The sequence below is a fragment of the Scyliorhinus torazame genome, chromosome 7 (assembly GCF_047496885.1).
Source record: "Scyliorhinus torazame isolate Kashiwa2021f chromosome 7, sScyTor2.1, whole genome shotgun sequence".
Classification (NCBI taxonomy): domain Eukaryota; kingdom Metazoa; phylum Chordata; class Chondrichthyes; order Carcharhiniformes; family Scyliorhinidae; genus Scyliorhinus; species Scyliorhinus torazame.
In genome coordinates, this window is record NC_092713.1 from 251,565,277 (window position 1) to 251,709,455 (window position 144,179).

General features: G+C 47.0%; 1 protein-coding gene across 1 annotated transcript; it reads left to right on the forward strand.

Moving 5' to 3' along the window:
* Positions 1-15,833: 15,833 nt before the first annotated feature.
* Positions 15,834-120,039, forward strand: LOC140426948 (RUN and FYVE domain-containing protein 1-like). Its single transcript, XM_072512253.1, has 18 exons — positions 15,834-16,105; positions 20,560-20,733; positions 20,817-20,934; positions 21,012-21,113; positions 33,802-33,925; positions 53,348-53,412; positions 56,958-57,023; positions 57,546-57,615; positions 57,711-57,812; positions 68,251-68,367; positions 68,730-68,897; positions 70,307-70,404; positions 77,043-77,162; positions 92,768-92,897; positions 106,210-106,304; positions 113,042-113,090; positions 113,616-113,693; positions 118,996-120,039. Exons 1-18 carry the CDS (start codon positions 15,865-15,867, stop codon positions 119,137-119,139), a joined length of 2,061 nt encoding a protein of 686 aa, XP_072368354.1. The 5' UTR covers positions 15,834-15,864; the 3' UTR covers positions 119,140-120,039.
* Positions 120,040-144,179: the final 24,140 nt, after the last annotated feature.

Below are 144,179 nucleotides of genomic sequence, written 5' to 3' on the forward strand. Positions count from 1 at the left end.
AAATTGTCACTTTGTTTCCAAAGGTTAGGTGGGGTTACTGGGTTACAGGGATTGGGTGGGGGCATGGGCCTAGGTAAAGTGCAGACGCGTTGGGCCAAATGGCCTCCTTCTGCCCTGTCGGGATTCTATGAGTCAATTGATGTTGAGCATCAGATGATAAATATTCTGAATGATTAATTTTGAAAGATAAAAACAATATTGGGGGGGGGGGGGAGGGGGGGTTTAGTTTAGGTCAAAGATAAAGGGGTTTTGTTACTTGTGTATTGTTTAAAATTTCTGTATTGTTATTGTTGCGTTTGCTTTGTAAGAGGGGAAAAATTGTTGTTTGGGAAAAAAATTTCAATAAAACATTTATAAAAAAAAAAAAAAAAAGACAATATTTCTTCAACAAAACAAGCGCCAAGGCATAATTCAACTTAAATATATATGCGTTGGAAGTCCTAGAAAGGCTTAAAATATTTCAAACAAATAATTCCCCAATGTTAGATGGCACATTAAGAAAGATAAACAAGGACATTTGTGATGTACCGACAACCATGTACACTGGGAAGGCAATCAGGAAATTGGAAATAAGCTCATCAGCTATATTCAAAGAAGGTGATGAAACAGACACAGCTAATTATAGATGCATCAATCTTACTCCAATTTCATGTAAAAATAATGGATTGAGTATCAGGAGTATATATATATTTTTTTAATTTTAGAGTACCCAATTCATTTTTTTCCCCAATTGAGGTGCAATTTAGCGTGGCCAATTCACCTTCACTGCACATCTTTTTTGGAGTGAGACCCATGCAGACACGGGGAGAATGTGCAAACTCCTCACAGTGACCCAGGGCCGAGATCGAACCCGGGTCCATGGCGTCGTGAGGCAGCAGTGCTGACCATTGTGCTGGATCAAGAGTATATTTATGATTCTCTTTTTGACTATTTTCAGGAAGTAGTCAGTATTTACTATCCCTGGCTTTCTTCTTGAAATGTTACAGTTAGTGTGGTGATGGTAGATGAAGAAGGCCTTCAGCATGCTAGGTTTTATTGGTCAGAATATTGAATACAGGTGTTGGGACATCTTGTTGAAGTTGTACAAGACATTGGTAAGACCACACATAGAATACTGTGTCCAGTTCTGGTCACCCCATTATAGGAAGGATATTGTTAAACTGGAAAGTGTGCAGAAGAGATTTACGAGGATGCTGTCAGGACTTGATGGTCTGAGTTATAAGGAGAGGCTGGATCGGCTGGGACTTTTTTCCCTTGACCGCAGGAGGCTTAGGGGTGATCTTTTAGAGGTCTGTAAAATATCGAGGAGCATAGATAAGGTAGATAGTCGACATCTATTCCCAAAGGTAGAGGAGTCTATAACTGGAGGGCATAGATTTAAGGTGAGAAGGGAGAGATACAAGAGAGACCAGAGGGGAAATGTCTTCACACAGAGGGTGGTGAACATCTGGCACGAGCTGCCAGAGGCAGTGGTAGAGGTGGGTACAATTGTTTCCTTTAAAAAAGTTACATGGGCAGGGTGGGTATAGAAGGATATGGGCCAAATGCGGGCAAGTGGGACTAGCTTAGTGATAGAAACTGGGCGGCATGGACAAGCTGGGCCGAAGGGCCTGTTTCCATGCTGTAAACATCTATGACTCTTAGGTGCTCTCATAATGCTGTTAGGTAAAATGTATGACGTTTTTGACACAATTACAATAAAGGAGTGTCTTTAAATGCTCATGTTAGGATGGTGTGTGACTTGGAGGAAAACCTGGAGGTAATCATGTTCCCATGTGTTTGCTGCCCTTGTCCTTCTAGATGGAAGAAGCTGGGAGTTTGGAAGATGGTATCAAACAATAGTGAATTGCTGTGAATTCTGTAGTAGATGATACACACTGCAGACTCATTGGAGGGAGTAGACAAAAACCTTGTTGTCAGTTAGATGCTATCTTGCCAACCTCCTGATTTCTTTGCGGAAGTGATAATCCATGATTCATAAGGTTGTGGATTCATGCCTCACTTAAGACTTAAACATATGCCAAAACATCTTGGCATATATTCCAGTGTCTTAGTGAAGAAGTTCCATTTTTCAGATGAGATGTTAAATCATCTGCTTATGTGGGTGTAAAGGAATGTCATACCGCTACTTGGAAAAGAGCATGGGATTTCCCCTGGTGATAGCAATCCTGCATTTAGTCCTCAATTCATATTACTAAGTCAGGCTATCTGATAATTTATCTCACTGCTGTTTGTGTGGCTTTGCTGTGTACAAATGGGTTACTGTGTTTATTTATACTACATCAGTAACTAAGGATGGGGTTTCCCCCATGCTTTGCAGTGGCCAAAGCTGACGGTGGGACCTTCCAGTCTCATCACTGTCGACGGGCTTTCCCTTTGTTTCCACATTCCACTGTTGGGGAACCCGCGGGGGTGGGGGTGGGGGGTGCAGTCACGTGCACCAAGGTACAGCGAAAAGTATTTTTCTGCGAGCATCTCAACAGATCATTAAGTACATGAAAAGAAAAGAAAAGAAAAAGAAAATACATAATAGGGCAACACAAGGTACACAATGTAAATACATAGACACCCGCATCGGGTGAAACATCCAGGGGTGTAGTATTAATCAGGTCAGGCCATAAGAAGGTCGTTTAGGAGTCTGGTAACAGCGGGGAAGAAGCTGTTGTTGAATCTGTTCGTGCGTGTTCTCAGTCTTTTTGTATCTCCTGCCCAAAGGAAGAAGTTGGAAGGGTGAGTAAGCCGGGTGGGAGGGGTCTATGATTATGATGCCCGCTTTCCCCAGGCAGCGGGAGGTGCAGGTGGAGTCGATGGATGGGAGGCAGGTGATGGACTGGGCTGTGTTCATGACTCTCTGAAATTTCTTGCGGTCTTGGACCGAGCAGTTGCCATACCAGGCTGCGATGCAGCCTGATAGGATGCTTTCTATGGTGCATCTGTAAATGTTGGAGTCAAAGCAGAAGCCCAAGATCTGCAGAATTAGTTAAATGAGTGAACTGAACCATGTCAGATAAAACTGAATGTCAACCATGAACTATAACTTGTCTTTATATAGTGTGGTGAACACCACTAGTGGTATATTATATGTAATACGGCACTGCCCGTATATTAGAGGTACGATGGTAAATCCCTGCCTGCTGGCTCCGCCCGGCAGGCAGCGTATAAAAGTGTGTGCTCTCCTGCACTGCAGCCATTCTGGATCCAGCTACAGGAGGCACAACATCTTGTTCAATAAAGCCTCGATTGTTCCACCATTCTCGTCTCGTGGTAATTGACGGTACATCAATTTATTGAACAAGATTTTTAAACGATGGACCTCCTCATCAAGCCATGATCGCCTGCAGCTGAGCCCTCAAGCAGCCACGTTCACCTTCGACCACTGGCTAGCCTGCATCGAAGGCTACCTCAGAGCAGCCGCTGAAGAACCCTCGGACTCGCAGAAGCTCCTAGTCCTCTATTCACGGGTGAGCCCTGACATTTTTCCCCTCATCCGGGATGCGCCCACCTACTCCGAAGCGATGACGCTCCTGAAGGGACATTACGTTCGACCGGTGAATCAAGTGTACGCCAGGCACCTCCTGGCCACGAGACAGCAACTCCCCAGGGAGACTCTGGACGATTTATTGCGTGCCCTGCAGATCCTAGGTAGGAACTGTGACTGCCAGGCAGTTTAGGCAGTCCAGCACACCAAACTTTCAATTAGAGACGCTTACGTCACTGGCATGAAGTCTGTGTACGTCCACCAGTGGCTATTGAAAGGGGGTGCGCTCGATCTAGGCAGCTCGCTAATTCGTTAGAAGTGGCCTCCCATAACGTTCAGTCCTACGCCCCCGACTGCGCGGCACCCTCGTGGGCATCGTGGGCCCCACAAGCTGCCAACTCCAGCACACTGCAAGCCTGCACCGCGCGGCAGCCAGCCAACGTGGAGGGCCCAAGTTTTATTTTTGCGGACAAAACAAACATCCCAGGCAGCGCTGCCCGGCGCGGAACGCGACCTGCAACGGGTGTGGGAAGAAAGGACACTTTGCTTCTGTTTACCAGGCCCGGTCGGTCGCCGCATTTGCCAGGCCTGGCATTTCTACACCCCCCACGTGTGACCCAGGGGTGCCATCTTCCCCTCCGCAAGCCACGCGTGGCCCGTGGGCGCCACCATCTTCCCGATTCAAGCCACGTGCGGCCCTTGGCGCCACCATCTTTGATGCCGCCCACCATGTGCGCCCCATGGGCGTCGCCATCTTCGGCGCCATTTTGGACCGCACCACAGGACCTCTGCTCATCTGACTGTTCGTCGCCTACCGCTACCTCCGCCACCGCTGATCAGCCCGGGACCTCCCTGCATCTTCCGCAGCTCGCCTCTATCACCCTGGATGAGTCACGGCCCCGCAACCGCGCGACCGCTACGACGACGGTGAAGATCAATGGGCACGAGACGACCTGCCTCTTGGACTCCAGGTGCACAGAGAGCTTCATCCACCCCTACGGTAAGGCGCTGCTCCCTCCCGGTACACCCCATCACCCAGAAAATCTCCCTGGCATCCGGATCCCATTCCGTTGAAATCCGGGGGTACTGTATCGCGACCCTCACCATCCAGGGTGTAGAGTTCAGCAACCTCCGACTCTACGTCCTCCCCCACCTCTGCGCTGCCCTGTTACTCGGCCTGGATTTTCTGTGCCATCTCCAAAGCCTGACTTTAAAATTCGGTGGACCCCTCCGCCCCCTCACCGTCTGCGGCTTCACGACTCTTAAGGTCGATCCACCTTCCCTGTTTGCGAACCTCACCCTGGACTGCAAACCCATTGCCACTAGGAGCAGACTTTACAGTGCCCAGGACAGGACCTTCATCAGGTCGGAGGTCCAACGGCTTCTGCGGGAGGGGGTCATTGAGGCCAGCAACTGCTCCTGGAGAGGTCAAGTAGTGGTAGTGAAGACTGGGGAGAAGCACAGGATGGTCATTGACTACAGTCAGACTATCAATCGGTACACGCAGCTCGAAGCGTAATCCCTCCCAACCATATCTGGCATGGTCAATCAGATTGCACAGTATCGCGTCTTTTCCACAGTAGACTTGAAGTCCACCTACCACCAGCTCCCCATCCGCCCGGAGGACTGCCAATACACTGCGTTCGTAGCAGATGGCCGCCGCTATCACTTCCTTAGGGTTCCCTTCGGCATCACTAATGGGGTCTCGGTCTTCCAGCGAGAGATGGACCGAATGGTTGACTGGTATGGACTGCGGGCCACCTTCCCGCACCTAGATAACGTCACCATCTGCTGCCACGATCAGCAGGACCATGACGCAAACCTCTAAAAATTCCTCCATACCGCCAAACTCCTTAACCTCACATACAATAAGGAGAAATTTGTGTTCCGCACCAACCGCTTAGCCATCCTTGGCTACGTAGTGGAAAATGGAGTCCTGGGGCCCGACCCCGACCGCATGCGCCCCCTCCAGGAACTCCCTCTCCCCCACTGCCCCAAGGCCCTGAAACGATGCCTGGGGTTTTTCTCCTATTACGCCCAGTGGGTCCCTAATTATGCAGACAAGACCCATCCACTCATTCAGTCCACAGTTTTTCCCCTGACATCTGAGGCCCGCCAGGCCTTCAACCGCATCAAGGCGGACATCGCCAAGGCCACGATGTACGCGGTCGACGAGTCCCTCCCCTTTCGGGTGGAGAGTGATGCATCTGATGTAGCTCTGGCTGCCACCCTCAACCAGGCGGGCAGACCTGTGGCCTTCTTCTCCCGCGCCCTCCATGCCTCCGAAATTCGGCACTCCTCTCAAAAAGGAGGCCCAAGCCATTGTGGAAGCTGTGCGACATTGGAGGTATTACCTGGCCGGCAGGAGATTCACTCTCCTCACTGACCAACGGTCGGTTGCCTTTATGTGTAATAATACACAGCGGGGCAAAATCAAAAATGACAAGATCTTGAGGTGGAGGATCGAGCTCTCCACCTATAATTATGAGATCTTGTATCGCCCGGGGAAGCTCAACGAACCCCCGATGCCCTATCCCGCGGTACATGTGCCAGCGCTCAAGTGGGCCAACTCCGGGCTCTCCACTATGACCTCTGCCACCCGGGGGTCACCCGGTTCTTCCATTTTGTCAAGCAACCTGTCCAACTCCATTGAGGAGGTCAGGACCGTCACCAGAGACTGCCAAGTCTGCGCAGAGTGCAAGCCGCACTTCTACCGGCCAGATAGAGCGCACCCGGTGAAGGCCTCCCGCCCCTTTGAACGCCTCAGCGTGGACTTCAAAGTGCCCCTCCCCTCCACCGACCGCAACGCGTACTTCCTGAACGTGATTGACGAGTACTCCCGGTTCCCTTTCGCCATCCCATGCCCCAACATGACTTCTGCCACAGTAATCAAAGCCCTGCACAGTATCTTCACTCTGTTTGGTTTCCCCATCTATATCCACAGCGATCGGGAATCCTCTGTCATGAGCGATGAGCTGCGACAGTTCCTGCTCAGTAAGGGCATCGCCTCGAGCAGGACGACCAGCTACAACTCCTGGGGAAACGGGCAGGTGGAGAGGGAGAACGGGACAGTTTGGAAGGCCGTCCTGCTGACCCTGCGGTCTAAATATCTCCCGGTCTCCCGTTGGCAGGAGGTCCACCCCGACACGCTCCACTCCATCCGATCGCTCCTCTGCACCGTGACTAATGAGACCCCTCACGATCGCGTGTTTGCCTTCCCCAGGAAGTCCACCTCTGGGGTCTCGCTCCCAACATGGACCCGTCCTCCTCTGGAAGCATGTGCGGAGCCATAAATCGGACCCCTTGGTCGAAAAGGTCCACCTCCTACATGCAAACCCGCAGTACGCCTACGGCACACCCCGACGGGCGCCAAGACACAGTCTCCCTCTGGGGCCTGGCACCCGCTGGGTCCCCACCTACGACCTGACACCACCCACCCCTCCCCCGGTTACCTCATTCACCCCTGCGCCACTCACCCTCCCTCCAGCGAACCTCACCGCAGCCCCCACCCCAGCAGGATCCGTCCTCCCACTGGATCCACTCAGGGGTGACGAAGACGAGGACAACACACTCTCGGAGTCGCAGGTGACCAGGTTGGTGCCCACATCACCACCAGGACTGAGGCGATCACGGAGGAGGGTCAAGGCCCCCGACAGACTTAATTTGTAATGTTTCCACCACCCCGCCGGACTCTTTTTTAACAGGGGGTGAATGTGGTGAACACCACTAGTGGTATATTATATGCATTACGGCACTGCCCGTATATTAGAGGTACGATGGTAAATCCCTGCCTGCTGGCTCCGCCCGGCAGGCGGCGTATAAAAGTGTGTGCTCTCCTGCGCTGCAGCCATTCTGGTTCCAGCTACAGGAGGCACAACATCTTGTTCAATAAAGCCTCGATTGTTCCACCATTCTCGTCTCGTGGTAATTGACGGTACATCATATAGTGCATTTAATGTAGCAGAATGTCCCAAGGTCCAATATGGGAATGTTGGTCAAACAAAATTTGACACGAGCAGCATAAGGAGGTATTAGGACAAAAGGTAAGTTTTAGGAGTGTTTAAAAGCAGGAGAGATAGAGACACTATATACCAAAACAGTGGAATGTAAGTCATAGGAAGTCTTGACCAAACCGTAAAGTGCTCTGATGAAGGGTCATTGACCTGAGACATGGCTCAATTACTCTCTACACAGGTGCTGCTTCAGGTTTCCAGCACGTGCAGTATTTTGCTTTTGTTGGAATAAAGTGCTCTGATAAGGTCACACCCTGAAGATTATGTCCCATTCAGGTTACTGTGTGTGGGAGACATTCAAGCACTGGAGAAAGAAAAAGGACTCGAAGGTTCATTCTTTGGCACTGTAACTTTGCACAGTGAGTCACAGTAGATTTGGGCCCGAGTTAAGAGTTGGACTAGCCTGTGCTGGTGGAGCTCTCCAGCATCACAGATGCTAGTCTGCAGCCAATTTTATTCACTCCATATGATATCAAGAAACGACTCAAAGCACCTTATACTGCAAAGGCTCTGACTATATTCCGGCAAGAGTACTGAAAACTTGTGCTCCAGAACTTGCCACACCCCAATGTTGAAAATTACCCAGGTATGTCCTCTACACAAAAAGGAGAACAAATCCAACCTGGGCAATTACAGCCCTATATAAAGTAATGGTAGGGGTCATCAACAGTGCTATCAAGCAATACTTGCATAGTAATAACCGCTCACTGATGCTCAGTTTGGGTTCCACCAGGGAGTGACTACCTTTAACATCAAGGCAGCATTTGACCGAGTGTGACCTCAAGGAGCCCGAGCAAAACTGGAACTAATGGGAATCGGGGGAAAACTCTCTCCTGGTTGGAGCCATACCTAGCACAAAGGAAGATAGTTACCGCTGTCGGTGATCAATCATCTCAGTTCCAAGACATCACTGCATGAGTTCCTCAGACTATATTTATACCTGTATATCCCATCCAATGGTCATTACTGTTTGGAGGCCCATAAACTGCAATTACAATTGAATTTTTACCTTAGTTATTTCTTATCTCGACCCAACTGATTCTGCATCATAAACTTTCAAACTAAGGTCAACTCTCTTGTTGTACTAATGTCGCCCTTAATTAACAGAGCTACCCCACCATCCTTTTCTAGCTTCTTGTCCTTCTGAAATGTCAAGTCCCCTTGAATATTCAGGTCCCAGCATTCACAAAATCCCTACAGTGCAGAAGAGGCCATTTCGTCCATCAAGTCCACACCGACCCTCTGAAAGAACATCCTACTTGGCCAATGCCCCAAACCGATCCCAGTAATCCCAGCTAACCTTTTGGACATTAAGGAGCAATTTAGCATGGCCAATCCACCTAACCGGCACATCTTTGACCTATGGGAGGAAACCGGAGCACCTGGAGGAAATCCATGCGGACACATGGAGAACGTACACACTCCACACAGTCATATCAAGTCATACATATATATTTCTATTCAAGCTGACAATTCACCTGTTTTGTTATGAATGCTACAGACATTTATTTATAGAGCCTTTAGTTTTTTTTAACTAATCTTGCAAATTCTGGCCTAATCTGCTCGAAGTTTGCATGCTGTGTCCCTTCCTGCCATGCTCTAATTATCATTACCCTGATTGCTTCCTTGCTCTCTTGTCTTGTCCTTTTCCTTTAATTTACCACATCTTCCCTCACATGAATAGTGTGTTTGAAAATTGGAGACACCGAGCAATTATCACCTTTATAATCAGAGAGAGCAGGGTAGGCAGACACCTGTGGATAAAGGTCCTCATGCAGTACTGCCAGACTTCCCCAAACCTACTTTGATTAAGTGTACTTGCCTAATATTCATCTTCTTGCAACATCCTCACATGACTTGCCAGTTTACTCTTTGGGGAATCTACTTTCCATTGGCATGAATCTGCCTTAAATACTGCTTTAAAAAAAAAGTTTCCTCAATTTTCATCTGCTCCTGTTCATGTTAATGTGATGGTTTTTTATTCCTAAAATTTCAAAAAGTACATTACATGATCGTTCCAAGCTTACATTATATGAGGTGCAAAGCAAATTAGTTTGTTCCTATACCAGATGTTGATCACTACTATTACAAGTACAGTTAATGTTTACAAGATTCGCCAGGGCGGCACGGTGGTGCAGTGGAGTGGTGAACACTCCTGCCTCAAACAGCGCCAAGGATCCCTATTCGATCCCGGCCCCGGGACACTGTCCATGTGGTTTGCACATTCTCCCCGTGTCTGCATGGGTCTCCGCCCACATCGCAAAAAGATGTGCAAGGTAGGTGGATTGGACATGTTAAACTGCCCCTTAATTGGAATTTAAAAAAAAGAATTTACAAGATTCATTACATGTGAAACATACAGCCAGAGGTTTTACCCAGATTCCAGTCCCAGCATAGTATAGCTGAAAGGCCTTAGGTGGTGACTTTCCCCTTTTCATCTTTGCAGCAACTGCCCCAAGTTTAGGGCGTCCCTCAGCATGTAGCCATTGGCTTAGGAATGTGCCAGTCTGCAACATTTCTTCATGGACAGCACTTTACACTGGAAGATAAGCAAGTTTCAGGCAGACCAAAGAGCATCTTTCACCAAGTTGATGGTCCACCAGCCACAGCTGATGTTCATCTCAATGTGCATCCCTGGGAGGAGACTGTGGAGCTGCTTGGGATCAAATTAGACACTGTCATTGTATCTCGCTCAAGACCTTTGCAAAGGCACTTTCCAGAATGAGGTGGACAACAGCCTCTTGCCCAAGGGCAATGTGCGGAGATGAGATGTTGAGATTCTGGGTGTGCAGGAAACATCTGACAGGATGTTTATAGGACTTTAAACTAAAGATTGGGGGGGGGAAGGGAAAGTCAGGGAACCAAGAGGTGAAGTAATCAGCGGGGAGCGTAGCTGCTTAGGAATACAAAAAAACACGAACAGCCAAAACTCAAGAGTGATTACGATTGTCCCCATCCCACAAAATATGACACAGTGTATGGAAAGGCTCAGTAAACCAAGGTCCACCACACTAAGAAAACAAAAAGGGACGGTCAATAGAGAATTAAAGGTGCTATATTTAAATGCGCGCAGTGTACGGAACAAGGTAGATGAGCTTGTGGCCCAGATTGTGACTGGCAGGTATGATGTGGTAGGCATCACAGAGACATGGTTGCAGGGGGTTCAGGACTGGCATTTAAACATCCAGGGATTCACAACCTATCAAAAAGACAGAGAGGTGGGCAGAGGGGGCGGGGTTGCCTTGTTAATTAGGAATGAAATTAAATCAATAGCACTAAATGACATAGGGTCAGATGATGTGGAGTCTGTGTGGGTAGAGTTGAGGAACCACAAAGGCAAAAAAACCATAATGGGAGTTATGTACAGGCCTCCTAACAGTGGTCAGGACCAGGGGCACAAAATGCACCACAAAATAGAAAGTGCATGTCAGAAAGGCAAGGTCACAGTGATCATGGGGGACTTTAATATGCAGGTGGACTGGGTAAATAATACTGCCAGTGGACCCAAGGAAAGGGAATTCATTGAATGTTTACAGGAGGGCTTTTTGGAACAGCTTGTGATGGAGCCCACGAGGGAACAGGCCATTCTGGACTTAGTGTTATGTAATGAGCCAGACTTGATTAAAGATCTTAAAGTAAGGGAGCACTTAGGAGGCAGGGATCATAATATGGTCGAATTCAATCTCCAATTTGAAAGAAAGAAGGTAGAATCAGATGTAAAGGTGTTACAGTTAAATAAAGGTAACTACAGGGGCATGAGGGAGGAACTGACGAAAATCGACTGGGAGCAGAGCCTAGTGGGAAAGACAGTAGAACAGCAATGGCAGGAGTTTCTGGGAGTAATTGAGGACACAGTACAGAGGTTCATCCCAAAGAAAAGAAAGGTTATCAGAGGGGGGATTAGGCTGCCATGGCTGACAAAGGAAATTAGGGAATGCATCAAAGGAAAAGAGAAAGCCTATAATGTGGTAAAGAGTAGTGGGAAGTCAGAAGATTGGGAAGGCTACAAAAACAAACAGAGGATAACAAAGAGAGAGATAAGGAAAGAGAGGATCAAATTTGAAGGTAGGCTAGCCAGTAACATTAGGAATGATAGTAAAAGTTTCTTTAAATACATTAAAAACAAACGGGAGGCAAAAGTTGACATTGGGCCGCTCCAAAATGACGCTGGTAATTTTGTGATGGGAGACAAGGAAATAGCTGAGGAACTGAATAAGTACTTTGCGTCAGTCTTCACAGTAGAAGACATGAGTAATATCCCAACAATTCCGGAGAGTCAGGGGGCAGAGTTGAATATGGTAGCCATCACAAAGGAGAAAGTGCTAGAGAAACTAAGAGGTCTAAAAATTAATAAATCTCCGGGCCCAGATGGGCTACATCCTAGAGTTCCAAAGGAGATAGCTGAAGAAATAGTGGAGGCGTTAGTTATGATCTTTCAAAAGTCACTGGAGTCAGGGAAAGTCCCAGAGGATTGGAAAATCGCTGTTGTAACGCCCCTGTTCAAGAAGGGAACAAGGAAAAAGATGGAAAATTATAGGCCAATTAGCCTAACCTCGGTTGTTGGCAAGATTCTAGAATCCATTGTTAAGGATGAGATTTCTAAATTCTTGGAAGTGCAGGGTCGGATTAGGACAAGTCAGCATGGATTTAGTAAGGGGAGGTCGTGCCTGACAAACCTGTTAGAGTTCTTTGAAGGGATAACAAATAGGTTAGACCAAGGAGAGCCAATGGATGTTATCTATCTTGACTTCCAAAAGGCCTTTGATAAGGTGCCTCACGGGAGACTGCTGAGTAAAATAAGGACCCATCGTATTCGAGGCAAGGTACTAACATGGATTGACGATTGGCTGTCAGGCAGAAGGCAGAGAGTTGGGATAAAAGGTTCTTTTTCGGAATGGCAACCGGTGACGAGTGGTGTCCCGCAGGGTTCAGTGTTGGGGCCACAGCTTTTCTCCTTATATATTGACGATCTAGATGACGGGACTGAGGGCGTTCTGGCTAAGTTTGCCGATGATACAAAGTTAGGTGGAGGGGCAGGTAGTATGGAGGAGGTGGGGAGGCTGCAGAAAGATTTAGACAGTTTAGGAGAGTGGTCCAAGAAATGGCTGATGAAATTCAACGTGGGCAAGTGCAAGGTCTTGCACTTTGGAAAAAAGAATAGAGGCGTGGACTATTTTCTAAACGGTGACAAAATTCATAATGCTGAAGTGCAAAGGGAGTCCTAGTCCAGGATTCTCTAAATGTAAACTTGCAGGTTGAGTCCGTAATTAAGAAAGCAAATGCAATGTTGTCATTCATCTCAAGAGGCTTGGAATATAAAAGCACGGATGTACTTCTGAAGCTTTATAAAGCATTAGTTAGGCCCCATTTAGTATACTGTGAGCAATTTTGGGCCCCACACCTCAGGAAGGACATACTGGCACTGGAGCGGGTCCAGCGGAGATTCACACGGATGATCCCAGGAATGGTAGGCCTAACATACGATGAACGTCTGAGGATCCTGGGATTATATTCATTGGAGTTTAGGAGGTTGAGGGGAGATCTAATAGAAACTTACAAGATAATGAATGGCTTAGATAGGGTGGATGTAGGGAAGTTGTTTCCATTAGCAGGGGAGACTAGGACCTGGGGGCACAGCCTTAGAATAAAAGGGAGTCACTTTAGAACAGAGATGGAGAAATTTCTTCAGCCAGAGAGTGGTGGGTCTGTGGAATTCATTGCCACAGAGGGCGGTGGAGGCCGGGACGTTGAGTGTCTTTAAGACAGAAGTTGATAAATTCTTGATTTCTTGAGGAATTAAGGGCTATGGAGAGAGAGCGGGTAAATGGAGTTGAAATCAGCCATGATTGAATGGTGGAGTGGACTCGATGGGCCGAATGGCCTTACTTCCGCTCCTATGTCTTATGATCTTATGGTCTAAGGATGGGCTCTTATCACTACAGTCAAGCGATATCTTAGTGCTTGTTTGAAAGCTCTGTTGATGAGGTATTCTGCCTAATGACCTTGACTGTCTGCTGAATGAGAGTATACTTTCTCCTCAGAAGTCTGCACTGTGAATAGGCAGGTATCCCTCAATGGTCTCAGACATCCATAAGTAGTCTCAAACAACTTTAATGATGTGTGGCCAAAATGTTGTTCCCGGCAGTGATAACTAATCAAATATTCAGCAGTCTTCAGGCTCAAAATCTCCTCACTTCGGCTGATACTGACAAAAACTACATTACATTTCTCATTCTAATTTATCTGATACTAAATTACATGTATTGAATTTAGCTGGCAGGTTAGGAATCACTGATTAAATCACATTTGCAAACTTTAGGGGAGGGAGGCAGAAGAACATTGGATTTGGCATCCTGAGAAACAAGTTAGGGTTAGGGTTAAGGTCCTAACTTTAAAAATGTATTTGGGGAGTGACAAAATTTGGATTAAAAGGGAAGCCTCCAGAAACTTCAGCTTTCCAGTATGGAAATGAGATAGGTATGAAAGTCTTTCAAGCTCAATTGCAAATAGTGGGACCAGGGATTCCTTCAAAGGAATAATGCAGTATCGGAACTGACTGTAATAACCAGCACGGGACATATGGGGCGCGATTCTCTGAAATGGAGACCGAGTGTTCGTGCCGTCGTGAACGCCGTCGAGGTTAACGACGGTGCAAAACAGCCCTATCCTGACCGATTCAGGGCCCGAAAATGGGGTAGGAGCGGCACCGCGTCATTTACGCGCGCCAGGACCTGGCGCCGCGTAAAGGCGGCGCCGCATACATGACGCGGCCGGCACCGCATAACTGGCGTCACCTGCGCATGCGCGGGTTGGCCGGCGCCAACCCGCGCATGCGTGGTTGCCGTCCTCCCCGAGTCCGCCCCGCAAGAGGATGTCCGAGGCCGTCCCCCCAGCGATCCTGCGGTTCCCGCCGGCAGCGACCAGGTGTGGACGGCACCGGGGGGAACCCGCCGTTTTGGGCAGGCCACTCGGCCCATCTGGCACTGAGAATCGCGGGGGTACCGGTGAATCGCCATTTTGGCTGACTCGGGCGATTCACTGGACCGTGCCGCGCAAAACACGATTGTGCTGATCTAGCTGCTTCCGTGATTCGCGGGAGGGCGTCGGACCGGCGTCGCGGGAAAATTTGGCGACCCAGGCGATTCTCCCAACCGGCGCGGGAGCGGAGAATCGCGCCTATGGTTTGGGGATGATTCTTTTCTCCGTGCTCTTTTAGAAGTATGAGCTCCCCCGCTAGGGGCAGGGTAGCTTCCCCTATTTGTATAAAAGGTTGGGCAGTCTGGAACCAACCAACAGGAGAGAGTACCCGGTGAGGTTCTACCGCTTCTCATGTATCATAGAATTTACTGTGCGAGTTCACACCAGCTCCTGAAAGAGCACAATACTAAAACCCACACCCCCACCCTCTCCCCGCAACCCGACCTAACCTTTGGGCACAATTTAGCATGGCCAATCCACCTAACCTGCACGTCTTTGGACTGTGGGAGGAAACCGGAGCACCCGGAGGAAACCCACGCAGACACGGGGAGATGTGCAGACTCCGCACAGACAGTGACCCAAGCTGGGAGTCGAACCTGGGACCCTGGCGCTGTGCTGCCCTGCTGACCCTATAATTGTTGTAAAATGTTGTTATAATTGTTGACCGCAAGAAACTTCAGAGTCGTGAACACCGCCCAGTCCATCACACGAACCTGCCTTCCATCCATTGACTCCATCCACACCTCTCGCTGCCTGGGGAAAGCGGGCAGCGTAATCAAAGACCCCTCCCACCCGGCTTACTCACTCTTCCAACTTCTTCCATCGGGCAGGAGATACAGAAGTCTGAGAACACGCACGAACAGACTCAAAAACAGCTTCTTCTCCGCTGTTACCAGACTCCTAAATGACCCTCTTATGGACTGACCTCATTAACACTACACCCTGTATGCTTCATCCGAATCCGGTGCTTATGTGGTTACATTGTATACCTCGTTTCTTCCCTTTTCTTCCCATGTACTTAATGATCTGTTGAGCTGCTCTCAGAAAAATCCTTTTCACTGTACACATGACAATAAACAAATCCAATCCAAATAATTGTTGTAAAATACATGCTTATTTTGGATTCCTCGTGCCTGATTAAACTGGCATCAATCAATTCTTCTCCAGGGTGGAGTGATGTTGAAGCTGTGGCACAGATTTCAAATGGGGGGGGGGGGTAAAAGGCCGGACACCAAAAACGCGGGAATTGTTTGAAAAATGGGGATGTGGCTAATGCGCAGGCGCAGTCTCCTCCTCCCGCTGGTTAATTGCTCCAGGCTCCACTGTTCAGACCGCGTGACGCGCGCTCCGTTTTTCGGCGAGTGATTGCGTGTGTCTGTGCCGCCGCGAAGGAAGATGGCGGATGAAGCCGAGGATTTGAGTAATGCCGTGGACGAGGCGGACTGCGAGACTGAGCCGCCCCCGTCACCGGCTGCCAGTGGTCGGGTTGCGGAGGAGAGCGGCTGGTCGACCCCCATTCTGTCGCTGGCCAAGAAAGCATCAGAGACCCTTTCGGCGAACTACGGAAGTGCTTTAAAATCAGCAGCTGTGGGATTCGCAGTCAAAGCCAGCGGCAGCGACAACACTCTCAGTAAAAGTAGGGCTGGAAGGGGCGGGGCCGGGAGAGGCTGGTCTTGGCAGGTGGAGGGGTGGTGTTACTATCCAAAAACATATTTTTTTCCTTGTGTACATATGTCACGCAGCTCTATCTTGCCGTCACTCGGAGGTCGATGCTGTAACCCCTTATTTCTGTGTTTAAGGAGTATTTTTCAGGATGGCAGGCAGTGAGGAACGGCGTGTCTCCGGGGTCGGTGTTGGGACCACAACTTTTCACCAAGTACATTAACAGTCTGGAAGAAGGAACTGAGGGCAATGTTGCTATGTTTGCAGATGATACAAAGATATGCAGAGGGACAAGTAGTATTGGAAAGCAGGGGAGCTGCAGAAGGACTTGGACAAGCTAGGAGAGTGGGCAAAGTAGTGGCAGATGGAATACAATGTGGGAAAGTGTGAGGTTATGCACTTCGGAAGGAAGAAAGGAAGCATAGACTATTTTCTAAATGGGAAAATGCTTAGGAAATTAGAAGCACAAATTAACTTGGGAGCCTTGTTCAAGATTCTCTCAAGGTTAACATGCAGGTTCAGTCAGCAGTTAGGAAGGCAAATGCAATGTTATCATTCATATCAAGCAGGCATGTACTTCTGAGGCTGTAAGGCTCTCATCAGACCCCATTTGGAGTATTATGAGCAATTTTGGGCCGTGTATCTAAGGAAGAATGTGCTGGCCATGGAAAGGGTCCTGAGGAGGTGCACAAGAATGATCAGTGGAATGAAGAGCTTGTCATGTGAGGAGAGGTTGAGGACTCTGGGTCTGTACTCGTTGGAGTTTAGAAGGATAGGGGGGCATCTTATTGAAACTTACAGGATACTGTGAGGCCTGGATAGAGTGGACATGGAGGGGATGTTTCCACTGGTAGGAAAAACTAGAACCAGAGGGCACAGCCTCAAACTGAAGGGACAATCCTTTAAAACGGAGATGAAGAATTTCTTCAACAGGGTGGTGAATCTGTGGAACCCTTGAAGGCTGCGGAGGCCAAATCACTGAGTGTCTTTAAGACAGATAGGTTCTTGATTAATAAGGGGATCAGGGGTTATGGGGAGTAGGCAGGAGAGTAGAGATGAGAAAAATATCAGCAGTGATTGAATAGTGGAGCAGACCTGATGGGCCGAGTGGCCTAATTCTGTTATTGTGTCTTATGGTCTTTTCATCCTAGCCACTGGGAAGTTGTGTAGCTGGGAGACCACCTCAGCCTCCTCTTAGGCAGATTCTTATGAAAATACATTTAATTGGGCTTATGGTCATTTAAAAATTATTCTTGACTGGTCTGCAGCCTTTGGAACAGTTGACCAGTGTTGTTCAGCTGGATAGGATTCCACTCGCCTGGTTCCATTTGTATGTATCTAATTGCAATGGCTTCTCTTTCTGCTGCCAAACCTTTAGCACTGGTACCTTCCGTGGTTCTATCCTTGGCTATCTCCTGTTTCTTATCTGCATGGTGTGGTGGCCCTTTGTGTTTGTATCCAAAAACACATTTTTTCTCTCCTGTACACTGATGGCACACAGCTCTACCTCGCCATCACCTCTTCTCATCCTTCCATTGCTGTTAAAGATGCCAGACTGCTTGTTGGACATTCAGTACTGGATGTGCAGAAGTTGTCTTAAATTATTTGGAATGCAGAAGCTATTGTCTTCAGTTCCCTACTGCAAACTCTGTTCTCTAGCTATAGACTACATCCCACTCCCTGGCTGAACACTGAGGCCAAAACAGGCAACTTCAGTGTCATATTTGACTTGCGATTACTTTGATCCAATACTAAGATTCCCTATTTCCATTTGTCATCCATACCTTTTTGATACCTTGAGTTGGCTACTCTCATGCATTCCAGGCTGGTACCTCACATTCTACCTTCTCTAAATGTGGTATCATGGAAAACTGCTGCTCTTGACAATGTGTTTGATGAGGATGAGAATTTAGGAGGCATGGTTAGTAAGTTTGCAGATGACACCAAGATTGGTGGCACAGTGGATAGTGAAGAAGGTTATCTAGGATTGCAACGGGATCTTGATCAATTAGGCCAGTGGGCCGACGAATGGCAGATGGAGTTTAATTTAGATAAATGTGAGGTGATGCATTTTGGCAGATCGAATCAGGCCAGGACCTACTCAGTTAATGGTATGACGTTGGGGAGAGTTATAGAACAAAGAGATCTAGGAGTACAGGTTCATAGCTCCTTGAAGGTGGAGTCGCAGGTGAACAGGGTGGTGAAGAAGGCATTCGGCATGCTTGGTTTCATTGGTCAGAACATTGAATACAGGAGTTGGGACGTCTTGTTGAAGTTGTACAAGACATTGGTACGGCCACACTTGGAATACTGTGTGCAGTTCTGGTCACCCTATTATAGGAAGGATATTATTAAACTAGAAAGAGTGCAGAAAAGATTTACTAGGATGTTGCCGGGACTTGATGGTTTGAGTTATAAGGAGAGGCTGGATAGACTGGGACTTTTTTCCTTGGAGCGTAGGAGGCTTAGGGGTGATCTTATAGAGGTCTATAAAATAATGAGGGGCATAGATAAGGTAGATAGTCAACATCTTTTCCCAAAGGTAGGGGAGTCTAAAACTAGAGGGCATAGGTTTAAGGGGAGAGATTCAGAAGGGCCCAGAGGGGCAATTTCTTCACTCAGAGGGTAGTGAGTGTCTGGAATGGGCTGCCAGAGGTAGTAGTAGAGGCGGGTAAAATTGTGTCTTTTAAAAAACATTTAGATAGTTACATGGGTAAGATGGGTATAGAGGGTTATGGGCCAAGTGCGGGCAACTGGGACTAGCTTAATGGTAAAAACTGGGCGGCATGGACTGGTTGGGCCGAAGGGCCTGTTTCCATGCTGTAAACTTCTATGATTCTATGAATGTCCCGTTCTCTCCTCTCCCCTGTACTCACTGACTTTCATTTTCTCCAGGTTAAACAATACCTTGATTTTTAAATTTTCATTCTAGTTGTCAAATCCTTCCTCACCTCCATCTCCTTTAGCCCATAACCATCGGATATATCTGACACTAATCTAATTCTGGCCTTTTGAACATTTCGGGTTTTAATTGTTCCACCATTGCTCTGCCTTCAGCTGCCTAGGCCTTAAACCGTTCCATCTTTCTACCTCTTTCCTTCTTTAAGATACTCCTTAATACTTATCTATTTGACCAAACTTCTGTCCATGCTGATATCTTGTGCATTGGTGACAAAGTTTGCTTCATGAAACTCATTTGATAGGCATTGGGACATTTATTATGTTGGAAGTGCTCTATACATTCAAGTTGTTATTTAGCAGCTATTAGAAACCTTTTCAGTCGACTTTGCATGATGCTTTGTTTTCAACTAAAACAATATAATTGAATTAAATTTAAGTACAGATTAATCTAAATATTTGGGTTGCATTGGCATAAATATCCTCTTTTAAAAAAATGCAAGAACACAATTTTGCAATCTTCCAATGGAACCCATGTGAAATGAACAATCATACTTTATCTTTATTTTTAAAAAAATGTTTAATTTTTTTTTCCCCAATTAAGGGGCAATTTAGCATGGCCAATCCAGCTACCCCGCACCTCTTCGGGTTGTGGGGGTGAGACCTACGCATCCACGGGGAATACTTTATCTTTCATTGGATGACAAAAAGGAAATCTGTGAACTGGGCTGACTGTAAAGCAATGGGGAAATCGTTGATTTATATCAGAAAAATATTGATGGATTTCAGTGATTTGCAGCAAATAAAGCATATTGCCATGTAGCTTTTAAATTCACGAGTAACAGAGCTCATGGTACTTGGACAACTATCTACTGAGTTAAATATGATATTTCTTAAGTCTAGTAATGACCATCATTTCTTAGGTGAAATGATCACCTCTTGTGCTTGCACCTGTGTGCGGAACAGACACTGGAGATGTTTGTGTTTTCCACTAGAAACTGCCGTGGAAAGATGTGGCTTAATGGATGAGAACAGCTGGATATATTCAGTGCCTGTCAACTAGTGACAGAGAGCTAAATGGCCTCAGATAGAAGTGACAGTAGAAGCTAGAGAAGAATTAGTCTATTTTTTGTCAAGGATGAGAAATGGCAGATTGCAGTAACAAAAACTAGTTTGAAAGTTGAACTGAACTGTGGAAGTTGCTGCACAAATGTTTTTAGGTGGTGTAAAAGTGTTACTTTTACCATGATCTTTTAATTTTATTTTTAAAATTTTTCCCAATTACCGGGCAATTTAGTGTGGCCATTCCACCTACCCTGCACATCTTGGGGTTGTGGAGATGAGACCCACACACATGGGGAGAATCTGCAAAGTCCACACACACTGACCCAGGGCTGGAATCGAGCCTGGGCCCTCGGTGCTGTGATGCTGCAGTGCTAACCACTGTGCCACCATGCCGCCCTTGCTCTTTGAATTATAGCAAACGATAGTCTGCTGTTTCTAATCTGTTAATTTTTGTTTTTTAATTAGATGTTAATGAGCAGGTGAAAAATGAGCGAGTCAACCTCCTGAATATGATGAAACTTAGTATTAAAGTGCTCATTCAATCTGCATTAAGCCTGGGAAGAACTTTGGATGCCGATTACCCTCCTCTCCAGCAGTTCTTTGTGGTAATGGAGCAGTGTCTCAAACATGGACTGAAAGGTACAGGATGATATTTTAGTAGCTGTGCCTCATTCAGCAAAAAGTTTGGAAGACTGACAAAACATTTTTTTTATAACTCATAGTAAAGAAAACTTTTCTTGGACCAAACAAATCATTTTGGGGTCCTCTGGAGCTGGTGGAAAAACTTTGTCCTGAGGCTGCTGAAATAGCAACTAGTGTTCGAGACCTGCCAGGGCTCAAGTGAGTTTTCGTAAATTATTTTTTGTATGGTGCTTTATTTGGGTCAAGAATATTAAATATAAATGTTTACCTTTCAGAACTCCTGTAGGAAAAGGAAGGGCGTGGCTTAATCTTGCTTTAATGCAGAAGAAAATCGCCGATTATTTGAAGGCCTTGATTGATCGGAAAGACATGCTGAGGTGATTTGGGGTCTTTTCTTTGTATGCAATGTTTGCTTTGCTGGGACAGATGGTAGTTGTCACTGATGGCAAAAACCTATGGAATTATTGCTGGGACTTCTGGTTGCTAAAATGAAGCGAAATCATAGACTATTACTGCTAAGGAAGTGGCCATTCTTGTCAATTCTGCACTGCCGTTTCTCTATAAACCACATTATCTAATCCCATTCCCTTTCTTCGCCATATCTGTTAGTAACCTTTTACCACATAACTAATTTGTTTTTATAGATTTTGCTTCAACAGTATTGGCAGAGAATTCTACATTTTATAAGAACCTTTTCCAATTAATTTTTGTTGTTGCGTTTGCAATGAAGGATACAAATTGATACCAGTAAACAACCCATTTTATTAACCATAACATGCATGTTATACTGCTCACCGTGCCCACATTGACTTACTTGGGTCCCTGGTTTCTCTAGGCCTCAAATTTAAATGTTTTATTGTGTTTAAAGCCTTCATAGCCTTTTTCCTCTGTATCTTTTATGTTCTCAGTTTTTGGCTAAGATCAATCGTGAGATCAGATGTAATGCCTGTTCTTGTCACTTGGATCTAATATGTTTTTTTTGTGGGGACCCTGACTTGGATTTGATTTCAACTGTTTTTTGTAGCAAGCAAGGAAATGAATTAGGGGTTTGCCCAGTCCACTCTGTGCATCGGCTTTGTAATTCTGAGAAAGGAACAACATTTTTAAAATGTTTTCCAGCCCGTCACCATCCAACATTGGTTCTCTGACTTGTTTTGTTGTCCCAACCCATTTTTCACCTTTGGCAGCCATTCCTTCAGCTCCCTATTGCCACAACCTCTGGAATTCACTTAAAAAAAAAAAAAAAAAATGTTCCTTAACATTCACCTCTTTGATCAATATTTTAGTAACTCTCAAAATAATTTTTATTATCACAAGTAGGCATACATTAATACTGCAATGATGTTACTGTGAAAAATCCTTAGTCGCCACACTCCGGCGCCTGTTGGGGTACACAGAGGGAGAATTCAGAATGTCCAAATTACCTAACAGCACGTCTTTCGGGAATTGTGGGAGGAAACCGGAGCACCCGGAGGAAACCCACGCAGACACAGGGAGAACGTGCAGACTCCACACAGACGGTGACCCAAGCCGGGAATCAAACCTGGGATGACGGAGCTGTGAAGCAACAGTGCTACCCACTGTGCTACCGTGCTGATGGGTTCCTCATTGATTTGTCATTCATTTCTTTTTTACACCTCTGAAACTAGGAGCTATAATACAAATTGCTCTTTAGCAATCTCTGCCTCCTAGTGGTTCTGAAATTCAATTTCCTCTGAATACTGAAGCAAAGTGCTTATTTAATCTGACACCATCTTGCATTCTGCTATATGCTTGTCTCTTGAGCAGCATCATTTCGTTAGACACTCTCTTGTTGGAGACGGTCATTACCTGATACTTGAGTGGTGCGAATATTACTTGCCACTTGTCAGCTCAAGCCTCAATGCTGTCCAAATCTTGTTGCATGTGTACGTGGACTGCTTCAGCATCAGGGGTCAAGAATGTTACTGAAAAATAAGTAATCATCAGCAAACATTCCCACTTTTAACTTCACGTTGAATGGAAGGTCATTGCTGAAGCAGCAATATCCAAGGAGATCAAATGTTGTCATGCTGTCAAAAGCAGCCACACGTGGGCAGCACAGTGGCGCTGTGGTTAGCAGTGCTGCCTCACGGCGTCAAGGTCCCAGGTTCGATCCCGGCTCTGGGTCACTGACCTTGTGGAGTTTACATATTTTCCCTGTGTTTGTGTGGGTTTTGCCCCCACAACGCAAAGATGTGCAGGGCAGGTGGATTGACGACTCTAAATTGCCCCTTAATTGGATAAAATGAATTGCGTACACTAAACTTATTGGAGAAAAAAAGCAGCCACTCATCTCGCCTTTTTTGAATTCAGCTCTTTTGTCCATATTTGGAAGAAGTCTAAAATGAGGGCCGGAGCAGCATCAGGCATACCTAAAAATGAGTTGCCAATCTAATGATGTGATCATGCAGACTTATCTGCATGCTAAGGAGCAGAAGCAGCATGTGATGGAAGGAGCTAAGCAATGAGATCAAAGCTCTAAATTCCTCCTGTACCCAGTTGTGAGTGGTGGTGGACAATTAAACAATTAAATAGCTAACCAGAGAAGAAGGTCCCTCGTATATCCTCCCTCTCAATGATTGGGTAGCCCAGCTCACCTGTACAAAATAAGGTTGAAGTATTTGCAGTCATTTTCAGCCAGCGGTGCCTAGTGAATGAGCCATCATGGTCTCTTCCTGAGGTCTCCAGCATCACCGATAAAATTCAATTTGCAGCGCATATTGAGAAATGGCTGAAGCACTGGATACAGAAAAAAAGCCAAGGGCCCTGATATTAGCAGACTTGTGTCTCGCTTAATCAGCAGTGGTGCTACCAGGTAGCTCTTGCTGATGGACATGAGTCCTCCACCCAGAGTATATTCTGTGCCCTTGCAATCTTCAGTTTCTTCCAAGTGATGTTCAGCATGAGTACTGACTCATCAGCTGTGAGAGTGTGGGGAGGAGAGAGGGGGGCGATAAGTGGTAATCAGGAGACTTATCTGTGCCCATGTTTGAACTGATGCTAATTATGGGGTAAGGAATCAATGTTGAGGACTCATAGCTATACCAATGTGCTGCTGACCATCTTTAGTGGATCTGTCCTGCTGGTGGAACAGGACATGAATGGTGATGGAGTCTGGGACATCAATGTGTATAACTATTTCGGGCTTCAGGCTGTCGCTTGACATATCTATGGGGCAGCTCTACCAAATGTAACACCGGGCCCCGTGAAAGAATAAAAAAATGTTGGAAAATTATTTTAAAGTAAATGGATATAATCCACTGGACCTGGGGTTTTATCCTCTTTAATTTTGTTTAGTTTGTTCAATCTTTTAAAAAACTTTTCTCTCTCTTTCTCTCCCCCACACCCACCGTTTTATTTTAACTACACCTGTATTCTTATGAGATCAGAATGTAAGAACTAGGAGCAGGGATAGACCATGTGATCCCTCAAGCCTGCTTCATTCAGTACAATCGTGACTGATCTTCAATTCCTGCTCCCCATATTTCTTGATTCTCTTGAGAGATCAAAAAATCAGTCTATCGCAACCCTAAATATATTCAACAATGGAGTATCCTCAACCCTGTAATGTAAATAATTTCAAAGATCACAACTCTTTGAGTGAAGGAATTTCTCCTCATCTGAATCCAAAATGAGCGGCCCCTTATCTTGAAACGGCGAATGTTTCAATGAGATCGTACCTCAATCTTCTGAACTCTTTAAAAACTATACGAAGAGTATAGGCCCAATTTACTTCATCTCTCATCATAGGCAATCCCCAGGTCCTAGAACCAATCATTCAATGTCATGTCTACCTGTTATATTAATTTTTTGACATTTAATAGTTCTACCAACTTTCTATTGTTACTTCGTGAATTATCCCTTAATGGTCCCATTCCCATCATAGCCTTTTTTGATGTGCCTGTACATATCCAACATTTTGTTTTGTTTCTTGATTTGATTTCATAGTTGCTGTAGTTCTTTACATTCCTGATTCTTTTATAATTTTCTCCTAATTTCTTTTGTATTCTGTCTAATCCTGCACTCTGCTGTTGTATATGTACTTCGATCAGCCTATTTCTTAACTCAATTATTTTGTTGTCTTTATTCACCCATGAAGTCTCACAAGTGTTTAGTTTGTTCTTTTAGCAGATTGTTTTACCTGTATTCTGTATATCATTTAAATGTTTTCCGATGTTCTGCATCGTCGTTTACCAATGTTGTTGCCAATTCTATTTTCCCAAACTCTATTCCCAGCCCCTCAAAATCATACTTGTGGTGTTCTCTGAAGCATAAAGCCACTATTGCTGGATGTTCTCTTCTCTTAGTTACTCTGGTTCATTCCCCATTTTGGAGCCAAATTGTGTATCTTGTGTATCTTTTCACATTTGGATAAGAGAGGGGTCCTGTTGGAACGCCATTCCCTTCTCTTCCAGTTAACATCAGGGTGGTTGAAATCCCCCACATTCCATAAACTTCATTCCATAATTTGTCTGCATATTTCTTCTCCCACCTCCCTTCCACTATAGGTGGTCCGTAGACTTCACCTATTAGCGTGATTGATCCTTTATTAACTTTTCTCTCTATTAATATGAATTCTATTTTACTTTTGCTGAGAGTTGTCTCTTTTACTGTTTTGCTATCACTCCATACTAATCACTATCATTATCATTAATACCTACTTCACTTCCCCTTTTTAATCCATGTATCTTGGAGTCCGCAATGTTTAATTCCCAGTCCTGATTTTTCTGTAGCCATGTCTCTATAACCCCTATTGTCTGTTTCGTCCCTACGCATGATTGTCTTTAGCTCTACTGTTTTATTATGGACACTGCATGCATTACTATACTCATTTTTAATCCTATTTCATCTCTATTTTTAGACACCTGTTCTATAACGTTATTTGTTCACTTGCCATCAATGTCCTCCCTTTATGCCTTCATATACTTTCCTTCCCTGTTTTAAGTTGAGGCAGCTTAATATTTCTTGCAGACCGCCACCCCCACCCTTAATTGCCTTTCCGCTAGTACATGGGACCCATCCTAGTTGAAGTGGGGCCAATTCCATTGGTAAAACTCCTTCCTACCCCAGAACTGGTGCCAGTGTCCCATGAGGAGCAACCTGTCTTCTCCCCGTCACCGCATTTCTCATCCACACTGGTTCTTTTCTACCTCTCTGCATTTTGATGATCCTCTCATAGCTCCTAATACACTGTTAATCAGTTTTCATGCAAAATGTGTCATTTACCTCTTCCAATATCCTCTTAGGATTTACTAGTCTTTATTTCACTGCCCTTTCACATGCAAGCTTCTTGTTTCCAATCAGCCCTAGAACTCAAACATTGCACTTGCCTGTATTTTCTTATTGGAATATACTTGTACCTGTTTCTACCTTCTTGAATCCCATTATGTGGCTTATAGGTCTGGAAAAAAAATGTTTTCCCTTTAACCTAGGCAAGATATCATTTCACTGTCATTTACGTATTAATTATTTTCCCTTTAATTCTTGGCTTTAATTGTGGCTACTGTTTCCTAAACGCTCCACTATCCGGTCACTTAATTTCTTCATTTCATTACCCGGAACCAGCTCGACTAGTGCATCCTTCCCTATTGGAGCAGCAACATATTGACTGAGGGGGAAAAGTTTCCCGTTTTATTGTAATTATTTTCCCCCTCATCCTTTTTGGATAACTGAAGTTTCTTCCATTTCTAGCTATTATCACGCATTGCTTTAACTTTTCTATCATTTTTATCTCTTTCCTTTCTGCTGTTTAGCATTCTGAGCTTCCAGTAATTTGTCAGATCAATGCAAAGAGATTTTGTTTTGCACTTTAAATCCTTAACTCGTTGTTTAATTATTTTTTAAAAATAAGTTTGCAGTACCCAATTCATTTTTTCCAATTAAGGGGCAATTTAGTGTGGCCAATTTACCTGCCCTGCACATCTTTGGGTTGTGGGGGCGAAACCCACGTAAACACGGGGAGATTGTGCAAACTCCACACGGACAGTGACCCAGAGCCGGGATCGAACCTGGGACCTCGTCGCCTTGAGGCAGCAGTACTAACCATTGCACACCGTGCTGCCCTTCGTTGTTTAATAACTACCCACTTTCTAATCTTCCCCTCCTTAAAATAAAATTCTACTAATCCATGATAATTACCAATCTTAACCTGGATGCAGCTGTACTTGGTGTGTGTTGATTTTCTGTTGCAATTATCTTCTTTATTTCCTCTTGTTTGTTCTACTTCATCAGTTGAATAAAGGAAACCTAGTTTCACAGTTGAAATAAAAACATTGAAGAACGCTGATTAATTTCCCATATAATTCCCACATGAACAGAATATTGCATTTAGCCTTTATTCTCCAAGTGAATTTAGAGGGCGAGTGGTTATTTGGCCACCGGGTGAGGGGCATGGAAGTGGTAAATAAGGTGGTCTGATAAAATATTCAAAGATGGAGTGGGTGGAAGTTTTGTCCAGTGCTTATTGTGTGTACTACATGGTTCTCTTCAGCCTGATTTATTAATAACTTTTTGGCATGCCTCTTAATATTTGGAGCTTGGTGAGTTTTAATCTTTTTCACTTTTCCATCAATATTAACTTCCATTTTTATCTGTCTCATCTATGTTTGTGTCCCTGTTTTAATATTTTTCTCCATAAAAGCAGCCTTTAAACACTTATGCATTCTTTTGGAAAAAAAATTAGCTTTAGAATTTTAAGACGTTCATCTATACTGTTCAATCTTTTATGCTTGTTTTGACAGTCCCTCTGCTACTAACGCCACTGAATATCTTGGAAGAGGAATAGATGGGATTTATGTCAGAGGCTGATTAGGTTGTCAGATGTCAGGATTGTTTCCATTGATTATGTAACAATGCTCTGCTTATTTCTGACCCGTTCGGGGGGGGGGGGGGGGGGGATTATGCGGATCTTGGGGGAATTTGGCCAGTTCTCGGGGTACAAATTGAATATGGGCAAACGTGATCCCGGCAAGGGCACAGGAGAGGAGGCTGGGGGAGTTAAAGTGGTGGAAAGGAGTTTTCGCTACTTGGGTATTCAGCTGGCACTGGGTTGGGAGCAGCTACATAAATTAAGACTGGCCTGATTAGTTGAACAAATGAAGGAGGTGGGACATGCTCCCGTTGTCACTGACAGGAAGGGTACAGACTGTAAAGATGACCCTTCTCCTGAGATTTCTGTTTGTTTTCCAGTGCCTCCCTATTTTTATACCAAGGCCTTTTTTAAGTGGGTGACTAGGGTGATACCTGGGTTTGTGTAGACGGGTAAAACCCCACGTGTAAAGAAAGCGCTGTTGGAGCGGAGCCGAGGGGGGTGGGGGCTGACACTGCCGAACTTTAGGAACTACTACTGGGCGGCAAATAGAGCCATGATAAGCAAGTGGGTAGTGGGGGAGGGGTCGGTGTGGGAGCGGGTGGAGGTGGCCTCGTGTCAGAGCACAAGTTTGGGGGCATTGGTGGCGGCTGTTCTGCCGTTCTCGCTGGCCTGGTACTCCACAAGCCTTGAGAATTTGGGGCAGTGACGGAAGCATATGGGAGTGGAGGGAGCGCCAGTGTGGGCTCTAATTTGTGGTAATCACCGGTTTGTACCGGGGAGGATGGATGGGGGATTTCGGAGGTGGCAGAGAACAGATATTGAGGGGAGCTTTTCCTGTTTGGATAATCTGGAACTGCTGAATTGTCGGGTTTCGATCTCTGCAGATACAGGATGTTTTGCGAAGGCAGGTTTCGACCTTTCCGCTTCTACTGCTGCAGGGGATACAGGACAAGGTAGTTTCTAGAACGGGGGTTGGGGAAGGGGGAGATATCGGAAAGTTAGAAAGAACTTATGGAGTGGGAGGAAACCCAGATCGGTGGGAGGAAACGTAAATTGGAAGATGAATTAGTAAAGGAGTTGGAGGTGGGCCAGTGGGAGGATGCTCTGAGCAGAGTCAGCACGTCCTCCTCGTGTGCCAGGCTCAGCATAATACAATTCAAGGTGGTCCACCGGGCACACATGACGGTGGCTATGTGAGCAGATTTTTTTGGGGTAGAGGACAGGTGTGTGAGATGCGCAGGAGGGCCTGCAAACCATGTCCACATATTTTGGGCATGCCCGAAGCTCAGGGGATTCTGGCAGGATTTGCAGATGTCATGTCCACGGTACTAAAAACGAGGATGGCGCCGAGTCCAGTGGTGGTGAATTTTGGAGTCCAGGGGGCGAGAGAGGCAGACGTTTTGGCTTTTGCCTCCTTGATTGCCCGGAGACTGATATTACTAGCGTGAGGGACTCTAAGCTCCCAAAATAAGGGGTATGGGTTAGTGACACGGCAGTGTTTCTCAGTCTTGAGAAAATTAAGTTCGTCCTGAGATGATCAACGTTGGGGTTCGTTTGGAGGTGGCAGCCGTTTATCGACTTCTTCGGGGAAAACTAAACTGTCAGCAGAATCAGTAAGGAGGGGGGTTAGGGAGAGTCGGGCTATTTTTGTCTAGATTAGGCGGGAGCAGTGGGAGATATGCACTGAACTATGTTTACATTTGCATTTGTACCGTTAATTGTTATAAAACCATAAATGCCTTAGTAAAATGTTTGTTAGAAAAAACAATGCTCTGCTGACAGCTCCATGAGGCAGAATCTTTTTTTAAAAATAAATTTATAGAGTATCCAATCATTTTTTTCCAATTAAGGGGCAATTTAGCGTGTCCAATCCACATAACCTGCACATCTTGCGTTGTGGGGGTGAAACCCACGCAGACATTGGCAGCACGGTAGCATTGTGGGTAGCACAATTGCTTCACAGCTCCAGGGTCCCAGGTTCGATTCCGGCTTGGGTCACTGTGCGGAGTCTGCACATCCTCCCCGTGTGTGCATGGGTTTCCTCCGGGTTCTCCGGTTTCCTCCCACAGTCCAAAGATGTGCAGGTTAGGTGGATTGGCCATGATAAATTGCCCTTGGTGTCCAAAATTGCCCTTAGTGTTGGCTGGGTTATGGGGATAGGGTGGAGGTGTTGACCTTGGGTAGAGTGCTCTTTCCAAGAGCCGGTACAGACTCGATGGGCTGAATGGCCTCCTTCTGCACTGTAAATTCTATGATCTATGATTGTGCAAACACCATATGTACAGTGAATGGGGCAGAATCTTGCCAAAAATTGGCAAAGGGAGAAAAATGTGTGAATCCAGCTGACTGTTTCCCGTGGAATTTTAACTCTGTATTTGCAATCACTGGCAAGCTCCATTTAAATGAATCCCTAGCACATTTCTCCCAGCCATTCTCCAACACACTGCCCCCTACTCCTTGTTTTAAGCTGACAGGGCTATTGAGTGGATGGATGACCCCCAAGTCTGCATCCTCGCAGTGCACCTCAAAGCAGATCCTCGTCATGACCTGTAAAGAGGTGAGTGATGATAGACTACACCATGAAGCCTTGCTTTCGGGTTCACATCAGTGCATCTTCTGTGATGTGAACTCTTGTTTGAGCATTGAGGGCAGCACAGTGGGTTAGCCGTGCTGTCTCACGGTGCCGAGGTCCCAGGTTCGATCCCGGCTCTGGGTCACTGTCCGTGTGGAGTTTGCACATTCTCTCCGTATTTGTGTGGGTTTCACCCCCACAACCCAAAGATGTGCAGGCTGGGTGGATTGGCCACGCCAAATTGCCCCTTAATTGGAAAAAGTGAATTGAGTACTCTAAATCTATAAAATAAAAATAAAAAATTGTTTGAACATTGGACTTCAATGCTTGCGACTCCAATCAGTGAACTTTAGCTCTGCATAATTCATTGGCACAGTTCAATGAAGGGTAAAATTGCATATTCAGCTAATGAATGCCCCTCGTAACAGACGAGGCACAGCTTATTAGAGTGAAGCCTGCAATTAGCATGACAAGCCCACATCTACAGGGCACCCTCATTCTCCCATTTCACAGCCCATCACACTTATTCCTGAGAGACAAATTTCCTAGACAAGTGGAATTGATAAACATTTTGAGGTATTTTTTGGTATTATAACAACAACACAATAAACAATGTACATGAAACTATAAACATAGTACAAAAGCCATCTCCCTCCCTTACAGGTCCTACCTTTATTAACCCTCTACTCTAAGCTAAATTAACCCCCCCCCCCCCCCCCCCTTCTGCTGACGATTAATTTTCTGCGAAGAAGTCGACGAACGACTGCCACCTCCGGGTAAACCCTCATGACGTGACCCTCAAGGCGAACTTAATTTTCTCCAGACAGAGAAAACTAGCCATGTCCGATAGCCAGCTCTCTGACTTCGGGGGCTTTGAGTCCCTCCAAGTGAATAGTATCCGTCTCCGGGCTACCAGGGAAGCAAAGGCCAGAACGTCTGTCTCTTTCTCTTCCTGGATTCCTGGGTCTTCCGACACCCTGAAAATTGCCACCTCTGGACTCGGCGCCACCCTTGTCTTTAACACTGTGGACATGACATCTGCAAACCCCTGCCAAAATCCCCTAAGCTTCGGACATGCCCAGAACATGTGGACATGGTTCGCTGGCCCACCCTCACATTTTGCACACCTGTCTTCCACCCCCAAAGAATCTGTCATGTGAGCCCGGCGAAGGACCTTTAAATTGTATCAGACTGAGCCTGGCACATGTTGCGGACGTGTTGACTACTCATCGCGTCCGCCCATAGACCATCCTCTATCTCTCCTCCCAGCTCCTCCTCCCACTTGCGCTTCCGCTCCTCGGTCTGCGTCTCCTCTGACCCCATAGGTTCCTTGTAAATGTCCGAGACGCTCCCTTCTCCTACCCACCGTCTGGAAACTACCCTGTCCTGAACCCCGCTTAGCGGTAGGAGCGGGAAGGTTGACACCTGCAGATACCTGAATTTGTTTCCCCTCACCAACCCAAACTTCTCCTCCAGCACCCTCGTACTCAAAAAGCTCCCCTCTATTAACATTTCCCCCATCCTCTCAATACCTGCTCACCGCCATAACCAGAACCCCCCGTCCATACTCCCCGGGGCAAACCGGTGATTATTACAGACTGGGGACCAGACCGATGCTTCTCCTCCATTGCCCCCAGACTCTCAGGGCCGCCACCACCATGGGGCTGGTGGAGTACCGTGCCAGCAGGAACAGCAAGAGGTGCAGTTACCAACGCCCCAAACTGGTGCCCTTGCATGAAGCCGCCTCCATACGCTCCCATGCTGACCCCACCCCCACCACCCACTTCCTGATCATGGCTATATTCGCCGCCCAGTAATAGTTACTAAAATTTGGCAGCGCCAGCCCGAACACGCGTGCCCTCTTGACCGGCCCATTTAACCCTCAAACATTCCAGGTGATCAGCTCATTGCACCCCCTCTTCGCCGATCAGCCATCCCCTTTTTTGGGCCAGCCTCCAGCCCATGCTCCGTGCCTCCACAGGCCCTCCCCCAGACAGCTTACGCCCCCAACCTCCTCTCTGTCCCTTGGCCCAAGTCCCTCCCTCGTCAGCAGAACATCACCCCCCCCCGCCCAGTATCAACACTCTGTAACCCAACCCCTTTGATAAACTGAAATTTTTTTTATTCTCCTCCTCTTTCACATTTTCTCCCACATTTACACCCATCAACAATAAACAATAATCAGCAAGATATGTCAATCCCCATAATAACAACGATCCCATCCGCCCACCAACCCCCAAACCTCAGCCCACATGTTTACATAAACCAATGACAAAAAGGAATCAGGGATTACCCATAGTCACCCTTAATCTACACAGCCCCCCCCCCCCAACTAATGTTCGATGTTATCCAGTTCTTGAAAGTGCATAATAAATAGTGCCCATGACTCGTAGAACCCCTCCGAGCTTCCCCTCAGTTCGAACTTAACGTTCTCAAGGGTCAAGTATTCCAACAGGTCCCCCCGCCACGCCAGGGCACTGGGTGGAGAGGCTGCTCTCCATCCCAGCAGGATCCGCCTTTGGGCGATCAACGAGGCGAAGGCTATGATATCTGCCTCCGCTCCCGTTTCCAACCCAGGCTGGTCCGACACCCCGAATATGGCCTCCTGGGGTCCCGGGTCCAGTTTCACACGCACCACCTTGGAAATTGGAAATTACCCGAAACACCACCTTCCAGTACTCCACTAGCTTTGGACAGGACCAAAACATATGAACGTGATTCGCGCCGCCCCCCCCCCCCCCGCAACGCTCTCACACATCCTCTACTCCTTCAAAAAATCGGCTCCTCCTCGCCCTCGTGAGGTGCGCTCTATATACCACCTCCAGCTGTATCAGCCCCAACCTCGCACATGAGGTGGAGGCATTCACTCTCCGGAGCACCTCACACCAGACCCCCTCCTCTATAACCTCTCCCAGCTCTTCCTCCCACTTTGCTTTGATCCCTTCCAGTGGTGCCTTAACCTCTTCCAGAATAGCTCCGTACACCGCTGACACTGCCCCCTTCTCCAGTCCTCTTGTCGTCAACACCTCCTCCAGCAATGTGGAGGCCGGTTCCTCTGGGAAGCTCTGTATCTCCTTCCTGGCAAAATCCCGAACCTGCATGTACCTAAACCCTTCTCCCTGCTCTAGCCCATACTTCGCTTCCAGCTCCCTCAATCCTGCAAACCGACCCCGAAGAAACAAATCTTTTAGCGTCTTAATCCCCTTCTCTTCCCATTTCCGAAAACTTCCATCCCACCTCCCTGGCTCAAATCTCTGGTTCCCCCGAATCGGCATTTCCCTTGACCCTAAACCCAACCCGAAGTGTTGGCGAAACTGCCTCCAGATTTTCAATGAAGCTATTATTACCGGACTCCCTGAATATTTCCCCGGAGCTATCGGAAGCGGCGCTGTTGCAAGTGCCTTCAGCCCCAACCCCCTGCACAAACTCTCCTCCATTCTGACCCACTGAGAATCCACCCCTCTGACCCAGCTCCGCACTTTCTCCACATTCCTTTCTTTGTTTTAATAGTGGGGGTATTTTCTTGGCGATGAGTGTTGTAAAAATAAATGAATGTTGCCTTTTTAACTTGTCAATGTTGTTCAGTAAAGAAATCACTGCCAATTGTCAAATATCAGTTGTAAGCTTTGCGTGAATTAATTTAAGTACTCTTTTAATACAGTGAATTCTATGATCCAAATGCACTGATGATGCATGATGAGGGTGCAGTTATTGTTGGTCTTCTTGTGGGTCTTACAGTTATCGATGCTAATCTGTGTTTAAAAGGAGAAGACTTGGATTCTCAGGTAATATTTTATGTAATGTCTTAATTTTTAAAAGAAATTGTAGATATTATACAAACATTGGAGTTTGCATGATGTATTTTTTTTTAAAGAGCAGTTGCTTTATAAAAAGTTTATCTGAATTATTTTGAAGGATTCTGTGTCACAAAGCCTTGCCATCGTTTTCCCTTGTCTGGTACAAGAAAGATCTTTAGTCCCATTTGTGCCTCCTGTCATAAAGCACTTCACTTAGCAGTGTTGACTATTTGATCTTAAGCAGTACTTGGTTTTAATCTAACACGTTTCTTACCCATGTTTCGTATTTGGTGTGTGAACAATTTAAGTATTTTGGTTGAGGATTGTTGTATTTCATAGTTGTGCTATCAGGACCATTTGAAATTGGTGAAAAAATCTGCTAGGTATTAGAATGATAGAATGCTTAAAGCACAGAAGGTCATTCAACCCATTGTGTCAGTGCACAGTTTTCTGAAATAGCCACAATCAGTGATAATGGAGAAAATCAGTCACCAACTGCTGGCATCTGAATATGCATGAAAATCCAGTAACCCTGCTCCTCCACAGGGTGCCTTATATGTCCCCTTTAATAGCCTCTGCACTTTTTAAAATTAATGTGATTGTATGAAGTTGACATTTTCACTCCACTAAAGCTGCCAGAAAAAAACAGGGCTGTTGCATTTAGGAGCAAGTGAATTTTTAACGGTGCGTTAACTACTGTCGAGCAACCTCCTCTGCCTTGAAGATGTAATTTTGTAGTTAGAGCCTCATCGCTTCAGAAATTCATTAATCTATCTGAGATATCGCAAGTGAGCTGTTGCCATGGGGTGTCATGTGAGAGTACCTTTAATGGGTGTTTATAAATGGGTATGTATATAAATATCTGTAGTGAGAGTACCTTTAAGAAATGGGTGTTTACTACTGCAGTGATGTCAGAGTGGGTGGAGCTGGGCTGTCTGTCAGCTTTTTACTTTTGCTTTAGACTGTTTGCTGCAGTGTGGGTTTGGTTTCATTTTAGTTTTGGAGAAGCTGCAATCACAGCAGGATGTGTGTGAATCTCTGCAAGCTTATGAGTGTCCATTTGCTGATTTCAACGTGATAACTGTTCTCAGTAGTGAAGTTAAGCCTGATGTCTTTCTGTTAAAAGGTGTTTTTAAGTCTTATGGGTGTTAAAAGGAAAGTAAGAATTACTTAGTGTTGTATTTTTGATGTATTTGAATTGATGGTTGCTAAGATGTTCACTATGTTTTAAAAAGGTTAACTTGAGTTCATTGAATAAACATTGCTTTGCTTTAAAAAATACTTTTCCATTCCTGCTGTACCACAGCTGTAGAGTGGGCCGTGTGCTCCCCATACCACAAGCTATTAAAAGTTGTGAGTCAGGTGAACTCCATGATACACTTTGGGGTTCTCTAAACCCTGGCCCATAACAGGGGTCAGATCACAGGGAGGCAGTCTTTTGTGTTGGGTTTATGTGTGTTTTCTTACAGAAACAGGTAACCAGTGTGGAAACAAAGAGAACATGCTGGAAAATCTCAGCAGGTTTGGCAGCATCTGGAGGGAGAGAAAAGAGCTAACATTTCGAGTCCAGGGTGACCCTTTGTCAAAGCTTTTAGCCAGTGTGGAAGGCTGTGAGAAAGCAATTGTGTATCTGCTGGGAGGCAGAACAAGCAACATGGAGGCAATTAGTATTCATAAGACAAAACCAGCCAGCCAATTCTGATGAAAGATATTGACCTGAAGTGTTAATTGTTTCTTTTTCCACATGATGCCAGAGCTGCTAAGTATTTTCTGTATTTATTTTGGATTTTCAATATCTGCAGTATTTTGCTTTAGTGAGATGTTCTTAACTCCAGAATTAATTTGAATGTTTCAATTTGTGTGTAAAACAATTAATTTCAGATGAACGTAATGAGTTAAAGACTAACTGAAATGTGTACATTTATTTTGAGTTATCACTGAATATTCAGACGGTAGGCTTTTTTTCACCTCGCCCTCACTTGGGACACTGAACTGGGGCACCATTGTGCATGTACTGGTGACGTGATTTAAATCAACAAATTTGGTATAGGTCGCAAGATCTAAACCGTTTGCATTTGAGGTTCCAGTTCCCTGTAACCCCAAGTGGTTTGTTTGTTGTGTGAAAAAAGTTAGTCATACAATTATGAGCTTATTTTACTTGATGTGAAACTTGCGATTCTGGAGAATTCTATCAAAATATCTTTAACTATGGCATGCATGTGTGCTTGTTCAGTGTTCATCATGGCTCAGTGCTTTGTACTCATTGCCATTGCTCAGAATCCAGCTTTGGAAAGTTGCACTAAATATTAATCAGTGCTACAGAAAAAGCAATGCTGTATTCCGTTTCGTGTGATATCCACACGTGCGCTTTGTGATTTCAGTGACCTTCACTGCAATCAGCAGTGAAAATCCTGGTATCACTGTTGTTCGACTCAAGTTGGCTAATTGAGCACAGCCCAATGGTTTAACTTGAACACTCCTGTTCTAGTATCACATTGATTTAGTGTATTTATTCTGGGATTTATCTGTGGAGGCCTCGTAAGTTTTCTATATGTTTGCATGTATTACAGTAAATGCATTGTCAATATAGGCATTCCGTATAACGGATGTTACTTTGCTTAGACGATTGAGCTGAATGAAGGAGGGGAAACTGTGCGTCCCATCTGAAGAAAATGATTGATTTAAGAACAGGCACATGTTTAAAAGCAAGTTTTGCAAGGGATGCAATGAATCCAGCCGGTGGCTGTTTTTACAGGAAATAGCAACTGTAGATGGGGGAGAGGAAAGGAGGAAGAAGAGACCAGCAAAGTTTTTCACATTGAAACCATCAGCACCACTTTGTTCTTTTAAAAAATCGCTTGTCACAAGTAGGCTTAAATGAAGTTACTGTGAAAAGCCCCTAGTCGCCACATTCCGGCACCTGTTAGGGGAGGCTGATACAGGAATTGAACCGTGCTGCTGGCCTGCCTTAGTCTGCTTTAAAAGCCAGCGATTTAGCCCAGTGTGCTAAACCAGCCCCTGGTTGGAGATAATTTTTATTGTAACAAGTAGGCTTACATTAACACTGCAATGAAGTTACTGTGAAAAGCCCCTAGTCGGCATATTCCGGCGCCTGTTCGGGTACATAATGTCCAAATTACCTGACAGCACATCTTTCAGGACCTGTGGCAGGAAACCGGAGCACCAGGAGGAAACCCACGCAGACACAGGGAGAACGTGCAGACTCCGCACGTGCAGACTTTACATTTGAAAAATGAGGATCTGTATGCTGTTGATATTCCTGGTGGGGCCCATGCGGACCATAGCACCCCAGTGAGAAGTCCTGCCATAAATCAAGAATTAAACCGTAGTTCTTGCAAACTATATACCTTGAAGGCAATAATTTCCAGATTATTCCTAGTACCACACACATGGAGTGTATAGAAATAGGAGTGTAGGACAGATTCAGTGTGGCCAGAGACTTGATGCAGGAGGGAGGATTTTAGATTCCTGAAACATTGGGTGTTGTTCTTAGGGAGATGGGACCTGTAAAGGGTGGAAGGGATGCACGGAACAGAACTGGAATTAATTTCCTTGTGGGGCAATTTGCTAGTGCTATTGGGAAGAGTTTAAACTAATTTGGTAGGGATGTAAGAACCAGGAAATATTAGAGGGAAATTGAGGTGCACAGAGAATTAGAAGAGGTGTTTGGTAGGTCAGGTCAGAGCAAGAGGGAATGAAATAAGTTCCAAGTTTGCCATGCCTTTATGTGAATGTGCCGAAGGTGGTAAATGAAGTTGGTGAGCTGCAGGAGCATGTAGCCATATGGGAATATGACATTGTGGTGATAATTGAGACCTGACTCGAAGAAAAGGCAGGAATGGTTGTTAAATATTCCTGGGAAGGTGGGAAAGCAAAGAAAGGTGGTGTAGAAATACTGATGAAGGGAAACATTACAGTGCTAGAGAGAGGGGGTGTCTGAGAGGGGTCAAGGACAGAAACAATAGACATACCATTATTCTACCAGATGTTTCTATAGGTCACTCTCTCTAGCTGGGAAGATGTGTGGGATCAAATTATGAAGAAATTTAGAGGTGCAATAACGGTAGGATAGTTAATGGGGGACTATAATGACCTTGTTATAGACTGGGATAATAATGTAAATTGCAGAGAGGAAGGAGAGTTTCTAAAGTGTTCAGGAGAATTTTCTAGACCAGTGCATTTTGGCCCAACGAAGAACAAGTTAACGCTGGATCTGGTTCTGGGGGAATAAGATGAGTCAAGTGGATCACATCATCATCATTTTTAGATTAGTAAGAAGTCTTACAGCACCAGGTTAAAGTCCAACAGGTTTGTTTCAAACACTAGCTTTCAGAGCACTGCTCCTTCCTCAGGTGAACCTCTTCATTCACCTGAGGAAGGAGCAGCGCTCCGAAAGCTACTGTTTGAAACAAACCTGTTGGACTTTAACCTGGTGTTGTAAGACTTCTTACTGTGCTCACCCCAGTCCAACGCCGACATCTCCACATCATTTTTAGATTAGCTATGGAAAAGGATAAAGAGCTTTCCAAAGTAAAAATAATTAATTGTGGGCCAGGTAAATTAGAATCCAAGATTGGCTGGCAGAACTTTGGTGGAAAAGCCAGCTGGCCTCAAGGGGATAGTTCAGGTACATTCTCAAGAGGGAAGTGTCAAGACCAACAAATGTAGATGTCCAGGTAACTAATACATTTGAATTCAGGCTTAATATAGAAAGTCCAGAGGGAAAGGGGGAAAAAGAAATGAGAAGTAAAGATGGAGCATAAAGTTGCAGGAGTGTACCGGCAGGCAGGAAGGTGGTTTAAAGTGTGTCTTCTTCAATGCCAGGAGCATCTGGAATAAGGTGGGTGAACTTGCGGCATGGGTTGGTACCTGGGACTTCGATGTTGTGGCCATTTCGGAGACGTGGATAGAGCAGGGACAGGAATGGTTGTTGCAGGTGCCGGGGTTTAGATATTTCAGCAAGCTCAGGGAAGCTGGTAAAAGAGGGAGATGGGTGGCATTGTTAGTCAAGAACAGTATTACGGTGACAGAAAGGACGTTTGATGAGGACTCGTCTACTGAGGTAGTATGGGCTGAGGTTAGAAACAGGAAAGGAGTGGTCACCCTGTTAGGGGTTGTCTATAGGCCTCTGAAAAGTTCCAGAGATGTAGAGGAAGGGATTGCAAAGATGATTCTGGATAGGAGCGAAAGCAACAGGGTAGTTGTTATGGAGGATATTAACTTTCCAAATATTGACTGGAATCGCTATAGTCCGAGTACTTTAGATGGGTCCATTCTTATCCAATGTGTGCAGGAAGGTTTCCTGACAGTATGTAGATAGGCCAACGAGAGGCGAGGCTGTATTGGATTTGGTACTGAGTAATGAACCAGGACAGGTGTTCGATTTGGAGGTAGGTGAGCACTTTGGTGATAGTGACCACAATTCGATTACGTTTACTTTAGTGATGGAAAGGGATAGGTATATACCGCAGGGCAAGCGTTATATCTGGGGGAAAGGCAATTATGATGCGATGAGGCAAGAGTTAGGATGCATCGGATGGAGAGGAAAACTGCAGGGGATGGGCACAATGGAAATGTGGAGCTTGTTCAAGGAACAGCTACTGAGTGTCCTTGATAAGTATGTACCTGCCAGGCAGGGAGGAAGCGGTCGAGCAAGGGAACCATGGTTTACTAAAGCAGTCGAAACGCTTGTCCAGAGGAAGAAGGAGGCTTATGTAAAGATGAGACATGAAGGTTCAGTTAGGGCGCTCGAGAGTTACAAGTTAGCTAGGAAGGACCTAAAGAGAGAGCTAAGAAGAGCCAGGAGGGGACATGAGACGTCTTTGGCAGGTAGGATCAAGGATAACCCTAAAGCTTTCTATCGATATGTCAGGAATAAAAGAATGACTAGGGTAAGAGTAGGGCCAGTCAAGGACAGTAGTGGGAAGTTGTGCTTGGAGTCCGAGGAGATAGGAGCGGTGCTAAATGAATATTTTTCATCAGTATTCACACAGGAAAAAGACAAATGTTGTCGAGGAGAATACTGAGATTCAGGCTAGTAGACGAGAAGGGCTTGAGGTTCATAAGGAGGAGGTGTTAATAATTCTGGAAAGTGTGAAAATAGATAAGTCCCCTGGGCCGGGTGGGATTTATCCTAGGATTCTTTGGGAAGCTAGGGAGGAGATTGCTGAGCCTTTGGCTTTGATCTTTAAGTCATCTTTGTCTACAGGAATAGTGCCACAAGACTGGAGGATAGCAAATGTTGTCCCCTTGTTCAAGAAGGGGAGTAGAGACAACCCCGGTAACTATAGATCAGTGAGCCTTACTTCTGTTGTGGGCAAAATCTTGGAAAGGTTTATAAGAGATAGGGTGTATAATCATCTGGAAAGGAACAATTTGATTAGAGATAGTCAACACGGTTTTGTGAAGGGTAGGTCGCGCCTCACAAACCTCATTGAGTTCTTTGAGAAGATGACCAAACAGGTGGATGAGGGTAAAGCAGTTGATGTGGTGTATATGGATTTCAGTAAACCGTTTGATAAGGTTCCCACGGTAGGCTACTGCAGAAAATACGGAAGCATGGGATTCAGGGAGATTTAGCAGTTTGGATCAGAAATTGGCTAGCTGGAAGAAGACAAAGGACGGTGGTTGATGGGAAGTATTCAGACTGGAGTCCAGTTACGAGTGGTGTACCACAAGGATCTGTTTTGGGGCCACTGCTGTTTGTCATTTTTATAAATGACCTGGAGGAGGGCGTAGAAGGATGGGTGAGTAAATTTGCAGATGACACTAAAGTCGGTGGAGTTGTGGACAGTGCGGAAGGATGTTACAAGTTTCAGAGGGACATAGATAAGCTGCAGCGCTGGGCTGAGAGGTGGCAAATGGAGTTTAATGCAGAAAAGTGTGAGGCGATTCATTTTGGAAGGAATAACAGGAAGACAGAGTACTGGGCTAATGGTAAGATTCTTGGCAGTGTAGATGAGCAGAGAGATCTTGGTGTCCATGTACAAAAATCACTGAAAGTTGCCACTCCGGTTGAGAGGGTTGTTCAGAAGGCGTACAGTGTGTTAGCTTTTATTGGTTGAGGGATTGAGTTTCGGAGCCATGAGGTCATGTTGCAGCTGAACTAAACTCTGGTGCGGCCGCATTTGGAGTATTGCGTGTAATTCTGGTCGCCGCATTATAGGAAGGATGTGGAAGCATTGGAAAGGGTGCAGAGGAGATTTACCAGAATGTTGCCTGGTATGGAGGGACGATCTTCTGAGGAAAGGCTGAGGGACTTGAGGCTGTTTTCGTTAGAGAGAAGAAGGTTAAGAGGTGACTTAATTGAGGGATACCAGATGATCAGAGGATTGGATAGGGTGGACAGTGAGAGCCTTTTTCCTCGGATGGTGATGTCTAGCACAAGGGGACATAGCTTTAAATTGAGGGGAGATAGATATAAGACAGATGTCAGAGGTAGGTTCTTTACTCGGAGAGTAGTAAGGGCGTGGAATGCCCTGCCTGCAACAGTAGTGGACTCGCCAACACTAAGGGCATTCAAATGGTCATTGGATAGACATATGGACGATAAGGAAATAGTGTAGATGGGCTTTAGAGTGGTTTCACAGGTCGGCTCAACATCGAGGGCCGAAGGGCCTGTACTGCGCTGTTATGTTCTATGTTCTATAAGAAGAGACAGGCAGCTAACATAAAAGCGAATCCCCAAATCCTGGGCATATAAATAGTAAAATGAGGAGTGGGCCCAATTAGGGATCGAAAAGGGCTTTTATGCAGGGAGGCGAGAGGCATGACTGAGATACTAAATGGGTGCTTTACATCTGTCTTCATCAAAGAAGATGATGCTGCTCAATTCATAGTAAAAGAGGAGGTAGTTGCGATACTGAATGGTTAAAAATTTAGAAGAGATATTGCATTGGCTGAATGTTTTTCAAAGTTGATAAGTTACCAGGACCAGATGAGATGCATCCAAGTATACCAAGGGGGGGTAAGGCTGGAAACTGCAGAGGCTATGGCCATAATCTTTCAATCCTCGATGCAGGCTGGAGCGATTGGGTAGGTTAGGCCTGGATTCACTGGAGTCCAGAAGAATGAGAAGGGATCTTATTAACACAAAATTCTTTTTTTTTTTTTAAATTTAGTGTACCCAATTCAATTTATCCAATTAAGGGCAATTTAGCATTGCCAATCCACCTAGCCTGCACATCTTTGGGTTGTGGGGGCGAAACCCACGCAAACACGGGGAGAATGTGCAAAGTCCACACGGACAGTGAACCCACACATGTAAAATTCTGACGGGGCTGGACAGACTAGATGCAGGGATGATGGTTGAGGGGTATCTAGAACAACAGGTCATGGTCTCAGGATACAGGGTTGGACTGAGATGATGAGAAATTCCTTCACTCAGAAGGTGGTGAACCTGTGGCATTCTGTACCATACAAGGCTGTGGAGGCAAAGTGACAATGTGTTTGGGAAAGAAATAGATTTATGGACACTAAAGGTGTGACAGAGGATCAGCCATGATCATATTGAATGGCAGAGTTGGCTCGATGAACTGAATGGCCTACTCCTAGAGGACTGGAGAGTTGCAAATGTTACATCATTGTTCAAAAAGGTGGTAAAGAAAAGCCCAGAAACTCTCGGCCAGTCAGTTTAACCTTCGTGGTGAGAAAGCTTTTAGAATCAATAATTCTGGTCAAAATTAACAATCACTTGGACAAATGTGGATTAATTGAGGAAAGTCAGCATGGATTTATTTCTTTTTTTTTAAAAATAATTTTTATTAAGGTTTTCATAAAACATCAATAACAAAATGAAAAAGGAACCCAACAGGGTTAAGTACAAAACATAGTCCAAAAAAGCAACCCTCCATACCCCCCTCCCCCTGTACATAAATAATAAATTAATATTAACACCCCGACTTAGCACAACAAATATATACACCCCTTCAGACCCCCCAGTGTAAATAACAGAAACAAAATAAAGTAAACCCCCCCCCGAGTTGTTGCTGCCATTGACCAATGTCTACCGTTCTGCCAGGAAGTCTAGGAACGGTTGCCACCGCCTAAAGAACCCTTGTACCGACCCTCAAGGCGAATTTCACCCTCTCAAACTTAATAAACCCCGCCACATCGTTGATCCAGGATTCCACACTTGGGGGCCTCGCATCCTTCCACTGAAGAAGAATCCTTCGCTGGGCTACCAGGGACGCAAAGGCCAGAATACCGGCCTCTTTCGCCTCCTGCACGCCCGACTCCCCTGCAACCCCAAATATTGCGAGTCCCCGGCTTGACTGGATCCTACCACCTTCAACACCGTCCTTGCTACGCCCTTCCAAAACTCCTCCAGCGCTGGGCATGCCCAGAACATATGGGTGTGGTTTGCTGCGCTCCCTGAGCACCTAAGACACCTGTCCTCACCCCCAAAGAACCGGCTCATCCTTGTCCCGGTCATGTGTGCCCTGTGCAGCACCTTAAACTGTATGAGGCTGAGCCTCGCGCACGATGAAGAAGAGTTCACCTCCCTAGGGCATCTGCCCACGTCCCTTCCTCGATCTCCTCTCCCAACTCCTCCTCCCACTTACCTTTCACCTCCACCACCGAGGCCTCCTCCTCCTGCATCACCTGCTAAGTTTCCGAGATCTTCCCCACTCTCTTCTCCCCTCCTCTCCCCCCCCCCCCCCCCCCCCCCCCCCCCCCCCCCCCCGAGAGCACCCTATCCTGTACTGTACGTGGCAGCAGCCGCGGGAATTCCACCACCTGCCGCCTGGCAAACGCCCTTACCTGCAAGTACCTGAAGGTGTTCCCCGGGGGGGGAGCCCATACATCTCCTCCAGCTCACTCGGGCTCACGAACTTCCCGCCCACAAACGGATCCCCCAACCTTCGTATCCCTGCCCTGTGCCACCCCAAAAACCCTCCATCTGTTCTCCCTGGGACGAACCGGTGGTTCCCCCATATTGGGGTCCACACCGAGGCCCCAACTTTCTCCTCCTCCCCCCCCCCCATGCCACCTCCACTGCCCCAGATTTTGAGGGTAGCTGCCACCACCGGGCTTCTGGTATACCTCTTGGAGGGAACGGCAGCGGCGCCAGCGCCCCCAGACTCGTACCCACACAAGACACCGTCTCCAGCCTCTTCCATGCAGCCCCCTCCATCACCCACTTGCGCACCATCGTCGCATTGGCGGCCCAGTAGTACCCACAGAGGTTGGGCAGGGCCAGCCCCCCCTATCTCTACTCCGCTCCAGGAACACCCTTCTCACCATCGGAGTCCCTCGCGCCCACACAAACCCCGTTATGCTCCTGTTGACCCACCTAAAGAAGGCCTTCGGGATAAACACGGGGAGGCGCTGGAACAGGAACAAAAACCTTGGGAGCACCGTAATTTTGACTGACTGCACCCTACCCGCCAAAGACAGCGGCAACGCGTCCCATCTCTTGAACTCCTCCTCCATTTGCTCCACCAGCCTCGTGAAATTAAGCCTATGCAGGGCCCCCCAGCTCCTGGCCACCTGGACCCCCAAATACCTGAAGCTCCTCTCCACCCTTTTTAGTGGGAGCTCGCCAATCCCCCTCTCCTGGTCCCCTGGGTGAACCACTAAAAACTCGCTCTTCCCCATGTTGAGCTTGTACCCCGTGAAATCCCCGAATTCCCTGAGGATCCTCATTACCTCCGGCATTCCCCCCACCGGGTCCGACACATATATAGCAGCAAGTCGTCCGCATAGAGCTCCTCCCCACCCCTATGCTCCTCCCCACCCCGCACCAACCCCCTCCAGTTCCTCGACTCCCTCAGTGCCATAGCCAGGGGTTCAATCGCCAGTGCGAAGAGCAGGGGGTACAGGGGACACCCCTGCCTCACCCCTCGGTGCAACCAAAAGTACTCAGACCTCCTCCTGTTCATGGCCACACTTGTCATCGGGACCTTATACAACAGCCTAACCCACCTGACAAACCCCTCCCCAAACCCAAACCTCTTCAGCACCTCCCACATGTACCCCCACTCTACCAGATCGAAGCCTTTCTCAGCGTCCATCGCCACCACTATCTCCACCTCCCCCTCCCTCGCCGGCATCATGATAACGTTCAGAAGCCGCCGCACATTTGCGTTCAACTGCCTCCCCTTCATGAACCCCGTCTGGTCTTTGTGGATGTCCTGCGACACACAATCCTCAATCCTCGTGGCTAAGACCTTCGCCAGTACCTTGGCATCTACGTTTAGAAACAAAATCTGCATGTAAGACCCACACTGCAGGGGATCCTTGTCCCGCTTCCGGATCAAGGAGATCAGTGCCTGGGACATCGTCGGGGGCAAAGCCCCCCCCCCCCCTTGCCTCATTGAAGGTCCTAACTTGCAACCGGCCCAACAGGTCCATATATTTTTTCTAGAATTCGACCGGGAAACCGTCCGGCCCCGGTGCCTTCCCCGCCTGCATGCTCCCTATCCCTTTGGTCAGCTCCTCCAGCTCAATCGGGGCCCCCAATCCCGCCACCAGACCCTCCTCCACCTTCGGAAACCTCAATTGGTCCAGAAAGCGGCCCATCCCTCCCTCCCTCCAGTGGGGGCTCGGATTGATACAATTCCTCAAAAGTCCCTGAAGACCCCATTGATGCTAACCCCACTCTGCACCACACTCCTTGCCCTGTTCTTAACTCCCCCGATCTCCCTAGCTGCGTCCCACTTCCGAAGCTGATGCGCCAGCATCCGGCTTGCCTTTTTCCCCATATTTGTATATCGCCCCCTGGGCCTTTCTCCACTGCACCTCCGCCTTCCTGGTGGTCACCAGGTCGAATTTGGCCTGAAGGCTGCGCCTCTTCCTCAACAGCCCTTCCTCGGGCACCTCCGCATACCTCCTGTCTACCCTCACCATCTCCCCACCAGCCTCTCCCTCTCCCTCTGCTCCCTCCTCTCCTTCTGCTCTCTCCTCTCCTTGTGGGCCCTAATGGAGATCAGCTCTCCCCTAACCACCGCCTTCAGCGCCTCCCATACCATCCCCACTCGGACCTCCTCGTTATCATTGGCCTCCAGGTACCTCTCTATGCTTCCTCGGACCCGCTCACTCACCTCCTCGTCCCCCAACAGCCCCACCTCCAAGCGCCACAACGGGCGCTGGTCCCTCTCCTCCCCCAGCTCTAAGTCTACTCAGTGCCGGGCGTGATCCGAACTGGCTATCGCCGAGTGCTCTGTATCCTCTACTCTCGCTATCAGCGCCCTACTCATATAATAAAGAAGTCAATCCGGGAATGAGCCTTATGAACATGCGAGGAGAATGAAAATTCCCTCGCCCCCGGTCTTGCAAATCTCCAAGGGTCCACCCCTCCCATCTGGTCCATAAACCCCCTCAGCACTTTAGCCGCCGCTGGCTTCCTACCCGTCCTAGACCTGGAGCGACCCAGTGCCGGATCCAACACCGTGTTAAAGTCTCCCCCCATTATCAGGCCCCCCACTTCCAAGTCTGGGATCCGATCCAACATGCGCCGCATAAAACCCGCATCGTCCCAGTTCGGGGCATACACATTGACCAGTACCACCCTCTCTCCCTGCAGCTTACCACTTACCATTACGTACCTACCACCATTGTCTGCCACAATGCTCGACGCCTCGAATGACACCTTCTTTCCCACCAAGATCGCCACCCCTCGATTTTGGCATCCAGCCCCAAATGAAACACCTGACCTACCCACCCTTTCCTCCGTCTGCCACCTTCAGGTGTGTCTCCTGGAGCATAACCACATCTGCCTTCAGACCCTTCAGGTGTGAGAACACGCGTGCCCGCTTGACAGACCCGTTCAGTCCCCTTACATTCCAGGTTATCAGCCGGATCAGGGGGCTACCTGCCCCCTCCCCTGCCGACTACCCATAACCCTTCCTTGGCCAGCCATGCGCCCGCACCCCACGTCCGGCCCGTTCCTCATGGTGGCAGACCCCCGTCTCTACTCCCCCCACTCGCTCCAGCTCCCTCTTGACCATAGCAGCAGCAACCCCCCCCCCGGGCTAGGACCCATCCTATCTGCTTTACCCCCCCCCCCCCATTGTACTTCCGCAAGTCAGCTCACCCCGGCCACTCCCGCCTCTCCTTCGACGACTCCCATTGTGTGACACACTCTCCTCTTCCATTCCCCATCCGCAGGCTCTTCCCCCTCCCCTTCCATCCCAAGCGTGGGAAACAATCCTCTCTGCCCCACCTCCTCCAGTCTTCAGCACGGGAAAAGGCCCGCGCTTTCCACCTACCCGGCCCCACCACCTCTGACGCAGCTCCTTTTACAGGCCCAGTCCCCTCACCCCTGACTCGGGCCTCCCCCTCCCCTGCGGGGCCCATCTCACTGCCGGCTATCCACCCCTGTTCCATTTGCTTACCCCCCTCCAAGAGCCCCCCCCCCCCCCCCCCGACCAACCCAATCAAAACAGTCCCCAACCCACCCTAACCCCGCTCACCGGACCAGAAAGAGAAAAGAAAAAACAAGAGCAAAGGACCCCCCCCCCCCCCCCTCAAAAAGTAACATATCAACCGCAATCCCCAAACGCCCATCCCGACCCTCAATCTGTCTCCAACTTCTCGGCCTGAACAAAGGCCCACGCCTCCTCCGGAGACTCAAAATAATGTGCCGGTCATTGTAGGTGACCCACAGTCACGCCGGCTGCAACATGCCAAACTTCACCCCCTTCCTGTGCAGCAGCACCTTCACTCGATTGTACCCGGCCCCCCTCTTCGCCACCTCCGCACTCCAGTCCTGGTATATTCGAACCACCGCGTTCTCCCACCTGCTGCTCCTCCCATTCTTGGCCTACCTGAGCGCACACTCTCGATCAGCGAACCGATGAAACCGCACCAGCACCGCCCGCAGAGGCTTGTTAGCCTTGGGGGCTCAGCACTCTATGGGCCCTTTCCAGCTCCAGGGGCCCCTGGAAGGACCCCGCCCCCATCAGCGAGTTCAACATGGTGACTACATAGGCGCCCACGTCCAGCCCCTCTGGGAGGCCCAGAATCCGCAAATTCTTCCGCCTCGACCGATTCTCCATCTCCTCGAACCATTCCTGCCATTTCTTGTGGAACACCTCACGGATTGCCACCCCCTGGGCCGTCTGTGTCTCCAGCAGCTTATCGATAGAAGCCTTCATTGGCTCAAGCAGGTCCGCTTTAATCTCCCTGAAGCAGCACTGGATACCCTCCTGTTGCTGCTGCGCCCACTGCATCCACGCTGCCTGGTCCCCGCCCGCCGCCATTTTGTTCTTCTTCCCTCACACCTTCTTCGGGTCCACCACCACATTTCTAGTCGCCCTGCTCCTGGTAAAAGCCATATACTGTTGGGGAACTATTGTACTCTCCTTCCCACTGCGGGAAACGTCGAGAAAATGCCGTTGGAGGCCCTGAAAAGAGCCCAAAGGTCAGTTTTTTGCGGGAGCTGCCGAATGTGCGACCTAGCTCCGCATAGCCGCAACCGGAAGTCGTCAGCATGGATTTATTAAAGACTAATCACGTTTAACTTGCTTGAATTTTTTAATGAGGCAACACTGGAAGTTGATATGATGTACATGGACTTCCAAAAGGCGGTCTGCAAAAGTGTCCGCAAAGTTAGAGCTCAAGGAATGAAACAAAGTTGAATGAGTGACGGGACCAATAATGTAGCATAGTGATTAGCACTGTTGCTTTATAGCGCCAGGGACCTGGGTTCGATTCCCGGCTTGGGTCATTGTCTGAGTGGAGCCTGCCTGTTCTCCCCGTGTCTGTGTGGGTTTCCTCTGGGTGCTCCCGTTTCCTCCCACAAGTCCTGAAAGATGTGCTTGTTCGGCGAATTGGGCATTCTGAATTCTCCCTCTGTGTACCCGAACAGGCGCCAGAATATGGCGACGAGGGGATTTTCATAGTAACTTCTTTGCAGTGTTAATGTAAGCCTACTTGTAACACTAATGAAGATTATTATTAATATTATTATTAATGATGGATGGTTGTTTTTCATATATGAGGAAGGTATATTAGTTCCACAGTGCTCAATGTTAGGACCGCTGCTTTGCTTGATGTATATTAGTAACCTAGACTTTGGTGTACAGGCACAATTTCAAAATTTATGCATTACACTAGACTTTGAAGTCTTGTGAACTATGAGTAGGACAAATATAGACTTCAAGAGGAATGGGTGGACAGATGGCAGATTAAATTTAATAGAGAAATGTGAAGTGGTACATTTTGGAATGAAGAACGAGAGGCAATATGAAATGAAGGATAGAATTCTAATGGGGATGCTAGAACAGAGAACTGGAAGTGCATGTACACAAATCAATGAAGGTGGCAAGGCCGAGCAAGTGGTTAATAAGGCAGACAGGATTCTGGACTATAGGGGAGTGGAGTACAAAAGTAAGGAAGTTATGGTAAGCTTGCATAAAAGTTCTTGTTCGCTCTCAGCTGGAGTATTGTGTCCAATTCTGGGCACCACCCGTTTGGAAAAATGTGAAGCTGTTGGAGAGGGTGCCGGAAAAATGAGAAACTTCAGCTATGTGGAAAGATGGAGACATTAGCCTGTTCTCCTTGGAAAAGAGACCATTGAGATAGAGATTTTCAAAATTGAGGCATCTGGAGTAGAAAGGGAGAAACTGCCATTGGCAGAAAGATCAAGAGCCAGAGAACATATTTGCAAGAGAAGCAATGGTGACACAACTGCCTTATGTAGCAAGTGGCTAGAATCTGGAATGTACTGCTCCAGTGTGTGTGGCAGATGTAGTTCATTGGAGGCTTTCAAAAGAGAATTCTAATTATTTTGAAGTGCTACTGGGAAAAGACGAGCGAGTGGGATTAGGTGAGATATTGTTCGAGAAACCTGGCACCAACACAAAGGGCCAAATCGCCTCCATATATGCTGTAGCTATTCTATGAATTTATACCTCTGCTGCAGCATGTGGTTTTACCAAATAAATCACTGGGAAAACCAATGTCTGCAATATTTGATAAATACTAATAGGGAGTCAGAATTATTTCCCTCAAAGGTTTAAAAACCCTCTGTTTTTGCAAAAGGTTAAAAGAGTGCAGCTGACAAATCCCAAATTTCTTTACCCGTCAGTCTGGCCTCAATAAAAGTCGAGATGGATTTGCAGATACAGCATTAGTTATTTTATTTGGCTTGCAAGCCTGATTCATCTCCGAGGCATAAGACACATTCAGTCTCCTACACCCCGGAAAGCGAATGAACAAAGGGATCTCTGCAAATCAATTCAAATGGTATCAAGTTTCACATACACGATTCACATAGGTCATCCTATACCCCTCCTGACCTGGTCAGACATTCTGATTGGCTCACTTCCAATCCCTTCCTCTGGCCCCTATTACCCAGCATCCTTTTCTCCTCCTTTGGTGGACACACCACCTCTTGCCATGCAGTCTGAAATCCTTTGTCTGTGAACTCACCAGAATGAGACTGGCCTATCTCTACATTACAGTAACTAATATCTCTAAAGTAACTATTTTATATCACATTCGTCACAGCTTAAATTAAAGCTTCTCTTAAACTACTCTTGCAGTTAATAGTTCTGCAGAGAAAATCTTCTAAAAAATAAATAAATAAACCTTGGCCATGTTTTCCCTGTTAGTATAAAATAATCCTGAATGTGGCTGGCAGGTCATTATGATTTACTTCCTGAGGAGCTGTATTAACAGTTGTGTTGTAGTTTCAACTTTGCCACTTTTGATTTTGCACCTGGATAGAATTTGATTCCACTAATATTCTAGTGCATGCCAATTGAAGTGCTTTTAATGTGAGTATGTATGCTATTAACAGGCAATCAGTCCATAGATCACATTGAATTAAAACAACTATTGGTCAGATCTGCATTAACCATAATCTCGCCTTTTTTCAGATTTTTAACCAGTTCAAAGCAGGTTACGGTTTTAGATTTTTCAAAAACTTCCCATAAACATATGAGTTTCTTTCCCACTAATTCTATTACAGAATACTCAATATTCCAGAGAATGTTATGTTCACAGACCTTTGCAAAGCCAGCCCAGTTTCTGCTGTTATTTACAGTATTGCATCATGTTGGAGGCTTTAAGTAAATCAAACAACCGCTTTTCCGTGATTATAAGAAACAAACCAACTTGATGTTGTTATGGGCCAGGATTTAGAGAACTCCAAAGTATATCATGGAGTTCACCTGACCCACTAGATTGTGGTTGGGGAGCACACGGCCCACTCTACAGGTGTGGTACAGCAGAAATGGAGAAGTATTTTTTAAAGCAAAAGAATGTTTATTCTATGAACTCAAGTTAACCTTTTTAAAACATAGTGAGCATCTTAGCAACCATCAATTCAAATACAACCCCCAAAGAATACTACACTAAGTAATGCTTACGCTGTCCTTTTAACATCCAGAAGACTTACATAACCTTTAACAGAAGCCCATCAGGTTAAAGTCACTACTCCGAACGTTTATAATTCTGAATTCACCAAATGATCAAGAGATAGTATTTTCATGGCAGAGTGAACAGCAGTACAGCTGCTTTGTCTGGCTTCAGCTCCAACACTGCAAATGAAACCAAAAAAACACAGACACACCCAAGCTTTTCTCAAAGTGAAACTTAAAAAGCAGAGTCAGCTCCACCCACACTCTGACATCACTGCAGTAACATGAGCATTCAAACATTTCTTAAAGTGACATTCTCATGACAATGTACTGTTATGATCCTAGGCCAGCATCCCAAAGATGTTGGCAAGATCTGGTTCGGGTCAAGTGGACAAAGTTTGAGGTTTTAGACACTTTCTCGGTGAACAAAGCTACACTTTCTCGGTGAACAAAGCTACAAGATTCCATGAGTTTTGAACAAACTATACATTTTCCTGTACAGGGTCAGAAAGATGAAGCAACTTACATCTTGTACTCTTAATATTCAGGGTAAATATCTATCTTCTATTCTAACATTTCAGGGTAAGTATGAGATGCATGTGAATTAACAAGCCAACTGTAGTTGAATACACTACGTGAAATAATGAATGGCAGATATGGCCAAAACCGATCCCATGAGTTTTAACAAACAAAAATACGTTTTTCTGTACAAGGTCAAAAAGATGATGCAACTTACAATATCTATCTTGTACTCTTAACATTCAGGGTAAATATTTATCTTCTATTCTAATATTCAAGGTAAGTATGAGATGCATGTAAATTAACAACTATGGTTGAATACACCACGTGAAATAATGAATGGCAGATATGACCAAAACAGATTACATGTATTTCTCAACAACCCACCCCAGATTTCTCAACAACCCACCCACATGTCAGTAACATTTGAGTCAACCAATCTGACTGAACTCTGTCTCTCTTACAAAGATTTCCCATCTTCACCTTCCAAGATTTTGCCTTGAAAGTCACACAACTTGGACAGCATCAGCAATGGCCCACCTCGCAAAGTTTCAATTTCATCTTCTGAGATTCTGCTCCCCTGGACTCCCAAGTGTGCACTAAACACCAAATTACAGGCACCCCTTCAGATCTTGGGACTGTGCCGAACAGAATACTACTGCTCCAAAAGCATATCTTTGCTCCAACAACCCATAACACAAGAGTTGTCCACTTTTGGTTGCCTTTTTCATGTTTCAGAGTTCCCCTGAGCCCCCTCTGCCATTACTAGGGCTTCCCCTGAGCCCTTTTTTATTTAAAGTCTGCTCCCTGCAGCCCTTTGGCTAACTTGGAGCCTGTTTTTGTCCCTTACCTGGGACTTCCTTTTGGGACCTCTCCAGTTTTTGGGACCTCACCCTCTTCCCTGCTTGGGACATTTGCCAGCTATGGTGTTCAGTTCCCTGTCACCTGACCTGAGATTTCATGCCTTTTTTCCTCGTTATGTGCAGGCGTGCTAGCCCAAAGTACTTATCAATTGCAGAATACGAATGTGCAGCCTGCTTCCTGGCTTGCAAATGCGCATAAAGTCCGAGGTCCATCAGGAGTTTAATCTCTTGTCCTCAAAAAGTTCAAAACGGTAAATATAGTTTTCATAGCAATATGTAAAATGCTCAGCAGATCGGGGAGCAATTTAATGTTATTTGTGGAATGCACCCTAATATCACGAGCAGCTAGCTTCTCAGCTCCCCATTGTGACCACCAAGTGCTAGATTCACTGCTAAAAAACGTGGAAGCTAATGTACTCATCACTGCAAAGAAAGCAGCGTATTCTGGAGCTTTGTGGGTAGGCACCTTGTCAGCTACTTGTGCAAGACAAACATTAACTGTCATTAATTTATCCCAAGTGGGCAGTTCTCTCTTGCTGACTAGAGTATCTTACAGATCACAAGGGCTTCAGTTTTAGAACTACTAGTCTAAATGTTCTGATTAATTGAAAATGTTTTGGTTGCCACAAAGCCCAAATCGATTGTATTGTTGCCACCGATGAAATTTGTTTTAATAAATTTCCTGGCTTGAATTTCAGGTTGGGGTGATTGACTTCTCGTTGTATCTTAAAGATGGAGTTCAGGATAGTTCTGACAGAAAAGAGTGAGTAGTCAAAACCACTTGTATGTAAACATTTAACATTGGTGTTTTTGTTATACTTTTGGCAGCTTAATGGTGATAAAATTGCTGCCCTTTGCAGTTTTGCAGATTAACCATTAAATATAAGTAGGAACTAGTTTACTTTATATTACAATTTAAATGATGCTCTGCCAAACTGTATTGATCATTACTACGTTTGTTTGGTGCTAATCCAAAATCAATTTTTCCATTGTGCCTACGGCATTTAGCATTTAGCAATGTAGAATGAACTAGCTAATTTTTGTTTTTTTCCCTATTGTTTTACTTTCTAAAGTTGGTATGCTTCATCTAGTGCAAGTCCATTCTAGTGTGGCAGTGCTGTGTGACGAAAACCATTTGCTTCTATTTTTCTCCACTTCTCTTATCTCCTCCTGAAGGTTATTGACAGCCTTTACTAGGGTAGGATTCCACAGAAGATTGTGCCAGTATGTTTGGAGAATCACCTGGTTTGATTGGTGGAGGGCATAGTTATGTTTTCTTTTCTCTTCCCCCAACAACAGAAAATCTGAGAATTAATGAGTGGTGTTCCAAATGTCTTTGAGCATCATTCTAAAACTTGGTTTCTTACCCATTTTCTTCTGAGGAAGAAATACTTGCAAATCTTTTTTCTTTAAAGAAAACAACACCGCAGCACGAGGATCTGGAGGAAAGGTGACCAGCGGGCAGTCCAAGAGGCAGGTAGTGCAGGGGTTCCCTGAGGTCCTGCTCCCAAATCGGTTTTCCATTTTGGAAACTGATGAGGGTGCAGGTTCCTCAAGGGAGTGCAGTCAGAGCCAAGCTTCTGGCACCACAAGTGGCCTGACTGTACAAATGGCATGGTTGTGCAGGAGGGGAGGAAGGAGGAGCATTAGGGAATTAATTAGTTGGGGAGCAGACAGCATTTCTGTGGCCGCGATGTGACTCCAGAATGGTGTTGCCTCCCTGCGACCGGGATCAGGGGTTTCACCAAACGGTTGCAGGGCAAGAATGATAAGTCCGAGGTTGTGGAACACTTTGGTATCGAAGGTGCAGAGGCCTTCATTTTGTGTGAGTGGTTGTTTGTTTGTTCTCTGAAACTGTTTTCCCTTTGAAGTGTTTCTTTTGTTTTAATGGCGGGATTTTCAGGGCAGGCCTTTCCTGGGGGAACAGAAAAATTGATGGTGCTGCCAAGGTTTCTGTTTGTGTTTCAGAACCTCTCAATCTTTGTCCCGAAGGCGTTCTTTAAAAGGCCAATATGCGATTTTGGGGTTTGAGTGGGCGGCGAAGACCCCGTGGGTCAGGAGGGCTTTTTTGGAGGGGGGTGCTGACATTGCCGAATATAATGAACTACTACTGGGTGGTGAACATCCCCATGGTTAGGAAAAGGGTGAATTTGTGGGGGGGGGGGGGGGAGAGGCCATGAGGATGTGGCAGCAGTAGAGGCAGCATTTCGGACTGGAGGGTGCCTCCGGTGTGGGCACCGATTTGTGACAACCATAGGTTGCACTGGGGGAGGCTGGATGCGAGGTTCTGGGGGTGGTGGCAGACAAGGATTGAGTGATTTGGCAATCTGTTTATAGGGGGCAGATTTGCAAAGTTGGAGGACATGCTTAGTCCTATACTCGTCATGTAAGTCGACTCCTATTTTCTAGCGAATGATAAATGCATGTTTAGGTCTATACACACATTAGAGAGTGGTCTGAAAATTCTTCAACTCAAAAATGCATGTTTGGAGTTATACCTGCCTTTAAAAGTCAGCGCATGGGATCATTCGGGCAATATGGGTCACCTTGCCAAGTAGATGTGCAGGTAATCATGCTGCACCCATACACTGAGCAGAGTACGCTTGACGACCAACAAACAGAAATGTGTCCTGCTTCAAAAATAAAACAGCGCAAAGCTGGTTTTGAACCGCAAGTTGAAATATTTGCTAATTATTTTTTTTTAATAAACATTTTATTGAGGTATTTATGGTTTTACAACAACAACAAAATAAACAATGTACATGAATTTATAAACTTAGTGCAAAAGCCGTCTTCCTCCCTTACAGGCCCCACCTTTACTAACCCCCTACTCTAAACTAAGCTAACCCCCCCCCCCCCCTTCTGCTAATGGTTAATTTTCCGCAAAGAAGTCTGCGAACAGCTGCCACCTCTGGGTGAACCCTAACGTGACCCTCTCAAGGCGAACTTAATTTTCTCCAGACAGGGAAAGCTAGCCATGCCAGTTAGCCAGGTCACCATCGTCGGGGGCTTTGGGTCCCTCCAAGCTAATAGAATCCGCCCCCAGGCTACCAGGGAAGCAAAGCCAAGAACACCTGCCTCTTTCTCCTCCTGGATTTCCGGGTCTTCCGACACTCCGAAAATCGCCACCTCTGGATTTGGTGCCACCCTTGTTTTTAACACCTTGGACATGACCTCCGCAAACCCTTGCCAGAATCCCCTCAGCTTCGGGCATGCCCAGAACATATGGACAATATTTTCTACCCCAAAGAACCTGCTCATCCGGGCTGCTGTCATGTGGGCCGGTGAACGACCTAAAATTGTATCAGGCTGAGCCTGGCACATGTTGTGGACGCGTTGACTCTACTTAACGCGTCCGCCCAGCGACCATCCTCTATCTCTCCTCCTATCTCCTCTTCCCACTTGCGTTTCAACTCCTCGGTCTCCGTTTCCTCTGACCCCATGAGTTCTTTGTAAATGTCCGAAACCCTCCCTTCTCCCACCCACACTCTAGAAACTACCCTGTCCTGTATCCCCCTTGGTGGTAGGAGCGGGAAGGTTGTGACCTGCCTGTGTAGGAAGTCCCACACCTGCAGGTACCTAAATTATTTTCCCCATGCCAATCCAAATTCCTCCTCCAGCTCCCTCAGGCTAGAAAAGCTCCCCTCTATAAACATATCCCCATCCTCTCAATTCCTGCTCTCTGCCATCTCTGGAACCCTCTATCCATCCTTCCTGGGGCGAACCGGTGATTATTACAGATTGGAGACCACACCAATGCTCCCCCCCGCCCCCACGTAATATTTGCTAATTCATCATATAACTGTGCTGCAATGACCGAATTGGGTATTCGTGAAAAACGGGTGTTTGCCCAACGCTATGTTGTCTGCTTTGTTCATATTTAAGGCCATAGTTTTAGACTTAATTGAATCACTCGAGGTATAACATAAATATAACATGATGACTCTTCTTCCCAAGAGGCTCCTTCACCTAGAATGATATAATGATATATCTGGGAACATAACTGGGGCTGTTTAGCACAGGGCTAAATCACTGGCTTTGAAAGCAGACCAAGGCAGGCCGGCAGCACGGTTCAATTCCCGTAACCGCCTCCCCGAGCAGGCGCCGGAATGTGGCGACTAGGGGCTTTTCACAGTAACTTCATTTGAAGCCTACTTGTGACAATGAGCAATTTTCATTTCATTTCATAACATGAATAGCTCACAAAAAAATTAAGCCTGCACTTGAGATAAGTTGACTGAGTTCAGTTTGATTTGGAGATGTTCAAAAACAATGGTCTATTGTTTATTTCTATTTCTTGACCGGCAGGGATGCTGAACTCACTACAATTCTGGACCAGAAACATTATGTGGAAGAACTCAACAGACACTTAAGGTGAACCACCAAAAATCTTTATTCGTACCTATGCTGTATAGAATAGCACTATTGCTTCACAGCGCCAGGGTTCCAGGTTCGATTCCCGGCTTGGATCACTGACTGTGTGGAGTCTGCATGTTCTCCCCGTGTCTGCGTGGGGTTCCTCCGTGCCTGTTAGGTCATTTGGACATTCTGAATTCTCCCTTGGTGTACTCGAACAGACGTCTTAGTGTGGTGACTAGGGTATTTTCACAGTAACTTCATTGCAGCGTTAATGTAAGCCTACTTGTGACACCAATAAAGATTATTATTATTATTAGAATTAAAATTAAAATATATAATTTTGTTAAATGTCAAGTATTCTCTGGTATTTTCTTCGCTCTACTAAAATGGATGAAAATTTGAATATCTGTGTTGTTAATGCCTTACTGCAGTGTAGTTACATTTCATGTGTCTCTTCACCTCTTGACTTAATCTGAGTATGCTAATGTTTGTATTAACTAAGTGTGACATTTGACTGAATCTCTTTCTGTTCTACAGTGGGACAGTTTCAGATCTGCAGACAAAACTGGATTCATTGGAAAAAACCAACGCAAAAATAATTGAAGAGGTGGATCGTAATTATCAGGTCTTTTCCTGGTGTTTTTCTTGGCATTCCACTTGAGTCTGCAATCTGATTCTATGCTTATTTTGATATGTTTTCAGCTTGCTGCAGCAAATGACAGAATTCAGTCACTTCAAGAGGAACAGAATCAACTAAAGCAAGAAAACTCATCGATCCTTGAAACAAGTGAACGTCGAGTGGAGGTTGGTCAAAAGAGCTAATGTAATATTCTACAATGCACAATGCACTGATCCATTATCTGCTGTAGAAGGGATATTTGCGGTAATTAAAATTACAAATGTTTTTCTTATAAAACCTAATAAATATTAATTTGAGAAGGCATGGATTTGTTAAAGGCAAATCACGTGTGACTAACTTTATTCAATTTTTTAAGTGTCTGTGGGTGCGCACGCTGTTTTTCACTGAATGCTGGAAATCTGAAATTAAAACAAAATCTGGCAGCATCTGTGGAGAGCGAAACATAACTTTTCAAATCCATATGACCCTTCTACATAAGAGAAAAATATTAGTTCTCCGGTCAATCTTTCAAAAGTGGTGGTATGAATACAGAATTGCCTCAATACTGGAAGTGAAGGGTCGTGGTGGATGGATGTTTATCAGATGAGGAAGTGGTTTGCATTGGTAGTCTTCTGGGTACTTTTTTGGAATCTTGGGTTCATTGCTCTGCAATTTTGATGAATGACCTAGACTCTAGTGTAGGGAACTGTTATAAAGTTTGCAGAGGATCCAGAACTTGGTAAAATAGTAGACTATGGATGGTTATTGCCTTAAGTATGGCATAAACAGAATGGTGAAATGGGCAGAATCCTATCAAATGGAGCTCAATATAGAAAAGTGTGAAATAATGTATTTTGAAGGATTGATGTGGTAAAACAGTATACTGTATGGCGCAATATTAAAATGTACAGATGAACAACGAGACCTTTCTAGTTCATATGCAGAATCATTAAAAGTGGCTTACCTTCTGTGCTGTAAACTCCTCCAGCGTGAAGCTTTAATGCATTAAGATTTCTGTTGAATGTATGTGGCAAATACATTTTCATCAACTAACATGTTGGTTTTGTCAGAGAACTGTAATTTACAATGACTTGACAGATTTGAAATGCACTTATTCATAATGACTATGATCAGATGTTAGTTTGGGTGGTGGCTTGATAGCCCTGGGCTAAAAGGAGGAAATCATATGATGACATCTGTGAAGTGTGAGAGGTTAGATTAGATGCTGTTGTGAAGGCAGGGATGGGCTCAGTTATGATGCGCCAGGGCCCCAGGTTTGATTCCTGGCTTGAGCCACTGTCTGTGCAGAGTCTGAACGTTCTCTCAGTGTCTGCGTGGATTTCCTCCTGGTGCTCTGGTTTCCTGCTCTGCTTTTCTCCCACAAGTCCCGGAGGATGTGCTGTCCAGTGATTTCTCCTGAACAGGTGCCGTAGTGTGGCGACGGGATTTTCACAGTAACTTCATTGCGGTGTTAATGTAAGCCTACTTGTGACAATAATAAAAATTATTAATACATTGTTACTTAAGCCGAGCACTGGATGGGTGATTGATTTATGTTGAACTATAATCTAGCATGAATTACCACGCTCAAAAGTACAAGGGAGAATATAGTCTTAAAATTTAGGAAATCCTTTTTCTTGTTTCTTTTAAGAAGGTTACTAAGGGAGCATTTGAAGAAGTGCTAATCTTGCAAAACCATCCTGACCAGAAGATCCAAGATTCATTTCCCATTCTGTGTTTACTTATTCACAAAGTCAGCAATTGGGGAATTTCCTTGCTGTCTGCTGAGTAAATGCATTGCTAAGCCATTCTGACAAAAAGATCCATCTTTACTGTAATAATTCCAGGTGTGGAGTGAAAGGTCAAACTGGTTTATTTTACTGAAAATAAAGCCGCTACCAGGGCACACAAAACAAATGTCCCAGCCCAGGACTATCCTCGTCTGGTAGCGACATTTAAAGGTCCCACTTAATGAGCCCCAGTTGGGCGGGCCTTCGCCCGCTCACAACGGGAACTCTCGTTCTACGAAGCCCACGAGCCGGGAAGATCAATCAGTGATTTTCCCCTCATGGTCCTCGTGAACACCCGCTGTGATAAGGCCTCTTTCGTCACTTGGCACGAGGCCTTGAGTTGCCGGCAGGTGGAGCCTGGTTAGGGAGTGTGAAGCGGACTGGGGATCGCTGCTTCCTTGTTGAGCGCTGAAGGGCCACAGATGGAGGCTCATCTTTGCTGCAGAACTCCGGTGGGGATTAATCTCCTCAGCCTCCACTTCTTCATAGCTGGGGGAACGACTCTTGGGTCCCCCATAGGCTGAGTCCCCTTGCCGGAGGTAGTTACAACGGGCATCAAGCACATCGTCTCTGCTGAAATAATCTCCACTAGAGTGGGTTCCCTGCTTCTCATGTGGTCCAGGTGCTTTTTCATGGCCTTCCCTTGGACTTTGACTTTGTAAGAAACCGGACCAGCCGTTTCCAGCACGACTCCTATGATCCATTGGTAGCCATCTCCAATGCTCCGCACATAGATGGCATCTCCTGTTCCTAAGGTGCTTTTGGGTCTTCTAGTGTCGTTCCTTTTTTGGATCTCTGCTTTGGTTTTCAAATCACCACCCCTCCGATTAGGAACGGCAGACTGAGAATGGTTTGTAGCCGTCGTCACATTTAACAATTCTGCTGTTGTGACTCCCAACGTTGTCGTGTGCGCCATGGTTCTATAATCAAAGAAGAACCGGGACAATTTTGATCCAGGGAACCAACAGGCTGCTTCTTCATTCCGGTTTTCAATGTTTGAACTGCCTGTTCAGCCAGGCCATGAGACGTTGGATGTTCGGATGTGTTTAATGCTGTTCAATTTCATGAATGTCTAAAAGTCTCCACTGGTAAAGGGGGTACCATTATCGGATGCGAAAACCTCCAGTTTGCTGGGGGTACAGTGCCGCTATTTTTTCTATCGTTGTATGAGAAGTCATGAGAGACATATGATGTACTTCTAACCATTTTGAGTGGGCATCGATCCCAAGAATGGGTCAACAAAGTTCACGTGCACCCATACCGTGGTATTCCTGGCCATTCCCTGGGTGCAAAAAGGCCAAAGGTGGAAACTTCTGGTTCTCCTGGCCAAATTAAGCACAGCTTCATCAGACTCTCCATGTCTGTATTGTGCCCGTGCCACCAATTGTAGCTCCTTGCGAGTATTTTCATCTATGAAACCCGGGGTGTCCATTATGTTATTCTGTCAGGATTGGGCACCGACCTGGGCAGGGGTGACTACTTGCCTCTCACAAAGTGGTACCATTATCTACTCTTGGCTCTTGTCATTTAGTGATGAAGAGCTTCATGTCATCTGTAGGGTGTCCTCTGATTCCGCCACTGCGGATCATATGGTGCAATTTTGCCAGAATGTGGCCTTTCTGGACCCATGCTTGAATCTGCTTCGTGGATACTGGCAAGGTATCCTGACAGTTCAAGGTCATGACATGATGACTTCTTCCAATTCCGGCAGAGGGGCCAAGTTTGTGGGCAGTGGGAGGCCATTCCCTAGAAATGGAGGTGGAAATGGGAGCTGCAGTCACCATCGTGACTATCGGAACTGCCAGTCCGGGTCTGGGAGCTGCAGCAACTCCCCAGTGGCGCTGCTAATCTCCAGCTCAAAAGTATCCATCGGCAGGCAATCAGAGGCGAAGGCCACAATATCGCCCCCTTCCCCTCCTGCAGCCCCGCACCTACGACACCCCACAAAAATCGGCACCAAAGGAACCAGTGTAAGCTTGACGCCCACAAGCCCTGACAGATTCAAACAGCATCTCCCCAAAATTTATCCAGCTGTGTCAGGATTGGGCACCAACCAGCCCCCTCCCACACCTCCCGTACATATCTTCTATCCCCGGAAGAAAACCCTCAATGGGTCTGGGTCATATGGGCCCAATGTTACCACCTTAAATTGTATAAGGCTCATCCTCTCACAGGAGGAGGTTGAGTTGACTTGGGTGCATTATTTCACTCTCAACTCTTCCTCCCCAGCCCTTCCTCCCCAGCCCTTCCTCCCCAGCCCTTCCTCCCCAGCCCTTCCTCCCCAGCCCTTCCTCCCCAGCCCTTCCTCCCCAGCCCTTCCTCCCCAGCCCTTCCTCCCCAGCCCTTCCTCCCCAGCCCTTCCTCCCCAGCCCTTCCTCCCCAGCCCTTCCTCCCCAGCCCTTCCTCCCCAGCCCTTCCTCCCCAGCCCTTCCTCCCCAGCCCTTCCTCCCCAGCCCTTCCTCCCCAGCCCTTCCTCCCCAGCCCTTCCTCCCCAGCCCTTCCTCCCCAGCCCTTCCTCCCCAGCCCTTCCTCCCCAGCCCTTCCTCCCCAGCCCTTCCTCCCCAGCCCTTCCTCCCCAGCCCTTCCTCCCCAGCCCTTCCTCCCCAGCCCTTCCTCCCCAGCCCTTCCTCCCCAGCCCTTCCTCCCCAGCCCTTCCTCCCCAGCCCTTCCTCCCCAGCCCTTCCTCCCCAGCCCTTCCTCCCCAGCCCTTCCTCCCCAGCCCTTCCTCCCCAGCCCTTCCTCCCCAGCCCTTCCTCCCCAGCCCTTCCTCCCCAGCCCTTCCTCCCCAGCCCTTCCTCCCCAGCCCTTCCTCCCCAGCCCTTCCTCCCCAGCCCTTCCTCCCCAGCCCTTCCTCCCCAGCCCTTCCTCCCCAGCCCTTCCTCCCCAGCCCTTCCTCCCCAGCCCTTCCTCCCCAGCCCTTCCTCCCCAGCCCTTCCTCCCCAGCCCTTCCTCCCCAGCCCTTCCTCCCCAGCCCTTCCTCCCCAGCCCTTCCTCCCCAGCCCTTCCTCCCCAGCCCTTCCTCCCCAGCCCTTCCTCCCCAGCCCTTCCTCCCCAGCCCTTCCTCCCCAGCCCTTCCTCCCCAGCCCTTCCTCCCCAGCCCTTCCTCCCCAGCCCTTCCTCCCCAGCCCTTCCTCCCCAGCCCTTCCTCCCCAGCCCTTCCTCCCCAGCCCTTCCTCCCCAGCCCTTCCTCCCCAGCCCTTCCTCCCCAGCCCTTCCTCCCCAGCCCTTCCTCCCCAGCCCTTCCTCCCCAGCCCTTCCTCCCCAGCCCTTCCTCCCCAGCCCTTCCTCCCCAGCCCTTCCTCCCCAGCCCTTCCTCCCCAGCCCTTCCTCCCCAGCCCTTCCTCCCCAGCCCTTCCTCCCCAGCCCTTCCTCCCCAGCCCTTCCTCCCCAGCCCTTCCTCCCCAGCCCTTCCTCCCCAGCCCTTCCTCCCCAGCCCTTCCTCCCCAGCCCTTCCTCCCCAGCCCTTCCTCCCCAGCCCTTCCTCCCCAGCCCTTCCTCACACATCCAGGATCAGCAACTTCCCCAACAATGTATACACTGGCAACTGAGGGAATGAGGCAGTTCCTCCCACACACAATCCTGCACCCTTGGCAAGTCAAACCTCTCTGCACTTCCTCCAGTACTGCAAACCTGCCCTCCACAAACCGGTCTCTCACCCTCACTATCCCTTCTTAACGCCATCTCCAGTATATCCCATCCATCCGCCCCCAGTGAAAACCTGTCATTCCCACATAGTGGGGTCAATACCGGTATGTGCACTAATTTAAAATATCCCCTCAACTGATTCCAAATTTTAATTGAAGGTACCACCACTGGACTGCTCGCGTACTCCCCGGGGAAAACATCAACGGGGCTGTCCAGTGGGCCCTCAAGCTTGTCCCCTTGTATGAGTCTTCCTCCAACTGGACCCATAGTAGCCCAGTCATGTGCCATCTGAATTTCCAAATCCCGAAATCTAACCCTAGCCACTCTAAACAGCAGAGCCCCCAGGTTCGCACTACCCCAAAGCAATCACTGGGAAAATCTCACTTTTACGAATGTTCATTTTGTATCAAGAAAAGGCCCCAAACTTTCCCAACAGGTCCATAGTTATCCCCTTTACTGTCCAGGGGATTTTCCACGTACAACAGTACAACGTCGGCGTACAAAGACACCCAATGCCTCCTACCTCCTTCACAATCCCCTGCCACTCTTCCAAAGCGCAAATGCCAAGGACTCAATTTTCAATGCAAACAATGGCGACAGTGGGCATTTCTGCCATGTTCCCCTATGCAGCCCAAAATAACCCGAGTTTATCTCGTTCGTTCTCACACTTGCCCTGGGGGATGCATACAGGAGCCGTACCCAATGCACCAAATTTCGGTCCAAACCCAAACCTTCCGCGGATCTCGAACCAGTATCGCCACTCCACCCGGTCAAAGGCCTTTTCCGCGTCCATCAATATGATTACATCTTGGACTCGCCCCTCCGAAGAGGTCATGACCACATTTATTAATAATAATAATCTTTATTGTCACAAGTAAGTTTACATTTACACTGCAAATGAAGGTACTGTGAAAAGCCCCCAGTTGCCATATTCCAGCGCCTGTTCGGGTACACTGAGGGAGAATTCAGAATGTCCAAATTAACCTAACAGCATGCCTTTCGGGACTTGTGGGAGGAAACCGGAGCACCCGGAGGAAACCCACGCAGACACTGGGAGAGCATAAAAACTCTGCACAGACAGTGAATGCCGGGAATCGAACCTGGGATCATGGAGTTGTGAAGCAACTGTGCTAACCACTGTTACCGTGCTGCCGTTCTCGCCGGTCTGATACTCCTGCGTCTGGTGGTGGTATCAGCGTTGAGGGTCAGGAACCAGTGTAGGTAACACTTCAGACTGGAAGGCATGTCTCTGGGGTGCTGATATGTAGGTTTGCGCCAGGAGTGGCGGCAGGCGGGGATAAAGCACTTCAGACATATATTTACAGACTGTGGATGGATCTTTTTGTTACGTGTACTGAGATGCAGTGAAAGGTTTTTTTCTGCGAGCAGATCATTTAGTACATTAAAAGAAAATACATAATAGGCCAACGCAAAGTACACAATGTAAATACATAGACACCAGCATCAGTCCATAACAGGGTCATTTACGAGTCTGGCAACAGCGGGGAAGAAGTTGTTTTTTAATTTGTTCATGCGCGTTCTCAGACTATTGTATCTCCTGCCCGATGGAAGTAGTTGGAAGAGTGAGTAAGCCGGGTGGGAGAGGTCTTTGATTATGCTGCCTGCTTTCACAAGGCAGCGGGAGGTGTAGATGGAGTCAATGGATGGGAGGCTATTCTCTTCCCTCCTGCTGTGGCCCTTTTAGTCAGTGTACATTATTACAATGACCAGAGCGTGTATTTACAAGTGTCTATTTACAGTTTAGTTTGGGCTTCAGTTTTGGGCATGGCTCCACCCTCACTCCCATAACCTTAGACATCACCTCGCAAAAGGTTGTCCAGTACCCAACAAGACTGGGGCAAGCCCAGAACATGTGGGTGTGGTTGGTTGGGCCTCCCTGGCACTGTTCACATTTGACCTCCATCTCCAGAAAGAACCTATGTATTTGGGTTCTGGTTAGATGCTCCGTGCACCACCTTTAGCTGTGTTAGGCTCAGCCCTGCGCATGTGGAGGTGAAGTTCGCCCAGTGTATTACTTCAATACAGAGTCCTCCCCCCCCATCTCTATACATCAAGTTTGCACCGACCTACTTAAGCTCTCACTTCCACCCTATCCCCTGTACCCAATAATCCCTCCTAACCTTTTTGGACACCAAGGGCAATTTAGCATGGCCAATCCACCTAACCTGCACGTCATTAGACTGCGGGAGGAAACAGGAGCACCTGGAGTAAACCCACGCAGACACTGGGAGAATGTGCAGACTCCACACAGACAAGTGACTCAAGTTTAGAATTTAACCTGCGACCCTGGCGCTGTGAAGCCACAGTGCTAACCACTATGCTACTGTGCTGTCCAGTTCCTCCTCCCATTTTTTCCTTGTCTCTTCCTGGGGGGTAGCATCCTCCTCCAACAGTTGCCTGTACAGGTCTGCACAATTTCCCTTCCCTAGGTCGCCCATGTCCAGAAGTTCTTCCAATAACGAGTGTCCTAGTATCTGGGGGTATGTCGTTGTTTCCTTATGGAGGAGGCTTTTATCACCGGTCGTTTTCTCTTGGTAAATGGAACACCTCCGTGAGTTCCCCGAGGGTCACTACTCTCGTCCTTGTACATGTCCTCAATCGTTGGTGTACCTGCGTCCTGTCTTCACCTTTTGAAGGTGGCTTCCATTATTGCAGGAGTAAACTTGTGGTTGTTGCAAATGGGGGGTCCATGGTGGACATTTTGGATAGGCCGAAGTGCTGCCTCATTTGCTACCGCGTTCGGAGTGTGGCGACTATCACTGGGCTCCTCCAGTATTGGGGAGCGAGAGCGGCGGCGGCTAGAGTTTGGAGGGGCGCCCCAATGCAGGAACTCTCGTCCCATCTTCACCCGCTCTAGTCCCGGTTTCTTCACCCATCCCTTAGCGTTCAGCAAGAAGCTTGTGGATCTAGTAAAGAACCATTACAACCCAAAGCCGTCCATAATCCTCCCAACGCTACAGATTCAACACAACTGGAGAACCCTTGGGGAACCTGTGGACAAAAGCCCTGGCTAGATTAAGGAAGCTGACCAATATCTGACAGTTTGGCCCATCCCTGACCGAGATACTAAGCAACCAGCTAGTGTATGTGATCAATAATGTTGCGATACAAAAAAATACTGTTGGCAGTATCGGCCCTAGATCTTAAAAAGGCTATAGAATTAGCACTATCCTTGAAGGATGCCAGGAAAGGGGCACAAGAACTCCCAAAGAGCCAGCATTCCCAGCAAAGTTTCCTACGTGTCTCACCCACCGCTAAGACATTCTGGCATCTCGGAAGAGGGGCTGGATAACCATAGAAGTAACAGGGAAGCCTTCCCAAAGGACTACAAGTGTCAGTCGCGAGGCTGCTGCAAGCATTGCCAAAGGACACGACCCAGGCAAGGCTGAAAAAAAAAATATATAGTTTCAATGACGTGCCTCGCACTCTTAGTCCAACCCCTCTAGCCCACTTCCTAATGTTTGGCATCAGCATAGTCTCAGAACATGTTTTCTTAAATCGGGTTGATGTGTAGCCAGTTAAAATGGCTAACTCCCGATTTAGAATGGCCAACCCCGATTTTAAAATGGCGAACGGAAAAGGCTGATGGGAAAATCAGCCAACAGGACTAAAAACAAGCAGCTACAGGTAAAACTGTGTATTCGCCTCTGGGGAGGCCAGACAGAATCGATACCTGCAGCCATCAGCATCACAAAACACCCGCCATCTGAATATTAATTAGCAATCCCCGGGAACAATGTGCAACAAATTAGACACACAAAGCCAACCCAGACTTTTCGGCGCCAGCAGGAGCCTACACAAAGAGAGGTGAACGACCACCCCAAAACCGCCCATCGATCAAGGAATCGCTCCAGCATTGGAGAATATCGAACCAAGTGATTGGGACGAAGTCCAATCACTTGGAACCAGGTACAGGGTCCGCCCCGAAAGGCGGGAAACCCCTGGGGACTATAAGAATAGAGTCCAAGTTCAAATCGCTCTCTCTCTCCATCCATCCTTCCGCACCCTTCGAGACCCTTCTGCTGACCTTCTGCAACAGCCGCTAAAATCGTACGTCTTACTTCAACGTTCGCTACGAGATAGGCGCTCCTGGCTATCGACCTGTACCAGCTTTGAATCCCGCAGGCTCAGAACCCATACGAAAGGCCATTCGTTTCCCTGACCTGGTGGGCCATTCCCAAAGTTAAGTATTGGCCTGTTAGTTGTAGGAAGTAGCTTAGAAGTAGAATTAATGTATAAGTATTGATTACTGTATAAAATATGTGCGTTGATTTAACTCTTACTAAGCGGTGTGTTGGATTATTGACCATTACTCGGACTTGAACCACGTGGCGGTATCAGAAAGATACCTGGCGACTCCAGAGCAAAGGTGATAGAACAAGAGCAATTAAACTAAGGCTAAAACGAGCAACAGATGCTTTTCAGAAGAAAAAAGGGAGAAAAAAGAGTGCAGTAAATATCAGAACTGTCACGTATTATATGTCCTCACTTCTAAGTGAAACCATTTAAAGTGAATCGTGGGTTCCCATAGGATTCCATATTAAAGCCAGAGTTGGGGACCGTTGGACATTCCTTGCCCAGAAAAAACAATGCACAAGTTGAAATACTGTACCATATATGTGAAGCACTGTGCATTCCTAGTTGGAATAAATCACTGAATACAACATAAATGCTATATAAATTTAAATTAGATAACACAAAATCGCCCAAACAAGCTCTGAATAGCACAAGGCCCAGGATTTAAGCCGGAGGTAGGGAAGAGGGAGTTCCTGTTACTCCTGTTACTTCACCACCCAGTCGGCATTTTTCCATCATGAAACATATGGCTCCTCTTCAAGTGGCAGTGACTGCCTCGACTGAGGTCAGGCTCCCTGCCCTGCCTCCCGGATCGTGGCCCTCACACTCTCCATGCAGCCTTGGCCTCTGGTGATAGTAGTTGGTCCAGCTTCAAAACATGGGGTAGCAAGCCAAGAGTTCAAATAGCATGAAAACGGTGACACAGAACGGGCCCAAAAGTACAAATGACATTGAAACAAAATGACATCAAACTGGTAACGTAAAACGAAGACTTGCTGTAAAGTTACTCAAGTAACTTTATGTTTTTGTGTACGGAAATTGCAACTTTTTCCATCAGTTTTTAAACTCTTTTTGACTTTTTTTTAATCAGGTGAGCAGACAAGATTCCGAAGTAGAGCTGGAAACATACAAGCAAACTCGTCAAGGTCTGGACGAAATGTACAATGAAGTCTGGAAACAATTGAAAGAAGAGAGAAAAATTCGAATGGTAAATGTTTGTCTGCAAAGGATAATTGTGCTTTGTTTATGAAACGAGCAGCAGCTAATAAAAAGATTGGTTACTAACTTTGTGAAACTTTTAAATATTGGAGAAATTTTAAATTTGTGTATTTCAGTACTGGCTTTAAAAAGAACCCTGAAAATGAACTAAACTTTGAACATTTATTTAGATATGATCATTTTTGGTTACGTCTGTGCAGGAATTCCTGTCTATAATAGTCTCGGAAGAAAAAATAATTTTAGCATGACCAAACTCTCACTTAGCTTCCAAACATATATCCTCACCTATTTGCATTTATTTATTTTTGTTCAGTTTTAATGGTTGAAGCGGTGTGTATAATTTCTATGCAGGAACTGGAGAAAGAACTGGAATTGCAGATGAGCTTGAAGCAAGAAATGGAAATAGCCATGAAGCTATTGGAGAAGGACACACATGAGAAGCAAGATACATTAGTAGCTCTCCGACAACAGTTAGAAGAAGTTAAGGCCATCAATTTACAGATGTTTCATAAAGCTAAGGTAAAGCATTAAGAGTGATGGGACAATACTGACTCCTTACTGAGCAAGTAATGTTCAAGGCTATGCATTGTGGAAGTACTGGGATATGGAATTAGAATTTTAAAATTAGAATTCCTCCAGTGTAGAAGGAGGCCATTTGATCCATTGAGTCTGCATCGATCCTCTAAAAGAACGCCCTATCTAGGCCTACTCCCCAACCCCAACCCCGTAACCCCACCTAACCTACAAATCTTTGGATACTAAGGGGCAATTTGGCACGGCCAATCCATCTAACCTGCACATCTTTGGACAGTGGGAGGAAACCAGAGCACCCGGAGGAAACCCACGCAGACCTAAGTAGAAAGTACAAACTCCTCAAAGTCAACCAAGGCCAGAATTGAACCTGGGTCCCTGGTGCTGTGAGGGAGCAGTGCTTGCCACTGCGCCGATAGTTAATCATATTGCCTTATTCAACAGCAGAACAATGATGGAATATGACAGTAGCATAGAACCATAGAAATGCTCTATATTATGGATTTTGCTCTTTGCAGCCCTGCTACACTCACTATTTTGTAAATTGGGCAATTTAGCATGCCGAATTCATCTACCCTGCACAGCTTTGGGTTGTGGGGGTGAGACCCACGCAGACATGAAGAGAATGTGCAAACACTACATGGACTGGGGCTGGGATCGAATCCGGGTCTTCAGCGCCATGAAGCAGCAGTGCTAACCACTGCGCCACAGTGCTGCCCTACTATTCCAAATTAATAACCCCTCTGCATTGACACCAACTGGAGGAAATAGCGTTTCAATATTATTCCTATCAAAATACTTTTTTAAATCTTTGATTCATTTGGGTATTTTATGTCAGTGGAAATAGTTAGAATCATAGAATCCCTACAGTGCAGAGGGAGGCTATTCGGCCTATCGAGTGCACTGACCCTCCAAAAGAGCACACTCCCCCACCCTATCCTGCAACACCATCTAATCATTGGACCTTAAGGGGCAATTTTAGCATGGCCAATCCACATAACCTGCAGGTCCTTGGACTGTAGCAGGAAACCCATGCAGACACCACGCAGACAATCACCCCAAGGGGGAATTCAACCCCGGTCCCTGGCGCTGTGAAGCAGCAGTGCCAGCCACCATGCCACCCCATTGCTGTGCCCCATTGTGTCCCATCTTCTCCTTTGGTCTGTGACACCTTAAATCTCTGCTCATAACAATAGTTTTTTTTTATCCCTGGTGAATTTATATGCTGTTTGCTATGTTTGGCTTTACTGCCTATTCAATGATTGCATGTTAAAAACTGCACAAAGGCGTAGCTCCATATTTAAAAGATGTCAAATAAAGTTCTTGTGCAATAGACGTAAAGTGTTGTAGTTGTGACCTATTCTGTGTTTTATTCTGTTTGATGAATTGTCATTTAGAACTCTGAAGGCTCTGCGCAGCAGAAAAATGAGATGATAAACTCTTTGGAACAAAAGACTAATCAGATGATTGATGCCACAAAACAGATGGAGGAACGGTACAGTAACGATAGAACCTATATAAAATAAATGTCATGTGCTACATTCTATATTCACAGCTGAAAACATTATTATGATTCTCCATGGTAAATTTGTCTTTGCATAACTATCTGAAATGTTGGTGCTTTCCTTTTTGAAGGAAAGTTAGTTAACACTGTTTTTGGTAGATTTGGTAATGGGTTGCTGGACTTTCAAATCCAGGGGTAGCATGTTGTAGATATGCCTAAACTGCATTAAATGGTGGTAAGATATAATTGTCCTCTTTTTGTTATTCAATCAGCCCTGGGATCAAATCTGAGAATTTGCTCTTCCACATGGTCTGGATCAGACTGGGTGGTGCACTACTTTATTTTTAACTACCTAGTTGAAATCAAAGCATTAATACGCCAGTGAAATAACTGTACAGTAAACATTTTAAAAAGAGTACCCAATTCTCTTTTTCCCAACTAAGGGGAAATTTAGCATGCCAATCTACCTATCCTGCACATCTTTGGGTTGTGGGGTGAGACCCATGCGGACGCGGAGAGAATGTGCAAACTCCTTACTGACCCGGGGCTAGAATTGAACCCGGGTCGCAACACTGTGAGGTGGCCGTGCTAACCACTGCGCCACCAGGTCGCCCAAGCTGTATGGTGGTATTAATGCAAGATTTTTTTTTCTAATTTAAAGTGCCCAATTCTTTTGTTTTCCAATTAAGGGGCCATTTAATGTGGCTAATCCACCTACCCGCACATCTTTGGGTTGTGGTGGTGAGACCCATACGGAAATGGGGAGAAGTGCAAACTAAGAATAAGGCAACAGTGCTAACCACTGCGCCACCGTGCCGCCCCTTTTCGGGCTCTTATTTTGCCTTCTGATAAAGAGTCGACAACCCGATTGATTTTGTAAAAATATTTTTATTAAGGGATTTGAAAATTGCTATAAAAGTAACAATAACATAGACAATGACATCAACATGGTATAATAAACATTTCCCCTCCGCATCTCAATCTTCACATACCCGAACCATAAAACAGCAATCGCACCCCCACCACCCACCTTGGAATACTGCATCTGCTGACATTTTAATTTTTCCGAGAAAGCTGACGAACGGCTGCCACCTCCGGGTGAACCCGACCATTGACCCTCTTAAGGCGAACTTTATTTTCTCGAGACTGGGAAACCCAGCCATGTCACTAACCCAGGTCTGTACACTCGGGGGTTTCGAGTCCCTCCACATTAATAAGATCCATCTCCGGGCTACCAGGGAGGCAAAGGCCAAGACGTCAGCCTCTTTCACCCCCTGAACTCTCGGCTCTTCCAACACTCCAAAGATCGCAACCTCCGGACTCGGCACCACCTGTGTTTTTAGCACCATTGACGTTGCCTTAGCAAAACCCTGCCAAAACCCTCTAAGCTTCGGGCATGCCCAAAACATGTGGATATGATTTGCTGGGCTTCTCGCGCACCTATCTTCTACGCCGAAAAACCTGCTCATCCTAGCCGCTGTCCTGTGTGCTCGGTGGACTACTTTAAATTGTATCGGGCTGAACCTGGCACATGATGAGGAGGTATTAACTCTGCTTAGGGCATCTGCCGATCTCTCCTCCTAGCTTGTCCTCCCACTTGCTCCTCCACCTGAGTTTCCTCTGCCTCCGAAAGCTCATGGTAAATATCTGAAACCTTCCCACCCAGGTACTGCAGACTGCTCTATCCTGTATCGCCCTTGGCGGCAGCAACGGAAAGGCCGGCACCTGTTTTCTCAGGAAGTCTCGCACCTGCAAATACCTAAACCCGTGCCCTGCTGACAATTCAAATTTATCCTCCAAGGCTTTCAAGCTGGGAAAGCTCCCATCTATAAATAGATCCCTCATCCTTCTAATTCCTGCCCTTTACCAACTCTGGAACCCACCATCTAGCCTACCCGATACAAACCGACGATTGTTATAAATCGGGGTCCAAACCGATGCTCCCTCCACTCTCACATCTCCCCCAGGTTCTCAGAGCTGCCACCACCACCGGACTTGTGGAGTATCGGGCCGGCGAGAACGGAAGAGGTGCCGTTATCAGTGCTCCCAAACTGGTGTCTTTGCGTGACGCCGCGTCCATCTGCTCCCATGCCGACCCCTACCCCACTACCCACTTCCTAATCATGGCTATATTAGCTGCCCAGTAGTAATTGTAGAAGTTTGGCAGCACCAACCCGCCCTCCCCCGACTGCGCTCCAGCAACACTTTCTTCACTCGCGGGGTTTTACCCGCCCCCAAACAGCCTGAAATAACCTTATTCACCCGCTTGTAAAAGGCATTTGGGATGAAGATGGGGAGGCACTGAAAGACAAACAGAAATCTGGGGAGGACCGTCATTTTCACAGTCTGAACCCTTCCCGCCAGTGATAGCGGGAGCCTGTCCCATCTCTTTTAAAAAAAATTAAAAAAAATTTTTTTTTTTAAATTCTCCTCCATTTTCACATTTTCTCCCACATTTACATCCATCAACAATAAACAATAATCAGCAAGATATGTCAGTCCCCATAATAACAACGATCCCATCTACCCACCAACCCCCAAACCTCAACCCGCATGTTTACATAAACAAATGACAAAAATAAATCAGGGATTACCCGTAGTCACCTGTAATCTTACACAGCTCCCCCCCACCCCCACCCCAGGCCTCCAGCTCCTCCCGTCCACTGCCTCTTGTAAAACTCCTCCCCCTACCCTCGGTTCCTTCCCCCCCCAACTTTCCACCCCGCTAGACCACTCGGACCCTGTTCTGCCAGGCTCCGATGGCCGCAGCCCCTCTCCCCACCTCACTCCCGCTCACTGGCCGGCTTAAACCGGCCAGCGTGGAGGCCCCCGCCCGGGTCCCTTTCCCACTTGCCCGGCCCCAGGAAAGCCCAAAGATCCCCTTTTAGCACACAAACCCCACCTATCCACCTACACCCCAAAGAACTCATTTCGAGTGAAAGTCCCGTCCCTTCCCTCGTCCAAATATATACCACATTGGCTCCTTTAGTCTCTACACCCGCGCGCAGTGATACAAAAAAGAAGAAAATACAGTCATGAGGTTATATCGGCACATGGCCATTCCTCAGTTTGGCAGTTCTGCCACAGTCCTTCTGCTTTCGCAAACTCCTCCGCTGCTTCCGCCGTTCCAAAACAAAAGTCCCTGAGCTTGCGGATATACAATGCCGCACCGCACCTTGCTAATGTACAGTGCCTCTTCACCCGGTTGAAGGCAGCCCGCCTCCTTGCCAGCTCCACCGTAAAGTCCTGGTATACACGTATACCAGCTCCAGCCCACTGCACCACCCGCTTCTGCTTGGCCCAGCTCAGGACCTTCTCCTTCACCCTGTACTTGCGGAAGCACAGAGTCACTGCCATTGGCGGCTCATTCGCCTTTGGTACAGGCCTCCACGACCGATGAGCCCGATCCAGTTCATATCGGGAGGGGTCATCCCCCAGTAGTTTTGCCAGCATCGCGGCAAAATACTCAGTCGGCTTCGGTCCTTCAACTCCTTTGGGCAGCCCCAGAATCCTCATTCTGTCGCCTGGATCTGTTTTCCAGGTCTTCCATTTTTCCTCGCAGATTCTTGTTCGTGTCCATCACCTTCCGCATCTCTTTCCCCATCGAGGTAAGTTGATCACTGTGCTGCAACACCGTCTCCTTCACTTCCTTCAGCGCCTCCCCTTGCTCTCGCACCTCCGCCACTGCGCTCGCCACCTCGTCCTCACCGGGGAAACCGCCTCTTCCACCAGCACACTCAAAGCCTCCCTCATCTCCTTCCTCACCGTCTCCATGCATTTCTCAATCTGCGCCAACTGCTTTTCAAAGTCCGCAGCCCTCGCCTTGGTTATTTCTTCAGCCGTAAGCAGTGCGGCCTTCCCTGGTGCTCCAGCCTCCATTTTTCCTGGTGACCCCGTGGTGACCTTTCCACTCTCCGGACCTCCAGCTGGGTTTTTTTCGGCTGTTTTTCTGCTCACCCTCGACATTTTTCTTTGTTCTTTTTTTCCTCCTGTGTCTTCTCAGTGCCTCCTCCGTGCCTTCTCCCTTCTGCCGCCTCCGCGGTCCCTGGCACCGGGCTTAAAGCCCCGAAATTGCCGTTCCCGAGCGGGGGCTCTCCATTGTGCGGCCGCCTCCCGCCCGCCGTCACCGGAAGTCCAACTGACAGAATTATTGTTACATTTCAGGATGCTCTCCTCCTTCTGGGTGGGTAAGTTTCGGGGGAGGACCTGCCTCCTGCACGGTTCGGGTTATTTGGCTGTGGTTCCCCTCCCCCAGTCTCACCTCACCAGCTTCTATCCCTCATTGACCCAACCCTCGCCTGTCCCATCTTTTAAAGTTCTGTCAACTGGGATTTGTTCTGTCAACTGGGATAGGTTTAACTTGTGCAGTGCCTCCCATTCCCAGGCCACCTGGATTCCCAGGTATCGAAAGCTCTTCCCTACCATTCTAAGCGGCAGCTCTCCCAGTGTCTTCTCCTGTCCTCTTGCTTGGATCGCGAACATCTCGCTTTTCCCCATGTTCAATTTATACCCTGAAAAAGTGCCTACTTCCCCCATCCCCTCCAACGGGTCTGAAATATACAAGAGCCCGGTTGATTGATGGTATTGTTGCTATTACAGTGTGTCTTTAACCCAAATGCAGTGGACAAATGACTGTGAGCCGGCTTTGTTCAATCAAATAGTATTTATTCACACTCCGTGTTACAGTTAATCAACCACACCATCCAGCACAAGTTATTTTACAGAATACTAAAGTTCAAACTAGACCTTAACTTAATAGAGTGACCAGCAAGTACCCAGACAGATAAAGGCCATTATCTATATTCGACTTCGGTAGTCCTCAATGTTCGGTCCTTGGTCTGGTCTGATGCTCTGGCTCTGGTCTTCTTTCTGTTCGGAGGTGTGATGGTCCTCTTTGTGGTGGCTGGTGAAGTTCACTGTTGTTTTGTTGCTGTTGCAGAGAGATTGATTCTAAGGTGATGCAGCACCTTTTAACCTGCTTGGATTTCAGCTTGGACGTCCCTTTTGGGAAGTCCCTGGTTCATTGCCAATCAATTGTTCAGGGCTCGATCACCGTGATCGATCAAATCCAATCAGGGGTTGCCACATCGATTTTGGGATGGGCAGTCCGTGGCCATGCCTGCATGTGTTGGCGGCAGGTAGGCCCTTCCAAATAAGGAGTTTAAATGCCTCTGTGTCTGGCCAAAAAGTGTGATTGACAGGATAGTTCTATTGTTCCTGGGATGGCCTGAAGATTGTATTTTTCCTGTGTATTGTGATGTCTAGCCTGCAGCTTGCTCATAATGTTTATTTGAATTGCAGCCTGCTTGTCCATTACTTGGTTACATTTTCCCAGCGTATTTTGCAGGGCGCCATGTTAGGTGGCCTTCGGCCACAATATCAAAATACGATTGTATTGCTAATTATCCACTTGAATACACTTTGTTAAGAACTGAATCAAAGCTTGAGAAATGAAATATCAAACGATAGACAAGGGTCAAACTCATTGCAAAAAGTCTAAAACATAAAAGCATAAAGAAATCACTTTAAACACAAACAGATAGATGATTCAAGAATTCAGGAATGCTGGAATTCAGGAACAAGACTTCAACCACGAGGTCCTACTTTAAAGGGAATTCTTACCTCTGGTTTAACCCTTTATTTACTCATTGGTTTCTAATTCTCAGCTGAGACCTCCTGGTTTGTTCAAATGGATGTCTGTTACTTAGAGGATGAATATTAATCAACCATTAAGATTGGTGCCCATTAAAACTAGCTCAGCGTCTGCATGCGCAGTCTTAGAAAAATTACTTGATCGGTTTCTCACGCCACAGCTTGGCACGGAGACCTTGCTGTAACTGATTAGTTGATACGTTTTTAGTGCTGAATATACCGGAATGCAATGGCTGATTCATTATATGAAACATTGACTGAAACAATGTCTGTCTGGGTTCCCAGAGTCAAGACACTGGAATATAATGGCTAATTCAATATGTGAAACAATGACTGGGCTCTCACAATCAAGACACCTTTAATAACTTTATCTCTCAGCTAATTACATTCACTTAGCACCTAAAACTATCAATAAATCAATAGTCTATAAGCCTCTGACTTGATGCAAGGATAAATCAATAGTCTATAAGCCTCTGACTTGATGCAAGGCAAAGAACATCAAGCACAGAGTGTTGGAAAACCACTATGTTGTCAGGTCATAGAGTACGGATTGATTTTCTTTTCTCCATCTCCAATTTGCCCCACTCTCCATATTTAATCCTAATCCTGGATGTACTGCTGTGTGTTGCGCAATGTGGATATTGGATAGTTAACCAAAAGGAGTAGGGAACATGATGGCTGTTCTCGGGTACACTAATGTATCTTGATAGCTGATCTAAAGCATTATTAGTGGATGCCTGGTACAGAGGCAGTTGATGTCAGAGTTCATGTACTCAAAAGAAGCAGTGAAAACCTTTTCAAAATCTAAATGATGAGGGTTCAGAGTTAATTGGTATGAAATCTTTGAGTGCTGCATTGTTAAATAATTATTGCTATATTATTCATATTTAACGTCTGTACAACTCCATTTTTCTGATATATCTTTCTGATATCTCATAACTTCTGCATCAATTGACACTACTTTTGTTTAATGTTAGGTTGCAACAGTCTGAACAAACTAAACATTTAATGGAAGAGAAAAATCGAAAGATTGAACAGGAATTTGTCAGCAAAATTGAGAATCTCCAGCAACAGCTCAGTGAACTGAACAAACAACGGTAAGAAATCAGAACAGCGGTATATCTTCTATAAGATATTGCACTAGTAACTAAATCATAATCTTTATTAGTGTCAAAAGTAGACTTGCATTAACACTGCAATGAAGTTACTGTGAAAATCCCCTAGTCGCCACACTACGGCGCCTGTTCTGGAACACTGAAGGAGAATTCAGAATGTCCAATTCACCTAACCAGCACGTCTTTTGGGGGGAAAATAGAGCACCTGGAGGAAACCCACGCAGACATGGGAAAAATCATTACCTCAATGCTGGCCAGAAATTTTATGCTGGGACATAGCGTCAAAGGCACCCATTGAATTGAGACAGCTGAATGTAAAACAGAATTAACAAATTGGTGAGTTAAAGTGCTTGACACAAAGAATGAAGAGTGGGAGAGACCGTAAACAGATTATCAAGACTTTTTGAATGAAATTATCAACTCTCATGTTAATGCTATGCTTTTGAGGTGGATCTCAAAAGTCCTGAATATGGCTCTGATGGGACTCCATATGATAGCACTGTGCAAGATCCTGTTAAACATTTTGGTAATATTTAAGCTCCTGAGAGCAGCATCCTGATCACTGATCACTGGCTATGCAGTCATGCTAAAAACCTTCCTGGAAATCACCGATCTCCTTGACATTCTCTAAGTGGTCAACAGTGGTGCATTTTCATGCGTCATGCGTTCTGACGTATCGACCAAAGTAATATGGGTCCAGCATAGATATAATTTTTTTCTTAACTGCTCTCACGGTCAACTCTCCCCACCAAACTTTTAACTGGGAGCTGGGTTTTGACTTCATGATATGCAGCTAGTGGAATCAAGTCCACAATTTATTTGCATGGAATTTTTGCAGATGTATAGAAAATTATTACAATTGAAAGACTTCTGTGCCGCTAGAAATCTAAAAACATGATTGTTCTAGTTCCTTTAGTTCTGGCAAACCTGGTGACTTTATTTGAAATGATCTATTTTCTGCATGATTGTGCTGAACATGGATAAACATTAATCTTTGTGTTTTATAGTATGAAAATTATGTTCAGAATTTTTTAGTTGGGTTGAGTTTAAACTTTTTTTATCTGTACTCCGATCTTTTTCTGTTATCGTGCTTTAAGTTATAAATAGAAATGGAATACTGAATAAGGGTGGTTGGCAGTACTTGTAATGAAAACTCAGCTGACCTCTCAGAGAGAAATCATTAATATTCATTGCATTAAGAATTTGCCATGCTGTGAGAAGTCATTCAAGCGGTGATTAGGCACATTTTGTTTCAGTAGATCCCCTCTTGAGGAAATACTGCAATGCAGAGGCAATTTCTCAAAACCAATACCTCTGCTATGAAAGATATTTTGAAATATGGATCCAACAAGTGCTATCCATTAGTTGTTTCAAATTATATTTTTTCTATGTCATTGAGTGTACTCGCATCTTCTTTGGATTTTTCATAGGATTTGGAAATTAGTTTGTGAAGTGTTTTGTTTTCAAATTGATGTGGTGAGTTAGAATTATACCCAAGCATATACTGCTACTGTTGAGACGGGGGTTTATTTTTCATGAAGTAGACAGTGAAAATATGCTCCCATGTTAATTGGGGCAATTAGTAATTGGTTTCATTTTGGACTTCCTGTAAAGATCCACCCTTTTGTTTGGATACCCATATTCATTGCCCGGGGAAGGGGCAGAGTGTTTTATACAAAAGGAGCTTTTTTGGGGAAATGTTTTATTTAAAACAAATTTGTAACATTTCCAGAGAGAAAACAGGCCCTATGCAAAGAGCCTTAACAAAACAGTGGGAAAGAATAAACATGTTAATAAAGCACTTCCTCTGTCAGCTCTGTTTGCCCTGCCCCACATGTTCAACTAAACTAATGTGGCTCTAACCCCCCCCCCCCCTCTCCCTCTGGTGCTGCTGCTGTCGGGTTTCCTGCGCTGTTCCCTGAGAGTCTGCAAGCGACCTTCTCCCCCGGGGGATCCCTAGACAACCCCCCCTGCCCACTTAAGTCTTCCATGCTCTCCTTCCCGGCTACCCCCCCCCCCCCCCCCCCCCCCCCCCCCCCCCGGAGGCCTGACCTGCCAGGCCAGCCCTGCGCTTGGCCCTAGCCCGCCCCTCCTCCTACTCTCCCTGGGGCCCCCTGACTTAATCTAGCTACGCTGACCCCTGCCCTTGCCGCCTGTCTGTCTCCCACCTGAGCGCTCGGGCCACCCCCGGCCCCTCTCTCTACCCCCCCCCCCTTGATGCTATCCCCCCAAAACACCCTACACAATGCGCCCTCAAGTCCCCGCTCTCTGTCCCGGCTGAAAACAATCTTGGATAGAACATTGCAGTACAGGATAATTTAACAAACCGCCGCCACACAAAAGCTCTGAGAGCCCAGAGTCCCTTAGTTGAAGTCCAGCTTTTAATAAAAGTCCACACCTAGTCCGAGCAAATTAGGTTAACAGACCGCCGCCACTGTACAGCACTGAGAAAACTAAGTGCCCGTTCGTTCAAGTCCAGCTTTTCTTTAATAAAAGTCCAAACCTGTTCTGGTGTCTCAAAGTAGTAGTGGAGTTTCTCAAACGTAACCCAAAGCTTCGCAGGATACAGCATTCCAAACCTCACTACCTTTTTGTAGAGGGCTGCCTTTACCTTGATGAATCCTGCACGCCTCTTGGCCCGTTCCGTTCCCAAGTCCTGGTAGATGCGCACCTCACAATTCTCCCATCTGCTGCTCCTATCCGCCTTGGCCCATCACAGCACACGTTCCCTGTCAGCAAGCAGGTGAAAGCGGACCACCAGTGCCCTCGGGCGGTCGCCCGTCCTGGGCTTCCTTGCGCCCATCCAACTCCAGGGGTCAGGGGAAGGCCCCCAGCCCCATCAGCGCCTCGAGCATACCTTTCACGTATGCACCCACATCCGACCCCTCGCAGCCCTCGGGCGGGGGGAGGGCAACGATCCTCGAATTCTGCCTCCTGGCTCTGTTCCCCAGCTCTTCAAGCTGCTCCTGTATCATCCTTTGGCGGGCGTTCAACTCTTCCACCTCATGCTCCAGCTCCGCCACAGTGTCCGCCTGGCTGGAGAGCTTAACCTCGACCTCCCAGTGCGCCTTCTGGACCGCCTGCGCCTCGACTATTCGGTCCATTGCTGCCCTCATCGGGTCCAATGTGTCCCTCTTCAATTCGGCGAAGCAGTTCTTAAAAAACTCCATCTGCTGCTCCCTTGGACAGTGAGCCTCCGCTCCCTGCCGTCCGCCATGTTTCGCCGCCTGGCCTGGGGTCCCCGCTGCTCCCGCTTCGAGCCCTGCCGCTCCACTCGACCACTTCTGGTCCAGCTGCTCATACCCTGGGGGGGGGGGGGAAGCCGCTTCCCTATCATCCCCTCAACCTAACCAGGTCGCCAGGTCCCGCAAAAGTCCGTTTAAAAAGGTCCGTTTGCCCATCGCGGGCGGGAGCAATCCGACCTGTGACCTGCTTCCTCGAGGGTGCCACCGGAAGTCTCAAAAGGCACTTTCTGACGACCACTAGGAAAGGAGTTACTTAGATGGTCGCTCCACTTATCCCCTGAGCCCCCTGTGTTTTGTTCTTAATTGCTCTTTCTGAAATAAAACCACTTTCATGATTTCCAATAATCCTCCTCTTGTGTTTGAAATTAACGATTGAAGAAATGCTTAGAAAGTAATGTCTCGGGGTGACACGGTGGCACTGTCGTTAGCACTGCTGCGTCACGCCGCTGTGAACCTGGATTTGATCCCGGCCATGGGTCACTGTCCATGGGGAATTTGCACATTCTCTACGTGTCTGCATGGGTCTCACCCCCACAACCCAAAGGCGTGCAGGGTAGGTGGATTGGCCATGCTAAACTTCCCGCTGAACTGGAAAAAAGAATAGGGTACTCTAAATTTATAAAAAAAGAAAATAATGTCTCAAAATTCAGTTCCAATCACAAGAAGTTCTATTGATAAACCTTGGGTTATACTATCCAATAAGTAATGGAGAATACAAGCATACAACAGGTGGAGGAGATTGGAAGCTGTCAGGAGAAGAGCATGGTTTTAATCAAGTTTTTTACTGCTATCATTGTTCGTAAGTTTGTTCTGTTCTGCATTTTACTGACTAGCTTACTTTTAATAAATATAATTAGTTAATTCTGAATCTTGGTCTAGTTCCTGTGTAGTTAGTTGATGATGCCATCAACTGGGATGGTTGTGATAGATGTTAAATGAAGGATAACAACACTGCCAATGAGCACGTGTTCCCTGGAGAAGGCAGAAAAAACTGATTCTGGGAGATGTCAGGTCTGCTTAAAAATGTTTAACAAGCTCCCGCAACACACATGGCCAGAAATTACTACATCAGTAACAATAGGTGTATCCTGTCATGCAATGCAAACTGTCATTTCTAGATGTAAACAAGTTTGAAAACAGACTATAATTGTACGACTGGAGGCGTAGCGAGTTCAAATGGGCATATGATTGTTTTGTCAGAAGAATTGGCTGAGTGTGTTTTCTTCCAACCACTATTGTTGAGTAGAAAGTGATTTTGACCATCTCCACAGATTTTTGTTGTTCAATGGTAATGAAAACACACTGCACAGTCTTCAACCACAAATGCTTGTTCTCGGTCCAAAATACAGGTGATTTAAGGGCACCTTTTCTCATGCTCCTGAAGTATTGGTGCACAATGAGTTTTTAATGCCTCTAACACATACTGCACTTAATTTCTTTGCACATTTAAAATTAGCAATGGTAATGCTTCAGCTATGATCTGCTAATGTGCATGAATTTACTTAAAAGGAAAGTTCATTTTAAAAACCAGTATCTACCTACCCTTGTTTGATCATGCTTTAAAGTTTTTTCAAAGAAACATCACTTTACATGATTCACGGCAGATACTTGAAACTCCTGTCCCAAATCAACATTCCGACCAATAATTAAAGAACCCTATTTTATGAAACAAACACTGATGGCGGTCCTTCTGCTTGGCACTTTTCCAATGCATGGAATTCATATGTTGCCGAAAAAAGTGGATGTTTGCAGATCTTCACAGAAGAACTGCTGAAAAAGATTTTTTCAAAAAAAAAAAGTATTTATATTTTATATCATTTTATAAGTTAGTGGGTAGGGTACAGATAAATTCAGTGCTTTGAATTGTGAACAACAGTAATTGGAGGGGGGGGGGGAGAGAAGAAAACCAAGTCCAAAGGATTTCTATCTGCACCTAACTTTAATATTTTATTAAAAATCTGTGGCCATGTTATAACTAGTTGGGAAATTTGATCTGAAAGCGACCACAAGCTTACAGTCCATCTACCTTTATGGATTTCGTCCTTGATAGAATGGAATTTTAAAACTTGCAACATTTCCCCTTGATTAGAATTTCCAGAACAGAAACGGGTCTTTCAATCCAACTAGCCTCTGTGGTATTTCATGCTCCAAACAAGCGAAATCTTGAGGATCCAACAGAAGTGTTAAGCTTTGGAACCATTTGGACAGGTGTATTGAATACCTACAAAATGTAATTATTAATATAACAAACAGTTATTCTAAGTTGTAAGTTCATTCAGTTGTGAGCACTGCATCTCAAAAGATATATTGCCTTTGGTGGGGAAGCAGCAGAGTAACCAGAATAATGCTCTGGCTAAAAGGACTATACCAGAGGACATGGCATGTATTTTCTTGAGTATAGAAGATCGAAGTGATATTCAAAATTATTAAAGGATTTGATGGCATAAATGAAGACACATAATTTCCTCTGGTGGGGAAGTCCAGAACAAATTGGTATAACTTTACAAAGTGAAGCTGGACTGGACCATTCAGGAGGGAAGTCGATAAGCACGTCTTCACATAAGAATAATGAAAATGTGGAGCTCTTACCCTTAATTTGGACCTCTCAAAAAGCAGATGAGGTTTGGTCAATCAAAATTTTTTAAACTGTGATTAATAGATGATGTGTGTTGTGTAAGGCTATTAAGGAATACTGAACTATGATGGGTAAAGAGTTAAAATACAAATTGGACATGATATTGAATAGTGGAATATTTTTCATCCTTCCACACTTTCTCTCCTTTCCATTCTCTTCCCCTTACCCCTCAATTTAGAAGTTAAGAGGCCCAAGATATTTACTATTTTTTTTCATATCAATTGCTCTCACCTTTATTTTTTTAAAAAATATATTTTATTCAACTTTTTCGGCCATACAAAACAATACAAAGGTTTTTCCCCTTTTTACAACATCAAAACAATATAAATAACCGTGACCGCATTTTAACAAATAAATAAATAATATATAAACTAAATGGCAACTGCCATAACAAAAATAATAGCTCTCCAAAATAATAAAATCAGCACTTCAATTCAATATACATAACCAAGTACCAATATCTTTACATAAACACCCCTGAGGACCCACCTGAGCCCTCCCCCCTCCCCCCTGGGTTGCTGCTGCTACCTTCCCGTTTCCTTTATCGTTCTGCGGGTAGTTAATGAACGGTTGCCACCGCCTGGTGAACCCCTGAGCCGAACCCCTTAGTGCAAACTTTATCCGTTCCAGTTTTATAAACCCCGCCATGTCGTTTATCCAGGTCTCCACGCCCGGAGGCTTGGCTTCCTTCCACATAAGCAGTATCCTTCGCCGGGCTACTAGGGACGCAAAGGCCAAAACATCAGCCTCTCTCGCCTCCTGCACTCCCGGCTCTTCTGCAACCCCAAATATAGCCAGCCCCCAACCTGGCTCGACCCGGACTCCCACCACCTTTGAAAGCACCTTCGCCACCCCGACCCAGAACCCCTGCAGTGCTGGGCATGACCAAAACATGTGGGTGTGGTTTGCTGGGCTTCTCGAGCATCTCCCACACTTATCCTCTACCCCAAAAAATTTACTGAGCCTTGCTCCGGTCATATGTGCCCTGTGCAAAACCTTAAATTGTATCAGGCTAAGCCTGGCGCACGAGGACGAAGAGTTTACCCTACGTAGGGCATCTGCCCACAGCCCCTCTTCGATCTCTTCCCCCAGCTCTTCCTCCCATTTTCCCTTCAGCTCATCCACCATGTTCTCCCCCTCGTCTCTCATTTCCCTGTATATATCTGACACCCTACCATCCCCCACCCATGTCCCTGAGATCACTCTATCCTGAATCTCCTGCGTCGGGAGCTGCGAGAACTCCCTCACCTGTCGCCTCGCAAAAGCCCTCAGTTGCATGTATCGAAATTCATTCCCTTGGGGCAACCCATATTTTTCCTTCAGTGCTCCCAGACTCGCAAACGTCCTGTCCAAGAACAGATCCCTCAGTTGCACAATCCCTGCTCTCTGCCATGCTCCAAATCCTCCATCTATTCTCCCCGGGACAAACCTATAATTATTTCTTATCGGGGACTGCACCGAGGCTCCCATCGTTCCCCTATGCCGTCTCCACTGCCCCCAAATTTTCAGTGTTGCTACCACCACTGGACTTGTGGTGTATTTCTTCGGGGAGAACGGCAGCGGTGCCGTCACCAGTGTTTGTAGGCTGGTTCCTTTGCAGGACGCCATCTCCAATCTCTTCCACGCCGCTCCCTCCCCTTCTCCCATCCACTTACACACCATTGAAATATTGGCGGCTCAATAGTACTCACTTAAGCTCGGTAGTGCCAGTCCCCCCCTCTCCCTGCTACGCTGCAAGAACCCCCTCCTCACTCTCGGGGTCTTCCCAGCCCACACAAAACTCATGACACTTTTCTCGATCTTCTTGAAAAAAGCCTTCGTGACCATCACCGGGAGGCACTGAAACACAAAAAGGAATCTCGAGAGGACTACCATTTTGACCGCCTGCACCCTCCCCACCAGTGACAGGGGCACCATGTCCCATCTCTTAAAATCCTCCTCCATCTGTTCCACCAATCGTGTTAAATTAAGCCGATGTAAAGTTCCCCAACTCCTGGCTATCTGGATCCCCAAGTACCGGAAATCCCTTGTTACCCTCCTCAGCGGTAAATCCTCTATTCCCCTGCTCTGCTCCCCCGAATGTACCACAAACAACTCGCTCTTCCCCATGTTCAATTTGTACCCCGAGAATTCCCCAAACTCCCCGAGTGTCTGCATTATCTCAGGCATCCCCTCCACCGGGTCCGCAACATACAGCAGTAAATCATCTGCATACAATGATACCCGGTATTCTTCTCCTCCCCTGAGTACTCCCCTCCACTTCCTGGAGCCCCTCAGTGCTATGGCCAGGGGCTCAATTACCAATGCAAACAGTAACGGAGACAGGGGACACCCCTGCCTCGTCCCTCTATAAAGACGGAAGTAGTCAGACCTCTGCCTGTTCGTGATCACACTTGCCACCGGGGCCCTATATAGCAGCTGTACCCATCCAGCGAACCCTTCACCGAAACCAAATCTCCTCAACACTTCCCACAGGTAGTCCCACTCGACCCTGTCAAAAGCTTTCTCGGCATCCATCGCCACCACTATCTCCGCCTCCCCCTCTGGTGGGGGCATCATCATCACCCCTAGCAGCCTCCGTATGTTCGTGTTCAGCTGTCTCCCCTTAACGAACCCAGTTTGATCCTCATGGACCACCCCCGGGACACAATCCTCTATCCTTGTCGCCATTACCTTGGCCAGGAGCTTAGCATCTACCTTCAAAAGGGAAATGGGCCTGTAGGACCCACACTGCAGCGGGTCTTTTTCCTTCTTCAAAAGTAACGATATTGTCACCTCTGACATAGTCGGGGGCAACTTCCCCCTTTCCCTGGCCTCATTAAAGGTTCTCGTCAAAAGCAGGGCCAGTAGGTCTATATATTTCCGATAAAATTCCACCGGGAACCCATCCGGTCCCGGGGCCTTCCCCGCTTGCATGCTCCCAATCCCCTTTACCACCTCCTCCACATCAATCTGTGCTCCCAGTCCCGCCCTCTCCTGCTCCTCCACCTTCGGGAATTCCAGCTGATACAGGAAATGCATCATTCCCTCCTTCCCTTCCGGGGGCTGAGCCTTATACAACCTCTCATAGAATGTCTTAAACACCCCATTCACTCTCTCCGCTCCTCGTTCCATCTCTCCCTCCTCATCCCTCACCCCACCTATCTCACTCGCCGCTCCCCTCTTCCTCAACTGTTGGGCCAGTAGCCGACTTGCCTTCTCCCCATACTCATACTGCACTCCCTGTGCCCTCCTCCACTGTGCCTCTGCCTTACCCGTGGTCAGCAGGTCAAATTCCACATGTAACCTTTGTCTTTCCCTGTACAGTCCCTCCTCCGGTGCCTCTGCACATTGCCTGTCCACCCTCAGAAGTTCTCTCCGCAATCGCTCCCTTTCTTTACTCTCTTGCTTCCCTTTATGTGCCCTTATGGATATCAGTTCCCCTCTGACCACCGCCTTCAACGCCTCCCAGGCCACTCCCACCTGAACCCCTCCATTGTCATTAAGCTCCAAGTACCTTTCGATACACCCCCTCACCCTTAGACATATCCCCTCATCAGCCAACAGGCCCATATCCATTCTCCAGAGTGGGTGCTGTTCCTTTTCCTATCCCACCTCCAGATCTACCCAGTGTGGAGCGTGGTCCGAGATGGCTATGGCTGTGTACTCTGTCCCTGTCACCTTCGGAATCGGTGCCCTTCCCAGGACAAAAAAGTCTATCCGTGAATATACCTTGTGAGCATGGGAGAAGAATGAGAACTCCTTACTCCTAGGTCTGATAAATCTCCAAGGGTCTACTCCTCCCATCTGCTCCATGAAGTCCTTAAGCACCTTGGCCGCTGCCGGCCTCCTCCCGGTCCTGGACCTCGACCGGTCCAGCCCTGGATCAAGCACTATTGAAATCTCCCCCCATTACCAACTTTCCCGCCTCCAGGTCCGGGATACGCCCCAACATACGCCTCATGAAGTTTGCATCATCCCAGTTCGGGGCGTACACGTTCACCAGAACCACCGCCTCCCCTTGCAGTCTGCCACTCACCATCACATATCTACCCCCACTGTCCGCCACTATGGTCTTTGCCTCAAACCGTACCCGTTTCCCCACTAAAATAGCCACCCCCCTATTCGCATCCAAACCCGAATGAAACACCTGTCCCACCCATCCTTTACGTAGTCTGACCTGATCTGTCAATTTCAGGTGTGTCTCCTGCAACATAACCACATCTGCCTTTAATTTCTTTAGGTGTGCGAGTACCCGCGCCCTTTTAATCGGCCCATTCAGCCCTCTCACGTTCCACATGATCAACCGGGTTGGGGGGCTCTTTACCCCCCGCCCTTGTCGACTAGCCATCCCCTTTTTTTTCCCAGCTCCTCACCCGGTTTCCACGTACCCGTATATCCCACCGGTGCCCTCCCGCCTCGACCACCCCGCCCCATAACAGCTCCCCCTTCCCCTTAGCAGCAGCAACCCAGTTAGCCCCCCCTCCGCTAGATCCCCCTCTAGCGTAATTACACCCCCCATGTTGCTCCCAGAAGTCAGCGAACTCTGGCTGACCTCGGCTTCCCCGTTTGCCCTCTGCCTCTCACTGTGCGAGGCCCCCACCTTCCTGCGTCCATGTTCCCGCTATAATTACCATAGCGCAGGAACGAGACCCGCGTTTCCCACTCAGCCCCGCTTTCCTACCTACCGGTGCCCACAGTTCCTCATACTCCCCCCCCCCCCCCCCCCCCCCCCCCCCCACCCCGCCCAAACGAGGGGAAGAGAGAACATTTACAGGATTAAAGAGTTAACAATTAAGAAATCGTCCCCCCTCCCCTCCTCGTCCCACATAGTCACTCCACCACTTTGTCCCAGAAGCTCTTTCTCTCGCCAGACTATTCCAGCTTCTCGTCCACTATGAATGTCCACGCCTCTTCTGCCGTCTCAAAGTAGTGGTGCTTCCCTTGGTATGTGACCCACAGTCTCGCCGTTTGCCGCATTCCAAATTTTACCTTTTTGTGAAGCACCGCCTTAGCCCGATTGAAACTTGCCCTCCTTCTCGCCACCTCCGCACTCCAATCCTGGTATACGCGGATCACCGCGTTCTCCCACCTGCAGCTCCGAGTTTTCTTCGCCCATCTTGGGACCATCTCTCTGTCATTATAGTGGTGAAACCTCACCACTATGGCTCGAGGTATTTCTCCTGCCCTTGGTCTTCGCGCCATAACTCGATAAGCTCCCTCCAACGGGCCCGTCGGGGCCTCCGATCCCATTAGCGAGTGAAGCATCGTGCTCACAAATGCCCCGACACCCCCCCCCCCCCCCCCCCCCCCCCCCACGCCCTCGGGAAGACCCAAGACTCTTCGATTCTTCCTCCTCTAATTATTCTCCAGGGCTACCAACCTCTCCACACACCTCTTGTGCTGCGCCTCGTGCGTCTCTGTCTTTACCACCAGGCCCTGAATTTCATCTTCAGCAGCTTTTGCCTTCACGACCCGTAGCTCCAGCTCCTGGGTCCTCTGCGCCTCCTTTAGCCCTTCAATCGCCTATAGCATCGGGGCCAACACCTCCTCCTTCAGCTCTTCCACACAGCGCCGCAGGAACTCTTGTTGCTCCGGGCCCCAGATCGAACGGCCACCTTCCGACGCCATCTTGCTTCGAGCTTCCCTTCCTTGCCGCTGCTCCAAAGGATCCACTGCAATCCTGCCGCTATCCTCTCCTTTTTCCATCAATATCCGGGGGGATTCCCTTCTATTTCACCGCACAGTGATTTTGGCCGTTTAAAATTGCCGTTGGGGCTCTTATCAAGAGCCCAAAAGTCCGTTCCAACGGGAGCTGCCGAAACGTGCGACTTAGCTGGTCATTGCCGCACCTGGAAGTCGCTCTCACCTTTATTGTCTGGATGGATGTTCAGAAGTTATGGAGAAACTTGCAGTGCTGGAGGAGGCCGTTTGGCCCATCGAGTCTGTGCTGATTCTTTGAAAGTACATTGTTCCTTAATTTTTACTCCCTGTCTTTTGTCCAAAATCCTGTAAAGTTCCTCGAGTGCTTGTCCAGCTCCCTGTTTTAGAATTCTTTATGGAATCATCTTGCATCAGGCAGAACGTTCCAGGCCCTGACAATTTCCTTTACCTCCTTTCTCTTCTGGATCCTATGCCAATGATTATAAATCTATGCCATTTGATTTTGCTAGAGGCAGTTGTCGTCTCTCTTGTCCACATCAAAACCTCTCAACTTCAAAATTCTGTCGGATCACCTCTCTGGAACCTTCTCTGTTCCAAAGGGAACAGTTATAAACTTTTCCATATATGTCTCAACTGAAGTCCTTGGTTGCTGGTCACACCTGATCAACTTTCTCTGTACATATTCTTTTTTAAAATATTTTGATTGGTTTTCACATTTTATATTACTTATTTAAGTTTGAACGTGGAATTACAAGTGTTGGAGCTGTGTGTAGTATTTGACAAAGGCAATCAATGTGGGGTTATAATTATACAAGGGAAGAGAGAAAGTTTAAAAAACCAGCAAAGTGCAAATAGACAAGGCTAGCGACCCCCCCCCTCCCCCGCGATAAGAGAAAATGAAAAAAGTCAGCAAAGTGCAAATAGACGCGACTATCTCCTCCTCCTCCCCCCCCCCCCCCCCCCCCCCCCGATGGTGGTGTTTGGGGGGGGGGGCGTTGGCTGCAAACGGGTTGTGGAACAAGTTGGTGAAGGACTTCCGCATCTCGTGGAAGCCCTCTTCCGATCCCCGGAGGGCAAATTTGATTCTGCAGCTTTGGGTGGTGCTTCTGATCGCCAACCGAGCAGGGTTCTTCAGTGGGCCATTAGGAAGGCAAGGGCGTCAGCCCTCCTCCCCATGAAGGACACCACAAAGAGTGCCACTTTTGGGCTTGGCACCATCCTCATCCCCACAACCTTGGACATTGTCACAAAAAAGACTGTCCAAAACCCGATTAGTCTGGGGCAAGCCCAGAACATGTCGGTGTGGTTGGGCAGCCCTCCCTGGCGCCGTTCACATTTGTCTTCTACCTCCAGAAAGAACCCACTCATTCGGGTTCTGGTTCCACCACCCCATGATTAGCCGGTGCGTATTTATGTTGGGGATTTCCACCATGGTCATCTTGTATTCCGTTTCATCCCAGTCGGGAGTCCCATCCGGGACACCGCTGACCATGACGTACCATCGTCTGGGTCGGTAACTGTCTTCGTCGCTGTAAACACTGTCCTCCTATTTAGCAGTATGGTTACCCCCCGACACTCATCCCTAAGCAAGAGTGGTACGTCTGTCCCACCCAGTCCTTTCTTGCCCGCAGTCGGTGCTTTTCCCTCAGGTCTGTCTCTTGGGGGAAGTCTTGCCTGCAGTCGGTCCTTCTCTGTCAGGTGTGCCTCTGACAGCTTTCTCACTTTTCAGGTGGGCGACGACGCTGGATCTTTTCCCTGGGCCGTTAAGTCACCTGACGTTCCAGGTGACTATTCTGATGAGGGTTTTTGTTTCTTTTATCCCCACCCCCCCTTTTTGCAGGATCAACCATACTTACCTTGTGGATGGGCCCTGCACTCCGGGGTTTCCCTTTGTTAGGAGCCATCCAAGATTGCCACGGTCACCGTACTCTCCATGAGGCCGGCTCCCTGCTCTCCAGAGTTTCCCTTTGTCCAGGGGACGCCCAACATGGCTGCCAACTATGTGTGCACCATGTGGTGAGCCCGTGCACTCCTATGGTTCCTCTATGGTTTTGCTTCTCCCCTTCTTCCCCCCCCCCCTCCCCCTTCCCCCTTGCTGTCGCCCCCCCATGGGGGGTCTCCATTCTCTGTTAACCCATCCCCACCATTCCTTCCTGCCTTTTGGCTCCTAGGTTCAGAGGGGAGGTGGTATAATCCCGCGCAAATTGTCTCTTGGTTCTTTAGTTTCGCGGGTGGTCTTTTCACTGCTGCCTTTGTTGCTGTCTTCCCAGTCCATTCTCTTGGATGAATTTGTCCGTGTCCGGAGGGGGCATGAAGTAATGCTCCCTGCCCTGGAACATGATCCATTGTTTGGTCGGGTACAGCATCCCAAATTTCACTTTATTTTTGCACAGGGCCGCCTTTGCTCTGTTGAGTTCTGCCCAGAGCTTGGACAGGTCTGCCCCAATGTCTTGATGTATCCTGATCCGGTATCCTTCCCAGGTGGTGTTTGTTTGCCTGCTCAGCGCAGGATTCTTTCCTGGTACTGTTACCAGTGCACCTTTGCAGTTATAGCCCTCTGCTGCTCTCCGGTCTTGGGTTTCGGCTGTCATGACCTGTGGGCTGTCTATCTCTTTTTTTTTTTTCTTAATTTTTTAAGAGTACACAATTATTTTGTTCCAATTAAGGGGCAATTTAGCATGGCCAATCTGCCTACCCTGCACATCTTTGGGTTGTGGGGGTGAGACCCACACAGACACAGGGAGAATGTGCGAACTCCATGCAGGCAGTGACCCGGGTCTTTGGTGCCGTGAGGCAGCAGAGCTAGCCACTGTGCCACCGTGCTGCCCGGCTGTCTTATCACTGACGGATTGGGGGAACTGGTCCTCTAGCGTTTCCTTTAGGCTTCCCTGCGTGGCCACCAACCTTGCTATCCCCATCTCTAGGGCAACGACCCGGTCTTTCTGGTCTGTGAGGCTCTTTCCAGTTCTTTGATGGTGTTCCCCAGGGCCTCCGTTGCCTCTCTGTCTGCATGATGGTCAGGGCCTCCGCGACTGCAGCTTTTATTTTGTCCTTTCTATCTTCCTTGAGCTCCCTAGTAAGACTTCCTCCATCCGCCCTCCGACAAGAGGGGGAGCCCCGTGTGCGGCTCGTTCTGGTGTGGCCGGCGTTTCTTTGCCTCGTGATTCTGCCATCTCGTTTGCTCTCTTCTCCTGACTTCTGCCATTTTTTTGTCTATTTACGGCCTCTGGACCTGCTATTGTTTGGCATTACTCCTTGTGTTTCTGTTGGAGAGTGTGAGGGGATACTTTATTTCCTGTTTTTGCGGGCTATTTTGGGTAAGAGCCTAATTTTGGGTTCTTAGGCGAACAGCTACCTTTCGTGCGTCTGCTCAGCACATCCCTGTCACTGGAAACCTCTGTAAATATTCTAAAGTCTTTACATGTTTTCTGAAATGTGGTGCTAGAATTAACCATAATATTCCAGCTGTGTCCTATCCAGTGATTTATAACGATTTACCATGATTTGTTTTTATATTCTAAGACTCTGCTTACAAAACCCAAGTAACCCATGTGCTTTTCTAACCATCTTCTCAACCTTCCCTGCTACTCAAAAGAATTTGCGCACATGAACACTAAGGTATTGAATTCCATCTGCCACACTTTTGCCCATTTCACCATCCTAAAGTCTACAACAATCACCTGAGCATTATTGAGGCTTAAACCAATTTTAACTTTAGTTCAAATTTTCCTGCAGCTACCAAAACTTTCCGAATCAACAACCTCTCCAGAATATCTCTGATGAGTAGGTCTGAGATGCAAGAAGAGAATTGGTTTTTGAAAGAGTGCATTTACCTTCTCAACCCTATATGGAGTGGTTTATACTTTAAAAGATGTGCCTTGTAATAATAGCAATGTGAATGTCCGTTTTGCTGTTGATGACATGCTTGTCAGGTGTTTCTTGCCTCCAAACGTGGTATCATGTTGGCTGTTGAGCAGCTAAGCCATGTAGTTGATAATCTGTACTTTAAAACTGACAGTGAGTAAAATTTTGCAATTAACTGGTAATTTTTTTTTTAACTGTAGCTCTATTTTGGATTCTGAACTTAAGGCTGAGAAGGAACAACGGCAAAATATTCAGCAACAGTTGCATCAAGAGAGAGATGTAACATCTCAGTTAAAAGCTGAACTGCTGCAGAAGTCGGGGCTAGAGAAGGTAAATATATGAATTTTCTGCAGATAAATTTCTTGTTTTTAAAATGGCACTGAGTAATTCGGTATTCTAGAAAATTCCAGATTTTGGAACGAAACTTTGGTCCATAATGCAGATTACATGTTTGCCATCCTGTTGAGGATAATCTGTATAGTGCTTTCAAGAAGAAAAATTCCTGAAATTCACTGGTAAAGACCCAAGAACAGACTTCTGCTTTGGTTGTGTCAACATCAACTAATATCCATATTCCTCCCACATTAATGAACATGGTTAGCACAAGCTGAACCAGACATAACCCATTAATATGCTGCTCATGATAATGAAAAACTTATAAATGGAGATGATCTAAAGACAGGTCTTGAAGATAAGTTATGGGGCTGTGAGTATTTTATTTGGTAGCTTGCTCCATTATGACACGGTTCCTGGAAAGAAAGATTGTTGACACCCTGTCTTGGAAACAAATGTCCTTTGTAGTTGTACGGATGGCTACTTCATGTTTTGTCATTGCTGGAGGGTACTAGGTACTTGTTCCTGTCAATTTCCACCAGTTCATTCCATATTTTATAGAATATGATCACTCTTCTCTCTCCTTTGCTGTGGTTATTTCCATTCCACATCTTTGAGCAAGGATGTGCGCTGGTGTATTTTCCAAATGATTCATGCAGAATTTTGCAGCGTTCCTTTGGATTCCTTCAATTTTATTTTTGTCTTTTGCCATATAGTGACCCAACACATGGCTTGCACACTCCAGATTGGACAAACAAGTATTTTGTAAGCTGTAATTATATTTTTATTGCAATGCTAAAAATGCTTCCTCAGAAATCCAAGAACCCTGTTTGCTTTGAATTTTATGTGTAAAATGTGGTATTCCCATTGAAGATAGATTTTTCAGATGAACCCCCAAGTTTGTTTGTGTATCTACCTGTTGTGGAATTTGATTATAAAGTTTAAAACTATCTGTTGTTGGATCTTTTTTGTTGGTGGCTTACATGACAGATCAATTTTTGGCGTGGGATTTCATCCCCTCATTTGTCTTACCATTTTTGCAATTCCGAAGATCATCTTGGAATTGATATGACGTTGAGTACTGCCTGATACATAGATCGTGCTGTCATCTGTGTGAATAGTTGGACTTGGGTTTTTAGCTTGTTCGGAAGGTCATCTTTGTAAGTCCTGAAGAGTAAGGGCCCCTGGAGGCACGCTGGAAAGGACATCTCTTGGAGGTAATGATTGCCGAGCACACACCACTGTGGAGCGGGATTTTGTCAAAGGCTGACATTGAAATTGGAAGTGCGCACCACTTCGGCTCTCTTGCTTTTTGCAAATTGATGTCAGCATGCAGGTGAAACATCTGCGGTCACTTGGCGGAGGATGTTTTTCAGCAGTGAAACCCACCATCAGCTGATATTGCTGCAGTTACAGTTGGGCGACAAAAGAGCCCCCTAGTCAAACAAGAAGGCTCTGCATCACGACCACCGTTTTTCCTGCCCAACTCTACTGCCATCAACATAATATTTGAGATTTCCATGGTGGCATGGGTGCTTCTTAAAATTAAATTTGACTTGTAAATATTTCACGTTATATTAGTTTCACTTTATTCACGTATATATCATGGTTGTTTGTTGAGAGTAACTTGGTCAGATAGCTAAATGTACTGGCATGCCTCCTGTACTGGCATGCCTCATGCTTGGTATGCATTGATGGTTATAGAGAAGTTGGGGGAACTTCCTTTATTGTGGGTGAAACAATGTTGTGTTCTCCTGTTCACGCTTTATTGAATGTTCATGTCAGTGTCCAGAGTTGTAGTCTGTGGAATGAATTAATTTGCAGGTTCAGCTGGCCCTCGCTTCATACATCGGAAAGGACATTGTCCAAGGTAACTCACAACAGGGAGAATTAAAATGGTGTAGGTGAACTCTGAGCCCTACAAAGACTCTTTCAGCCATCAGCCTGAGATAGACACAGATTTTCTAATGCCGTTTTAGACTCCTCCACTTTCTTACTTTGACTAACTATTCCCACCACCCCTTTCCCCACCGCAACCTGGACACCAAGCCCTTCCCTCTTCCACTGACTTGTCCTTGCCAGTCTCAAGTCTTCATGCAAGTTGCCATTCTCCTGATTCCCTCACTTGTGTCGTAGACTTAAATGAGGAAAACCTGACTCACAACTGCCCAGTTGACTGGTGCACATCGCCTTTTAACAAATGTGAACTGGGTATGACTAAATTCTTGAAGGTAGGATCTAATTTTAAAAGCAGTTAAACTAATGAGTATTCATAGCATGCAAATATATTGCATGTATGAACCCACCACAGATGGTGTAACGCTCAGTATACTGCGATACACCATTGATTTATCGCTGCACCTCAAGCTGCTGTCAGGAAATTGAAATTTTGAATAAGTTTCTCACAAATGTGGGATCCCTTGGTCTTCTGTTGTTTAGGAAGTGCTGGGCGGCATGAGGTAGCACAGTGGTTAGCACTGTTGCTTCACAGCGCCAGGATCCCATGTTCGATTCTCAGCCCTCGGTCACTGTCCATGTGGAGTTTGCACATTCTCCTCATGTCTGCGTGGGTCTCGCCTCGACAACCCAAAAGACAACCCAGGGTAGGTGAATCGGCCACGCTAAATTGCCCCTTAATTGGGGGGGAAAAAATTTGATACTCAATTAATTTTTTAAAAGCTGTATCTCGAAAAATGGCTACCCCATCTGTCGCTACAGCTGCAGTTAAATGATTCAGGAAGATGAGAAAAAAAAATAGCTGGAGTGAGTGGATTTCTTTCCTCTTCGGTGCTCAGCTACACTGTTTTAGTTGGGTTAAATATTAACCAATGTTTGGTCTAAACAACAAAAATGAGAGTACTGTGTAGTTTTACACCCAAGTTCCCTGGACTAGGACAAGTGGCATATCGCTCTACATGAAGAAGATGGGTAACTAATTTGCATCAGACAGGCACAAATTAATTGTGGTGAATTTCTCTGCGTTAATTTGGAAGCTCTTGCATGTATTCCAATTTCTACATGTGTCACACTAGTGGCCAAAGAAAATTGGTGCATTCTAATAATAATTAAAGACTTACCTGGTCTTTTTCACTGAATTATTTCAGGGATTTTCTTTGCCACAGGAGAGCACTGCATCTGACCTTCGCTTGCTCTTTTGGTCTTTAGAACATAGAACAGTACAGGCCCTTTGGCTCACAATGTTGTGGCGACCATTTATCCTACTAATCGTAAGATCAACCTAATCTACACCCCTTCAATTTACTGCTGTCAATGTGCCTGTCCAAGAGTCGCTTAAATGTCCCTAATGACTATCACTCCACCACCTCCGCTGGCAGTGCATTCCACACACCCACCAATCTCTGTGTAAAGAACCTACTCCTGATATCTCCCCTGTACGTCCTCCAATCACCTTAAAATTATGTCTCCTCGTGACAGCCATCTCCACCCTGGAGAAAAGTCTGGCTATCCACTCTATCCATGTCTCTCATCACCTTGTACATCTCTATCATGTCACCTCTCTTCCTCCTTCGCTGCAGTGAGAAAGGCCCCAGCCCCTTCAACCTTTTCTTCATTAAGACATGACCGACAGTCCAGGTAGCATCCTGGTAAATCTCCTCTGCAACCTCTCCAAAGCATCCACATTCTTCCTATAATGAGACGACCAGAACGGGGGACACTAATCCAGGTATGGCCTAACCAAGGTTCTATAAAGCTGCAGCAAAACCTCGCGACTCTTAAACTCAATCCCCCGTCTTAACAACCCTTTCAACCTGGGTGACAACTTTGAGGGATCTATGTACGTGGACCCCAAAATCCCTCTCTACCTCTACACAGCCAAGAATCCTGCCTTTAACCCTGTGTTACTCATTCTACAAGAATGTACAGATATACAGTAAAGGGTTCATGCCAGGAACTGTCTCCAGGGTCCCAGGTTCGATTCCGGCTTGGGTCATTGTCTGTGTGGAGTCTGCACGTCCTCCCCGTGTCTGCATGGGTTTCCTCCGGGTGCTCCGGTTTCCTCCCACAGTCCAAAGGTGTGCAGGGTAGGTGGATTGGCCATGATAAATTGCCCTTTTCTATGTTCTATGCTTGATTGTGTACATGGTTCTATCCAACACTAGGCTGACAGTAGCACTGGCCATGTGTTCTCTTGCATCACTGTGGATGATGCTGGATTCTGTCCCACATTAACCCTTTATGTGCAAGAACACCCCCCCCCCCCCCCCCCCCCCCCCCCCCCCCCCCCCTCCGGGCCTTTATCCGATGCATTTCAAGTTATTCTAGTTTACCCCACGTATTTACATCCCTATCATTACCCCATCTCCCCTTTCAAATCTCTTGACTTCATAGCTTCAAGCAGTCTGAGCACCTTGTAACCATTCCGTATCTTGTTTACACTACTTCGGAGTATAGGCTCTGTTGCTGTTGGTTGCTGTTGCTGCAGGGGCTGGTTGCTGCAGGGGCTGTTTAGCACAGGGCTAAATCGCTGGCTTTGAAAGCAGACCAAGGCAGGCCAGCAGCACGGTTCGATTCCCGTAACAGCCTCCCCGAACAGGCGCCGGAATCTGGTGACTAGGGACTTTTCACAGTAACTTCATTTGAAGCCTACTTGTGACAAGTGATTTTCATTCATTTTCATTTTCATTTCAAGGTTTTTCTGGCATTTGGGTAACTTCCTCAATGTATCTTCACTGTACTGTGAAAACGTGTGGTCTAGGGATGAGAACAAGACTCTTCCTGTTCACCCTGACTGTACCCTCTGGGTGCCAGTCCAGACAGGACTGAGGTTGATCATCGTCCTTCCTGATAGTACGATTTCTCTTGAGGTCTTTAATCTGTCATTCTTTTGTGGTTGTGGCAAATGTCTGCTGCGGTACTTTTTTGTTGCCGGCAAAAATGAAATAAAATGAAAATCGCTTATTTTCACAAGTAGGCTTCAAATGAAGTTACTGTGAAAGCCTGCTTCTGAGGGCAGCACGGTGGTGCAGTGGGTTAGCCCTGCAGCCCACGGCGCCGAGGTCCCAGGTTCGATCCCGGCCATGGGTCACTGTCCGTGTGGAGTTTGCACATTCTCCCCATGTTTGCGTGGGTTTCGCCCCCACAACCCAAAACAAATTGTGGATTGGCCACGCTAAATTGCCTCTTAATTGGAAAAAATGAATTGGGTACTTTAAATTTTATTTTTTTTAAAAGCCTGCTTCTGCCGTAGGACTGCTCTCTTGCTTGGATGCCTTGGTATGAGTTGCGTGCAGAGTTTCCTGCACATCAGGATTTCTGATAGGGCTGCGGCCACATATAAATGGGTGGACCTCTAGGTTAACCGTACTGTTGGAAGTCCTCAATCTTTTTAAGGTGGCTGTTTACCATGTGGACCCCTCTTTTGGCCTCCATTGACTGTGGGTACTGTGGGGAGCTGGTGCAGTGGTGGAAGCAGGATGGGGTGGCAAAAGTGTGAGAAGTACTCATTTGAAAGTTGTGGGCCATTTATTGGATATGATTCCATCCAGGATGCTGTGGTTGGCGAACATCACTTCAGTGTGCCTTAATTTATCGTTCCCACTAATGAATCCATACTAGATCCAACTGACCAGAACAGGCATTACACCTGATCTCACGATTGATCTTCGTCAAAAGGCCAAAGGGAAACTGGAATGACCAGCCACTCGTTGCTAACTGGGTGATTGTCAATGACAGCAGTAAAGTGCTTTTGTACCAAGCTTTCATGGTGCCACCCTTGTTGGCAATAATGGTTGATGTGGGAACATGCATTTTTCTTGGTAAATCTATGGAGTTTATTTGTGGTCACTGGCAGGTCTCTTCTTGTCGATTGGGATTGACATTTTGTTTTATGTGAAGGTTTACCGTGGCCCTGGAAAGTGTCTGTCATTGTTTGATTGTTACCTTGGATGTATACCCATCTCATGAGATGTAGGCAGAACCTCTGGGGGCATCTTTGCTAACTCCTTGTCATTCAGTGATGAGACTAGTGGCTTATGGTCTGTTTCGATTGTGACCTTGAGGCCAATGACCTAGTCAGAAAACTTCTAGATGGGTGGAACGGTGACTCAGTGGTTAGCACTGTTGCCTACGGCGCTGAGGACCCGAGTTCAATCCTGGCCCCGGGTCACTGTCTGTGTGAGGTTACACATTCTCCCTGTGTCTGCATGGGTCTCACTCCCTCAACCCAAAGATGTGCAGGTTAAGTGGATTGGCCACGTTAAATTACCCCTTTATTGGAAAATAAAATAAATTGAGTACTCTAAAATTTATATTAAAAAATAACTTCTCCTATGCCAACATGACTGTTAGGCCTTCCTTTTCATTGACTGCGTATCTCATCTCCATGCCTGATAGCTCTCTGGAAGGGTACATACTCCAGTCGATGACTTCCATCCTGTTGTTCCTGGAATAGGAACGCTTCAAGACCTGTGCACCAAGCATCTGCTGCTATGGTGGTGGGCAGAGACGGGTCACAGTGAGCTAGAATGTTAATGGAGAGCAGCATCGCCTTAATGTGAGTGAATGTCCCAGTACCATGCTTGCTCTTCAGCAGATGCCTCACATTTGATAAAATTGGTGCTTGCTGGTTTATCATCTCCAAGAATCACAAAGTCTGGGATCGAGGATGAGGCTGGTAAGTTGCTAATAGCTTTAGTTTTCTGTGGTCTGCCGTGTTGCTTTTATTGCTGACTGGCCCAGGAACGTAATTGAGCGTCCGCCCTGCTTCCTGCAGACGCTCCTAAATCTGCCGTGAGTCTCTTGTCACCTCCACAATTGTACCATGAACCAATACGTCATCCATGTGGGAAATTATCCCTCTGTAGGCTCTGCAAAGTGGCTGACATCGTACATTGAAATATTTCTGGCACTAAAATGATTCCAAGCGACAGGCAGGTGAAGCAGAATCTTGACAAATGGGGGCATTGAATGTGGTCAGTAGCCTGGATATTTCCTCGAGGGAAAGTTGCCAAAATCTGCAGTTGGTGCCCAGCCAGACTTTTGTCCACTGAGGACTTGGGTTTACTTCTCTGGCTATGGCTTTATTGAACTATGTAAGATTGACTCAAATAGGGGTGGACACATTTTGTTTTGGGACTGGTTCAGCATCTTCCCTCAGTTTGATCTTGTTTGTTTTTTCAGTCACCCCAGTCATGTGAAACTCACTGGAACTTTTTATACTTTGAGCCAGGCCCTCGTTGGTTGACATCATCAATTTTTTGTAGAAGATTGGGTTCGACACAGACTTTGTGGCTTGGTAGTGAACAGTCCTGTTTGTGGATCAGAATCTTTGAAATTCCTGTATCCTTGTATTTGGTTGACTTGGCAGGAATGCCAAGGTCATCCCCACACCCCCACTACTTGCCTTCAAACAACCGCGCAACCTCAAACGAACCATTGTTTGCAGCAAACTACCCAGTCTTCAGAACAGTGACCACGACACCACACAACCCTGTCATGGCAATCTCTGCAAGACGTGCCAGATCATCGACATGGATACCACTATTACACGTGAGAACACCACCCACCAGGTACGCGGTACATACTCGTGCGACTCGGCCAACATTGTCTACCTCATACGCTGCAGGAAAGGATGTCCCGAAGCGTGGTACATTGGCGAGACCGTGCAGACGCTGCGACAACGAATGAACGGACATCGCGCAACAATCACCAGGCAGGAATGTTCCCTTCCAGTCGGGGAACACTTCAGCAGTCAAGGGCATTCAGCCTCCGATCTCCGGGTAAGCGTTCTCCACGGCGGCCTTCAGGACCCGCGACAACGCAGAATCGCCGAGCAGAAACTTATAGCCAAGTTCCGCACACATGAGTGCGGCCTCAACCGGGACCTGGGATTCATGTCGTATTACATTCATCCCCCACCATCTGGCCTGCGAAATCCTACCAACTGTCCTGGCTTGGTACAATTCACACCTCTTTAACCTGGGGTTACCCCATCTCTGGATCTGTAAGGATTTAATCACCTGCTAATGCTCGCATTCCTAGCATTGTTTGGCATCTTTGAATTTGTCTATATATGTGTTTCTGGAACAGACCTCTTCATTCACCTGAGGAAGGAGCAGCGCTCCGAAAGCTAGTGACATCGAAACAAACCTGTTGGACTTTAACCTGGTGTTGTAAGACTTCATACTGTGCTCACCCCAGTCCTACGCCAGCATCTCCACATCTTGTATTTGGTGTCACTTGCAGGACTCCTTTCACCAGCAGTTTTAAGCCTCTTGCTGGATATAAATGTTTTGTGGATGGCATCAGCTATCGTCGCAGCCATGGTCACCGACAGGACTGTAACACTGAACATGTATCCAATTTAAAGTTTGTGAGATGGCCATTAACCAAAATGTCTGCATTCCAAAGTGAAAATCTTGAACCTTTGACCTCCCCCATGAAGCATGGTTGTGTGTCCTCTTGGTGTGCAGTCTCCACCTCCTGCATCATTGGGTCTTGTGTGTTTAGCCGTTTTGGCCCTGCATAGTTCGCCAAAGTTTAAAAATTCTTTTTTGTCCAATTAAGGGGCAATTTAGGGTGGCCAATCCACCTACCCACCACATTTTTGTGTTGTGGGGGTGAGACCCAAGCAGACACTGGGAGAATGTGCAAGCTCCACACAGAAAGTGACCCAGGGCCGGGATCGAACCAGGGTCCTCAGCGCCGTGGGGCAGCAATGCTAACCACTGCATCACCGTGCCACCACAGTTCGCCAAAGTGCCCAATCCTGTTACGTCGAAAACATTGGGCAAAAATTGCAGCTTTTGATCTCATCCGTGGGGGAACTTTGCTCCATATCGCTGGCATGGTAGCTCTACTATGTACCAAAGAAGAACAAGGTAGCCTGCCTCAATGACTACCGACCGGTGGCCCTGATGTCTGTTATCATGAAATGCTTTGAGCGGCTAGTCATGAGACAGATCACTGCCAGCCTTCCAGAGGGTCACGATCCATTGCAGTTTGCCTCAGTTTGCCTATCTCTCCAACCGGTCCACAGCAGATGCTATCTCTCTGGCTCGACAATCAACACTCGAACACCTCGACAACATGGGCACCTATGCAAGACTGCTGTTCATCGACTACAGCTCTGCCTTCAACACCATTATCCCGACAAGACTAATAACCAAACTCTGCAATCTTGGACTTGACCCCTCCCTGTGCAGATGGATCCTTGAATTCTGCACCAACAGACTGCAATCTGTCAGGATAGGCGACAGCACCACCTTCACATTAGTCCTCAACACTGGGGCCCCGCAAGGATGTGTGCTCAGTCCTCTACTGTACTCCCTATACACACATGACTGTGTGGCAAGATTTAACTCCAACTCAATCTATAAGTTTGCGGATGATACGACTGTGGTGGGCCGTATCTCAAACAACGACGAATCAGACTACAGGAGGGAGATAAATCACTTCGTTGCATGGTGTACCGAAAACAACCTCTCTCAATGTCGGAAAGACCAAGGAACTGATCATCGACTTCAGGAAGCGTAGCACGACCCACATTCCCGTCTGCATCAATGGCTCCGAAGTGGAGATGGTCCAAAGCTTTAAGTTCCTGGGGGTCACCATCACCAACAGTCTGTCCTGGTCCACTCAGGCTGATGCAGCAGTCAAGAAAGCCCAACAACATCCTACGGAAGCTAAAGAAATTTGGCATGTCTGCATCGACTCTCAAACTTTTACAGATGTGCGATAGAGAGCATCCTATTCGACTGCATCACAGCCTGGTATGGCAGCTGCTTGATCCAAAATCGCAAGAAACTGCAGAGTGTGGTGAATTCAGCCCAGCGCATCACACCAGCTTGCTGCTCCCACATTGATTCTGTATATACCACCCGCTGCCTCAGGAAGGCAGACAGCATTATCAGAGACCCCTCCCACCCAGGCATTGCCTTCTTCCAGACCCTTACATCAGGCAGAAGGTACAGAAGTCTGAAAACCCGCACACCCATACATCGGAACAGCTTCCCACAGCTACAAGACTCCTCAACAACTCCTCCCTCAGACTGATCTGTTCCCTGTAAGAACACTATTCACGACGCCCTATGCTGCTCTTGCTCATGTATTTGCTTTGTTTGGCCCCTTGTTCCGCACGGTAACCAATCACTGTTTGTCTATTTACCATTTGTCAATGTTCCCTGTTGATTATTCTCTTTGTCTTCTGTGTACGTTCCCTCGGCTGCAGAAAAATACCTTTCACTGTACTTTGGTACATGTGACAATAAATCAAATCAAAATCTACTAGTCGGTTAGGATTTTGTATTCCTTGGCCTGGAGTGTCCCGCTCCTGTGCTGGTTCACTAATTGGACTGTGGATTTCTTTTGTACCACAGTTAACTTTTTCTGTTTAAGATGGACCTGTGCTGCACCCAGAGTTCAGACTGCCTAACAATCTGGATAAGATCTGTTAGATCTTCCTTCACTTGAAGCATGTCTGAGAGTGTGTCGTCTGCTACTGCCGCAACTATTCTATCCCTGATACATTCAGATTTTAGGTCTCTGTATTCACAGCCTTCAGCCATCCTGTACAGCTCATTAGTGACAGGAGACTTATTAAATTTAGCACCTTCAAGGATTTTGTACTTTTTGGGTTAAAATAGCCATCAGATGATTTTAATACTGCTTCAAAATTAGCACATTTTTAATTGATTCCTTTTCTATTCATAATGTTGTCTGTTCTCAGACCTACCAAATGAAGCAGTGAGTTAACTTGTTCAGTTTCTGTTCATCCAGACCTGAAGCAATTATGAATCTAAGGAATATTTTTCTCCAAAGTACCAAACTATGAAACAGATCTGGGCCTTGGATAAGTCCAAATTAATCTGGAAGTGGATTTTTGATCATTGGTTAGAAATTTTTAGTGTAGACTTAGCTTTAAAACGTTGCTGAAATTCAAGATGGCGCCACCATTCACAAAGGTTTACCTACACACATCAGATTTGGAAAGCTCCTGATGCAATGGCACTTGCGTTCGGCCTTGAAAAGATTTTAAATAGCGGTTGCTTGGGTTGACTAGCTGCAGACATCTCTGTTTTAGCGCTGTGCTTTAGGATCAGGAAAGCAGTGAGTCCTAGTCTTTAAAGCTAATTTTTTAATCGTGATGCTTCTGAATTAATTAATTCACTTTCCCTTTTTGGAGCAAGTGCAACTCGGGAATGTCTTTTTTTTTCATTTTTAAACCGCAATTTCTGACCACTGAAGTATTAAAAAATTTCTCGGGTCTTGCTTTATACTGGAATTTAAAAGCTTTAGCTCACTCTTGCTAGGTCTGCTGACTGCATTCTGGGAATTGAAACTGGACTTCTAAGATCCGATGGAGTATTCCTGCAGTGAAGAATTTGTTTTTGCCTTCAGTTTACAAGCTTTTCCCTGGCAATTTTCCTCTGCACATCTGCTTCTTGAGTTTTTCTTTAGGTCATAATACTTCTCCAGTTTAATTAGTTTTGCAGGGTTTTAATTTTTTTCTGCATGTTTTGGGATTTCCCATTTGCTACCATGTTGTAGGATGTTGGATACTGTTCAGTAGATCTTAACAAAGTATTTGTGGTCTTAAGCAGGTTAACTGTATGTATTTATTAACTACAAGAACTATTGTACATGTATATATATATATATATATATTTATATATTGTCTCCATGCTTGCTTGTGTGCATGGCTCTGTCCAATAACAGACTGATGTAAGGAAATGCATGGCTCACACCTATGGGTCACTGGGTGGACAGTACTGTACTCAGTCCTATATATGTCAGAGTTTATGTTACACCGGCCATATCACAAATCATCCTGAATATTGTTTAAGTTACATTATATAGTGATGTTGTGCTTCTTAGCATTTCAGTCCTCAAATTTGTCCTTGATTTACTAGAGTAGTCTCTAATATGTACTTTGATAAATAGTATAATCACATTGAGAAAATGTCTCCAAATATATCATCTTCCGAATACTTGTTATAGGATTGACACTTCACATATCGTTTGTTATCCTTCTCCATTTTTTCTCCTCCCATTTGGAGATAATAGTATTTGACGCATTACTCATAATGATTCCCACACATTCATTGAAGAGAAGGAAGATTATATAAATAATTGCTTGGTGGTACAGAACTTGAGTATTGCTGAACAAAGACATGCTGTCAAAGCTTTTTGTCTTGCGCTTGTCAGCACAGGCACAAGAATGCCAACTTTCAAAGGAAGCAACAATTTGTATTGAGTGAGAAGAGTGTTGATTTGTTGGGCAGTCAGCTCTGATTGTTTGATGTGTTGCCATGGAGAATGCATCAGGGTGCTTTGTTTATTTTATAAAGACCTGATCAGTGCAAGACGAAAAGTTTGGTATGTCTTTCTTTTCTGCAATACTCAAAAATTATCTAAAGTGGGATCCACTGGCGGGGCGGGGGGGGGAATATCTTGGAAGCTCAGTGTCCTCTGATTTTCCTCCTCCCCATCCTTTCCTTAAATGGTGGCTACCTTTAATATGTGATGGATTATTCAGGAAAGCACAAGGGAGGCTGTATCAAGAGCAATTCTTCCAGAGCAAATTTAACTTCAAGCTGAGACAGTGTGGTATGCAGCAAGCAAACATGCTATCAAGAGCCTGGGATGATTTTCAGTGGTCTAAGTAAGAGCAGCCCAAAGTTTCCTCTTTGCTTTGTTATCTAAAATGCAATGAATCTAGAGGTTTCTTGACGCATTTGGGGTTCCTATATAAAGGAACAATATAGCTCAGCCATGTTTTCTGTAAGAGATCACCAATCTCCCCTCCACTTGTACTTAATACTTTGTGTTCCTGTTCTATTATGGCCTATAAAAGATGTTTGGTACCTGACAATTCATGTATGTAGGTGCGTGGCCCATCATGAAAGTAGTGTTCTGTCAAAGAGCTGCTCCATGATATTTTGAATACAAAGTATATTGTGCTGAAGATGGTTTAATAGCATCCATTGTGATGTTTAGGGATGTTTTAATGCCACACGTGATGTTATAGATTAACGGCTGAATAATGCACAAAATAGAAGGTCCAAACTGTAAGTTAGTTGGCCAATGTGAATGAAAAACATCAACGTGAAAGATGAAGCTGACCTTTTTTGGTAGGTTTCATATATTTAAATTGACAAATTAACACATGATACAAAGAGAGAAATAGAATCAATAGATGATATGTACAGTTTTGTGTGTGAATTATAATTTGTATTCCACATGCTAGAACAGCATCACAAACCTACTGAGCCACTTAATAACAGTATCAACAGAGTACTGTACCATTTGCAGTCATTTTACTTAAAAGATTGATATATTTGTGTTACAGGAAATGCAGACAATGAAGGATGAGAAAAAAGAACTACGAAAGATCTGCGAAGAGCAGGAACAGGCACTACAAGAAATGGGGCTCCATCTTAGTCAGTAAGCCACTGTTTTAGTGTGTCTTGATGCTTGGCTTCAACTTCGGGTTCAGTTTTGTCCTTTTTTTTTTTTCACCGCAAGACAAAAGACGGTGTAAGATATTTAGTAACACTCCACTAAATGAACCCCCAATGTATGTTTGTGGCTAATATGCTGATTAAGTTAAGTTTAGAAGTTGAACAGTTTCAAAATGTAAACCTCAATATATCCACAAAAGTTATTATTTTTTTGAAAGTATTTTTATTCAACAAATTTTCAACGTGTTACAATTCACAACAACCCCTCAAACTCCCCTTGGCTCTGAAATATACAGTAACAAGTCATCTGCATATAAGGACCCCCCCATCCTTTTCCACAACCCCGAGCTCCTCAGTGCAATGTCGAAGGGCTTTTTAGCCAATGCAAACAGAAGGAGGGGACTTGGGACTTCCGGTGGCAGCATATAGGTGGAAATCGCACATTGGATGGCTCTGGTTTTTAGAGTTTAATGCCTGGTTCCAGGGACAGTTTTTTGGATAAGCAGGTATATGAAGACATAGGGAAGCAGGGGAATGTCGAAGACCCAGAAAAAAGCTGCTGGGCAGAAGGGGATGAGCGAACGTTCGTTGTTGAATGAACTGGTCAGCCCGACAGCAGGAAAGATGGCAGAGGTTGGGTCGCTGGGTGGGGCCGTGCCCTTCACAGTAGAGACTTGATTCTGGAGGAGGATAGGGTGTCCCTGGAGGGAGTTACGGTGAAATGGGAGGAAGAGGTTGGGGTGGGGGGGGGGGGGGGGGGGGGGGGGGTGGAAGAGGGACTGAGGTGTGAGGAGCTGCGAAGGGTAGATGTCTCCCAATGACGGTGGTCATGTGTGTGTCCCGCACACAGGTTCACGTGCCAACCTGCGTTTGCTAGAGCGGCTAACCCGGCCCCACGTGCCCAAAACCCACCTCCCTCAAACCAAGAAACAATACAGGGTGGCACAGTGGTTAGCACTACTGCCTCACAGTTCCAGGGACCCGGCTTCAATTCCAGCCTCGGGTGACTGTGTGGAGTTTGCACTTCCTCCCCGTGTCTGCGTGGGTTTCCTCCAGGTTCTCCGGTTTCCTTCCACAGTCCAAAGATGTGCAGGTTAGGTGGATTGGCCATGATAAATTGCCCCCTAGTATCCAAAAGGTCAGGTGGTGTTACGGGGTTAAGGTGGAGACGTGGGTTTGAGCTCAAGTGGGGTGCTCTTTCAAAGGCAGGTGCAGACTCGATGGGCCGAATGGCCGCCTCCTGCACTGTAAATTCGATGATTCTAAGAACGCACCCATAAAGAAAACCAAAACTCAAGACACATGCAAATGAACCCCACCCATTCAAGAGACCGAAAACAAAACCCCAATCAAATAGAAAACCCTCCATTTAAAAAAAACCCACAAATCCTGTCTCCACCAACCAAGTCAAAATCCCAACACTCATCTCAATCCTAGTCCTTCAGCCTTAAAAGAACGGCTCCACCATTTCAAATACAAATCCCTTGAATTGAGTCAGTCTCAGCTTCACAGGAGAGACCACTCCAAATCTCACTCTGCTCCGATACAATGCCGCCATCAGTCCAAAGGCCACCCACCTTCTCAGCAGCTCCGCCATCAGGTCTTGATATATGCGTATACCAACACCTCACTTCACGGACTTCCGGTTGCGGCTATGCGGAGCTAAGTCGCGCATTCAGCAGCTCCCGCTAAAAATGGACTTTTGGGCTCTTTTCAGACATTCCCCGGTGTGGGAAGGAGATTGCAATAGTTCCCCGACAGTGTATGGCATGGACCAGGAGCGGGGCGACTAAAAAAGTGGTGGTTAACCCAAAGCAGGTGCGAGGGAAGAAGAGCAAATGGCGGCGGGCGGGGACCAGGCAGCGTGGATGCAGTGGGCGCAGCAGCAACAGGAGGGTATCCAGTGCTGCTTCAGGGAGATTAAAGCGGACCTGCTTGAGCCAATGAAGGCTTCTATCGACAAGCTGCTGGAGACCCAGACGGCCCAGGGGGGTGGCGATCCGCGAGGTCCGACAAAAGGTCTCCGACAACGAGGACAAGATCTTGGGTCTTGCGGTAAAGGTGGAGGAGCACGAGGCGCTCCACAAGAAATGGCAGGAACGGTTCGAGGAGATGGAGAATCGGTCAAGGTGGAAGAATTTGCGGATTCTGGGCCTCCCAGAGGGGCTGGAGGGGTCGGACGTGGGGGCCTATGTGGTCACCATGCTAAACTCGCTGATGGAAGCGGGGTCCTTCCAGGGGCCCCTGGAACTGGAACGGTCCTAGAGTGCTGGCGAGGAGGCCCTAAGCTAACGAGCCGCCGCGGGCTGGTGCTGGTGCGGTTTCATCGGTTCGCTGATCGGGAGTGCGTGCTCAGGTGGGTCAAGAAAGAGAGGAGCAGCAGGTGGGAGAACACGGAGGTTCGAATATACCAGGACTGGAGTACAGAGGTGGCGAAGAAGAGGGCCGGGTACAATCGGGCGAAGGCGGTGCTGCACAGAAAGGGGATGAGGTTTGACATGCTGCAGCCGGTGTAACTGTGGGTCACCTACAAGGACCGGCACCATCATTTTGAGTCTCCGGAGGAGGCGTGGGCCTTTGTTCAGGCCGAGAAACTGGACACAAACTGAGGCTCGGGATGGGTGGTCGGGGATTGCTGTTGGGGTGTTACACTTTGAGGAGGGGTTCTTTGCTCTTATTTCTGTTTGGTTCGATGAGAGTGTGTTGGGCACTGTTTTGGTTGGGTCTGTCGGGTGGGCTCTTGGAGGGGGATAAGTAAATGGAGTAGGGGTGGATGGCCGGTAGGGGGATGGGGCCCCACGGGGGAGGCCCCACGGGGGAGGGGGGGAGGCCCCACGGGGGAGGCGGGAGTCAGGGTGAGGGGACTGGGCCTGTAAAAGGAGCAGGGACAGAGGTGGCGGGGCCGGGCAGGTGGAAAGTGCGGGCTTTTTCCCGTGCTGAAGGCTGGAGGGGGCGGGGCTGAGGCGGGGTGGGGAAGCGAGGGTTGTTTCCCGCGCTTGGGATGGAAGGGGGAGACGGAGAGCCTGTGGATGGGTAATGGAGGAGGGATGGAAGGGGGAGACGGAGAGCCTGTGGATGGGTAATGGAGGAGGGATGGAAGGGGGAGACGGAGAGCCTGTGGATGGGTAATGGAGGAGGAGGGTATGTCCCCCAATGGGAGGAGTCGAAGGAGAGGCAGGAGTAGCCGGGGTCAGCAGGAGTCAGCTGACTTGTGGGAGTGCAATGGGGGGAGTAAAACAGTTAGGAGGGATCCTGGTGGGTGGGGGTGGAACCGGGTTGCTGCTGCTTATGGTCAAAGGGGAGCTGGAGCGAGTAGAGGGGGTTGGGACGGGGGTCTGCCGACGTGGGGAACGGGCCGGGTGTGGGTGTGTGGCTGTCCAAGGAGGGGTTATGGCTAGTCAGCGGGGGAGGGGGGCGGGTAGCCCCCCGATCCGGCTGAAAGCCTGGAATGTAAGGGGACTGAATGGGCCGGTCAAGCGGGCCCGGGTGTTCGCGCACCTGAAGGAGCTGAAAGCGGATGTGGTCATGCTCCAGGAGACACACCTGAAGATGGCCTGAGAAGGTGGCAGACCAGGTAAGATTGAGGAAGGGGTGGGTTGGTCAGGTGTTTCACTCTGGGTTGGATGCCAAAAATCGGGAGGCGGCGATCTTGGTGGGTTTGGGGAGGGGTTTGTCAGGTGGGTTAGCTTGTTGTACGAGGTCCCGATGGCGAGTGTGGCCACGAATAAGAGGAGGTCTGAGTACTTTCGGTTGCATCGAGGGACGAGGCAGGGGTCCCCCCTGCTCTTCGCACTAGCGATTGAACCCTTGGCTATGGCACTGAGGGAGTCGAGGAACTGGAGGGGACTGGTGCGGGGCGGGGAGGAGCATAGGGTGTCGCTCTATGCGGACGACTTGCTGCTATATGTGGCGGACCCGGTGGGGGGAATGCCGGAAGTAATGAGGATCGTCGGAGTTCGGGGATTTCTCGGGGTACAAGCTCAACATGGGGAAGAGCGAGTTGTTCGTGGTTCACCCAGGGGACCAGGAGAAGGGGATTGGCGAGCTGCCACTAAAAAGGGCGGAGAGGAGCTTCAGGTATTTGGGGGTCCAGGTGGCCAGGAGCTGGGGGGCCCTGCATAGACTTAATTTCACGAGGCTGGTGGAGCAAATGGAGGAGGAGTTCAAGAGGTGGGACGCGTTGCCGCTGTCCCTGGCGGGTAGGGTGCAGTCAGTTAAGATGACTGTGCTCCCAAGGTTTTTGTTCCTGTTCCAGTGCTTCCCCATGTTTATCCCGAAGGCCTTCTTTAGGCGGGTCAACAGGAGCATAACGGGGTTTGTGTGGGCGCGAGGGACTCCGAGGGTGAGAAGGGTGTTCCTGGAGCGGAGTAGGGATGGCGGGGGCTGGCACTGCCCAACCTCTGGGTACTACTGGGCCACCAATGCGACGATGGTACGCAAGTGGGTGATGGAGGGGGAGGGGGCTGCATGGAAGAGGCTGGAGACGGCGTCTTGTGAAGGTACAAGTCTGGAGGCGCTGGCAACGGCGCCGCTGCCGCTCCCTCCAATGAGGTATACCACGAGCCCGGTCGTAGCGGCTACCCTCAAAATCTGGGGGCATTGTAAGCGGCACAGGGGAAGTTGGGGCCTCGGTGTGGACCCCAATACGGGGGAACCACCAGTTTGTCCCAGGGAGAATAGATGGAGGGTTTTTGGGGTGGCACAGGGCAGGGATAAGAAGGTTGGGGGACCTGTTTGTGGACGGGAAGTTCGCGGGCCGGGATGAACTGGAGGAGAAGGATGGGCTCCCCTGGGGAACACCTTCAGATATTTACAAGTAAGGGCGTTTGCCACGCGGCAAGTGGTGGAATTCCCGCGACTGCTGCCACGCACAGTACAGGACAGGGTGCTCTCGGAGTGGGAAGGATCTCGGAAACTTGCCGAGAGGAGGAGGAGGCCTCGATGGTGGAGTTGAAAGGTAAGTGTGAGGAGGAGTTGGGAGAGGAGATCGAAGAAGGGACGTTGGCAGATGCCCTAGGGAGGGTGAACTCTTCCTCTTCGTGTGCGAGGCTCAGCCTCATACAGTTTAAGGTACTGCAGAGGGCACACATGACCGGGACAAGGATGAGCCGGTTCTTTGGGGGAGCGGACAAATCACACCCATATGTTTTGGGCATGCCCAGCGCTGGAGGAATTTTGGAAGGGCGTAGCAAGGACGGTGTAGAGGGTGGTAGGATCCAGGGTCAAACCGGGCTGGGGGCTCGCAATATTTGGGGTTGCAAGGGAGCCGGGAGTGCTGGAGGCGAAAGAGGCCGGTATTCGGGCCTTTGCGTCCCTGGTAGCCCGGCGAAGGATTCTTCTTCAGTGGAGGGATGCGAGGCCCCCAAACGTGGAATCCAGGAGCAACGATATGGCAGGGTTCATTAAATTGGAGAGGGTGAAATTCGCCTTAAGGGGATCAGTACAAGGGTTCTTTAGGCGGTGGCAACCGTTCTTTGTCTACCGCTCTGCCAGGAAGTCCATGGTCAGCAGCAGCATCCCGGGGGGGGGGGGGTGGGGGGGGGGGGGGTTCTATTTTATTTGTATTTATTTACCCTGGGGGATCTGAGGGAGTGTATATATTTGCTATGTTTGCTTTCTGTTAACTCGGGGTGTTAATTTATTATTTATGTTTAGGGGAGAGGGGGACACCGGGGGTTGTTTTACTTTGTTCTGTATTTAATTCTATTGGGTTTCTTTTTCATTCTGTTGTTATTTTGTGAAAATCCTAATAAAAATTATTTAAAAAAAAAAAAAAAAACACCTCGCTTCACATCTCATCGCTGCTTCGTCCAGCTCCAAAACCTTCCCGTGGTAGCTGTGAACACAGACTATAACTGCCCTTAGTGGCTCACTCACTTTAGGCATCGACTTGAGCGACCAATATGCCCTGTCCAACTCGTAGCAAGAGGATTCTTTCCCCTCTCCCATCAACTCCGCAAACACCTTTGCAAAGTACTCGGTCGGCCTCGGGCCCTCCACCCTTTTGGGCAGGCCCACAATTCACAAGTTTTGGCTCCTCAACCTGTTATCCAGGTCCTCCACCTTGGCTCTGAGCCCTTTGTTGACCTCCACCACCCTCCTCAGCTCCTCGCCCATCGAGGTGAACAGATCACTTTGTTGTGACAATGCCTCCTCCATCCCCTTCAACTTCTCTCCTTGCATCTCGACCACCTTTACCGGGGCAATCGCCTCCTCTATCCACTCTTTCAGCATAGCCATCACTTCCCTCCAAAGCACCTCCAAATGATTGGCAAACAGCTTCTCACGTCAGTACGTTTCCACTGTGAGGGGAGTGGCTCCACCCGATGATCTAGTCCCCGCCATCTTTCTTCCTGCAGGACTCTCAACCTCACTTGCCAGCGGACCTTCACTCGCCCCTTTCCAGCACCTTTCATCTGGGACATTGATGTTCCTCGTCTTCCTTATAATTTCCCACACCAACTCACCCACAAACTACCCCTGAAACTGGGCATTAAAGAGCAAAAAACAGAAACTTTAACAGGACCCACCCAACATGCGACCTCCACCTACATGCTGCCACCAGAAGTCGAAATTAAAATATTAAGGAAAGTTTGATGTCTTGGTATAGATCTGGACTTCATTGTTGAGGCTTTTCTGTGAGGAATTTTAAGTACTTACGTTAAATCCTGTTAAGGTAGCTAAATCAGCAAGAATAATGATATTTAACTTTTTTTCCAGATCAAAATTGAAAATGGAGGACATTAAAGAGGTCAATAAAGCATTAAAGGTATTCATTCTGGCAATGTTTTGAAACCTGCAATTCATTAGAGCTGGAAACATCAGCTGGTTGTGGCTGGTTTAGCACAGGGCTAAAGAGCTGGCTTTGAAAGCAGACCCAGGCAGGCCAGCAGCACAGTTCAATTCCCGTACCAGCCTCCCCGAACAGGCGCCGAATTGTGGCGTCTAGGGGCTTTTCACAGTAACTTCATTTGAAGCCTACTTGTGACAATAAGCGATTTTCATTTCATTTCATTTTCATTTCATGGTGAATGTTAGGATGGCTCAAGTGTGCGTCTTTTTTCATGTAGCCTCTATATCATGGTTGCTTTTAGAAGACATGCACTTTAACTTGTCTCATTTGTGGAGGTCGATTTCATTGAAGTGACCGTGTACCCTTTTATGTAACTTAATTTGCATCAATAAAGAACAACTGAATTAAAATACCAAATTAACTATAGGTAATGTAATGCTAAATTAGTTCTCATCGCTTGGTTCTTGCTGAACTCTCATGTAAAAACTGCTTTTATTTAAGGGAAGTGCCTGGCTGAAGGATGATGAAGCAACGTCCTGCAAACAATGCGAGAAAGAATTTTCAATCTCAAGAAGAAAGGTATTGCTCAAATACTTAATGACTTTTTCACTCAATTTAACTAATTTTTTTTTTTTCCCCAGGGCCAAAGTGGCTTCAAAATATAACATTGCCACTTTTAAGAACTGCATTTCTTTAAAGGGAATGTTGCGTCACATACTTCAGCTTTATATCCCTACTACTGACCTTCACTCTTGAATGTTTTATTCATTAACAGGATGTGGGCACCGCTGGCTAGGCCAGCATTTAGTGTCCATCTCCAATTGCCCTTGAGAAGTGGTGGTGAGCTATATTCTTGGACCACTGCATTAGGAGTATTATTTCTCTGTCCTCTTCACTACACAATTGGCAGATCTATCTTGCCTTTTTTTCTTTCTTCATGCCTTCATCTGTTGTATTTTTCTTGATCAATCCCATTGTAATTTATCCAGATTCTGAAACCCTTAACATGTCTTCCACAAAAATGCATTTTTTTCTATTATCTAGTCTCTAAGTCTCTAAAATGACTCCCTCCCCACCTGCCATTCTCTTTGGTGGGAAGAGCAGAAAAAATAAGAAACATTTCTTCAATCTAATTTTCCCAGGCTACTCAACTTGGACTGAAACGTGGCCCTGTTAGCGTCCTGTTTTGTTGGTTAGCTGGTGAAAAGAAATCTTTACTCTGCTGTTCAAAGACCAATCAGTGTTGCTCATGGTTGTTTTAAATTGATCACTTTTGAGGGAGATCCAACCAGCAAGACTCGCTGTTTAATTAACAATTTAAAATCCTGGAAAATATCAAGACAACCCAGTAACTGTTACTCTAATTTTGAGCAATTGGAAGAAACAGTAATGTCCGGCAATCAATACCGTGCTAGATGAAGAACTGGTGTGCCTATACTGTAGTGCTGAGCAATTGGTTAGCAAGCAAATTCTGAATCTCTCCCAATTATATTCCATAAAAATGATCTCCATAAGATGCCTGGGGGTATTACATAATGACTTCGCTGTTTCTTTGATTCTGTGTCTCCAGAAATTAAGTAATGAATGTAATTTGCAATACTTGTCAAATATAGACATTCCCATCGTAACTAAAACTAGAGAAAATGTTCTTTTTGTATAAAGCTATTTGGTCAAATGAGATGGTTTCAGAATCATCATTGAAGAGCGTTCTGTTTTGAAGAGTCATTTGAAAGTTGGATGCATCTGTAAAGGAATAGTGTTATCTGATGTACTGATATTTCTGGCTATGGACAGGACTATAAGGACAAGCCTGTGCGATCATTCAATACAATTGTAATTAAACTATGACCTAACTCCGTAATATTTGCAGTTGCGCCATACCCTGTTATGCCTTTGGTTAACAAAATCTATCAGCATCCATGACATCTGATGAAGAGAGTTCTAAACTTCTACCACCTTTTTTAATGTAGCAGTGTTTCCTAATTTCACCCCAAAAAGGTCTGGTTCTAATTTTTTGACTCTACATCTGATCCCAGACTCCTCAACTGGCAAAAATTTGCATCTGCCTTGGAAACCTTGCTCAAATCACTTTTAACCTTTTAAATTCCATGGATTATAACCCCAGTTTGTATAATCTAATTTTGCCACGGAAGCACAGTGGTTAGCACTGCTGCTTCACAGCTCGTTAGTCCCAGGTTCAGTTCCTGGCTTGGGTCACTGTCTGTGGAGTGTGCATGTTCTCCCCGTGTCTGCATGGGTTTCCTAAGGGTGCTCCGGTTTCCTCCCACAGTCCAAAGATGTGCAGGTTAGGTGGATTGGCCATAATAAATTGCCCTTAGTGTCCAAAAAGGTTAGGTGGGGTTACTGAGATAGGGTGGAGGTGTGGGCTTAAGTAGGGTGCTCGTTCCAAGGGCCGGTGGAGACTCGATGAGCCGAATGGCCTCTTCTGCACTGTAGATTCCATGATTCTATGAATCCTGGGAATCCAGGTATTCTGATAAATCTATGCCGCAACCTCCCCAGAGCAGATACATAGAGCCATAGAATAGTTACAGCACAGGAGGAGGCACGAATGGCCTCTTCTGCACTGTAGATTCCATGATTCTATGAATCCTGGGAATCCAGGTATTCTGATAAATCTATGCCGCAACCTCCCCAAAGCAGATACATAGAGCCATAGAATAGTTACATCACAGGAGGAGGCAGTTCGGCTCATCTTGTCCATGCCAGCCCGAGGACACCTAGATGTCCTTTCTAATCCCACCTTCCTGCACCCGGCCTATAGTCCTGTACCTTACACTACTTAAGGCGCAAATCCAGGTACTTTTTTTTTTTTAAAGTGTTTAGGGTGTCTGCCTCCACCACCAACTCAGCAGCGAATTCCAGGTTCCCACTACCATTCCGCTTAAAAAAAAAAAAGAACAATGTTCTTCCTCATGTGCCCTCTCCACCTCCTGCCACATATCTCAAATCTATGTCATTTGGTTCTAGAATTCTCCTCCAAGGGAAACAATTTTATCCTGTCCACTCTATCTCTTCCCCTCATAATTTTGTACACCTCAATCAAGTCACCCCTCAGTCTTCTTTGCTCCAAGGAAAATAACCCCGACCTCTCCAATCTCTACTCATAGCAACACTTTTCTAGCCTTGGAAACATCCTTGCAAACCTCCTCTGTACTCCCATGGGTACCTGCATGGGTCCTAGCTACGCTTGCCTTTTTATGGGGTATGTGGAACATTTCTTCGAGGCCTATCCGAGCCCCCTCCCACAACTCCTTTACCGATATATTGGTGACTATTTTGGTGCCGTGTCATGCTCTCGCCCGGACCTGGAAAAATTCATCAACTTCGCTTCCAGTTTCCACCCCTCCATCACTTCCCTTCCTTGATCTTTCCGTCTCCATTTCCGGCAATAGACTATCCACTACAAGCCCACTGACTCCCACAGCTATCTGGACTACAGCTCTTCGCACCCTACACCCTGTAAGGACTCCATCCCTTTCTCTCAACTCCTTCGCCTCCGTCGCATTTGTTCCGATGATGCCACTTTCCAAAATGGTGCTTCGAAAATGTGTTCCTTCTTCCTCAACCGTGATTTCCCACCTACAGTTGTGGACAGGACCCTCAACAGTGCGTGGTCCATCTCACGCAGCACTACCCTCGCCCCCTCCACTCCCTCCCAGAACAAGGATAGAGTCCCCCTCGTTCTCACATTTCATCCCACCAGCCTCTATGCAAAGCATAATCCTCCGCTATTTTTGCCAACTCCAGTGTGATGCCACCACAAACACACCTTCCCATCACTCCCTCTGTCAGCATTTCGCAGAGACCGTTCCCTCCGAGACAACCTAGTCCACTCCTTCACCATACCCAGTACCTCTCCCATCACCCATGGCACCTACCCATGCAATCACAGAAGGTGTAACACCTGCCCCTTTACCTCTTCCATGCATAACATCCCAGGCCCAAAACACTCATTCCAGGTTAAGTAGCGTTTCACTTGCATCTCTTCCAATTTGGTCTACTGCATTCGTTGCTCCCAATGTGGTCTCCTCTATATCGGAGAGACCAAATGCAGACTGGGTGATCGCTTTGCTGAGCATCTTCGGTCTGTGTGCATTCAGGACCCTGACCTTCCTGTTGCTTGCCATTTTAACAAAAGACCCTGCTCCCATGCCCACATGTCTGTTCTTGGCCTGCTGCAATGTTCCAGTGAAGCTCAACACAAACTGGAGGAACAACATCTCATCTTCCGGTTAGGCACGCTACAGCCTTCCGGCCTGAACATCGAATTCAATAACTTCAGATGATCAGCTCTACCCCACCTCAACCCATTTGTTTTCATCCTATTTCATTTTAACTGTCTTTTACCATTTCTTTCTTTCTTAATATATATTTAATTCCCCCCCCCCTCCAATCTTATCCACCTTTCTCCTCTTTGCTTCCCCCTTCCCCTCCCCCACATCTACAGTTAATCCTCTGATAGTTTCCCTGCTGTTTGACCTTTACATCTTTTGTTCTCTCTGGGGACTGCCATTAGCACTCTATCCCCTTGGTTTCTGTGGCCATTAGCACCTGGTTTCCCTGAATTTCTGTGGCTATGACTCATCTTTCATTCTCACTCCACAGCATAAATATTTCCCACTTTCTCGGTCTGTTAGCTTTGACAAAGAGTCATCGGACTTGAAACGTTATCTCTTTTCTCTCCCTACAGATGCTGCCAGACCTGCTAAGATTTTCCAGCATTTTCTCTTTCGCCGCAGCAATTGTGTCCTTCCTGTAATGTGACCAGAACTGCGCACACTACTCCAGTTGTGGCATTGTTAATGTATAGCTTAAACAGTAAGGGTCCCAACATAGAGTCCTGTGAAATACCACTTGAAATAATTTTCCATTTGCAAGGGCATCCATCGACCCTTCGTTTCCTGTTGCTGAGCCAATGTTTTATCCAGTTTGCCACATTACCCTGTATCCCATGGGCTTTATCGGGTACCTTGTCAAATACCTTGCTAAGTCCTTGTACACAACACCCATTGCACTTGTCACATTCCTCAAAGAATTCAATCAAATTTGTCAGGCAAGACCTTCCTTTAACAAATCCATGCTGACCATTCTTGACTAATCCATGCCTTTGTACATGACAGTTATTCCTTTCTCTCAAGATTGATTCTACTAATTTGCCTTTCTATACACTATCTTGATAGATACAGTGAACACTGGAGGCCCCTTTGCAGTGTTTCAGAACATCACCAGTCACTTCCTGGCAGTTGGAGTCCCTGCCATGAACCCTACTCTGTCTCCTGCCACTCAACCAATTTCCTAACCAGATCATTAATTTGTCTTCATCCCCATGAGCATCACATTTGGTTAACAATCTCTTCTGAGAGAGTTTATCACATGCCTTCAGAAAGTTCATATAAATAACATTCAGAGATGTTGTTTACTACCTACCTCTTCAAAAACTTGATCAGATTTGTCAGGCATGACCAAACTTTTACATGCTGACTCTCTCTCTCTTTATTCTTAATTATAGACCCGAGCAATTGCCCAACAGCAGATGTTGCAACATTATGTTCCCACTGAAGTGCCAACCTAGATTTTCTGCACAGCCAAATGTGCCATCAAGGCTTCTGCCCTAAAACTGTTCCATTAACTGTATACAATGTACATGTCTGAATGATGGATGAGGACAAATCCGTCTATAACACTGAAATATTCTTCCAAAACTTTTAAATACCTGGAATGCAATTATGACATGATAAGGAAAGGTATCCCAACACAAACTGCTGAGAAATAGAGGAAAGAGAAACTGTTTGAACATGTTAACATAAAATGTACCTCATTCTAATCCTTTTTTTATCCTGTCTTTCCCTATGGCCAGCATCACTGTAGAAACTGTGGTGACATCTTCTGCAACAACTGTTCCAGTAATGAGTTGGCACTTCCTTCTTATCCTAAGCCTGTGCGGGTCTGTGACACTTGCCATTCGCTACTACTACAGAGGTGCTCTTCAAATGCTTCCTGAGATGAATTCAGCAGGATTAGTACCAATGCTAGCTGGTTTAGCTCTACTGCATCAGTAAAGTTCTATATGCCAATATCTTTTCTGAAACTCAAAGCTGAATATTTTCCCGTACTGTCCAAATGAAAGGGCTTGCATTAAGATTGACCAAATTGACACTTAAGTCGAATACTAGAAATATAATCAAAATTTTTGATATTTTGCTCTGCAGGTCATCCACTACTTTTATTACAAACTCTGTCAAGAATAGTAACACAGGTTGCCATTAACCTTCATTTCCAAATATTAACTGCATTCCTGCCCTGTTTTCTCCTTTCTTTAATCCTCCCTCTCTCTTTTCCCCCCCCCCCCCCCCAAAATGTTTTTAATTGGTTCCTGGTCTGATACTACCAATGTATCCCTCACTCAGTTATGGTCAATACCATTGATTATGGTGGCTGAAGTTCGAAAAAAAAAAAAATATATTTTTCAGGTTTGCAGTGCCATGATATTGTATTTGTACTTCAAAGCTATTTTTATGGCTCCATGTGCCTTTGTTGGATAACATAAATTGCAATACCTGTATTGATGCTGTAGAATATAGACGTATGAATTTAATTATGTGGCCCATTATACTGCTAGAAATAAAATGTTGTGCAACTCTCACTTGCACCTTGTCAACGTCAAACTGGACAATCATACCACACCTTTGCAAGAACAAGGCATAAGGGTCTGCTGTTCTGACACACAAAGGAAGAAGTGTATGCTTGTGAAAAACACAATTGTATGCTTCTGGTTGAGATTCTTCTTTATATACTTGGTTCACTGGATTTTCTTTCCCTGAATGTGTTAAACTTTTCTCCGTGTAATATTTTGTATATTTCTGATGTCTGATGCACTTCAATATAAAACAGATTGAGTTAATTTTGCCGGGAATAATGCTTTCACTAATTTAAGCTTTGTCTGCTACTTTGCTGCATGTTCTACTGGAAATTACACTTTTACATATTAACAATTGCTACAAATTGTGTTCTGCAAATAAATTTTAATTTATTTTATCACTGAACGACTGCAAGGCATCCTAAAAGGGAAAGTCAAGAGGTCGTGCTGCATGTTGGTACCAACAATATAGGTGGTTTACAGGATGAGGTCCTGCATCAAGAATTCAGGGAGCTAGGCAGTAGACTAAAAAGCAGGATCTCTAAAGTTGTAATCTCTGGATTAGTCCTGGGGCCACGTGCTCGCGAGTATGGAAATAGGAAAATGGGGTTGATGAATTTGTGTCTCAATTGGTGCAGGAGGATGGGTTTCAGATTCTTGGATCACTGGGACTGTTTCTGTTGAAGATGGGACATGTACAAGAGGAACAGTCTGCTCCTGGACCACATTGGGATCAACATCCTTTAAGGTAGGTTTGCTAGTGCTGTTGGGAGGAGTTTAAACTAGTTTGGCAGGGGGAGGGGGCGCAGAGTGTTAGTAAAATAGAGACACATCATGTTATAGCAAAGAAAGCAAGTCAGAGAGTGAGTTCAGTTGTGTTGAATGTCAAGAGAGTACGACAAGGCTGCAAGGTCCTTACTTTAATGCTAGAAGGAAGACCGACATTAAGGGCATGGATTGACACATGGAATTGTGACATTGTTAATACTACACTCCTGGCAGCACGGTGGCGCAGTGGGTTAGCCCTGCTGCCTCACGGCGCCGAGGTCCCAGGTTCAATCCCGTAGAGGCATGGTCAAGGGCACAGGACTGGCAACTTAACATTCTGGGGTATAGGAACTTTATGCGAGACAGAGGCGGGTTTAAAAAGAGAGGTGGTGATGCACTATTAATTAAGGAATCAATTACTGCAATGCGGAGAGATTATATCTTGGAAGGGTCTTCAAATGAGGCTTTATGGTTAGAACTTGGGAATACAAAGGGGGTAGCCACATTACTGGGAGTGTATTAGAGGCCCCCAAAGAGTCAGTGGGAAATAGAGTAGCAGATATGTAAGCAATTTAATGACGTGTATAAGAATAATAATCGGGCAGGCAGCACGGTGGCGCAGTGGTTAGAACTTCTGCCTCACGGCGCCATGGTCCCAGGTTCGATCCCAGCTCTGGGTCACTGACAGTGTGGAGTTTGCACATTCTCCAGTGTTTGCGTGGGTTTCACCCCCACAACCCAAAAATGTGCAGGATGGGTGCATTGGCCACGCTAAATTGGAAAAATGAATTGGGTACTCTAAATTTATTAAATAAAAGAATAATAATCGGGGTAATTATACTGTGGATTTCAACTTCCCCATACCTACCTGGGAGTGAGCGTAAAGGGTTTAGAGCGGATAGACCTTTTGAAATATATTCAGGGGAGTTTTTTTTGTATCAATATGTGGAAGGCCCAACAAAGAGATGGAGCTGTGCTGGATCTGGTTCTGGGGAACTAAGTCGGACAAGTGTTCAATGTGGCAGTGAGGAGCATTTTAGCGATAGCGACCACAACACTATACGGTTCACGTTTGTCGTGGACAAGGAAAATAGATGACCTGCAAAAGACTGTTTTGGGGAGCTTCCGATGACGGGGATAAATAGAACATAGAAAGTAGAAGCAGGAGGAGGCCCTTCGGCCCTTTTGAGCCTGCTCCACCATTCATTATGATCATGGCTGACCATCAAGTTCAATACCCTGATCTCTTTTCTCCCCCCCCCCCCCCCCCCCCATATCTCTGGACCCTTTAACCTCAAGAGCTATATCTAATTCCTTCTTGAAATTGCACAATGTGGATTTGTTTATTGTCATGTGTGCAGTGAAAAATATTTTTTTGTGAGCAGCTCAAACAGATCATTTGGTGAACATGAAAAGAAAAGAAAAGAAAATACATAACCGAGCAACACAAGGTCCACAATGTAAATACATAGACACTGGCATCGGGTGCAGTATACAAGAGTGTAGTATTTTAAAAATAAATAAATTTTGAGTACCCAATTCATTTTTTTCCCAATTAAGGGGCAATTTAGTGTGGCCAATTCACCTACCCTGCACATCTTTGGGAGGAGAATGTGCAAACTCCACACGGACAGTGACCAGAGCCGGGATTGAACCTGGGACCTCGGCGCCGTGAGGCAGCAGGGCTAACCCACTGCGCCACCGTGCTGCCAGGAGTGTAGTATTAATCAGGTCAGTCCATAAGAGGGCCGTTTAGGAGTCTGGTAACCGTGGGGAAGAAGCTGTTTATCAATCTGTCGTGTTCTCAGACTTGTATCTCCTGCTCGATGAGAAAAAGTTGAAGAGTGAGTAAGCCGGGTGGGAGGGGGTCTTTAATTATGATGCCCCCTTTCCCAGGCAGCGTGCGGTGGCGGTGTAAATAGAGTCAATGGATTGGGGGGGGGGGGGGGGGCAGGTTCGTGTGATGGACTGGGCTGTGTTCAGGACTCTGTAGATTCTTGTGGTCTTGGGCTGAGCAGTTGCCATACCAGGCTGTGATGCAGCCAGATAGGATGCTTTCTAATGTGCATCTGTAAAAGTTGGCAAGCTTCAGTGTGGTCATGCCAAATTTCCTGAGGAAGTATAAGCGCTGTTTTGCTTTCTTGGTGGTAGAGTCGACATGGGTGGACCAGAATAGATTTTTGATGTGCAACCCCAGGAATTTGAAGCTGTTAACCATCTCCACTTCGGCCTTGTTGATGCGGTCAGGGGTGTGTACAGTACTTTGCTTCCTGTAGTCAATGACCAGCTCTTTAGTTTTGCTGGCATTGAGGGATAAATTGTTGTGGGTTCGCTATCTCCCTCCTGTATTCTGACTCGTTGTTCGGGATCCGACCCACTATGGTTGTGTCATCAGCAAACTTGTAGATGGAGTTGGAACCAAATTTTGCCGCGCAGTCGTGTGTGTACAGGGAGTATAGTAGGGCGCTAAGTATGCAGCCTTGCGGGGCCCCGGTATTGCAGGACTACCGTGGAGGAGGTGTTGTTGTTTATTCTTACTGATTGTGGTCTGTTGGTCAGAAAGTAGAGGATTCAGTTGCAGATTGAGGAGCCAAGTCCTGTTTTGGAGCTTTGATATGAGCTTGGCTGGGATTATGGTGTTGAATGCGGAGCTGTAGTCAATAAATAGGAGTCTGATGTAGGAGTCCTTGTTGTCGAGATGCTCTAGGGATGAGTGTAGGGCCAGGGAGAATGCATCTGCTGTGGACCTTTTGCGGTGGTATGTGAATTGCAGTGGATCTAGGCGTTCTGGCAGTATGGCATTGTTGTGCTTCATGACCAACCTCTTGAACCACTTCATTATGATTGATGTCAGGGCCACTGGACCTTTCACCTCAACTACTTTTTGTGGTAGTGAATTCCACAGATTCACCACTCTCTGGTTTCCATGGTCTCACTGTGCATCCACCTTTCAATTTACACCACTCAAATAATAATCTGCCTTCCTTCCTATTTTTGCTATCAAAGTGGAAAATCTCACATTTATCCATGTTATACTGCATTTACCATGCATGTGTTCACTCATTCAGCCTGTCCAAATTCCACTGAAGCATCTCTGCATCCTTTTCACAGTTCACCCTCCCACCCAACTTTGTATCATCTGCAAATTTGGAACAATTACATTTAGTTCCCTCGTCCAAATCGTTAATATATAAAAAGTTGGGGTCCTGTGCTGAGCGGACGCACGAAAGATGGATCTCCTCCTGGAAAGAAATTAGGCACTTTTAGTCAAAAGATCAATTGCTAATCCTGGCAAAACAACCCCCCCCCCCCCCCCCCCCCACCCTCTCCCTCCCTCTCTCTCTCTCTCTCTCTCTCTCTATCTCTCTTCCCCCCCCCCCACCCGGCCCCCAACCCTACTCCAACACCATCACAACGAACCAGGCTGGCCAGGCAACAACCTGAAGAGCTAAAAAGGCAGAGCCAGTAAAAGTCTGGAGAGGAAGATTGAGGCAATGGAGTGCACGGGGTGACAAGTATCTGGCCACACCTGAATAGGATGGGCCACCGGAACATATGCTGGACTACCCACCGATAAATGAATGGAGGGACCTCCTCACACAGGAGTTCCAAGCACTCAAAGATGCCATTAAACTCCATGATGCCAACGATGTAAGTGGTGGTAGCGGAGGCGAAAAGGGCAACGGTGTAAGTGGTGGTAGCGGAGGTGCAAATCCCCTTTCAAGCAGCGCTGGAAAAGACGGAGTGGTGTCTGGAGACACAGGAGATGATGATCAGAGAGCTGGAGAAGGCCGCGAGCGACCAGATTGCCTTCCTGGAGATGGAGATGACAAGGTTGGTGGTGACACAAGGGGCGCTAGTTGAGGACCAAGAGAATCCGCCACGTCACCAAAACCTTCGCATTATGGACCTACCAGTGAGGCAGGAACCCGATGGAGTATGTGGCACAGATGCTGGGCAAACGTGTTGCAGGGGAAAGCTTCCCCAAGCTCCCAGAAGTAGCCAGAGCCTACAGGTCTTATCATTAGTGAGTCTGGTGAGGAAGTCAAAAAGGACCTGCAGCGGTGGGGCCTGGGCAGGGAGAATACTGACGATCAAAATGAACATACTGCCCAGGTTCCTCTTCCTGTTTACATCCCTCCTGATCTACATCCCCAAGGCCTTTTTCAATGCAGTCGACAAACTAATCCTGGTGTTTGTGTGGTGGGGTTGGAAGAACCCGAGGATCCAAAAGAAGGTCCTACAAAGGAAAAGAAACATGGAAGCCTGGCCCTCCAACCTACAGTTCTACCACTAGGCGGCCACCACAGAAAGAGCGAGGGTATGGGTGAAGGAACCAGGTGAAGATGGAGTAGAATTCCTGCATAAGAACGTCCCTCCGAGCCCTAACCACAACCGCTCTCTCATCACCCCCCCCGGGACCAAACGCGTGAGTCCAGTGGTAGGAGCCACGCTTCGGATTTGGTACTAAATGAGGCAGCACTTGGCCGAACCAAAATGGCCCCCATCTGCAACAACCGCAGGTTTACTCCTGCAATAGCGGCTAATCCACCTAACCTGCACTTTGGACAGTGTGAACACCCGGAGGAATCCCACGCAGACACTGGGAGAATGTACAAACTTCACACTCCGTGACCCAAGGTCAGAATTGAACCCAGGTCGCTGGTGCTGTGAGGCAGCAGTGTTAACCACTGCTACCATGCCACCCTAAGGAATTGTGAATAAGGTTAGGAAGACCCTAAGATATTCTATAAATACATTAAGGGGAAGAGGTTAACTAGGGAAAGAGCAGGGCCCATTAGAGACCAAGGGAGCAATCTGTGTGTGAAGAGCAGGACATTGCTAGTTTGTTAAATGAATACTTCCCATTGGTCTTCACTCAGAAGGAGGACATAGGTACAGGATTCAGAAAATGGGAATGTGAGGACCTTGAGCAGTTTGACATAGGAAGGGAGGAGATATTGGAAGCTTTGATTGACTTAAAGACAAATCCCCAGGCCTGGATGAAGTGCATCCCAGGCTGCTGTGGTAGGCGAGGCAGAAATTTCAGGGGCTCTGACGCAAGTTTTTAATTCCTCTCTGGCCAGTGGAGAAGTGCCAGAGGGCTGGAGAACAGCTAATGTAGTTCTACCTTTCAAGAAGGGTGGTAGAGATAAATCAGGGAATTGCAGACTCGTGAATTTCACATCAGCGGTAGGGAAACTTGGAGAAAATTCTGAAGGAGAGAATTAATCTCCACTTGGAAAGACATGGGTTGATTAAGAATAGTCAGCATGGATTTGTCAAAGGGAATCATGTCTAACAAATTTGATTGCATTTTTAGACGAGCTGATCAGATCTGTAGATGAGGGTAGTGCAGCTGATGTCGTGATTGCACTGGAGCGGAACAGAGGAGATTTGCCAGGATGTTGCCTGGGATGGAGCATCTGAGCTATATGGAGAGACTGGATAGGCTTGGATTGTTTTCTTTCGAGCAGAGAAGGGATATGTTGGAGATGTATAAGATTGAGGGTTTGGGCAGCGCGGTGGTGCAGTGGTTAGCACTGCTGTTTCACGGTGCCGAGGTCCCAGGTTCGATCCTGGCTCTGGGTCACTGTCCGTGTGGAGTTTGCACATTTTCCCCGTGTTTGCGTGGGTGCTGCCCCCACAATCCGAAGAGGTGCAGGTTAGGTGGATTGGCCACGCTGAATTGTCCCTTAATTGGAAAAAATAAATTGGGTACTCTAAATTTATTTTTTTTAAATTGAGGGGTTTGGATAGGGTAAATAAGAAGCAGCTATTCCCCTTGTTTGAGGGGTTAATCACAAAGGGCATAGTTTTAGGGGGAGGGGCAGGAGGTTCCGAGGCGATTTGAGAAAACAAAATTTGCTCAGTGGTGAGAATCTGGAATGTACTGCCTGGGAAGTTAGTGGAGGGTGGAAACCTCAACCTTTAAAAAGCACTTGGATGAGCGCTTGAAACACCGTCACATTCAAGGATATGGGACAAGTGCTGGTAAGTGGGATTAGCGCAAGATTGGGGATAGTTATTGTCGGTGCAGATTCGATGGGCCACATGCCCTTTTCTGTGCTCCTGTGCTCTAATGACTCTATATCTTAATCAGTAAGCAGAGAATAGAAAAAATACTACTGCTGAGGTACCTAAGAGTTGAAATCACAAATGCAAATTCAGCATGATCATCGTAGCTTGTTGCTTTCAGGGGAACAATAAGGTATGGCACCAGCCTTTAAATTCTATGCTCTATTAGTTTTCAGTGCAGAAGGAGGCCATTCGACATATCAAGTCTGCACAGGCCTGTGGAAAGATTACCCTATCTAAACCCACACCTCCACCCTATCCCCGTAACCCAGTAATCCCATTTAACCTTTTTGGACACTAAGGGCAATTTAGCATACCCAATCCACCTAACCTAATCTACCTAACCTGAATATCTTTGGACTGTGGGAGGAAACCGGAGCACCCGGAGGAAACCTACGCAAACACTGGGAGAACGTGCAGACTCCCGCACAGACAGTGACCCAAGCCGGGAATCGAACCTGGGACCTTGGAGCTGTGAAGAACTGTGTTAACCACTGTGGTACCGTGCCGCCCAATGCAAATACAATGACATAAGCTCTGTGCAGCAATTCAGTTTAAAAAGAAAATCTACATTTTTCTTTGAATTTATTAAAGGACTAATGTCCAAAACAGTCAGCCATAAATACAAGACGGCTACTAATCCAATATCTTTCCTCAGCAGTTAGAAGGTAGAGCTTGCTACCACAGGGGTGGTTGCAGTAAATCGCTTGGATGCTTTCAAAATGAAATGGCAGTGGGTGAGGGGACAGGAATGCTGAACAGCTGCGATGAAGTAGCTGGAATGGGAAGTTAGTGCAGAATATAAACATAGTCGTTGTCAGTCTCTCAAAAGGAGGACGATGTCTGCCAGGCCTGCATATATTGCTTCTGCTTGTTCTCTTGCTCACTCAATATACATTTGGTCATAGAATCCCTACATATAGAAGGAGCCCATTCGACTGATTAAGTCTGCACCGACTCTTCGAAAGAGCACTCTACACATGTCCACTTCCCCATCAATCCTGTCCTATCTCCGTTATCCCAAAACCTAACCTTCACGCTAAGGGGCACATCTTTGGACTGGTCACCTCCTCACACTTGCAGCTTGTTAGATGAGGCAATGCCACATGGTACGGTTTGATGTCAATTTGGCCCCTTTTCAAGAAGGCCTTTAGTGTCCACAGAATCTTGGGATCTATGTCATCCTCAAATTGTGAAAACAGAATCAGCTTTGTAAATGATTTCATAGAATTTACAGTGCAGAAGGAGGCCATTTGGCCCATCGCGTCTCCACCGGCCCTTGGAAAGAGCACCCCCCCCCTTAAGTCCACACCTCCACCCTATCCCCGGAACCCAGTAATCCATTTAACCTGCACATCTTTGGACTGTGGGAGGAAACCGGAACACCCGTGGGTACGTTTGGCATACGTCTGCTGTGTCCAAATCAGCAGAGCTGATTTTGTATGATCAGGGTTGCGATGATAGTCCATCTCCTATCTGGCAGCAAAGTATCTTTCCAGAAGCGAAACATGGTTTCCAGCTAACCAGAGGAACCACAGACATGGGGTGGGATTCTCCATCAGCCGACGCCAGAATCGCGAAATGCGGTTGGGCAGAGAATTGGTTCCAACGCCAACATCGTGGCGGATGCCAATTTCATGCCAAATCACAATTCCCCGTCATCTCGAGAGTGGAGTCAATGCAGTAAACGCACGCTCGGTAAACATCATTTCATATTATTAGCGGGCCTCTCCGGGGCCTCTTCGATTCGCTGCCTCTGATGGGCTGAGTTCCCGACGGTGCATTTCACTTGTGCTTTTAAAAATTGTGAAACCGACGTCGTGGCTGATGAGGGAGAGAGAAGTGGTACGGAAAGTGTCCAACATCGCCAGTTTGCTGACAGTTGTGCTGATTAGTGGGGGGATGCCAGTTGATGGGCTGTGGGGTCAGGGTAGACGGGCATGAAGCACCATTGCCGTGACCTGCCATGCAGCTGCGCACGCCACTGACTGCCCACTGTGAACTTAGGGCCACAGACTGTATGGGTGTCCCCACAGGGCACTCTCCTAGGTACCCTCTGGCCCCAGCCGACTCATCAGCGGGATGGGCATGCTCCAGTGCCACCTTGTTGGCTGGGATGAGTGTGTGTGGGGATTGTAATGTGTATATGCGGCTGCAGCTTGTCAGCCTCCCGAGTGTCAATCATAGACCCAACGAATCCTGCACCATTTTTCATTGGAATCGATTGTGTTCCATGTGGCACCGGTTGCTAGCCCCTCCACAGTCGCTGAATCAGTCCAGGTTCGGCCCCAACATCAACACTTAGTCTCAGGAACGGAGAATCCAGCCCATGATCTTTGTCACTTGACAACTCCAAAAAAAGTGTTTGGGATAATGGTAAAACCCCACAAGGTCTTTAACTGCGAAGCCCTTTGGAAAGCCCTTCAGCAAAATTTATTACTATCCTGTGATTCCTGCGTAATAGTATGACCGTCACCATGCTTTGCAATGGATTGAAGATCTTTGTATCTGGGTAGGTGTCAAGCAAGGTTGCATGATTGCGCCAACTCTCTTCAACATCTTCCTCAGCTTGGTCATGGAAGGAACTCATTCATACCAACTTCCACAAGGGACTACGATTGAGTTTTGACGTGATGAAAACTTTTCAACTTCAACAGGCTGAGAGTAAAACTTGAGAGCAAGATATCCAATATGCTGATGACTGTGTGGTCTGAGCTGGCGAAGAATCGCAAACCGGCCCCAGCCCCGATTCCAGCGTCGGAATCGATTCTCCGCCCGATCGTCGAGTACGATTTCGGCGTCAGGCAACGGAGAATCCTGCCCAATACCTTTAATATTTCGTCCCTTAGATTCCACAGACAATCTGAATCAACAAACTCTCTTAGTTAACCCTGGACGCGCACACACACAGCTTTACCTTTCCCTACAAAGAATATATACATAACCACAGAAATATAAAAATGTATACATGTCATCACAAATACACCAGATTGAATATAAAGCATACAGATAAAACATACAAAAATTCCTTCCAGGAATGACGTTAATAAAATAAAGGCGTTTGTCAGGGAAATGGCCAGTGTAATACACTGATGTAAACAAGTTATGCATTCTTTGCAAACTAAGATAAGCAAGACAACCAAGTTTAAACAGGTAACTGGTATCTGTTAAATAGTGAAAAGGCTTAATCTCCCATCCTCCACCCAAGCTTGACATTCCACCCATGCCATTCATTCCCATGGATCTTCGGCTTCCAGCTCCATTGTAACTTCCATCAATTCCAGCTTGGCTGGCTGTTAAATAATTATATAATTTGATGAAGCAGCTGAAGATGGTTGGGCCTAGGACACTACCCTGAGGAATTCTGCAGGGATGTCCAACAACCACAACCATCCTCCTTTGTGCTAGGTATGACTCCAACCAGCAGAGCGTTTCCCCCCTAACTTCTGTTGATTCTAGTTTGGCGAGGGCCCCTTGATGCTACGTTCAGTCAAATGCTGCCTTGATGTCAAGGGCAGTCACTGGTACAACACCCAGGATGGATGTTCTTTGCCTGTGTGTTGTGCCTGTAACTGGATGCTAAAACTAACAGAACACCATGAAATAAACAGACTAAAAAGTTGAATTAAAATTGTAAACTAAAGATTTTACTGCATCAACCTTCTGTTCCTTGCCCAGTATTCAAATTCCTGATCATCAATTTCCATTTTTAAAATATAAGCCAAACATAAACGTTGTTTGGCTCTTGACAGAGAACAAGCCCAAGTCAGCCAAATTTCAAAGGTTCACTGTTCTGAGGAACCGCATTGATAGGATACTGTACTGAAAAAGTGCTAGAAGCTCTGCTTAACCTCAAAACATTTGTATCCAGGCCTCTAAAAGCAATAACCATTTGTGGCGATAATTATAAACCATTGTACCTCCCAAAAATATTAATATCTGCATATTGATATACATAGGAAATTCGATTGCTAACCCATATGCTGCATGTCCTTTAGTTGGATACTGAAATTATCTGTCTGGCTTTAATATCTATTCCATAATTGCATGTCAAAAACTGCACATAATACTCTTAACTATGACTTAACTCCTGCCTGTATAGATTATGAAATTCCACGTTACCATGACACCAATGGCGTTCCTCAATAAATTGTGTAAAGAATGACTTGGTTGATGATGATGTGGAGATGCCGGCGTTGGACTGTGGTGGGTGCAGTAAGAAGTCTTACAACACCAGACTCACCTGATGAAGGAGCTGTGCTCCAAAAGCTAGTGATTTTAAACAAACCTGTTGGACTTTAACCTGGTGTTGTAAGACTTCTTACTTGGTTAAAGATGTCAGTGGGAGGGGCAGATAATAAACAAAGAAGAAGATCTAGCTGAGGCTATAGGTGGGCTTTCAGTGAGATGTGGCGGGGTGAGTGGGCCATTAAGGTTGGGCAATAAATGTTGGCGAGCTGGCGACATCCACAACCCATGAAAGAATAAATTTTAAGGAAAAGGCAGATGGCTGGGAATGCCTGGGTAGGACTGAAAAGCAACGTGACGGTGAGGCACTTTTTCCATGAAATAGCTGCACAGAACTCTTATCTGTTCCATGCTATTTCCCATTGGATCACATCCTCACTTCTAGCCCTGCTGTTTTCCCTCATTGCTATTTCCGATTCTTTTGGCATCCATGTCCCCCGACCCTCCATTTCCATCAAACTCACAGAAAAATGTTTTAAACTAGTTTTCTAACACTCAGGTGACAAATAACTTTTAGTTATTTAAAGCTAACAGTGCTGTAAATACAATGAGCAGGATTTTTCGAAACCTGGCTCAGTGCCAGGTTCAAACTGAAAACTGACGAGGATCTCTCCAGATGCACAGTTTTCACCCCAGATTTACTGGCACTCTGGTGCTGGGGTGTGCTTTGCACCATCACTCCAGTGGGGCGAGGCCTGATAAAGCGGCAAGAACAGCTCCACAGAGATTGAGGTACCAACTTTAAAGGGCACTCCGAATGGCGCGGGAATGAAATTTCCCTCAACGCCCACAGACACAGAGGGCCCCCCACAAGGATCACCTCCCCCAAACAAGTATTTGGCCAGGCCCCCCCAACTACGCAAGTATCAGGACATTATGGTCACAGGCATCACCACTCACACGCATTGGGGCATGAATCCCCAACACACACAAGGGAGACCCAGAGGGGCCCACCCCATGACACTTCTAGGTTGACAGTACCAGGTTGGCATTACCCAGGAGCTATACATACCTGTGCGTCTCCGGTGTGTTCATCACAACTGGTTTTCGTTTTTGAAACACCAGCATGATTTTAAGCTGGGCGGGACAATGCGGAGAGGGCTGAAGTAGCGGCGTTAAGCCCTATAATTACACGCAAATTTATTATACAATATGCTAATTTGGCTCATGCGTTTCCTGGATGTGGACCTGATTGTGTCATGGGGGTGGGGAGGGGGTGGGGCGGTGGTGGAGATTACAAACCGAAATCTCATTGGTGATAATTGTTGAATCTGAACGGGAGAGAAAACAGAAACGCACGGTAGGGTAGAAAGGAGGACCTGGTTTATTACGGTATACATAAAACAACAAAACTGTAACTCCTCTCTCCGAAGGGCCACCCTCCCTGACCGGGGGAGCTCATACTCTGCTGTGCAGGGGGAGGAACATATGGAACGGGTGAAGCACAGTCCTTGGCCCCTAAAGGGGTCATAACACCTCTCTTTCTCTCTCTCTCTCTCTCTCTCTCTCCACAAAGTCTGGAGAAAAGTCCATGTCGTCAGGCTGAGGCCACCTTGTTCGTTTTGGGAGCAGACAATGGTCTGGCGTCAACGGATCGGCGGGGGGGGGGTGGAAATGCACCGGCGACCGACATTTTCGGGGGGACGTCAAGACAGGAGTGGTGCACTGGCAACGGTGCCAGTGCCGAGGGTGGCTGGACGACAACGGCGGGCAGGCCTGTGTTCATGTCCAATTGGTGTCAGAGCCTTCTGATGAGGTGTCCAGCATCTCAGCTTCCAGGGCTTCAACAGGCGGAGGCGGCGGTGATTGGCATGATGGGGATAGACGGTGACGGGGACCACGGGTAGGGGGGTCCCCTTATGTGTGTTGGGGGGTTCACGCTCCGATGCCTGTGAGGTGCGATGCCTCTGACAGGAGTGCATTAATATTTTTAATATTTGTGTGTTGGGAGCGGGGGGGGGGGGGGGGGGGGGAGTGCACCACTCCCGCCTCGTGGGGCGAGGATGAACCTTGTGGGGGGCCCTCCGGTATCTGTTCTGGAGGCTCCCGCGTGCGGTTGTGGATGTGGTCCAGGTGGCGACTGGCTTTACGTCCCTGGGTCCAGACTGAACAGGAAGCTGCAACAGTTGCCCAGACACCATGCCCGGGACCCATGTGGTGCCAGCGCCAAAATTGCGCATGTATTGTCATGTGAGAGTGCCTTTAATAAATGGGTGTTTATAAATGGGTATATATATAAATATCTGTAGTGAGAGTACCTTTAAGAAATGGGTGTTTATCAGTGATGTCAGAGAGTGGGTGGAGCTGGGCTGTCTGTCAGCTTTTTACTTTCATTTTAGGCTGTTTGCTGCAGGGTGTGTTTTAGTTTCGTTTTCAAAGCTGGATAGCTGCAGTCACAGCCAGATGGTGTATGAGTTTCTCTCTGTAATCTAAAGATTGTAAATTGATCCAGGTGATTTAAAACTAATAACAGTAGTGACTTTAACCTGATGTGCTTATGGTAAAAGGTGCTTTAAGTCATATGAATGTTAAAAGGAAAGCTTAAAGAATTACTTAGTGTTGTATTCTTTGGGGGTTGTATTTGAATTGATGGTTGCTAAGATGTTCACTGTATGTTTTAAAAAGGATAACTTGCATTCATAGAATAAACATTGTTTTGCTTTTAAAAAAATACGTTTCCATTTCTGCTGTACCACACCTGTAGAGTGGGCCGTGTGCTCCCCATATCACAATCTATTAAAAGTTGTGGGTCAGGTGAACTCCATGATACACTTTGGGGTTCTCTAAACCCTGGCCCATAACAGCATACAGTGTCCCCTGGCTTGAAGTCATGCAGCTGCGAGCCTTGACCAGTGGCCGTCTCGAAGCGGACCTGTCGCTGGTGGATCCGCGTGCTTATGTCAGGGATGACAAGGTTGATGCACGTCCGGAGCTGGCATCCCATCAGGAACTCTGCTGGTGCCACGCCCATGGTAGCATGAAGGGTCGTTCGGTAACTGAAGAGCAAACGGGCAGTTTCTTCATTGCCCTTTTGAAGGTTTGGACCGCCTGCTCGGCCAAATTTCGTGGCTGGGTGATACGAGGCGGTCTGTACATGAATTCCGTTCGAGGCCATGAACGACTCAAACTCCTTCTTGGTAAACGCGGCACTGTTAGCCAACACCAACACTTCGGGTATTCCATGGGTGCTAAACGTGTGCCGCAGCCTATCCACGGTTTGTGATCACAGTTTGTACCTTGTGGACCTTGAGCCACTTCAAGTGGGCGTCTATCATGACGAGGAATGTTGCCCCCCGGAATGGGCCGGCAAAGTCTATGTGGACGCGGAATCAAGGTTTTCCCGGCTATTGCCAAGGGTGTAATGGCACAGGCAGTGGGGCATTCTGGTTCTCGTGACACAGGCGGCAGCGCTGGGCCACCTTCTTGATGTCCGAGTCTATCCCGGGCCACCAGACATAGCTGCGGGCAAGCAGCTTCATCTGGGATCACCCCAGGCATCCACTGTGGAGATCTTGCAACAAGTGCGCACAACCGTGTTCTGGGACCACCTGTGTCCCCCACAATAAGGCACCATCCTCTACGCTCAGCTCCGGGAGCTTTGTCGTATAAGCCTGTACACCGTCGGGCAAAGCTCTGTGTTGCTCCCCGTACTGGACCATGTCCCGGACCCAAGATAGTTGTGGGTCCATCTGAGTCCACTCATTTATGTGAGCCCCCATGACCGGCAAGGAATCCATGAAGTAGAGGGTCGCGACTACTTCTGTGGCCGAGGCAGGAGCCGACGCTCTCATGGAGAGGGACAGGCGGCTCAATGTGTCGGCATGTGGGTTCCGCACGCCCGTGCGGTGGTCCAGCGTGTATTCGTATGCTGCTAGGAGTAATGCCCATCGCTGGACCCTGGCGGAAGCGATCGGGGGAATCACTCGATCCTCTTTAAATAGCCCAAGTAAAGGTTTTTGGTCGGTAAAGACCATAAATGCATGGCCTAGACATACTGGTGGAACTGCCTTGCACCAAATACAAGTGCCAGGCCCTCCTTTTCAATTTGGGAATAGTTCCGCTCGCCGTCGGCTTGTGTGCGCGATGCAAAAACTATCGGTCGCTCCGACACGTCGGGCATTTGGTGTGTGAGAACGGCACGTCAGGAGAAGTGGTTTATCTAGGTCGAAGTGCGCCAGCAGCGTCTTGGGGGACAACTGCCGCTAGACCTCTTGGAATGCCTTCTGGTATTCCAGTCCCACTGGTGTCCCTTTTTTAAATAATTGGTGGCACGGGCTAAGCAGTGTAGCCAAGTTGGGGATGAATTTTCCATAGTAGTCTATGAAGTAGTTGATAAGTACTAAAAAGGAATGGAGTTTAGTTGGGCCTTGAGGGATAGGAGCCTGCCGGATGGCCCGCACCTTGTCTTCCACCAGGTGAAGCCCCCTCCTGTCGACCTGGTACCCTAAATAGGTGACATTGGGCGTTAAAAATGCAATTCTCCCTGCGGAGGCGGACGCCGGCCTGTTCAAAATGCCACAGGACTTCTGCCAGGTTCTCCAAATATTCTGTTTCTGAGGCCCCCGTGATGAGTGCATCATCCAGGTATACGGCCACCACACAATGTTTTCCATCACACGTTGGAAAATTGCACGGGCTGATGAAACCCCAAAAGGCAGTCGAGAGTATTCGTACAGCCCGCTGAGGGTATTGACTGTAACATACAGCCTCTGTGGCCGTTGACTGTAACGTATATCCAAGAGTCAGGATCCAAGACCAGCTCTAGGTATGCCTGGCTCATGCCGAGCTGCGTGAACGTTGTTCCCCTGCTAAGCTTGGTGTACAAGTCCTCAATGTGTGGGACTGGGTAACAGTCAAGGTGAGAGATCCAGTTCACTGTGTCATCTTGCAGTTCCCGCACAGATGTGTGGACCTGTCAGGTTTTAGCACTGGGACCATTGGCACAGCTCAATCGGCGAAATGGATGGGGCGGATGATGCCCAAGGATTTCAACCGATCCAGTTCTGCGTCGACCTTTGGCCGCAGCGAGTACGGCACTGGGTGGGCATGGAATTAACGGGATTGTGCATCCTCGTCCACACTGATTTTGGCCATTGCGCCTTTTATCATCCCAAGGCCTTCAGCAAAAACTCCTGGAAACTTTGCCAGCACTCCTTCCGAGCCGTGGGGGTACATGCGGCAGTCGCGTTGCCAGTCTAATTTTAAGTGGCGCAGCCAATCACGGCCCAATAAGCTGGGACCTCCTCCGTTGGCTACCACCAACTGCAAACATGCCAACTGGTCCCCATATGCCACGATAACGTGGGTGGTTCCCTCAATGGCCAAAGGCTCTCCGGCATACGTCGCAAATCGGGCATCTGTGTCACAAAGATCCAATTCCCGGAGACCGGACTTGACCATGGCAAATATTCGGCGGCTGATCACCGGGGCTTCCCCTCCGATATCGAGCTCCATTTCAGTGGGGTGACCATTCACCTTTAATGCAATCTTGATGGGTGCGACCTGGGGAATGTAAAGCAGTGTAATTGCTGCTACTCCTCCTCATGGTCTTAAACATTGTATACTTGTGAGCAGCACGGTAGCACAAGTGATTAGCACTGTGGTTTCACAGCGCCAGGGTCCCAGGTTCGATTCCCCGCTGGGTCACTGTCTGTGCGGAGTCTGCACGTTCTCCCCGTGTCTGCGTGGGTTTCCTCCGGATGTTCCGGTTTCCTCCCACAGTCCAAAGACGTGCAGGTTAGGTGGATTGGCCATGAGGAATTGCCCTTAATGACCACAACAGTTAGGAGGGGTTATTGGGTTACGGGGATAGGGTGGAAGTGAGGGCTTAATAGGTCGGTGCAGACTCGATGGGCCGAATAGCCTCCTTCTGCACTGTATGTTCTATGTTCTAGGTGGGGATGGTAATGCCTGGGGGTTCGACAGGAAGCAATGCCCTCACGGGCTCTCCAGTGTCCTGGCCTTGTTCACGGCATCCAGCCCGCTGCCGCCATCTTGGTGTTCCATTTCAGGGGAATCATCCCGGTTGCACACGGGTGCGCTATAGCGTCATCCTTGGATCCCATGGTCGGCCCCACTTTATGGAAGCTCGCGCCATTCGGGCAACCGAGGTGCAGAACTGACAAGCCTTGCAACTCCTGGACCCCGCGCTCTGCGGGAAATGACAATGTCCATCGCCTGCTGGAAGGTTAATTGGGCCTCCCTGTGGGGTTTTCTTTGGGTATTGGCGTCTCGGAGCCCAAGACGAAACAGTTCCATAAGGATTCAGACAGTGCGGCCTGGAACTCACATGAGGCGGTGAGTGTCCTTAAGCGTGCCAAATATTCACCATTTGATTCTCCTTGGGCTTGCGAGGCCGTGTGGAAACGAACCGGCGGACCGTTAATGGGGGTTGCGGGTTAAGATGTGCCTCGACCAGTGCCACCAACACGACGAAAGATTTGGACATCGTCCTGTCCAAGTGCGAGAGCCTCTTGATGAGCACACAGGTAGATCCCTCAACTGCAGTCAGCAGGATAATGGTCTGTCATTCATCCCCAACGATCGCGTGAAACCAAAGAAATATTGCACCCGCTCTACGTACTGGGTCCAGTCATCGGTATGAGCATCAAATTGTTTAAGTTTCCCAATGTGCAGCATCTCACCGTTCAGAGTGGAGACCTCTGAAGGCCTGGTCGAAGTTGGTCGGCGGTATAACGCATGGCGGCTGAGGCAGCTCCACTTCACCCTTGTCGTCAGTGCAGAACCCGAACAGGAGAGATAACAGGAATGCACGGTAGGGTAGAAATGAACAGGTTTATTACAGTATACACTAAACTACAAAACTATAACTCATCTCCCCGAAGGGCCACTTTTCCTGACCTGCACCCAGGTCGAGGTTTTTAGACTGAGTAGTTTCCCCTTGGTAAGGGGAAACCCCGCCCCCAATTACTGGGGGAGTTCGTACTCAGCTGTTCAAGGGGGGGATAACGTATGGAGCACAGTCCTTGGCCCCCAAACGGGTCATAACACAAATTCCAATTTGGGCCTCTCATAAGATATAGCGGCCATTACGGGATTTGCAACCACGGCAATGCGGCCGCTGATTCCGGCCAGTAAATGCAATCAGTGCTTTTTAAAGCTGGATACAGCTCCTTAACTTGGTGCTGAGAAATCAGCGCAGAATCTGGAAACAAGCCATGGGATGGAGGCTCAGATTGTTTGAGCATTGGAAATGGAGTGATGGGTCAGGCTGATTTGGCTGTCGTCAGAAGTGTGAACATGATAACATTGGTAGCCATGATGTGGAAATGCCGGCGTTGGACTGGGTGGGCACAGTAAGGAGTCTTACAACACCGGGTTAAAGTTCAACAAGTTTGTTTCGAGTCACTAACTTTCAGAGCGCAGCTCCTTCCTCAGGTGAATCTGGAGTTCACCTGAGGATGGATGTGCACTCCGAAAGCTGGTGACTCGAAACAAACTTGTTGGACTTTAACCTGGTGTTGTAAGACTTTGTACTGTGATAACATTGGGCATGGGAGGGTTGGGAAATTGAGCAAATGGATCACCAATGATAAAAGACAGCAAATATGTTGAAGCAGATGGATGCTGCAGAGCCAGAAGGCATTTGGAGACCTGAAAGCCAAGTATGAATAACTACGAATCTTGCATTTTAAAATCTTTTCCAAATGATACAGGCATTAATGCCTGGTGTAACAAAACAGAACCACATTTAAGTGTACATTTAAAGGCAATTGTGAATTATTGGACAAGAGTCATTTTTAAAATGAAACCTATTCACTTTTAGACTAGGATCTCTTGGCTAACTTGAATAAACTGCCAATTTCTGTGATATTTATGAAGTTGTTATAAAATGAATGAAGGTCTGGAATGATTAGTATCTAGGAATAGCTCTGGATTAATTCCGACCACAGTACATTTGATGGCTCGTTTGTTTTATTTTACTTCTTTCATAGGCGAGGCCAACATTTATTGCCCATCCGTAATTGCCCTTGAGAAGGTGGTGCTGAGCTGCCTGCTTGGACTGCTGCAGTCCAAGTGATGCAGGTACACCCACAGTGCTTTTAAGGAGGGTGTTCCAAGATTTTGACCCAGCGACAGTGAAGGAACGGTGAAAGAGTTCCAAGTTAGAATGGTGTGCATTGCACATTCTCCCCGTGTCTGCGTGGGTTTCATCCCCACAATTCAAAAGATGTGCAGGGTAAGTGGATTGCCCACTCTAAATTGCACCTTAATTGGAAAAAAAAAGAATTGGATACTCTAAATTTATTTTTTAAAAAGAATGGTGTGTGACTTGGAGGGGAATTTCCAAGTGGTGGTTTTCCCATATATTTGCTGTATTTGAGGAGCCATGATGAGTTGCTACAGTGCCTTTTGTAGACAGTATACCCTGCTGCCATTGTGTGTGGATAGAGGAGGGAATAAATGTAAGGGTGATGGATCATGTGCCTATCAAGCAGGCTCCTTTGTCCTGGATAGTGTTGAACTTCTTGAGTGTTGCAGGAGCTACACTCACCCAGGCAAGTGCAAAGTATTGCATCACACTCCTGACTTGTGTATTAAATTAACTGATACTTCATTTTGCTCCAGAAACCCAAACTTTGCAATATAATTTGAAAATCCCTATAATCCAACTTGTTTTGAATTCCATCATTGCCTACGGTTTCCATATTTCTAGCAGTCAGCTGGATATTGGGGTGAAAGCATCCATTCACATTTTGTTTTGCATTTTCATGTTAACTATTTTCTGCTTTGATGCACCTTTAAGTGAATCATTGCTATGCTTTTCATTTTATTTCCTGGGAGATTGAAGTATTGCTTACTCATTGTTGTTTTTTGTGGGAGGCAGAGGAGTGGAACTAACCCCCATAAATTGGCTTTTTATTTGAATTTGTTTGAGAAATGTTTGTAAATTTAAATTTAAAGTTGAATTTTGTTGTCTGAACTGGATACTGCTGATGTAATCTTCCTGTTAACCTGGTGTTGTAAGACTTCGTACTATCATAACATTGGGCATGGGAGGGATGGGAAACTGAGCAAATGGATCTCTAATGATAAAAGACAGCAAATATGTTGAAGCAGATGGATGCTGCAGAGCCAGAAGATGGGGCAGCACGGTAGCACAAGTGGTTAGCACTGTGGCTTCACAGCGCCAGGGTCCCAGGTTTGATTCACCGCTGGGACACTGTCTGTGCGGAGTCTGCACATTCTCCACGTGTCTGCCTGGGTTTCCTCCGGGTGCTCCGGTTTCCTCCCACAGTCCAAAGACGTGCAGGTTAGGTGGATTGGCCATGCTAAAGTGCCCTTAGTGTCCAAAAAAGGTTAGGAAGGGCTATTGTGTTACGGGGATAGGGTGGAAGTGAGTGAGGGCTTAAAGTGGGTCGGTGCAGACTTGATAGGCCGAATGGCCTCCTTCTACACTGTATGTTCTATGTTAAAATCCATCATATTAAGCAGTTTAGGTTCATGGGTAGTATTAGTTTTCCCCTGTTTCACTTCTCTGAAGGCGGTGATTCAATTAATAAAGTACCAACTAGTCTAGCCATTGAATCGTACACATTAGGAAAAATTTAATTGCAAGTCTTCTTTGCGATAGCCATGATCTAAGTTGTGAGAGGGAGAAGTGTATTGGCCAGAACTCCCGCTCATGATTAGAGATACCGAGTTAGAGATACGCAATGTGCCCATGGAACTTCATTCAGGACTGAGAATTTGAATCAACAACATTAGTGAACTCAGTAAAGGTATGAAATCTGTATCTCTCCACCAGTGCAGGTATACATTTAAAAGTCCTTGTGAAATAGATGTGAAGTGTTGTAATTGCGACCTATTCTAGACTTTGTCCTATTTTGATGAATTGGCATTTAGAACTCTGAAGGCTCAGCGCAGCAGAAGACTGAGACGATAAACTCTTTGGAACAAAAAACTAATCAGATGATTGATGCCACAAAATGAATGGGGGAAAGGTACAGTAACTGTAGAACTTGTGTGAATAAATTTCATTCATGTGCTACATTGTGTTTTCAGAGATGAAAACATTGTTGTGATTCTCCATGTTGGAGTTTTCTTTTCCAAGGAGAGGAGTTAGTTAAGACTGATATTGATGGGTTTGGGAAGCCTGACTTTTGAAGCAAAGAATGACATGTTGTACAATGTCTGGAAATGAGATTTTAACAAAAGTCAAAAAAATATGAAATGTTCATATTTGGCACACTTACGATGTGATTTGGTATGGGACCAGTAACTTTGAGTTTAAAGTAGACAACATTTGAAATCCCCTATGAGAATAAAGCCACAAGATTCTACGGTTTTTAACAAGCAAAATAAATTTTACAAAGTCAGAAAAGTAAAACTACCTATAATATCTTCATTATATGCAAACATACAGAATGAACATAGGGTAAATATGAATTCATAGGCAAACTGTGGTCGAATGCATCATACTGCACACTCCCATCATAAGCTTGGAATTGGGGATGTTTGCTGATGACTGCACAATGTTCAGCACCATTTACGACTCCTCATGTACTCAAGCAGTCCAAAGAAGTCCCAGAGCACGGAAAGAGATAGTGATGGAAATGCCACATGTAGTCGAAGGGAAGGTAAATTATTAAAACAGTAAAGAAAAAGGTTGAGGATTTGCCAGAAGTATGGCTGGTAGAAACCTTATTCCCAAATTTAGTAGGGAAGAAGAGAATTCCCAACCAAATAAGCAGATAGCAGGTGAGATGCATCATCCAGTTGAACAGTCACAAGGGAGCAAACGTCTACTTGAATATGGCATCAAGTTAGAGGGGAGTTGATCTCGATACGGGCTCACAGGGAGAAGGTAGACAGGGCAGAGACGGACCGACTGGTAAAGGAGATATTACAGGTCGACAGGAGGTATGCGGAGACCCCAGAGGCAGGGCTTTTAAGGGAACGGCGGAGGCTACAGGCGTTGTTTGGCTTGTTAACTACAGGGAGGGCGGTAAAGCAGCTGAAAAAGGTGAGGGGGACGATTAGTGAGCATGGAGAGAAGGCCAGCAGACTGCTTGCACAGCAGCTTAGAAAGAGGGAGGCAGCCAGGGAGGTAGGGAAAGTAAAGGACGGGGACGGTTACCTGGTTGGAGACTCAGCAGGGGTGAATAAGGCTTTCAAGGAGTTTTACAGTAGGCGGTATAGGTCGGAACCCCCAGCTGGGCCGGAGGAGATGAAGCACTTCCTAGGGGGGCTGAATTGCCCAAAGGTGGACGGGGGCTGGTAGAAGGGCTGGGGGCCCCGATCGGGTTGGAAGAGATATCAGAGGGTCTTAAGGCCATGCAGTCGGGTAAAGCCGCGTGGCCGGACGGGTACCCAGTGGAGTTCTATAAAAAGTTCTCTGGGATATTGGGCTGCTGTTGATGAGGACATTCAATGAGGCAAGGGAGCGTGGGATGCTTCCTCCGACGATGTCACAGGCCACGTTCTCATTGATCCTGAAGCGGGACAAGGAGCCGGAGCTGTGTGGGTCCTACAGGCCGATATCCCTAGTGAATGTGGACGCCAAACTGCTGGCCAAAATCTTGTCCTCTAGGATTGAGGATTGTGTTCCGGACGTTATTGGGGAGGACCAGGTGGGGTTTGTTAAGGGAAGGCAGTTGGTGGCAAATGTAAGAAGGTTGTTAAATATGATCATGATGCCCTCGGAAGGTAGGGAGGTGGAGGTAGTGGTCACAATGGACGCAGAGAAGACTTTTGATCAAGTAGAATGGGAATATCTGTGAGAGGTACTGGGACGGTTCGGATTTGGGCGGGGCTTTATTGACTGGGTCAGATTGTTGTATCAGGCTCCTGTGGCGAGAGTACGGATAAATAGGACAACATCGGATTATTTTAGGCTGCATCGGGGGACGAGACAGGGATGCCCCCTCTCCCCACTGTTGTTCGCGTTAGCCATAGAGCCGCTGGCAGTTGCGCTGAGAGCCTCAAGGGGCTGGAATGGGCTGGTCCGGGGGGTAACCAAGTCTCGCTTTACGCAGATGACCTGCTCTTGTATGTATCGGACCCATGAGAGGGGTTGGAAGAAATTACGAGGATTTTGGGGGAATTTGGCGCCGGTTCTCGGTATAAACTAAATATGGGGAAAAGTGAGATGTTTACAGTCGAAGCAAGGGGGCAGGAGAGGCGATTGGCGGAGCTGCCGTTTAGAGTGGTAGGTGGAAGCTTTCGGTACCTCGGCATCCAGATGGCGCGGGAATGGGAACGATTGCACAAGCTAAATCTGGCCCGACTAGTAGATCAAATGAAGGCGATTTTCGGAGGCGGGACGCGCTCTCGTTGTCACTAGCTGGGAGGGTGTAGACAGTGAAAATAACAGTCCTCTCGAGATTCCTGTTTATGTTTCAGTGCCTCACCATCTTTATTCTGCGGTCCTTTTTTGAATGGGTCAATAAGGTAATCACTGGCTTTGTATATGGGCAGGTAAGACCCCGCGAGTAAAAAAGGGGATGCTCGTGCGGAGCCAGGGGAGGGTGGGCTGGCGCTTCCGAGCTTCAGTAATTACTATTGGGCAGCGAATATAGCCATGATCAGGAAGTGGGTGGTGGGGGAGGGTCGGTATGGGAGCGTTTGGAGGCGGCTTCATGCAAGGGCACCAGCTTGGGGGCGTTGATAACAGCGCCTCTGCCGTTCCCGCCGGCACGGTACTCCACCAGCCCCGTGGTGGGGGCGGCCCTGAGGGTCTGGGGGCAATGGAAGAGGCATGTGGGAGCGTAGGGAGCATCGGTGTGGTCTCCAATCTAATAATCACCGGTTTGCCCCAGGAAGGAATGATGGAGGGTTTCAGGGATGGCAGAGAGCAGGGATTGAGAGGATGGGGGATTTATTTATAGAGGGGAGCTTTCCAAGCCTGAGGGAGCTGGAGGAGAAATTTGGATTGGCGAGGGGAAACAAATTTAGGTACCTGCAGGTGCGGGACTTCCTACGTAGGCAGGTTTCAACCTTCCCGCTCCTACCACCAAGGAGGATCCAGGACAGGGTAGTTTCCAGAGTGTGGGTGGGAGAAGGGAGGGTCTCCGACATCTACAAGGAACTCATGGGGTCAGAGGGGACACAGACGGAGGAGCTGAAGCGCAAGTGGGAAGAGGATTTGGGAGGCTAAATAGAGGATGGTCTCTGGGCGGACGCGTTGAGTAGAGTCAACGCGTCCACAACATGTGCCAGGCTCAGCCAGATACAATTCAAGGTTGTTCACTGGGCTCACATGACAGTGGCCCGGATGAGCAGGTTCTTTGGGATAGACGATAAGGTGTGCGGGAGGCCCAGCGAACCAAGTCCACATGTTCTGGACA

Excerpts from the sequence above, each read along its gene's own strand:
- LOC140426948 (XM_072512253.1), top strand. The coding sequence starts at position 15,865 with ATGGCGGATGAAGCCGAGGATTTGAGTAATGCCGTGGACGAGGCGGAC. Across the intron at positions 77,163-92,767 it reads AGTGAACTGAACAAACAACG|CTCTATTTTGGATTCTGAAC; the intron begins GTAAGAAATCAG and ends TTTTAACTGTAG. Across the intron at positions 113,694-118,995 it reads TTTCAATCTCAAGAAGAAAG|CATCACTGTAGAAACTGTGG; the intron begins GTATTGCTCAAA and ends CCCTATGGCCAG.